At 43.3% G+C, this 143721-nt stretch overlaps 9 protein-coding genes across 19 annotated transcripts in view; 3 read left to right on the forward strand and 6 right to left on the reverse strand.

Moving 5' to 3' along the window:
- Positions 1 to 12590, reverse strand: part of LOC120908775 — a 16649-nt gene extending 4059 nt beyond the window's left edge. The window contains exons 1-5 of one of the 3 annotated variants that reach the window (XM_040320122.1): positions 8390 to 8530; positions 6539 to 7430; positions 6110 to 6206; positions 4451 to 4624; positions 1 to 4357 (exon numbers count right to left, since the gene is read on the reverse strand). The exon at positions 1 to 4357 is cut by the window's left edge and continues 4059 nt beyond it. In XM_040320122.1, the coding sequence (XP_040176056.1) occupies positions 3312 to 4357; positions 4451 to 4624; positions 6110 to 6206; positions 6539 to 6625 (1404 nt within the window). In that variant the 5' untranslated portion in view covers positions 6626 to 7430; positions 8390 to 8530 and the 3' untranslated portion in view covers positions 1 to 3311. Of the gene's footprint in view, positions 4358 to 4450; positions 4625 to 6109; positions 6207 to 6538; positions 8345 to 8389; positions 8531 to 10226 lie in introns of those variants that run through there. The other 2 variants (XM_040320123.1, XM_040320121.1) reach the window with 2 other exon arrangements.
- Positions 12591 to 16236: 3646 nt separating this feature from the next.
- Positions 16237 to 25971, reverse strand: LOC120893691 (ras-related protein Rab-3). Of its 5 annotated transcripts, none has more exons than XM_040295720.1 (6): positions 25820 to 25971; positions 24805 to 25156; positions 20182 to 20406; positions 19993 to 20111; positions 19737 to 19908; positions 16237 to 19625 (listed from the first exon to the last, which is right to left on the reverse strand). In XM_040295720.1, exons 3-6 carry the CDS (start codon positions 20404 to 20406, stop codon positions 19476 to 19478), a joined length of 666 nt encoding a protein of 221 aa, XP_040151654.1. In that variant the 5' UTR covers positions 24805 to 25156; positions 25820 to 25971; the 3' UTR covers positions 16237 to 19475. The 5 variants fall into 5 exon arrangements, with proteins under 5 accessions (XP_040151654.1, XP_040151652.1, XP_040151653.1 ...); XM_040295718.1 differs by having other exon boundaries at positions 25815 to 25971; XM_040295719.1 differs by lacking the exon at positions 25820 to 25971 and adding an exon at positions 25297 to 25709.
- On the reverse strand, positions 21040 to 22278 carry LOC120893690 (juvenile hormone acid O-methyltransferase). Its single transcript, XM_040295716.1, has 3 exons — positions 21824 to 22278; positions 21469 to 21749; positions 21040 to 21385 (listed from the first exon to the last, which is right to left on the reverse strand). Exons 1-3 carry the CDS (start codon positions 22210 to 22212, stop codon positions 21201 to 21203), a joined length of 855 nt encoding a protein of 284 aa, XP_040151650.1. The 5' UTR covers positions 22213 to 22278; the 3' UTR covers positions 21040 to 21200.
- Positions 25972 to 35857: 9886 nt separating the features above from the next.
- On the forward strand, positions 35858 to 110311 carry LOC120897400. The gene is given in 21 exon segments (XM_040302248.1): positions 35858 to 36425; positions 41921 to 42295; positions 51329 to 52694; positions 54221 to 54415; positions 59201 to 59309; positions 59424 to 59529; positions 59973 to 60335; positions 67414 to 67614; positions 67788 to 67916; positions 68433 to 68579; positions 80647 to 80786; positions 82742 to 82792; positions 83973 to 84085; positions 86793 to 86951; positions 87900 to 88211; positions 90010 to 90162; positions 97207 to 97398; positions 97890 to 98038; positions 100482 to 100577; positions 100645 to 100842; positions 100910 to 110311. Coding segments are annotated over 19 exon segments (6432 nt in total). The 5' UTR covers positions 35858 to 36425; positions 41921 to 42295; positions 51329 to 51694; the 3' UTR covers positions 103529 to 110311.
- A 2305-nt stretch (positions 110312 to 112616) lies between these two features.
- Positions 112617 to 119924, reverse strand: LOC120894291 (uncharacterized protein CG5098). The gene is made up of 9 exons (XM_040296794.1): positions 118935 to 119924; positions 118646 to 118858; positions 118439 to 118582; positions 118117 to 118367; positions 117679 to 118054; positions 117512 to 117599; positions 116289 to 117442; positions 115143 to 116216; positions 112617 to 115039 (listed from the first exon to the last, which is right to left on the reverse strand). The coding sequence occupies exons 2-9, from the start codon at positions 118709 to 118711 to the stop codon at positions 114443 to 114445; spliced, it is 3750 nt and encodes a 1249-aa protein (XP_040152728.1). The 5' UTR covers positions 118712 to 118858; positions 118935 to 119924; the 3' UTR covers positions 112617 to 114442.
- Positions 119925 to 121787: 1863 nt separating this feature from the next.
- Positions 121788 to 122773, reverse strand: LOC120893734 (thymidylate kinase). The gene is made up of 2 exons (XM_040295799.1): positions 122585 to 122773; positions 121788 to 122511 (listed from the first exon to the last, which is right to left on the reverse strand). The coding sequence occupies exons 1-2, from the start codon at positions 122754 to 122756 to the stop codon at positions 121964 to 121966; spliced, it is 720 nt and encodes a 239-aa protein (XP_040151733.1). The 5' UTR covers positions 122757 to 122773; the 3' UTR covers positions 121788 to 121963.
- A 277-nt stretch (positions 122774 to 123050) lies between these two features.
- Positions 123051 to 127783, forward strand: LOC120893246 (G protein pathway suppressor 2). Of its 3 annotated transcripts, XM_040295036.1 has the most exons (7): positions 123052 to 123383; positions 123475 to 123682; positions 123778 to 123868; positions 123935 to 124049; positions 124759 to 124812; positions 126084 to 126604; positions 127404 to 127783. In XM_040295036.1, exons 1-7 carry the CDS (start codon positions 123251 to 123253, stop codon positions 127515 to 127517), a joined length of 1236 nt encoding a protein of 411 aa, XP_040150970.1. In that variant the 5' UTR covers positions 123052 to 123250; the 3' UTR covers positions 127518 to 127783. The 3 variants fall into 3 exon arrangements, with proteins under 3 accessions (XP_040150969.1, XP_040150970.1, XP_040150968.1); XM_040295034.1 differs by having other exon boundaries at positions 123778 to 124049; XM_040295035.1 differs by lacking the exon at positions 124759 to 124812 and having other exon boundaries at positions 123051 to 123383; positions 123778 to 124049.
- A 137-nt stretch (positions 127784 to 127920) lies between these two features.
- On the reverse strand, positions 127921 to 133711 carry LOC120893245 (rap1 GTPase-GDP dissociation stimulator 1). The gene is given in 6 exon segments (XM_040295033.1): positions 127921 to 131292; positions 131365 to 131577; positions 131661 to 131834; positions 131906 to 132196; positions 132199 to 132834; positions 133464 to 133711. Coding segments are annotated over 6 exon segments (1869 nt in total). The 5' UTR covers positions 133471 to 133711; the 3' UTR covers positions 127921 to 130744.
- A 3945-nt stretch (positions 133712 to 137656) lies between these two features.
- The window catches only part of LOC120893288 (protein transport protein Sec24A), a 9550-nt gene continuing 3485 nt past the window's right edge, over positions 137657 to 143721 (forward strand). Inside the window, exons 1-9 of one of the 3 annotated variants that reach the window (XM_040295090.1) lie at positions 137657 to 137795; positions 140326 to 142187; positions 142268 to 142370; positions 142451 to 142577; positions 142670 to 142779; positions 142890 to 143121; positions 143202 to 143359; positions 143463 to 143536; positions 143626 to 143721. The exon at positions 143626 to 143721 is cut by the window's right edge and continues 56 nt beyond it. In XM_040295090.1, the coding sequence (XP_040151024.1) occupies positions 140353 to 142187; positions 142268 to 142370; positions 142451 to 142577; positions 142670 to 142779; positions 142890 to 143121; positions 143202 to 143359; positions 143463 to 143536; positions 143626 to 143721 (2735 nt within the window). In that variant the 5' untranslated portion in view covers positions 137657 to 137795; positions 140326 to 140352. Of the gene's footprint in view, positions 137796 to 138052; positions 138164 to 140083; positions 140255 to 140325; positions 142188 to 142267; positions 142371 to 142450; positions 142578 to 142669; positions 142780 to 142889; positions 143122 to 143201; positions 143360 to 143462; positions 143537 to 143625 lie in introns of those variants that run through there. The other 2 variants (XM_040295092.1, XM_040295091.1) reach the window with 2 other exon arrangements.

Here is a 143721-nt window from a genome sequence, read left to right on the forward strand (position 1 = left end):
GGGTGATTGAGTGTACAAACAAGAAATACAGGCAAACGTAAATCTCTGCTGCGTCCTGATTGGCAACCTCCAGCTCCAAACGGGGCTGGTTCCCACTGATTTGCTGCTCGCGCAGTGTACGTATTTTCACCGAAAAAAGTGTACGCGTGACTGACGTGTCTGACTGATTATTGCATTTTTTACTCCTCCTCCTCCTCCTCCTCCCCCTTCAACACACGACTCCTTCAACAAGTTTATTTGTAGCATCATCATTGAACGCCTGCCCGTCGATGATAACATCTGCTCCAAATACTCATTTACCAATAATATAATATATATTATTTTACCCAAAGCGGTTCCAGTACCCAGCAACGTACCATATACCATTAATCGCATACACCGGTACTGGGTCTGAATCCCATCTTGGTTAGTGTGTGGTTGTGTGTTTGTGTTGTTTTTTGTTTTTTTTTTTTTGTGTTTTTTGCGTTATCTGTTTTGCCACCCAGTTTGATAGGCAATTTATGTTTTTTTTTCTAAATCTTTGTTTTATTTGGGGTTTTTCTTGGTTTTTTTGTTTGTTTGTTCGATTAAACTCTCGTGTTGTGGTAGTGGTGCAAGTAAGAACGTCATTTGTTTTCCATTACATTTGTTTGTTTTGAGGATTTAGGGGAGCGTATAATTTTCTGGAGGGAATGGGAGCTGGAGCGGGAAAAGGTGTCATGTTGTACGATTATCTTCAAATACTCAATTAGATTACCATAGTGTCCTTGATGGCACGTTTGTAGTTGCGTTGCGGGCTGCCGAGCTCTATAGTTTTGTTATTATTTATTATTACTTTTTGTTTTGTTTTGTTTTGTTTTTTTTTCGGTCTATGTTTCTCACTTCTGTCTCTGTAGCGTTTCTTTTCCTCTGCTGCTGTCACTGTTTGTTCAACTGTATTCACTCATTATAACAACTGGCTTAACTGAGACTCTTCTACGCTTGCATATCTCGGCAAAAAACTTTTGCAATTAAAGGTTTTCGTACTATTAAGTGTCTATCTTTTGTGTGTTTGTGTCGCTGTTTAGTGAGCTGATCCAGCCGTTGCCTGTCTAATCAGGGTTGCATGTTTGGTTTCGGTTTTCCTTTTCTGTGTGTCAGTGTATTTTTTGCCACTAACGAGCACGTCTCGATCGGTTTACGATTGCTAAGTGTTTTTGTTTTAAATTAAATCACGCCCAGCTGTTCTTAGTATGGGGTTGCGGTTATTTGAAATTTATTCAAATTCTATCATCGAATTAGATGTGTTTTAACGGCATCGTGCAAGTAGCATTCTGGTTTCCCGTTACTCCTGCTTCCACTTGCACTTCCTATATACTTTAGAAATAATTCTAGTCTAGTACGGCTGTTTACCCTACTTGCTTGAAATTGTCCTCTTGTTGCATTCGCACACGGGTTTTATAACCCTCATTTAACTTTTTATGTTTTCGTTCAGCTACAAGTATTCGATACACGATCGCTCCCGGTTCAAGTCCAATCCAATGATTTATACTTTTTGTAGGTTTTTGTTTGTTTTTAATAACAAGCTAACCCGACCATACGACGTCCGTTTACGATATTTCGTTTGTATGATTCGTGGATTTTCTTTATGTTTTAGTTTTCTTCCCTTTCACAGTGCCAGTTTTAAAGTTTGACTTTTGTTCTGTTTTTCTCTCGCTTCTTCCTTTTAATTTAATTGCTTCGTTTTATGTTATACTCTACCACCCCTCCGATCGCCACAGCTTAGTAATACTTTTTCGTTAGTTTCTCTTCTAGGTAATGATTACAATGATGTGCGGTTTATTTTTTTGTTTTGTTTTTGTCCCTCCGTCTACCCTTACCTTTTCTAAGTCCAATTCGTTTGTATTGTGATTGCAGCTCATTATAACATTTGAATGTGTTCTGTTATTCGTTTGCTCTGCTTCACAACACCACCTTCGGCATTTATTTTCTTTTTTTTTTTTGTTTTGCTTGCTTGTAACGCTACGAATGTCTATCGTGTTTGATATTCGCGTCCATTTTTTGTTTTCTCTCCCACTTGTTCGCAATTCGACTTCTTTGTTTGTCACTATTGTTCGTTATAATTTACTTTCGTAACTGGCAGCGTTTTAAAAACATTGTTCTCATTTTCTACTACAATCATGCCGGTTGTTGTTTTTTTTATTATGTTCATGTTTTTTGTTTGTTTGTTTAAGTTTGTTTTTGTTTGATGCCTTATAGTTTGGCTATTATGGCGTGCAGTGCGTCGTTTACTTTACTTTTGTTTTGCTTTGTTTATCATTGTAAGGTTTTTATTCGAGTTTTACTTTATATTAACGAGTTCTCACTCTGGCGCTAGCCCAGTTTTGTGTTGTCTTGTGTGTGTGTGTGCCGTTCGTGTGTGTTTTTCCTTATGGAGAGGGAGGGGGTTTAATTATTATTTGTTATTTGAACTAGAATAACCAAGTTTTTTCGTGTTTTTTTTCGCCTAGTCAGGTCATTCGCTGGCGCATTTTAGCTTGAACTGCACTTGGTGGATAAACTGGAGCAATTTGATGCAATTGTTGAGCGTGTGTGTGTGTGTGTCTTCGATTCACCCGGCTTTCCGAACTGGGGTGATGAATGAGTCACTTCTCTTTTGGCACTTATTTGCCGTCCCCCCTCCCCCTTCTCAACTAGCTCGTTTTATGCGACTGACTGGCTAATCGACTACGGATCGAGGAACCGATCGCCTGCCCGATCCTGAACGATGAATCGTACGCCGTACAAAATGCTACACAGTAGTTGGATGTGTTTCTTTTCGGTTTGTTTTGCTGCTACGTGTGCGTGAGGAGGTGTGGTTTGTCTGTCCGTGTGATTGCTGCTTCCGCCTACAATCCCCTGCCCTCCTGTAGCGCACTCGGTCTCTCTCTCGAACAAAGGGTACAAAATTCTCCGGCATACACGTGCACACTCACATACACACACACATACACACAAACATAGCTAATATGCTAATATTAGGGTTTCCGTTCCCTGAATTCCACCCCGTTCCAAAACAATTGCCCGCCCTAGCACAGCGAGCACTACCTCCGTGGGAGGGGGCAGGGAGGGAGGGAGGGAGGGGGGGTGGAGTGGTTCCCCTGGCCAGAGGTGAACCAGGTGGTGCGGCAAATGGGTGGCGCTGCTACTAGCGGCTAAATAGAAAGATAATCACTAAGAATGGCGCGCACCGCGCCGGCACCAGGTGGTGCGCGGCCTGCCAACACAGGGCGCATTGACCAACATTCGGTGGCTTACAGAGGGCTTATCTGCAACCGCGAGCCGCTCCCGCTCAAGCAACCAGGTTGCGGATTTTATAACCTATCCTCGTCCTCCTCCTCCGCATCCTCGCCGTTCTCCTCGTTCTCCTCCTTGTAGCCCGGATGCTCTGATATTGCGTAATAGTTTCCATTGTAAATAACACCTAGCTCGCGCAGCGCGTCCCCGCGTATCGTCGCCTTGATCGTCCAGTTGTAGCAATCGTCGGACTCGCTCTCGCGATCCAACCGCTCGACGTCGAGTATCTTCGAGCTCAGCCGCTCCAGTATGATGCCGATGTCCTTGATGCTGAGGTGCCGCTTCTGGTCGACGGACAGCTGGTCGATGAGCAGCAGAAACTTCTCGGACGTCACCGTCTCGTCCTCCATCACGGTGTTCTCCGTTTCGCTCTCGGAGCTGTCCCGCTCGGGCCCAATGTCCAGGAAGCGCACGTGCCCCTTGGTCGTGGAGGTGCGCCGGCTGTCCGACAGGCTGCTCGGGGGCGGCTGCGGGCTGGCAGAGCCGTCCTGTATGGGCGAGGTGGCCACATTCTTGTGCACCGCAATCTTGCGCCCCTCCTCGTGCAGGGCGCAGCAGTGAAAGTCACACTCGGTCGCGCCGGGGCTGCCGGCCCGCGTAGGCATGTGCGCGTGGTGCGCACACTCGGGCGTGTGCACGTGCACCGCCCCGACCGCACTGTCGAACGAGCCGCCCTGCTTGGAGAGCCGCCGGGCCGAATGGTACATCTGCGACTGGGGATCATCGTGGTTGATCACGGTAATTTGCGGACTGGGGAAGCGAGGCTGGCTCGACACGGACGACTTGTCGATCGAGTTCTGCGTCGACAGGCTCTTCTTCGACGGCGAAAACTTGTCCGACGTCGGACCGTTGCTTAGCCCGATGCTGGAACCGCCCGGGCCTCCGCTACTACTGCTGCCGCCTCCGCCGCCGCCGCCCCCTTGCCCGCCGCCTTGCCGCTGATCCCAATGCAACACAACTGTGACTCGACCCTTGTTATCCATAATCTTCCAGGAGGGTGTTTCATCCTGCAGCTCCAATGCATGTATAGTTTCGCAAACGATCTTTGGTATTGCTGATATTGCTGCGAACGACAACAAAAAAAGATGACATTTTAGTAAAAATAACGATGACTACCATCTGGTCGATTCACCTCCGTGGCCGCGGTAAAACTTACCAGCTTTAATTACATCCACACCCGTAGGATACCAACGTTCACCTTGCCGCAGCAGAAGCAGAACGGTATTATTCGCTAACGTCCTGAAATACTCGCCATCCTCCACCTGTGTGCCATCGCATTCCAACACCAATCGCACGGGCTCGGAGGCTGGCACTCCTAATTTATCTTTTCCTACATCGGTAGCATGCAAAGGCAAAGGAAACAAAATTGAGAAAACAAGAGTCAGCTAGGGGTTTAGACAGCCAACATTGAGGAGAGAACGTTTTTCTGTACATCCACATTAATCGTAGGAAGAGTTTGGTGAGGCTGATGATGCAGCACGGTGTGGTAACGATTGTTAAATGATTTGTTTTTTCCCAGACTGTGGTGTGATTTTTTCTGCCGCAGTTACTTTCTTCACGTTATCTGTGGAACCTCGGAGTTCGAAGCGAGTTCGATATGTAACCAAACTCACCGAGATTTGCCCTAACTCGGACGACCACAATACCACCATCGAGATTAATCAATCGCTTCTAAACTGTTAGGAACAATACGCCCAGAACTGTTGTGATGTTTGATGGCCACTTACTTCGAGGTGTGAATAATTGCACCTTTTGCAACGTTCCTTGATAGCAGAATGGTCGACGATTGCTGTGTGTATGTGTAGGCCGTAGTGGTAGCGGATCGGACAATTTTTCACATTTTAGCGAAACGTGAGAGTCGCTCAATGCTCAGCAGAGACTCACGAAAGGATCATCCTCAGCATCCTCAGAATTCGGAGAGAGAGAGAGTGTGTGACAGGGAGAGAACTTTTTGCTTCAATCCACCCACACGTGAAAAAAGGGATTCCACTCATTTTCTATTACCTTTCAGTTGAGTGAATTGAGCACTCTTTTACACTCTGGGACGCTCTGGCGGTCGTCTCGCCCTCTGCGCTTCTCTTTTGAAGAGCGGGGTTGAGTTTTACTCCTGCAGTAAGGATTTTGATTCTCTCTATGTACCGTCGTGTTCACGTACTCTGATTCCAGAACTTTACTCTCCATTATCTCTCTCTCCCTTTCTCTTTTTCACGCACACGTACACAGTCTCTCTGATATCTTGCTGAGAATGGCACACGCTGTGCTGCTTTCGTTGCTTGCTTTTCCCGCGTGCTGCCCTCTCGCTCGCGCATATCCAGTCATAATTGGCAATGGCAGTTTCGCTGTGTCCTAGTTTGGCCTACTTTCCATTACTCGGTCACTTGCATTCTACTCACCCGAGTGTCAGCCCCACTTCGTTTCGCGCTGTTTCCTGCCCGTGTGCACTCGCTTTGGACGAGTTATTGAGCACTAGCAGGGGCAGGGCAGGGAAGGATGTTCTTAGGATGTGTACGGCGACATGAGAGCAAACGCGTGTGTGTATGCACTTTTTATTCCTTTTATATCATAAGTTGACTTTTTTTTTGTTCGATATTTTCCCCTGTTTTTCAACAGGGGGGGATTTTTTATGCAGGCTTAGCACAGATTCACAATCATTTGTCGTAGCAGCTATGATCCTATGAAGATGCACAATAACATCGGGAAACAAGCAAATAAAACCACGTCCACACCGTGCTGCTCATCACCTGACCACCCGTCCCCGGTCCGGCCACCATCGTGTGGCGGGTATCAGAGCTAGTATTACTCAGCGGCCACGTACCTCTAACTATTAGCTCCTCGAAGCTACCTACTACGAGACCTTTACGGACATTGCGCCAACTGTCCCAGATTTTTAAAGGCCTCTTGCCACGAGACTCCTGCGGAAAGCAAATGGAAATGAAGCATACAGATATAGTGATGATAAATTACGCCTTTTGCCTCGCCGGGGTTGTAGCTCTCAGCATCGCAGCCCACACACACACACACACACAACTACACCGAATCACCATGCCTTGCTGCCGTATCGCCAGTGCCAATCGGTCAATCCAGGCAAGCTGCTCTGACCTTTTGGCAAGAAGCGGGAGGCAGTTTGTGGTGGGAGTCGGTAGGCTTGGGGAGGTTCTAATTAAAGTAGTTTTGAGTGTGCTTTGGCTTGCTTTCCACAAGGCTGAGGCAACCGCTCGGGTGGGGCAGTAGCAGTACCACGTACCACGGACATTCCTTGGCGAAAGTTCAAACAGTTGCAGCCCCAAATCGGTTTCGAAACGCCCAATGTACATAACGCTGCAGACCACATCTTCAACGCTACACACACACAAACGCGGAGGTTGCACTCACAAACGAACAAATCGATGCACACCGTAGTGTGCAGGCTGTGTTTGCTTTAGCTACTGCTACTACTGCTGGTGATGATGATGATGCTGCTGCTGCTACTATTGACACTGCCCCTGGATTGATGCCCTACGGGCGTGAGAAGCATTCCGGTTCCACAGCCGCTCGAAGATCATACCAAAAAAAGAAAACTTTCACATTGTGCTGCATTTCTTTGGTAAACCGAGCAGTAGCTTGCTGCGGAGTTTTGATTTAGCTTTATTTGCTTTGTTTGTGTGACGGCGTTTTTTTCCTGCAGTCTTATGTTTTATCCTTTCCTCTCCGTAGTCATTGTTCGGTTCCGATCGATGTTGCATCAACTAGCACCTTTGGCAATCGTAAGGTCTCTTAGTATCGGGCGCGCGAATAACAACAGCTTTGGCCGTTTCAGTAGGTGCAAACACGAACTAGGGCAATCGTGCAGCTCGAAACAAGGCTCGGAACACGCTCTCACTCACGCCACAAGTTCAAGTGTTCCGGTGGCAGATTGGTGATCAGCATTGGGTAGATGGATTGTAAACGGTTGGCTTCGTAAATCAATTTTACCCTTCTAATACCACCCAATGTACAAATCCGATGCACATCGCTTCTATCACAGGGAGTAGAGTTTGAAATTCTTAACGTCATCGTTCGTAAACTTGCACTTTATTTTCAGCAGGCTACAGTACAGCAGGAACATCCTTTCCGTAAGTAACTATTAAGCACCGTTAACAGGTCGCTCCAAACTACATCTAAAACAGAACACAAAGGTAACACTCGGGATGATACAGTCTTTAAGCACAGTTTTGTTTCCAATTTTGTGTTGTACTTTCGTGCACAGAGAACGTATAACAACAGAAAACTACAAATTTCAATGACTACTGCCGTAGTCGATTTCACCAATCTGTGCTAGTACTGGCTGGCCCCTGACTTTGGCCGCATGTGCCCGTTTGACAGTACCAACCAGCGTTCACATAACACAGAACAACTCGCAGCACCAGCATCGGCTCTTCTTGGCCTTTCTATCTCACTCAACGGGCACAGCGGGAAGAAAAAAAGGATTGGAAAACTCTCCCGCTATTCGTTGATGGCAGAATTGAGCGCTTACTGGAGGCACAGAAAGGTTAGGGTGGCTAGAATGGCTAGGAAGGTTCTGTAGTATGTACTATATACACTCGTAAAGGGAGTTTGGGGGAGGGATACAACTACATACACCAGACGCCACACTGATTTGCCCTACATTTTGCACTACGAACTGCCACTTGCTGCTATACGTTCGCCAGCTGCTTCTCTAAATGCTCCTTTTTTCGGATTTATAGGAACAAAAGCACCGTTACACGCGTCCCAGTGAGCCTACTGTTAACCACGATGGTACCCAAAAGCTTCTTCGGATGTTTTTTAATGGTCGAACCGTTTTTCAGACACTGCTAACTAACAGATAAAGTCCAGGCAAAGGGCAAAGATGACTTCACGTGCCACTACGCGGTTCGAATCTTATCGTTTCTCTACGTGGCTTATCGCCATCACAGATCCCACAGCCCGACCATCGATAGAAGCACTGCCCTATATCGATAGTAGGACCATTTCCTCTCGCGTACTTCACACGAAACACAATTGTGTGCTAGCGCTGCTTCAGCTCACTAGCACAATGGACAGGAAGGAAGTGTGCAACTGTGCTGAGTGTGATCGAATAGCCCTGAAAACTCAATACTTTTGCGGTAATGTAAAGCCAAACAATTCGTAGTGTACATCGCTGCGTGGCGGAATTCCAGCCCAGCCCAAGCAACGAAACGCACAGCACAGCCACGATGGAGAGCACCTCGACCTCGAGAACGATTGCTACGGCGCGATGACACAAAGTGCACTGCCCTCATGACCGAAAGTTGGCATCGACAGTCGGTCGTTTACGGTAACGCGGTCGTGTAACCTCGTTTCGGACAAAGTAGCGCTTGCAATGCAATAAATTTACAATCCCTATATACCGAAAACGGAACCCCACTAGCACCACTACCATCGCCTCCCTCCCGTGCTCCAGCAGAGAGAGAGAAAAACGGGTTATCCATTCTTCCTTTTCCTATCCCGAAATTACGAATACACACACGCACACACGCACACCACTAACCGCAATCAGACAGCGCGTGAAAAGAGATATCCTGATTTTCCAGAGAGCTTCCAACATTCCAGCCTCCAGCTAGTCACATTCTGACCTATCCCATGTGCACTCTTCTCACACTCTCGTTCTTGAGTGCTCCCATTTTCCAACAGTCACTCAGTTCGCTCCGACAGAGATTCCATCAAAGATCTCTTTGAGCTCTCGCACTCGCTCCCTTTCTCTCGCTCTCTCTTTCTCTGTCTCTATTTATATATCTCTCTTTAAAACATTGACGCTCTCCTTGGCTCTTGTTATGAGCTCCCACACGGAGTTTTTTGTAACTCTCTTCACACCAATATCTACCTGCACTTCTGATCATCTGCATGTCATATTCATGTGAAAATACTTATAGGATGGCTTTGGCAGCAGTCGCATGCAGGTACGGTATCGCGTTAGAGTCCTAGGACAACTTCTGTTCACTGCACACATGTAACGCGAGTCCAGGTTAGTCACACTGAAAGACATCAACACAAATCGATCCATTAACCAGTATGTTTAGATGGTTTTGAATGAAACTACTATTGTATTAGCAGGCACTGCTTTAATCGTTTCTTCCAAAATGCATATCCAAAAATCTTCGAGGAAGAGCTTGCATATTAAATTCAGGGACACAAGTTTTTTTTTACTTATAGCCACAGAATTCCAATTATTATTTACAAGTACTTAACAAAGCAAACTAGTCCAATAGTTTATCAAAGCGTGATTTGCAACAGTCAAGATGGGCTGGTCTGTGTTAAATAATCTACAGCAGCACCACAATAATTGACACCCATTCACTATGAATGAATCGTACTTGCACGCTGCTTTTTGTTGTTTGCATGGTTGATCGCGGTACGTCCCACTGGATATACCGAGGACCGAGGGCCATGTTTTGACAGCACCTACGGTAGCGCACCGACCGCATAAGCATACTTATGCGATTACTTCCATCTGTCAACGGCAGGGTATTCAACTGGGATTGTTTTCATTAACCTTTTCACCCGCCCACGGAAGCTGTCAAGCAGGTCGTGGTGGTGATCGGGCTCGGGCCGGCCCCATTGCTCGCCGAAAACCTCCGACTCTCTGAAGGGTAGAGCGAGAGTGGGCGAAAAAATGGCCACGGGAGCGAGAGCTACGCCGAAAAAGCGCACTTCTGCAATAACAGCTACAACAAAAAAACTACCCGTATTTCACACCTAAACGCGATCAAAGTGTGTCGCTCGAAACGGCCGTCTAGAGGATATTACGCCAACAGCCAGAAGCACCAACAGTAGTAGATGTATCCGCAGCAGCAGCAGTAGCAGTAGTAGCGACAACCGGGAGCACCAAATGTTCACGTTCACAGGTTATGACACTGTTGCGGAGTTGGGGGTTTCGAACCACTGGGGCTGCACAGGTCCTGACACTCGATACCTACCTCCCTTGCCATTACGACATGCCTCAAAAGAGTGACCTAGGGGGCACTGTTTTGAGCCCCCTCGCTGCATCGACACTCGCTGGCGATAAACGCGACATCCGTCGGCACCTGCCCACCGGAAATTGTAGTCGCCGGAGGACGGTCGAGTGGCGTGCACGACGGCGGTCGCCCCGCGTGATTAGCTAATTCCTTCCGCCTAGTTCCGCAAACACACGCCAATCCGCCCCAATATGCTCACAGCAGTCCGGACGACAGCGACGACGACAGTGCAGGCGATGGGATGACCGCTACGCCCGGCTCCATCATCCGTCGACACACACACACGCGGAACTGCACTCCTCCCCCCTCCCCCGCACAAGCCCACACACGCACACACAAACTCCACGCCCCACTGCACCAGGGCCGATCCGGGCTGGTGTCCGTGCACCGGTCAGTAACACCGCGGCAACCTGCGCGTACCGCGGGCCCACCGCGTACCCGTCCGCACGGGTCCTCGAAACGCTCGGGATTTTCCGGCCACGGCCCCTCGCGAGCGCACTACCGTGCAGCGCCTCCGACGTAGCGCGGTGAAAGATAGCGCCGACCCGCTTCACTGGAGCACTCTGCCATCGCCGACACGCACTGTTCGAATTGAACGATCGATTGAATCGAGTTTCGAATATCCTGCCGCCTTCCTGCCCCTTCCTTGAACCACTGAGATGCGTCCTCGCGCAAAGGCGCTGTCCGACACTCGTTAGCTAGTCTGTGCGAGTGTATGTGTGTGAGTGTGTCGGTGTGGCAGCTAGTGTCAGCTTGGGAGTATAGGTATGAACGATTCTATGCTGTGAGTGTGTGCCCGTGTGTGTGTGTGCGCGTATTATTGCATGTGTTGTGTGCGGCAGGCACTGAAGGGCAGTTCACTTCATCGCTTTTCACTCATTCGGAAGCGCGCAGACGCACTGCGGGTCGTTGTTTTCCTCAGAATTTTCCTCCTCCAAGACTCGCTCCCGTCACCCCCCCTCCCGCTGTCACAGCACTGCCGACCAGCACGGCCACCACCAACGCCTTTAGCAGCAGGCAGCCCACCAGCCCTCTACCGAGTCGGGTTCGTCTCCTCGCACCCTCAAGTCGGTGGTTTCGAACGCAACGTGGGATATTGAAGCGCACGGAACCCACCCAGTAGCAGCCAGCAGCAGCTCCAGCCGCACTACTGGACCGAATCTCGCTGAGCCAGAACCACACTAGCACTAGGCCGCTTTTTCCGCTTTTCTTTATGCTCCATACACTGCCTGACAAGACAGTGAACCCACTTTCTAGACGAAGTCAACCTCAACGCCCGTTAATCAATGTTTCAGCCACTGTCACCTTCAGCCCTCGTTCGCTCACGCACACACGCACCTGCTATTGGGGAGGGGGAAGATTCACACCAATTTGCCTATTTTCCTGTTTTTTCACCACCGTTTCACCACCGGCCATGCCCGTTCCGACTGTAACGGAGGCGCGTGCACAGGTACATTTTACAGCAGCACGGCGGACACAAATCTGCGTGCAGGCACACGGGCAGCAGCAGCAGGCCTTCAATCCACGGTAGCCTCAGACATTTTCCACTGGGCACGGTAGCTCGGCAGCATTTTCACCAAAGCAACTCTGCACCAACCCTGACCATGCGTGGCCACAGGGGTTCACCGAGGGAGGGGGAGCACACTTTTCCAACACGTACTTTTGGGGCGAGCCGCGATCACCAACCGAATCTTTTACCGCCTCTTCTTTTTCCTTCACTTCCTGCTCCGTTCCGCTTGCCGCGCTCTGCTATCTCTCTATCTCTTGCTTTCTCGCTCTCTCTCTCTCTTATGCACACACGCACTCTTAATCACTCGCCCTTGCCATTTTCTTCTTCTCTCTCTTTCTTTCTCTCACCCTCTCTCTCTCTCTCTCTTTCACGCGCGCGCCCCAAACTGCTTAATTCGCTATCTCGCTTGCATCGTTTGCACAACTACTTCATTTATCACACTTCAAACACAACCGCAATAACTTTACATTAACGCCCCAAACACACGAACAATTTTTTTTCCTGCTTCCTTTCTCTTTTCGGGGAGGTTTTTCTTCTTCTTATTATTACACGGCCACGGCCTTTCTTTCACTTGCTTGCCCGTCGCGTAATCGTATTGGCCACCAGTTTAGCACCACGCCGAAACGTACATCGAATGAGCTGCTCTCTCGGATAATCAACACCGCCGGAAACGGGCTGGAAGGTTGGAATTTTGTTGGCCGAGCAATTGCGTTGGCAATTCATTCGATCACGAGTTTTGACGCACGCACACGGGCGCTTCGGTTGGGACAAAACTGTCCTACCTCGATGGCAAACGGGTAAAACGCGCAGGCTGCGATAGACAGTGCGAGCGAAAAAAGGAAGAGTGCGCGACAGAAAAAGCCTTTTCGAAAAATCCTCCCCATTGCATTCAATCAGGCTGAGGCTTTTCTCTTTTCGGTGAAAAATTCGGTGTTGCGAAGAATTTTCATATCGAACGTTACGAAAGTTTCGCACATGCATAGTTTAAAGCAATTCGTTTTGCTGCCAGTGTAGGGGTTAGCATTAGCATTAGATTTTAGATTTTAGCATTAGAGACTCGAACGACTTAATAACATGCCCGTCATGGGTTCAAGCCCAGAATGGACCGTCCCCCTGTAGCAAGTATTGACTATCCGTCTACGTGGTAATGAATTAAGTCTCGAAAGCCTGTATAGGCCGGCATGTCCGCGTAGGACGTTACGCCAAATAAAAGAAGTAATCAAATCAGCTTTTTCCAGATTATGTAGCTCTAGGGATGTGGAATGTCTAGGAAAATGTAGATTCTAGGGATTTCAAAAGGTCGTTAGCTATGAGAGCTCCATTAAATATTTATTGAATGTAACGAAAACTCCCATGAAGATGTTTGCACTCTTTTGAGAAAGTTTGTTCCTATATCATAATAGAGTTCCATTTTAAGCAATACGGCTTTTTTAAACCGCTCCTTCTCAATAAAAAAATTAGAGCAATTAAAACATTCAGTTATTCTCACTTCTGGTGAGATTTAGATTATGATTTTCTGCCACAAACCATGTTGAAGGTGATTCTGTAGTGATATGGGATACATTTAGCTGACAAGGCAAACGTAATTTGACGATTGTTTCTTGAATTCGAATAGATAGGTGCAGTTTTCAAGCTAGTATCGATTTTATATCAACTAACTAAATGTAAATATAATCAGAAAATAGGCCATTAGTCAATTTTTTGTTGAGGTTCCCTTCGGTATAGTCCGTTTAAGCCCAGTATGGACCAACAACCCATACGCAGAGCATATGCTGCTATGTATACACCAACTTATCACAGATAGCCAATAACTCATAATGGGGCTTTAGCAGGCTTAGAGGTCCATTGCATTGTTGTATCAGTAGACTGCAAGTTTAATCAATTCATGTAAATGTATTTCAATATTTATTTGCTGTAATGTTTTTATTTGTTAATTTAATTTGTTAGTTTTATATTGATTCAGCCTAATTTTATAAACTCTACATTACTCTTTTTCTACTAGTTGGCATAACGTCCTACGCGGCCATGCCCATCCTATACAGACTTTCGAGACTAAATTCATTATCACACAGCTGGATAGTCAATCCTTGCTACAGGGTACAGGGGGATGGTCCGGGTTTGAACCCATGATGGATATGTTATTGAAACGTTCGAGTTGATGAATGTGCCACGGGACCGCCTCCTCACTGTACATTAATATTTGGTATTTTATCTTCTGACTAGAATACAAACTTACAATCATTATCTATCCCTAAAGACTCCGATGGTTCATACTTACGCCATCTTGCCACCTCAATTTGGGCCTACCACGCATCCTCTGTCCTTGTGGACGGCCTAAAAAGACTTGATAATTGTGAACTAGAGCCTGGCTCTCTTGATACGCTGCTCGACAGTGAGGTCGTCGTACGTCTCGTATAGCTCGTCATTATAACGGCTCCTCCATTGTCCTTCCACACATACGGGGCCAAAGATCCTTCTGAACTTTTCCCTCTCGAAAGCGGCTAAGAGGGTTTGGTCAGATTTGGACAGTGTTCATATCTCAGAGGCGTATGTGAGTATCGCTACTATATAGGTGTTATATGATTCCACCTTCGTCCGTCGGGATAGGTTTTTTGAGGTTAACTGATTTTTCAAGCTAGCCGGTCTGGTGATACTGTCGTCAACTCGAACGACTTAACAACTCGCCCGTCATGAGTTCAAGCCCCGAATAGACCGTGCTCCCATACGTAGGACTGACTATCCTGCTATGGTAACAATAAGTCATTGAAAGCCAAGCTCACTTCACTAGTGGGTATAGGCAGGCAGGCAGCGGTTGTTGTGCCAAAAAGAAGAAGAAGAAGATTTTTCAAGCTATAGAAAGACCGGTTGGCAGCCAGTATACTTGCGCGCAACTCAGCTACCATACTATTGTCGTTGCTGACCTTTGGCCCAAGATAGGTGAATCCTGGGATGACTTCAAAAGTGCGTTCACTTATTTGTACGTCACTTCTACGTAGGTTATTATTATCTATTGTTAGGTCCGCTGATGTTGCCACCATGAGTTTGGTCTTTATCTCGTTTATCAAATGTCATTTAGTTCTACTAAACTAAATCAAATTTAGTCTCGTTTCCTTCGTGAATTACTTTTTTTCTATTTGACGTAACGTCCTACGCGTACATGCCCAGCCTATACAGGCTTTTGAGGCTTAGTTCATCACCACGCAACGCAGCCGGATAGTCAATCCTTGTTAGGGAGAGACGGTCTATTATAGGCTTGAACCCATGGCGGACATGTTATTAAGTCGTTAGAGTCGGCGACTGTACCACGGGACTGCCCCCGTGAATTTCTTATGACGAACAATTATGAACTGTAAATGCTATTTCAACGAATAAACTAGTAAAGTCGCAATCTCAAATAAATGTAAAAATCTTCGTTTATGTAAAAAATATCCTTAAAGTTTAGCAGTCGCATCGGTTCTCGACGATGTAGCGATCCAAGATTAGGAGTTTTTACCCTATCGAGTAATTTCAACATTTCTATCTGCCAGTCGACACTTTGGTCGACACTAGTCAGGCACTTTGGTTGGACTTTATAGCCAGATTAGATAGACCACCACCTTCAGGTCCTTTAGAAATGACGAAGGTTTTAGATCCCAATCCATCACTTTTTCATTGACTGCAGAGCGCCATACGATTAGAGCGATCTGGAAATATCATGCTGTAAACTTTCTTAATAGGCTGATGCGACTGTTCTAAGAACCGCCTTATGAGGAGTGCAGTGCAAGAGAACCATATTGAAGCTTCTGTCGAACTTTGTTCCAATGTCTCCAGTTTCTATGGCGAATATACCAAACCCTCCAATTTTCACTTGAAGCTCTAGAAAGCTGCTGCAGATATCTGGGACTCAATTTTTTAAGTTCGCTTCAAAAGGGTGGACTATTCAGATCACATTGAGGCAATCACAATCACATTGACGCTGGAAAAAAAAAACAATTTTGTTATCGCTTTACTCGGTAGCCTTTTAAACGGAATGCGCTGGAGTCATAATCACGAGACAGTACAATCTTCTGACGAATGGAAAGAATATGCAGTCTAAGGAGTGTGATCTGAGAAATCGTCCTTAGGTGACATCATGATGAGTGGAAAGCTATTGAAAATATCCCAGTTAAGCTGTTGAAAAACTAGGTAAAGTATCATTCGAGCAATTAGTGCAATTACATTTAGAGTTATTTTTTTTTGGAGCTGAGCTCTTTAAAGTACGTTGAGCTACACCATATCATGGCGTTGGTTAAGCATCAGAAATTGTATCATTTTTTATTTCGGGGATAGCGTAAGATAAAGTGGAACGTATGCTAACATTCATTTATGAATCTTAGCACTTGCGATGGGATAGAACAATAAAACAGTGCAATTACACAAATTTCTAAAGAGGAAACATTATACTTACCAGCAAATGGATTTTTTAGAGACGTAAAAGCATAGTTTCGAGCTTACAGGACCAGGTTTCCTCGTATATATTTTGCTAAATATATATATATGTATATATATATATATATATATACTTTTAATTATGACAACAATTATGATGACCAATAATTTACCTTGCTCTGGTTTTTGCCGGTCGGTTGATTAAGAAACTGTACTAGCTTGACGCACGCGTATCCTAATACGTTTTCTATTTTGTCTGCGGGGCTCTGTTGCGCTTTAGTTTTAGTTTCATTCTGATACATTTCGATGTGTTTGTATCCAACTGGTTCTAATCGTTTTCGTGAGATAGGGGCTCGTGAGTTGCTCAAGAACGCGGCAGATCCAATGTAGAAGCACTTTACAGTGTGCTAATCAAAAGCAATCCAGATCATCGGATTCATTCTGCCAACAGCACTCCGCGAGTGTGCACAATGAGGCGAAAATGAAGGAATTGTTGCCGAATGGTAAGCTTTTAAAGTTACACTTGTTGAAGTTGAACAACTTTCATAAGACTTTTGTTATAGGTTCATACTAAGAGGTGAGGTGGTGGTCGCGCGAAAAAGATATGTAGAAAAACGAGTCCGCTTGATTGCAGTGTACGGTGACCTCACAAATTGCATTCCATTGCAATTGCGAACAACATGTGTAGCTAGAAAGATAATGCTTTGCCGCTGCTTTGAACGCGTAGCAGGGCATAGATGCGTGGAGTAGCGATACTTTTGCACGGCTTTACACCTTGCGGAGAGTGAACGAGTTCAATGTTAACCGGTTGATTAAAGCCTATGGAGGAACGTCTACATATTAGGACATGAATAATTCCTTCTATCTTTCACTGCAGCTGCAAAGTAGGCACATGTAGATGCATATTTGGTTTTTTGAAACGTACGATAAAAATACTTTTTTCGAACATGAACGTATACACATACATACGTCGAATGTTTGTTTTCTGTTATTTTTTTTAACACTGAATTATCGTCCATTAATTGAATTACATGCACCGCCTCGTTTTGCATACAGTTTTTGAAACTAAACCTGTCCGCAGAGTTTTTTTTGCTGTTTTGTGAATCACTTCAAACCCTCTCTGCACTTATCTCAACCTTGTAATATGTTTATACTATTTTCAAAGTCGATGTGATTTGTTACTTAGACTAAAATAAAGTTCTATTCGCGTTTCGCTTGCCGCATTGAACAACTCGTCCCTCGTAACGCTATATGAGGATGTGTAGTTTTGCACAGTGAGGATGATAATGACACATGTATGTATATATATTTATATTTAAATGACAGATTCCAAATGGTTTTTGGTCATTCGTTTCCCAAACATAAGTAGTTCGTGCCGCGAGGTTGTGCAGCATATGGTTGGCGTGATTGTTTATGAGATCATCTTGCAAATAAAATGGCTTCTTTAACCGATTATCCCGCTACAAGTTCCAACATAAATACTGGTTCTTCTTTTTCTAACTAAACAAAGTAAAGCGTTGAAGGCAACAGATTTGTTTTTAAATTACATTACATGAAACGAAAAGATTCAATGAACTCTATACGATGGGCATCCTACGAACAACTTTCTGTACATTGGTAATACTGCTTCCATAACATGTGATGGTTATTTTTTAACGAAGTTCGAATAAACACATCCTAAGATGTATACGTCCACCTAACTGAGCTTAAAATGCTGTTTGTGTTTGTGTGTGTATGACTTTTTGTGACCAACAGCTCAAATTTGCTCTCAAACATGACCCATGTCAGGGTACGACTCGTTTTTTTGCCACTTATACATCCTTCCGTGAAACAATAATGGGATTGAATTTGAATTTTACCTTCACCCTTAAGCTTATTGTCACTACTCACTACAAACAACGTATCTAAACAATACAAACCCTCGCCTTGTACGAACGCATCGAATGATCGCCACGCCATCCATGTCTTTAATGTGAGCCGGATCTAGTTGGCTGGATGAAGCTACACATCTGCAGTGCTTGCTCGGTTCTCGCATGCTGGAGCCAGAGCTGGATCATCAAATCCCCGAGCTAAAACGAACCACGAAAGGCGGTTGAAACCAAATATCGGAAACGGTCTAGCAGCCTCAGCGTCCATATGGTGCTTTCCTTTACCATCGTACACTCACTACATCATCTGTGCCTATTTATGTTTTGCCGTTGTTCGTTCACGTACTCACGCACCAATCGCATCGACACACGGAACTTTTAAGCGACCGTTGTTGCGACTTGTCACACTGAATGATAATATGTTTACAATAATAGACCGATTTAATGCAACCAACAAAACAACATCACTTTTTTGTATGTAAAATGGCGTCGTTTTATGCTATCCGACTCTGCGCTATTGTTTCAACACTAGGTCCATTTTTAAATATACTCTCATGCTGCGTTGAAATGACTAACCCATAGCTACACACAGTGACCTTGAAGTGTATTAATGTTTTGCAAATTTGCGTTCTTGGTTTTTTCTTCGATATGAATATTTTCTGCACTTACTGAAGTTATACTTTCATTAAATTACGGAATAAATTCTAATAATCATTCTGTTTGTGTGTGTGTATTTTTTTTAAATTGGATTAATTTAATTTTATCCTTTTGCTCTGCTTAGTGGATGTTTTTGTTTGTTTGTTTGTTTTTTTATTACTCGTTCTCTCTTCCCAATAGTTACGAGACGTATGGATTGTTGTTTTTTGTCTGGTTTTGTATTTGATTAGTGGTTAATGTACCAATGTGTTGTTCCATCGTCTTGCTACGAAAACCCATCCATCCGTAAACCACATTTTGTCCGTTACATACACATACACATGCTCATATCCTAATGTTTCCAATACAACTCAGGTTGCTATATTCCAAATATTCCACTATACTTCCACCTCAAACCTCTCTGCAATCCACGATAGTCCTCGCCCACGGTTGGACGTTTGGTTACACCACAGCAGTAGCAGTGGTTTGTGTTCGCCTTCGGCATACTGCACCGTCTGTGGTTCAAATCGGTTTGCTACATTGTTGTGTTGTGTATTTTGCCATAGAAGTTCACAGTTCACGACACTGGATCTTCCGTGGGCCGCTTTCGGCTAGGAAAGCATAACGAGTGCTTGAAGGTGTTTGAGTCTGTGCAGAGATATTTGTTTGCGTATGTGTTTCAGTTGGGGTTTGGGGGGGGTTGCGTTCTTCTTTAGCTACACCAAAAAACCTTACACGGGCGCCCGAAAGGTGCGAGCACCCGCAAGCAAATTTGAAGAGGTTGCTTTTTTAGCAGTTACAGTTTGCATTGGGTGGCCCCTGTCCCGGCTGGTCAGTCAGTCGCTGGCCCTTGGGACCACCGGCCACCAGTGTTGGATCGGAATCTAAGCTCTCCGACATCTTGTCACAGATGATGTCTACCAGCCGCTCAAACACGTCCTTTATATGCAGCCGTGATGGTGGTGGTAGTGTGGAGTAGAAAAGGAGAATTGAAATATATTAATCTCATTGCTAAGGCTTCCGTGATATCACTGCGTCTCAATACTCTACCGTGACGTGTACGTTCTCCTTGGCGGACGTTTCGAAGAATTCCACGCCAAGCTGGTCGGCCAGCTGCTTGCCACGCTCGAACGAGATCACTCGCTCGTCCTCCATGTCGCACTTGTTGCCGACCAGGATGACTTGTGCGTTGTCCCAGGAATAGGTTTTAATTTGGGTAACCCTGACGAAGGAAATTGGAAAGTTACGATTGATACATGGCAAGGCAGAACATTTGCTTTTCCACCATTCTGTACAACATCCTTACCAATCCTGTACCGAATTGAAGCTTTCCTCGTTGGTGATGTCATACATCAAAATGAAACCCATTGCACCGCGATAGTACGCTGTCGTGATTGTGCGATATCGCTCCTGTCCGGCAGTATCCTGTAAGTGAGAGTGACACAAAGGAAATTTTGGATATTTTTTTAAATATGTCACTACCACACATACTTACCCAAATCTGTAGCTTCACGCGCTTGTCGTGACGGAACACGGTTTTGACCTTGAAATCAATTCCCACCGTCGACACGAAAGCTGAGGTAAACGAATCGTCTGCGTAGCGGAACAGGAAGCTGGTCTTGCCGACGCTCGAGTTGCCGATGATGAGCAATTTGAACATGTAGTCAAAGTTCTGATCGGACGCATCTTTCTGCCACTTGGGATCACCACCGCCGGCCATCTATGTGGGTAAATAGATTTAAATTGTATGAATCACACCTTTCAAGTAAGCTGTTTCAAGCGCAGAACATGTCAGCACATAACATTGTTATCTGGTCCACCAAGTCACTGTAATCTATCCTACAACAGCTGTTGCAAATACGTCTTCTTACACTTTGTATGACCTTTCTGGTGCTCGAATGCATAACAATAATCGTATGCAACCACTGCACTGCAATCATGCATCGTATGAGGTTGTGGCGAAACTGATGCCACCAGCTCTAGGTTGGGCCACTAGAACCGATCGCACACGGCAAGCAATACAGTTGCTAATCTAGACCTTGCGCCAGGGCTGCAAAGCCTCACAAGCGCATGGAGGTGAACTTAATAAATAGCACACTCATAAACTTACTGCAATAGCGCATGCGGTAAGCTTGGTTAGGCTGTTTTCTTATCACCATTTCGATACACGTTCTTCGAGCAAAATAATAGCTCTAATAGCTCTGTTTGGTTTATTTTTCAATAGGCAGTATAGACTGGTCGAGTACAGGAGTATTTGTTAAAAAAATCGTTTTTTGGATAAAAGTGTAGTTGATTGTACTTTGCAAACAGTTAACAGTAAACGCAAACATTAGTCATTTGTTAATAATAACCATTTCCGAGGTAAAAATAAATTTATTCAACTTTAAGAGCTAGAAACACTTTGCTTAAAAAAGGTGTATTTCATGTTAATGTATACTATCATATTGAAACATTTGTGATGAATTCCGTTTTCAAAGTGTTTCGGTAGGTATATCCAATGCATCCATTTGTTTGTTATTTCTTCGCATAAACAACCACCAACTTGTATGGGGATATGAATTGAAGATTGCAATCATTCTCTTCGCTGCCAGTTTTGGTCAAGTACATCTGCCGCACAACAGCGATATAGTCCAGTAGGAACCTATCCTGCAGTTCTGGTGGCATTCGTTCACTGAATGGATTCACAGCCAAAACTGCTCCTGTAGGAACAAATTGAAAAACCAAAATGAATTTCCACACTCATGACAAACAAGTCATTTCAAGTCATGCCAAACGCACTTACGTTTCAAATTGTCCAGCCCTTCGTACACGTACAGCTTGTCGCGAACCTGTATCTGATACTGCTGAAAGCCCACCGTGCACAGCAGATCCTCGATCTCACTTGCTGGATTTTCACAATACTGGTAGGGCGAAATGTACTTTTCCACGTCGTACATATACTTGGACCACTTGGGTGAGCGAGACAGTTGGTTGTATATGTCAAAGATAGGGTTGTTTGCCAAAAACACCAGCAGACAGTCACCGCCATGCTGCAGAAGGTTGTAGATGTTGGAAAAGGCTACGCTGCAATCAATATCGCGTCACGTTAAAATCGACATCAATGAACATTACAGTCTGCATGTTTTTAAGGTACTTACTGCTGATTCTGAACCCAGTGTAGGCAGTAGAACGAGGTAACGTGACTAAATTGTCCCCAGCGGGACAACTTTGCACTATCGAGTTTGATGCCGATGTCAAGGGTGTCGAACTCGATCGTCTTAACGTGACGGTACGATTCACGTGCATGGCGCACCATCTGCTCCGAGATGTCTGTCGCCAATGCGCGCGCCACAGGAGTGCTTCCGCGGCTCAGCACCGGTAGAATGTAGTCCACCAACACGTCCCCGCTGCCACACCCAATGTCTAACAGGGCAACCTCTTCGCCATCCCTTGGACAGCTGATGAGTGGTGCGTATTCTTTCAATATCTCCATCGCATCGCGCCGCTGCACGCCATTCGCTTGCTGGTAGAGATTAGCTTTGTTCATGTTACTTTCACTTTTCTTTTTCTACTCTCTTTGTATAGCAACAGCACGAAGACGTTTTCTAATTCTCACAACACGCTACACTTTCACCTTCGATCGGAGTTGCCCAAACCCAAGGGGATCATTTACCGGTTCCCGGCGACAGACCGCAGATCTCAGCTGGACAGCGTTTGGTGGACACCGGAGAACTTACTGTACCGCTTCGGGTAGGGCCAACAAACTTCTGACGGTGTTGGAATGTTACGGTTCCCGTTTTATAATCCAGCCCGGTTCTGGAAGCCTCAAGCCTCACTCCCGATACCTCCGACGATTCTTTGCTCTGAAAGCTTGATCGCTGATCTTGCTGCTCTCACCTTTAGCGATCGGTGCGATCTAAACGCGCATCCGAAATGGGAGGCGTGTAAGAACATCCCTACTCCCAATCCCAAAAGCCCCGTAACAAAAGCCGTTGACTAGAACCCGCTTTGTGAATGACCATTCAAAGAAGGGCGATTGAAATCGCTTGAGCTTGACCCCGGCGATACTACGCTTTCGAACCCCGGTAAAGAGGCATTTGTGACGTTGCTGCGCGTTTGGATTTCGAACGATGTGCTTCAGCTGCGATTTGTCCGAAAAAGAAGGAGCAAGTCGCGTGTTTCTGTATTGTTTCGTTGCGATAGCCTTGCCGTGTACGGTTTGCTTCACATTCGAGGAAAATACACAAACGATTGCGCAATCGAAATTCATATTTACATTTCCTTGACACGTGGTTTTACCACTTACAAAACAAGTAGTTTGCATACGAATAGGCTTTGGGCACGCTTTCATTTGCAGCAATACCGTGCGTGGGTGCTAATTGATCAGCGATGATGAGAGGTGACGCATGGCTTAGGAAAGAGCGAAGCAGTAAATATGCAATGCTCGGGCAATGCATTTTAAATGCTTGCTTTAACACGAGCAGTGTTCGTTTAAGTTAGTTTTGAGCAACCATTTCCACAAGATGTATTTTTCTCCTACTAATATTTATTCCAAACAGCTGGAGAAAGGTGTTTTTTATTAGCCTTTTATTATTTTGTAATAGATTTTATGAGAGCCATACGGCAAAGCCGTCCCTCCTGATTAAAAAAATAGATTTTATGATGTTTTCTTACTATTTTCAGCAGTTTGTTGTATTCAAATCAACATCAACATGCTTTCAATGTCTAGTTATTTTATTCTACATTGTCTTTAAGTCCAAAATACAAAATATACTGGATACTTTAAAACATTACATGAAAAATTTCCATTTGTCATCGAATGTTACAATGTGTTGTTCTTCTTCTTATAAAAACATTTCTCAAAACTAGATCGTTAACTTTTTGAAACCTGTCATACCGATTGAAGTGATTTTGTTTCACCAATTGTGTTAGAAATCTTTCTTCTAGTCTTTGTCAGGAAATTTTCTGAAGAAATGAAATGATCAAATTTGATTTATGGCCAAATAGTAATAACATTTCATAATTACATTGTTTTTCGCTGTGAACGATCTTTAATAGTGGATAACTAAAAATATATATGTATATATTTATATAAAAAATGACTGCTGTATTGTGTTGTAATTCATTTACAGTCAAGCAGTGATTTTTTTTTAATTTGATAGCACTCGAAAGAAAAAAAATTTTAATATTTTTTTCGTTCTCTTGAACATCAATATAAAATCGAAAGCAGTCATAAAAATCAAACAAACATTCTGGTTTTAATGTACATAGATAGAATAGCCTTTATTTGGAAAATGATAAAATAAACCTCCAAATAATGATTTGGTGTAAAAACAATTTTTGAGTTAAAGTTGATACATATCTGGAAATGGTATGAAAAACAAACTTTCAAGGTTATCAAGTAACTTTAAAAAACTGTGTCAATATTTAACACTTTTAAGTTTAACACTTTTCATCTTTCAATCTGCCTACCAACGTATTTTTCTGCCTATGCCGTTTCAAGTGAAGGAAGCTACCCAATCTCCGGCAGCTAGCTTCGTTAAAACGGAAACAATTAATCGCACGGTCAGAACATAACGTGTCCCGCGCACCCTTCTCATCCCCTGATTTTCAACCCACATAAAAAGCCGCAGCTTAACTTATGCCTATCTGTGATTGTTATTGATTTTTTCGTTAGTCGCTCATACATTTATGCATCAGATGAGCGCTGCGCCGTTGAGCGTGTTCTTGCTCTCGAGCCAGAATCAGATAATACCGCCAGCAGCCCAGCAATTGGTCCGGGCATCAATAGTGAGCAGTAAAAAAACCTGAGCCCAAAAGACCAGTCTCCAAGACTGGCGTTGCCGCTGGCGTCAATAGTTAGCATTTTAGTGATTGACCTTCCCGAAGCGGATGGTGTATGTCTTGCGTAATACAGCAGCGAGCAGCGCGAGAAAAACATGACGGGCTTTTTTGACATTGTGCTACTTTTACTGTACCACTCCGCACTGCACACCGCGACCCACTGCCTTGTTACGTTCTTCTCTTCGCCAACCCTTCGTACGTCCTCTCGTATGACGTCTTCCAGTGGTTGGAAATTCTCTTGTTGACAGTGACACGACGGATCAGACCTGACGGTGGAGGAAATTCATGCACATACCTTTTTCTATGCAGTGACTGTTTGCTGATGGAAAATTCCACTGGAAAACTTCCGAGCTCGGTTAACGAGTTGGCTGCAGCTGCCCTTCTTGTGCGGAGGATGCGTGTTATGTGTTTAGCTTAGGGCACGAACGCCTCGTCGACGCTGGATCCGGAATCACTTAATTTCTCCAGCAGGATAGTCACACACACAGACACACACAGACACTCGCGCTGTCACACAATAGTCGTCCTCCGTCACTGAATCGAAGCTGCTGCAGTTTATTTTATCTTCCGCACTATCGCACTTTGCTTTTTGATACTATGTTTTAACACCACTTGAAAAGCGTTACCCGTGCGAAACGGAAGCGATCCTAAAAAGAATAAGAGTATGTGTTAACTGGGTTGATCCACGGTGCACAAGTGAGGGCTCCTGCCAGGGTGAAACTATCAATATTTTCCCCACTGCTGGTTACGCAGCCTGCCTGCACACAGCCCACCTTCCAGCGTTTACCTTCCCAAGCACCAGTGTCTTTCGCAAGCAGTAGCTACACTTCCTTGTAGGCTGTGAGTTTTTATTTTCCCACCTGGAAACACCACACGGGGAAAGTGGAGAACTATTTTTTCTTCTCTCTAGCTCCCTTAAGTGGCACTTATTCGTCTATGCCTGCACACACTGTTGGAGTGCTGCCTCAGAGGACGATCTATGTGTCAAAATTCACTGTGCTGAGCTTTTTCACAGCACTCGTCCCATCTGCTGGACCCACCTACACACTCAAATACATGTACAAACGCTCACACACACACACATCCACAGACAGACACTCATACAACACATGCACACTAACTGAGGAGGGGAAACCAATATGCGATGAAAGGCCAAGAAAAAGAAAGAGAGATATAGAAAAATCTCCCCAACAGCCAACATGTAGTTGAGCTAAAAGCTTGGAACTTGCCAGCCAGCACGGGGTTCTGGACAGCAAGGGACAGCAAACTTTGGTCTGCCAAACTTTCGAGTTTTAGCACGCTCACCTCACCACGAAGCACTAATCAGTGTGATTGAAGATTTTCCACCCCTCTTCGGCACACTGAATTCTGTGACACTGGGCTGTGTATTACACCGAACCGTCGCTGGCAAGGACTGCGAACATGAACACAACGACGTGTGAATGCAACGACGGCGGATTCGACTCAATTATTGATCTTATTTACAAACGGTCGCCTCCACACGACCACATCACGAGTGGGAGCGAGCCTTCGAGCATGCGCATCCGATCCGATGTAAAACTGTTCGAAAACTCTTCGCCCTCGTTGCGTTCTCCACAATGTCCACCCTCGGCAGGGTACCCCGATTGGAACCACTTTTATGAATGAATATTTGACATTCCATCGTATAGCTGGTACGTCATAGCTAGCGATTTTCGAAATGTGCAGGTTTTCGTTGAAACTAACAGCAAGCTTTCGGAAAAAGTATGCTAAGCTTTTGCATAGGTGTACATAACCATAAGAAAATGTTTAATTCGACCAGTAGATGATTATTCCACAGCAGTCCTTAATTTTACATTTACAAACGTGTTAACTTTGCTACTGTTTGTTTTACAGAATAATTGCTTCATGATATCACGCAATACGATTGGTGATATTGTTGTTTCTCTGTTATAATATCATTCAATGTTAAATATTGGTGATTCCTAATATTAAAACTAATTGTAATAGAAGTAGATAAGTTCGATCTCGGTTCCTGCTGAAAGCGTACGCTGGACGCAATATTATTTTTTGAACAAAATATGATATCTCTGGAGGTAACTTTGAATAAGCAAAATGAACGGCTTCATGATATACAAGCATTTGAACGATATCAAAATTCATCACTTGATTTTGAGGAGCTACGCTAAAATAATTTTAGGAGAAAAAATATAGTTTTTGTAACAGAATTCATAACAAAGCTTCAATCGTTTAGGATTGGCATAAGACATATTTGACTTATTTCAGCAGCTATCTGAATGGCCTGCCCAGAGGCAAAAAAATTTCGCAAAATTATGAGAACTCCTGAAACCCCTGTAGTAATTAGTCCGCCAATGTATATAACGATAATAAAAGATTGAATAGTATGACGGTATTAAAGATATTCTTTTTTTTTAATTCAGAGAGAACGGTTTCGGCCTTATTGCATAAATATTCAGTAATTTTATAAAAAGAGTTTCTTTCCATCTTGTAAACTCAGTCAAATCCATTTGTGGGCTAGATTTAATGTTGCGGCGGTCCGCATTTGGGTCGCAGGTCGGCCTTATTCAATATTAAGCTTAATCTAAGAGATAGTAGATTATATTTTCAAGTTCCATTGTCAGTGACACTATCCTTCTTGTCAGTGAGTTGTCTGTGAATAGAAAAGGCGGTAAAAATTATCGGACGTTTTTCTCAATTGTTTGAAATCTTTCAAGAATGATAAACCTACACAAATCCTGTACAGATTTTTTGACATCCTTTTTATTATTTCACTTCACCCAACTCTCTGCAAAATTTCCTCATTTTATGCACACACAAAATCAGCAAGTTATTAGTCAAAGCGTAATGTTATCTGTATTATATCATTGTGTTAAAAAAACAAAGGAGTAGTTTAACATACAAATCGTTTAGTGCTGAGATGAAATTACAAACTAGGAATTTCTACAAATCACTCTTTTTTTAGAACTCCCAGACATAGGATTAGAAACATCTCTATTTGCGAAATCTATCTTGGCCTTAGCAGAAACAAATCTTATCAGTTGTGACGTTACAAGGTTGAATGGTTGAATGCTAGGCATTTTAAAGAATACATCTGGATTTAAATATGCATCACACACCGCCTTGTCCTTAGCTCTAGTTTGCCTGTCTATGTCGAAACTACCCTTCAGGACATTTTCGCCTGTTTGTCAAGAAATAAGTCTGACTAACAAACGAGAAATATTCTTAACTTAAATCTATTAAACTCGAAGCTTTGAATAGGACGCATCCATCGAACGGGAAACGATACATTTCTTTTGAAATGGGCTAGAGGTGTCAAGGAATCGCAAAATTACTGATAAAGTTTTTAAATATAATTTGCACGATGCAAAAGATGCTTTTGATAATATTCTGCGTGATGTAGCATTTTTAATCGACACATTAACGTGTATATAAATAAAAGGTTCGAGAAAATTGAAAATAAATATTTGTTATTTATCACTTTTTATTTTTCTTTTGTTTTAAGTACACTTCCTACGAACCATGAAATGAGTCGATTGTACCCTTCTTTATCGATTCCTCTCAATGTTTTAAAATTCACCAATCGAGCAAAAAAGCACCCTTTATACCTTAATATAACGTCCTGAATCACTCCTGATTTAACAAATTATTAACAGTAACAGAATACAAGCAGATTGCCAACAACGCTTTAAACAATTTAAAGATTTAATTACAAGATATTATGGAAGTCCTGCAGCATTAACAATTAGGCGGACTAGTTCCTATAATGATGAGGGAGTATCAATTACCATTCCAAAGCTATTTTTAGGAATAGACAGAAAACAGGTCGAACAGAACACAGTAAGACAAAGGAGAGTGAGGGATTTAATTAAAAGATGTAGTAAAAAAATATCGAAACAGTTGGCTATGTATAGATTCAGTTAATTTTATGGAAATCTGGTATTTGAAACAGACGAAAAGTTGAAGGTAAGATCCAAATACTTTTTTTCAATAAAATAGATTATTTTCATGTTAGTCAATGAACTTTAAATTATTGTATGTAATAAAAACAATTCAACAATTTAAGGTTTATTTTTAATCAATCAATAATGTATGACTCTTTGCTACACATGGGAAAAGAAAAAGTTTGCTGTTCACGCTTTGTAGTTGTAGGTCAGCATCAGTTATAACTTTCTGTTTTTTCTGTCACGTATGTTTCCCAGGTGCATCGTTTTCTCACCATTTTCTATCATATCGTTGGGCTCGTGTAATAAAATTTATCACATGTTCTATAGCAAATCCGAAACAGTGTGAAACGTGTTATCAATTCAATACTCACATCATTCCACGCGTACTATCTTTCCAATATCGACTTGCGTCATGCGTTATCCATGAGTGTGGACGAAAAAGTTTCTCATGGGAAGTTATATTTATTACCACGCGATCGATACGAACCGAAACATTGAAAGGCTTTCCCTGTTTATTGCTGAATGTAACAAATACGCTCGCATTTTAAATAACGTTCTGTTCACTTATCACCTTGCGTCGAACATGTGTGGGCTATTCCATTAGAGCACGTTATTATATTCATGCCTGTAGCGCATGGCGCGTGCATTTCGGGTGCATAATCCCAATTAAATGTTACATTTTATGCATGTGTCCCATACGCCTACCGCAGGGTATTGTCGATACAAAACGTAGGGTAATCCGCTTTGGTTTACGACAACCACATGGCCTTTCTAAGCTTTAGAAAGGATTCTACCAACGAGACCACTCTAAACAATTACGTTCTTGTTTCGATCTAAATGCTTGTTAAATGCGTATTAACCATGTCTATCCAACCCAGACTTGTAGTAAAGGGCACCATAACTATGTCATTCACATTAAAAAATTAAACTTAGATACTTTAATCTTAAGATTAAATTGTTGTTGGTAGCAGCGCAGAAATCTTCCAGAATTCTACTTTGGTAAAGAATGTTACAAACAGCCTATTCGCCTTACATTATGATATAAGTAAAAATGTTTTTTAGTTATTGCAAAACGTGATACGTACATTTCATATGTACATCTATGGAAATAGTGTTTTCAAAGGATTATTATAAAACAACAAAGCTAATCTTTTTTTCCAGTAATATATTTTATTATCTTAATTCCTTCGTTTTGTTTTGCGTGATATTATCTTTTGCAGTTGTTTGTAGGAGATTAATTAGAAAGGAAATGATACTTATCCAATTGGCAATCGAAACGCCGCTCATTTGGTGTGAAAGAGCAAGAGTTAAAACTATTAACATGAATACATGGTACAATTAACATGAACTCAATACCCTACAAGTGCTAAAACTGCGAATTATTGAAGTTAATATTTTTGGAATGGGTTGATTCTGAGTTTAATATGATCCTGCAGCTTATTTTAGACGTTTTTATAGAATGTCTAAAGACCTTTCCCAGTGCTCCAGATGCAGCCAAAACACGAAAGACCTTGATGCCCCGTTTCCCACGCAAGGCTATAGAAAATAATCTGTGTCTTGAAATCAACTGATATCCTCGTATAGTTTAAAGCTGAAGTGTCCTTAATACTAAAGATGAGAGGCCAAAGCAATAATTGTGAGGCCCAACATCTTCAGTTCAATTCTACAAACATCTACAAAGCTACATGGTATAACGAAACGCGAGAAAACAAGGTACGAAAAGAACGAATCTGTGTCAAAGAATTTAGATGGATGAGGGTTAGTGTTTGCTGCAAACGAAGTTGGTTCCCCTGTAAGACATTAATTATAATTAATTAATATAAAATAACACAAAAATGAAGCATATAATAAATTCATGAGGCATATAATAAATAAATATATAAGAGCTCTTGTTCAACTGGTCGCGATTTCCTTATTCGGGTTCTATTGCGTTTGGTGTTTTGCAATTGTAATGTTGTTCATTATTTTTCTGCCCTTCTTACCTCTCAAAGTTGCCGATCTGCAGGTTAAGTTACTTACTTACTTCGTCTACAAACCATTAGCACGGCCTAAATGGAGGTCACCTCAGCGCCATATTGCTACCTAAATTTGGAATCCAATCTTTCCTTTCAATTCAATCCAATCTTCCACGCCCCATCTTTCCTTGTGGACGGCCTAAAAAGACTGTAAGGACTGGTGGGTCCTTTTTCGTACGTATAATATGGCCAGCCCACCCGAGCCAAGCGAGCTTGAAACGATGCACGACGGTAAGTTCGCCGAACATCTCATATAGCTCGTCGTTATATCGGCATCCACGCTTACGGGGTTAAACATTCTTCTAAGCATCTTCCTCTCAAACACGGCCAAGAAGGTTTCGTCAAGTTTAGACAGTGTCCATGTCTCAGACGCGTATGTCAGTACCTGTACTATAGTCCCAGCTTCGTCCGTTGCGAAATGTTGGACGACTTCAAAAGTGCGTTCACCTATCTGTCCGTTACCTTTACGTTATTTTGAATATTGTTCGTAGAGCCGCTGATCTTGCCACCATCAGATTGGTTTTTGCCTTGGTTATCTGCAATCCAAGTTTCTCTCTCCACCAGTTCGATCTCTTGACAGGCTTCTGCTACTTAGGAGTGCCGCAGACCAATGATGTACATCAGCATACGCCAGGTTGACTTATGAAAGATGGTTGCCGAAGTCTCCACCCTCGAGTCCCGGATTGCCTTTTGGCACCAAGTTGAATAGCAGACAAGCAAACTGGTCCCTTTGGCATAGATCTGTGCTAGTAGCCCTGAGTTGGTCATAGTCATTTAAACTATCCTTATCAGTTTGGCTGGGATTTCAAATGAGCTCATGGCGTCTTACATTTTTACCCTAGCTATACTATCTTAGCTGGCTTGGAAATCAATGATGAGATGGTACGTGTTTTGTCTGTATTATGCCATCTTCTCCAGTGAATGATTTTCCGTTTCGGAATCCTCTTTGATAGTTTCCAACTATCTCTTTGACGTAAGGGACAAGTCAATCCTAAAAGATCAGGGAGAATATTTTATAGGCAGTAATAGGAATAATAGGCATCAATACCGTAATACCCCCGTAGTTGTTCCAGTCCAATCTGTTTATCTTCTTCTATACGGGATATATGATGTTGAGATTCCAATCACAAGGCACCGATTTCGATTCCCTATCCCACATCTCAGTTTTACTATGAGCTAACAAAAGCTCTGTACCACTAGTGGGCTTTCAGGACTCGGCTTTCAGTGACTTATTTATTACCATAGCACGATAGTCAGTCTTATGTATGGGGTAAACGGACCATTTGGTGCTTGAACCCATCACGAGCATGTTGTTAAAGTCGTACTAGTTGACGACTCTATCACCAGATCGGCCCGAACTAGGACTAGGTTATACGATCCGAAATTTGGTTATGACTCACAAAGAATCGAATCGAATAGGTTTTTTTATTCGATTCATTGCAAAAAATTAAGACTTTTGTAGTTTTAAGTACTACAAATATCAGCCATGTTGAACAAATGGCATCCTAGTTCGTCACAACAGCTCTGAAGCGTTTATTGCGACCCGCACTGTAATACTACTGCTCCGATGCAACTCCTGCAATAGCTAGTGAACCGTACGAGCGAACAACGATTGACAGTGCACTGTACACGGCGCGTTAATATATACCCGCGTCCGTCAAACATTCCCCTGCGTCAGAAACGGTCCCAGTAAGGAACCGCAGCAAACCTCCTCTCCTCCTTCCCCCTTACGAGTGACTCTCGTCGTGCCAACGAGCGCGATTTGTGGAAATAGTTGTCGAAGTATGCGGAGGTTTTCCCATACACTTTCCCGCCTTCCACGACTACGCTTCCTACCGATGCACTCTGGCTAAGCGAGCGAAGGGAAAGAGAGGGAGAGAGAGTGAGATCGCGAGAGAGATATAGAGAAAGAAAGAGAGAGAAACATAGCAGGAACCAGAGCGAGCTGAGAAAAATATGCTCACTTTCGCCATGCTGCCTTCGCTTTCATCGCAGCGCGCTGCCACACTGCCCGAGCCGCAGGCGCGTCACCTTCCCCTCCTGTGACCATGCATTTGGGGTGTTCGTGCTTTGGCTGTTCGGTTGCCTCCTTCCGAACCACCACAGCAGAAGCGAGTGCCAACAAGAACCCAGCACCAGTAATGCTGCGCCAGTCAGCTGCTCCTTGTAATAATAATCTCCGTGCATTAGTGTACATGCTCATATGCTGCGGCTGCTGCTGCTGCTCAGCCCTCCACCTATAGCGTAACGACGACGACGGCGACGACGTCGTCTCGGCCACGACGAGCGATCGTAGTAACCGCCAGCTGCGGTCGTGCCGCGCGTTTGCCAAGGGTTTCCGTGTCAGTTCGAAACAAGACGCGCTGCCGTGCGGACGTGTATCTCAGCGGTTGGTTCCTGTACGCTTGAAAGACGGTGTCGGTGGTGCGTGTACCTGCGAATGGGATAGAATGGGGCGAAGATGATTAAGGGAGGGGGTGAAGGGAAGGAGAGTGTTGAGTAGTGAGACTGTCCACTTAAAAGTGTGCCCCGTTTTTGGAGCTCGCCAAATGGTACTACCAAACAGACACGCGAGCACAGTGATCGTGCGTGTGTGTTAGTGTTTTTCTGCTGCTTTTCCCTCCGTTTAAGAAGTGACTTTTCGTGTATGTGTATAAATTTATATTATCCCCCCTCCCCCTTTAACCTCATTGCCCCACACCAGTTCCACTTTCAGTGATCTTGAAATTTTGCAAACTTCTTTTCCAATTCTTTCGGTTATTTTTGCATTGCACACCGAGTTTCGCTCGGTGGTGGATCCACTTTAAAATATGTCTTCCTACCCATTGAACCCGTCGCCGAAGGGAATGATGTGGTGTGATAGTTGTACGAGTTCCTACGGTGGTGCCGTGAGTGCCCGTGATTTGCTAGTTGCTGCGGTTTTTTCATGCAAGCACACAGATAAATGCACAAGCGTCACTGGCAACCCACGGTTGAATTGAATGCGTTACTCTACGCGCGTTACTGTACCAAATAGAAGAACCCAATCTGTTGATTGCCGAAGATCCGATCACCTGCAAAAGACACACGTTAAAAGTGGCCAGCTGCGGAGTGTCTGCGGCTTGTGGAACCAGCTAACCAAGCTTTCCTAAGGCTAGAGTGTGCAGGAGGGTAAGGAAAACAGCCCTGCTGAATGGAGTGGCAGTGCAGGTCCCGCAGCGCAAAAAAGAACAACCATCGTTCCCAAAGCAAACAACGCAAACACACACACACACACACACCCCACAGGTGTGTGGCAAAACGGGCGGGCCGCGGTCTGCCGTTCCGATCGACCGCCTGGGAATTTCTGCCAAATGCCGTCATAGCGTGCCCATCGACAGGGCCCCTCGCCACCGCGCCGTGCGGATCACATTTCAATAAGTTATTAAATATCAGTAGTAAAAATAAACTCAAACTCAGCCCCCCCCCGCATTTGTGCGCTCGGCCGCTGGGCAAAATATCACGCTACGCAGGGCGGTCGGTCCCGGCAGCATGTGGTGTGGTGTTCGGGGTGAAAAGACAGGAAGGAGGCGGTAGGAGGGGGGTGCGGGTAGGGCAGTGTTTGAGATTTGGCGTAAAAAACAGAGAAGGCAGGCGACAGGGGACATACACCGTTTGTGACGTGGGAAAAAATGTCAGTGAAATGAAGCGGTCGTCGTCTGGGGTGGCCGACCCGGCTCGTTCGGTGGAAAGCGGGGGCAAGGGGGCAAGTGTGTTGGCATACCAGCGAATGCGAGTGCGTGGACGAAGGTGTGGGGCTTCCACTCAATCTCCTCCGCCCCTTCCCATCACACCATGCCAACAAGTGGATGTGGAAAAACGTTTGTTTGATTTTCGGGGGTTTTGTTGATTGTTTGATTGCAGTTCCGCCGTTGCTGCTGCTGCTGCCGTGTGCTGTTGGTGTTGTTGTGAGTGCTCGAGTGCAACGACAAGAACGCCTACACTAACCAGTGCATTCGAACCGTTTGGGGCACCAGGGAACCACCGGTGAGTGTGCAGCGGTCGTGCGCGAGTGCATCCGAACGAACGAGAGCGTGTGTCGGTGTTTGTGTTCTATGTGCATCCGTGAGGGCTCTCCGTAGCTAGTACACCGGCTACCCGGCAAGGTGAGTGGCAAAATTTGATTAATGCTATCAACTAGTGGCAGATAGGGCCAGATCGAGTTATGCTCCCAGCACGAGTTGTGCCGTCCGCGTGCGCGTGGGTCTCGTTCGTTCCCGCACAGCTTGATCGCGCCTGTTTGCATGTGTGTGCGCTTCGTACCGAGGAGGTGTTATTTTTACACGCGCTGCCAGCTCCACCGGCGGTGACATCCGCGTTTCGGAGACACCAATACACTTGTGTGTGTGTGTGTGTGTGTGTGTGTGTGTGAGAGAGAGACTTCAGAATCGACACGGTGAAAACGAACGCCCGTAGCAAAAATGCTTTCCATACCGGTGCATTACGCGAGCTCGATCGGCAATCTGGGAAACTCTGTACCACACCGTTTGTGTGTGTGGGTGTGTGTGTGTGTGTGTGTGTGTTTGTGTGACATCAGCAATAACATCAGAACGCTCGAGTCGTGTAGAAGGGTCCAACCGACCCCCAATCTCCCAGCGGCTGATCACTAGAACCTCGGGCTCGAAGGGAAAAAGACACTTGTTATCGTTCGTTACATTTAACTAAATCTAATTATACCGCCATGAAGAAAGGAGCAAGAGCAACAACAAAAAACCAAACGGAAACGTGTCGCTGTCACCGTTTGCCGTACCATGGTCAAGCGCGTGGGCAAACACGTATCCACGCATACACACACACATATCCTCCGATTCAAACCGCTCCCTCTCTTTAAACGCCCTCCGAAACAGGTTTACATTTTAAAGTGTAAATTTGTTTTGCGTAATGATTGTGAGCGTGTTTTTCGTTGTTTTTTGTTGTTGTTGGTTTTTTGGTATTACATTTTATTTCATCCTCTCGGCAACACCTCAACTGTGCGCTTTGCTTTACGCCGAACGTCCACGACAGCATGGCGATCAGTACGGAAGAATGTGGCTTGGATTCGTGCTGGGAGAGGCGGTGTGGTGGGGGGTAATATTTTTTCTTCTAACGATGAAGAAAATTTTTAAAATGAAGCACATAAAAACGCCTGACGGGCCAAGATCTTAGTCGAATAGGAAGTTTTTACTAGACTCTAGTTGCTTCGGATGGACAAAGTGTAACGATCACTCTAATGAACATTCCGCCTTAATATTGGTGAATGTTTTAATTAAATAAAAAATCATTTTGCTCTTCTTTAATCCATTAATATTCTTTAAATATTCTTCATTTATCCATTTACGGGCTACCATAAATAAATATGTATCGAAATACATACTAATTATAAAATGTCACTCCGAATTATCTTAAGCATTGAAGCCATAAACAAACAAAAAAAACCCAAGTGCTTACGTCTTTCTTGCGCGAATCCTCTCGATCAAACATTTGCACCCCGTGCACCGACCACCTTCCCCTAGCACTCGTCAAGTGTCCGTTTCCTCTCGCCTATGCTACAATGAACCCGTTTGTGCAGCAGAGTAAATGTGGCGCAGAGCTACGGTTTGGTGGAATGTTTTAACACCCGTCACAGGACACAGGACAGGGTCAGCATCTTAGTCACGGGCAGCCTTGAGTGGAAAACTGGAAAATGTACATACACACGCACACAATCTCTCAGTGACAAAAAAAAACAACTCGCTCCAACACAATCTTTCCACACATCATCCAATTAGTCACGTGTATAATTAGAGAAGAAACATCCTCCAATTTTCCGCGCGACGAGGTAACGCTGACGTCATTGCAACATCTGTCGCGTGTGCATAAGGCGATAGAACCGGGCTGAATCGCGAGAAGAAAAAAATGACCCTGACTTCAGATGAGCACGCTCATTAGCTGCAGAACATCGGGATAGCTTAGCTTTTGCGGTATGTGTCTTGCCTGCTTTAAAGACGCCCTATTGTTTGTTTTATTTTAAAGAAGGAACTTAACAATGCGACCAATTTATGGTGAACAATCTAAGCTCAATCAACTATAGCCGTTGTTCGTGCTGTAAAACAAGTTGTAGCACCTTTTCGTTTGATCATTCTTCCTCCCGGGCATCGGCTGAAACCAGAGCGATTACATTGATCGAGCCATTCCCCCATCAGGTTTCGGTAGCGTTTCCACAAATTTCGTTTAAAACGTCCTCGGTTGTGTGCTAAAAAAGCTTACAGTGTATTTTATTCGCCTTTCTTTTTGCCCGAAACGTAGTCGTGAAACAAAAAATGTGATTTTGGACAAAAATGGAGAGTTGGCACGCTCCATTTGCTAGCAAAACCTCCGAGCGGCTGCAGGAGAGAAGCGATGGAAAAGCATCAAAATTGAATTTCACCCAAAGGCAACGATTTGATTTCCTAACGAACTTGTCTAACGGTTGCGCAAACTTACGATGGACTAGCAGGAAAGCGTTATGATCAACTTCACGCTCCGAAACGCTCCCGGGAAGGCGTGTGCGGGGTGCTCCATCCGATAAGGGTGCAAAAGAACCCAATGCACTCGAACGTAACGAATTCTTCACCATCTCCCCCTTCCTACCCTCCTTCCATGGTACGTATGTAAGGCTGCAGCTGCTGCGATGAAGCTGCGCTGTATGTGAGCCTGCACATGCTCCCCCTCTCCTCATAACACCAGTACCTGGCGGCTCCATCTTGCGTTCTCAATCTACTTGGCGCCTCCACCGTTAAGCCAATTGACAGCACACCCTCCCATAAATTGTTGTCAGTGGCGCACGGGAGGGGCAGGGCGGGGTGTGGGGACAGACACACAAACCCAAAACAATAATGCAAACAAATGTGCACACTCACAGCCGAGGGAAACAACCTTTCGGGTTCGTCCCTGCTCAACAGACACGGGGCACCGTGCCGAACACTGAAAAACTTTACCTGTGTGTGTATGTGTGGCTGGGTGGTAGACAAGGTTTTTAGAAAATTCGCAAGTAAGACTTCGATACGTTCAGGGCCTCGGCACGTGTTTGCAATGTGTGTATGTATGTAGGTGTGTGTGCGTGTGTTCGCTCTGAGACGGATAATTTAATTTGAATTTACGTGTTTCTGCCACGCATCGAACAGCAGCTAAAGCCTCCCCCCAAAAAACAGAGCCATAAAAAGTCATATCAGGCAAAGTCAAAACAAAAAAAAGCAAAGAGAGACAACATAACGAACAAGTCCATAAGCGTAAAAGCTGTTGGGAAACATATCTCCAGAGAAGCCTACATCATTTTGTCATGCGCATGGTTATTACATCTGTAAGATTCTTCGATATTCGAGCATACGCTGGCGAAAAAAAAAGTGTTCAACATTATGATAATGATGGGTACAACGACACCAACAGCAAAAACTATCACGCAATGCACACCACTAAAAGCTACAAAGTGCCTCGGAATACCAGTTGCCCTCTTTAATAACGGTGATATACATTTATAGGTGTTTTTTTTAGTCGGTTGCTTCACCACGACCGCTACGACTTGCACACAACGTGACTTCTTACAGTATGGCTGAAAAGTTCCAACTTTCAACAGTATTACGGTTTCCCGAATTTGAAGGCACTAGGCAAAGTTTGACTTTTCCGTGACAAGCGACAATTACTGTAATGGCAGCAAAGGTTCCAGGCAGAGGGGTCGAGCAGCCCATACTCTCCTGTTCCCCCCCTTCATAGCACTCTGTGTCAAGCATACGTAAGGTGTATATGTATTGCTGCTACACCAACCAAGAGAGAAAACGTGATCCTAAACTGTTTGGAAGTTTGTAACGTCAGTATCCCTGATTATTTGAGACAGATATTTTCTCCGGAAAAATATTGAAAGATACAACCGATATAACTTTGTGTGCTTTTTCGCGTCTGATTTTTTTATATTATTACTTCCTTGTGCTGGTAGTATCGTAAAATATTTCATTATCATACCGCTTTTTAAACCAACAGATGGCACAGGGAACAATAACACGATGGTATGCTCATTGAAAATACAAACACGTACCTACATATACAGAGATACTATTGGATGCAACTTTTCCATTGGCATGTGATGACTGGCTAAAGATTTCTCGGGCCTTCCAGTACAGGATGAGAACAGGGGTGGCAAAAAATGGGCTCAAAGTCTTTCGCTAGGGCGAAACAGTTTTCACACGCGCTTTCAAGCTTTCCGATCTAATTATTGAAAGTATTTAACTCATTTAGCTCGTCAAAGCGCCCCCGTTAATGGATTGCTGTATTGTTGAATGTTGGACGCAAAGTGGGCTTCACTCTTCACTTCCCAGTAGGTAACGTCATCTCGTTTGTTAGTTTGAGTACAGCAAAGATCACGAAAACAAAGTGTTGAACCAAAGGATGTTTTGGTACATTTTTATGTATCCTTTAAATCTTTCTTTTAGTGTCTTTCAAACATATCTTCAACAAAATTGAATCCACCAGATGATACTGTCTAATTGGCTACATATATATTTTTTATAGCTCATTGTAGTTCAGAAAAGCATTAATTTCCATTTTTTGTCGTTATGTTTTAATAATTTATTTTTATTTATCGTCGTGGTTTCAGACTAGAGATGTGCCTCAAAATCCAGAACCGTGAAATCTATTCAGTTCATTCTAAAGCATGAACGACTTACGTTTATCTTATCAACGTTCACTAATTCTTTATACATCACAGTGTACTGAGTTGTTCGTAAAAATAACATCCAACCCGTCGAAATAACGAACGTCCCATTACGCCAGGTCATTCATCTTCTCCAATACAAATATGAAAATAAGTATGACCAAGTCGGTCAAAAAAAGAACGTTCAACCCGTCGAAAAAAGGTCGCCCTAGCCTACCAAATAATTTTCATGATGTAGTAAACTTATTATATTCTTCTTGCGAAATGAAACCATTAACCATATTTTCATCAACTGAAATGAACGAATGAATCGCGAAAAGAACTAGTACGTTCACGTTCACTAAAATGAATCGAATTTCCTAAGCCTTTTCCAAACCTCAAATGGACCGTTCTCCGTAACAAAGACTGAACATCCGGATGCGTGGTGCGTACTTACTCGAAAGTCTGTAAAAGCCAGTATGACTGTCTAGGTTTGTTACATAAAACTGAAGAAGGTATTGATTCTGGTTATAAAATTAGCGTTTATAATTATTTTAAAATATTCTCCCAATCTTTCTTTAAATGTTTGAAGCTCTTTAATTTTAATTGATTTTGTAACATGTCGTCCAACATGCACTATCTTAACGAATCTAGAATAATATTGTATTTTGACATTTTTTAAAATAAAATAACAGCGCATTGTAAACCTTTTAAAAACGTTTCTGTTTAATCTGGAATCTTTCAACGAATACGAAGAAGATGATTATATCTCGAAGGCATTGTCAGCAGTTCGGCAAATTTGCAAATTATTTCCTTGCCTAACACCAAATATTGGCGAAGCGTGGCTATACAAATTTGGCAAGCACAGGAAGGATGGATGGAAACAAAGCAAAAGTTGGTTGTTTTCTCCCGAACTCACCGTTCCGTGTCATGAGTGTACCGTGCAGTTTAGTGCTTCGTGTCTGTAGTGCCATCTTGGTAGCGAAACGTCAATAGGGCCGTGGATCAAGTGGTTTCGGAAGAGTTGAATCCATTTGTTTCCATCGACCTCATGGACTTACCATGAAGAGCAGGGAAAGAAACACACAGCCTTGCGAAAGCACCTAGCTTCAATGGGTGAATTCCACTTGTAATTAATAAGAAGACCTTTCTCGGTACGTCATCAAATGCGAGAGTGCTTTAAAACTGCATGCAAATGAGGCTGAATTGCATAGACAGAGCACGACTAGGCTCAATCTGATTTGTTTTCCTCATCGGTGTGGCTGTGCAACGTAACAGTTTGATGTTATTCCCTAGCTGTAATAATGTGTGTTAAGGATGTTTCATTTCAAAGCACTTTAATGGTAACTTTGTATTTTTCAGTTTCTGTACGAGTCATTATATTAACTTTTTTGATTTACCAAGCTGAGATATGTTGAAGCAGTAATTTTGATCATTGTAAAATAACACTATGACAAAGTAATTCACATTTTAAAAAAATGGCATTTCATGGCGCAGCAACTCATAGCACAATTATTGGAGCACGACATTGTAAAAAATCACCTTTAAAAGCTACGCAAGTATGAGTCAGCTATTTCCATCAAGCGCAGCACACACTCAATCATCAATCAATTTGTGACCTGCATTATCACATATGAAGCACATATTTGTTTTCATCATCCTTCCAACCTATCGCCATTTCATTGCACATAAAAGCAATGCTCGTAATGCTGCGCCGGTGACGAAACGCCCCAGCGTGCATGCTGTGCAGCAAAGGTGGCCTTTTTCTCTTGGCCGAATTGCATTGAAAACAAGAAAGGAAGGAAAAAAGAAACATATAAAAGGTCAGCACCGCTTCGTAACGCTTTGGTGGCAGAAATATATAGAAATATTCATCTGTACGTGCATACGAAACGGGGAAACCTTTGCTGCATACAAGCGAATCGGGACGGGTACCCAACCTCACAATACAGCCAGCAAATATAGCAAAACGCACCACACAGCAGTAGAGGGCTGCGATTTGGCTTGCTTCATCGGTAGGAATGTTGACACTTCTAACACACGCGAGAGCATCGTGTGAAATGCTGCAACAGTTAAGATGCTCGGAAAAGCGGACTGGGTGTGTATGGGTGGTTTTTATATATATTTTAAATCATGAAGTACGAACAGACCACGATGCTTCAGAAAGGCGGATTGTTTAGAGTGAAAATAAAAGCGAGATATCGAGAGTCAAGTGCAAACACCAGTTTACGATGGCATTGAGCGCTGGGGCCGGTTTTGAAGCCAAACAATAAGCACAAATGAGAAAGTCGATAGGAACAAAAATAACTTGCAAGTCTTGCGAAAGCAACAGCGGCAGCAATCGGCGCTTGCTGCGGTCTGTGCCGGAACATCAAGATGTCAGTGTGGGAAATGAAATAATTAATTGTTTTCCTGGCCACTCTCCCTCAAACGCGTGTAACACACGCGTAAAAGTCAAGTGCATTCGGCAAAGCATTCAGGTTCACTTCCGGTTACGGGCACGTTTAAGTAACCTTCTAACCTTCTAAGGACGGAACGTTTATCATAGGTTAGGAAAGCTCGAGAAGTGGTCGTGACTGAACGGGTTCATATGGTTTAGAAATTTCAAACAAAAAAAACACTCCCGCCTACCTTCACTAGCCTTCACAACCTTCGAGCACAGAATGAATTTTGCCAGAAGCAACGTTGTCAGCCAGTGTTGGGATATTCATAAGTGGGCTAAGGGCAAGGGCAAACGGGCACTTAATTTTTTTTCCTCAACCCTCGACGCTCACTCACATCTTACTAATGCATCTGCTTTCTTACTATTTGCAGGAGCACTCAAACGAGACGAAACGGTGGGCAAAAATGAGCAACATTACGAGAAGTGCTTAATGAAGCGTGCATTAACAGCATCGACCACTTTCTTCTGCTACGTCGGCACGGACAGTGGAAGGGCGCAGTAGGGCTCAAAGTGGCACAACCATAGCACAACCTACCTACCGGAAAGAAACTCAATTTCAGCCTGTGTGTTCGTAGTTGTGATAGTGAGAATGGTGCAGGTACCACGGTTTCAAGTAGTGTTGCCTTCGCTTTTGATGTGCCGCGTCGAGCTTCATCCCAGCGGTGGTGAAATTCTGATCATGTAGAACGACAGCTGTGCCGAGAGAAAATGAATTTCTTCGGGGAAGACGTACCAGTACGGAAAAGGTGGGTATTGATTAGCGGGAGGAGACAGCCACTATGCCACAGCCTTCAATTTTGGCTTTTGCCAATATCTTCACTATACTGCATTTAGAATTTTCGTTATAATTTTATTTACAACATCATTTACATTTTGTTGCATAAAGAGAGTAAAACATGTCATTCTCACGCAGTATTGACATTATATATTCTATAAAAAAATCTAAAAAAATAATCTTTCATGCACAATGGAATAGCGCAAACTTGGTTCTTCTTTTATGAACTTCAACAGTCTGTTGTCGCTACCTGGTATGATTCTAGTTTGATCAAACATGGCACGGAAGAACTGCACAATATTGACGGAATTGTTTGACGGTACCAACGAACATCAGAGAATTTCTTTATCGTAGTATTTTTAGCAAGATACAGAGAAAACTTACGTATGGACTGAAGATTTTTTTTTATTCATATCCTGAAGCATGGTATGGATTGACGATTTATTTTTATATCCGTTTGTAAACAGAGTGACAGAAACATAAGAACATGATTTCCTGTATCTTTTCTTTCCTGCGCACCCTTTTTGCGACGAACTCATTGCGGAAGCCACAGTACACTTATCGACATTAGCGTTCATCGTTCAATCGACTAACAAACGGTTAAAACACTTTCACCATGAAATTTTTGAAAAGGGATGTGGATTTATTTTACAACTAAGGAGGATAAGTTAAACAACTAGCTGTCTTATTGAGTAAAATTATAGCACCAGAAAATGATCATTTGGCACACTGATAAAACAAAAATGTTAGTGGTAATTATTTGATATTGTAAATTTTGATCAAGGAAAAATCTTTCAATTTTTTTATTAACAAAAAAAACAGCCAAACGATAATAGTTGTATAAATAAGGTATGATTTAAGTGTACCACAGCCATAATAAGATTTTATTTACGATGTCGCACGATGCAAAGATGGTTTTCTGCACATCAGAAGCTCAATAACTTATCGACTTCTTCGCATTATGGATCAAATCATCCTTTTAAGAAGATAGATTACGTATTATAACACGCATATATCACGATTTTAATGCTTCGATTCACTGTATAATTAGGGAGCGTCTTTGATTCGTAGAATATGAAAATGAGTTGCTATTTTAGGTTTAATTTGAGCATTTCTACGCATCTACGCACCTTTTCCAAGATAAAATTAGCATAATCTCTAAATATTTGAATAAAAGTCAAATAAACAACCATCTAGGAGGAATACGTATGTTACTAAACAAATCGCGGTAATATTATTTTTGTGTATTAAGATCAATGGAGCGTGGATTTGTGGTCCTAATCGTAGACACATTTTTGGTTTTATTATAACATGTACAAGTGCTGCAACTAATGATATTGCTAAAACCGAAGCAAAAATGAAGTTTGTGAAACTAGGCGTATGTAACAAAGTGATAGTAACCCTAATATAGCTTGGAACCCTTCAAGGGTTCCAAACTGCAATGGAATGGGGTCCCCTCACAGGCAATATTGTCTATTATACTAAGAGCGAATCAATTAGTCATTGATATTCAATCCCATTTGTCGTCCTACGGCAGAACGAGCTCAACTACGGCTATTATGCCAAGTAAGCAACATAAAATTAATTCACAATTTATTGTTGCTTCGTGGAAAATACGAATAAAAATATCATGTGTCAAACAAATTTTCAAGATTTCTGATTCAAGCAAATTTTCAACCCTAAGGAGCACATAACAGCTACGCACACTAAGTTTTACTTCTACTGCCAAGCAGCTTTTGCTAGTTGATACATTTTTTTAATATTTCTTTTGCACTTTTGTTGTTTTTTGTATGTGAAAAAAAAAAACAAAATATAGTTTGACTACTGTTTCGACGCTTCGGAATAACCCAGACAACTTAGATTTTTTTTTAAAATACTGCTCAACTTGTTCTTAACGTCGTGAATGCGGATACCAGCATTCGTTTCTCAGGGCATTAAATCAAAATGTCCAAGATAACAAGTAACAGTCGGTACATTATCAATCTGAACATTGATTTTTGACTCTTTAGTGAAATCAAACACCGGCAAAGGTCATCAAAAATATCGCTACGGTCGTACTACACGACGCGAAAATCTCCTGTTGTACATTCAATCACAACAATTCTTCCGATACCGGCAAAGATCCTTCTCGGAAGAAAAATACCGATGAATATTTAGGTTTCATTTTGAAAGGTAATTATTTTTAAAAAAAGTTACCTAAAATACTAACAATTTGAATAAATAACCTATGGTCATAAGAAACAACAGCTTCAATATAATGGCTTGTACAATGTCAATACAAACTTTTGTAGTTTCCAATCACAATCTTTTTGAAACCTCTAGCATTATGCTCCATATATTCTTACCTATAGCATAAATGATCATATATAAGTTGGGAAATTTTAAAATTGATTTAAATTTTATCCAGGATGGAAAGGAATCCAAGATGTAGTGGAATTTAAATATTCTATCATTCATCCATTCTACGATCTGTAACGTTTTGTTTTTTAATACAATTTGAAGCAAAACAACAAATTCATATCCCGCAAATTCAATTCAATTTAATGGAAGGACTTCAGTTGCCTATTTGCTGCAAACAAAAAAAAGTAGCAACCATTAACAATTCAGTGGCAGAACATCTTTAATGTCGTTGAGTTAGATACGGACGAAATGCCATTATCATCAATTATTCTTCTGACCTCATTCTCGTTGTATCAACGAAACTTTTCCAAGTTCATACATAACGTAGCCACCTTTTTGCAGTAACTTCGGTGCTCTAAATCCATAAAATACGTTTTCAAGAACTATCTTCCATTAACAACATATACAATAGCGCTGTTGCTAAAATCAACGCATGCCGTCAGTTTATCGTTGATGTTAATTAACAACGACAAATGAAAGCATGAGCGCGTTATTCGTTATCCGCTTTGTTGTCAAAACTTAACATTTCACAATTTTTCAGAGACGAGAGTTTGGATTTCAAACATAATTTTGTTTTCAAAATTCAAAATACGTTGGTGGCTCTTTTCTGGCTCTAACATTTTGTGACATTATTAAATTCTTTGCTAGATTAATGGATGTATTTCTTGCTATTAAATTAGACATTCCCAATTTGCAGAAACTTGAGGGAGTTGATTTTGTAGCCGTTTCATCAGTACGAAAACTTTATATACAGTTTCCATTTTATATTTATTCTACACTTTTCACGATTGCTGGAACGTTGACAATTATCTTTTTGCTATATGGATAATGATAAAATTTGTTCCAATAGCAAAATATATAAAGTTCAATACTGAAAATAGCGTTTGTTTCTTTTTTACATTTTTGCTTACTGCCAAGCTTGTTCATTCAACAGCCAAAACTCGAACGCTCTCATCTCTGAAGGACATCAATCGCCACTGGCCTGCTGTCACTTTCACGAGCCATATAGTATGTAATATGAATGTTATTGACAGATCATGAGGACAGCACCAACAATACACCGGACACACACACGCACACGAAATGATATGCAGATGGGGTTTACCGAGTTATTTCTCATAACTTCACACGCGTCTTTCCACCTTGCCCGCATGTCCCAGCAACGCAATGATCCCAAAAGCCAACGGGACTGATTCATCCCTTTCTACCCACACCACCATCCACCTCGAAGCATCGACGGTCTTGTGTTTCGTTCTTATTTCAACATCAGTTGGCAATTCCTTTTCCCATTTCGTCGAACCTACCAACGCACACTCATTTCTTTCCGAATTTCTTTCATCTTGAATTTATTTATTTTCCCAAACATATTTGTGTCTCGCCGTCAAGGCAGGTACGTTTCACTTCGTACCCTTTGGCCTGTCGGGTTTTCAATGCTCTCTAGCTGTAGGGATGAAACCCGGGCTTCTTGAATGATTGAAATCGCACGCAGTGCTTTTGCGTGCTTCGCTGTCGTGACACTCCGTGCGAACCTACTTCACTTGTATATCTACTTCATTAAACTTCTTAGAATGCGCACAGAGGTATGAAAAACTGAAAACCTCCGAACCTTTCTCGATACCTCGGTACACACGTTGCTTTGAAAGTTGCCATCGTTGCTTGTACCTTGTGAAGGTAAACGATATTTCTGGAAGAAAAATATTTTACCTTTTTCAATACAAATCAACCGCCCAGTTATCTAGAGCGAACCACAGCTTGTGGGCAACGCTCTATATACGGTTGTATATTTTGTCTAGGGCTTTGCGTTGCCACAAAGCGTCATCCATCAGCCGTGCGCAACGCAAACAAAAACAGTGCTTGAACTTTCGTCCTGGCCCTGGCTACCAAACTGCTCACCCCGCCCAACGGTCCTTTCAGCGAAAGCATACGGAAAATGCTTCAAACGTTTGTCCCCGCAAAGAAAAGCAGAGCATTTTCCCAGTGGTTCACTTTTCATCCTCGTTACTCTTACGCATCGCGCGTTTGACGGCCAACGGTACTCCACGTGCCTTCCTGCCCCTTCCTGCAGTGACACGCAGCCAACAAAGGCAGCTCGGTTTTCCACCGCCCAGGAAAAGCAAAACTCGCTCAGGTGTCATGGCAACTGTCACCATAAACATTTGCTCAATATTTGTGCCCACTGTCCCGGTGAGATCTTTTGCCCTCGTTTCCCCGTCTGCGAATACCGTTGCGTTTGTGCTTCCTCATGGCGCAATGAATCGACCGATTTCGACAAAAATGTAAGGCACGCGAAACAGATATTCAGCACGCACACTTCACATTACCAAGATTGGCTGGAGAAAGATTTTCAACGTATTTCCGCCATTCTGCAAAGGAATACCAAAGCAATGGGTGTAGCTGGCATGAGTGTTGGGTGAACATTTCTGGGCACATTATAATGTCGTTTTACATACGATTAGATTGCACTCGTGAGCGTGTTGCACGTGGAGCGGTTTTATTCCACCGTGAATTACGATGAATATATTTCCACCAATATGCAGAAACGCATTGACATGCTTTACAAAGAAAAGCATTGTATTCTCCTTATGATACATTGTATTAAATCAATTGTATAATGTAAGGCATAATTCACACATTCTTATGATTGTATGCTGTCTGTTTGACTGAAATCTTACAAAAAAAACAAGTTTCGTACAATGAAGAAAAAAGTTCCCTTTTGCAGAGATAAGTTAATTAGTTAAAAATGACTAATTTGTTAACATATTGCTGCTTTCTTCACACCATATTACAAAAAAAATCATACATACAAACAACAAAAAAAACATACCAAAAACCTCATAAGAAATAAGAAATAAAATTTAAGCTAGCTTCATATTTTTAATATTTTCTTACAATAGGTAAAAGTGGTAGTAACCAATCAAATTACAACTTTTCATTATTGTTCATGTTTGAACGAAACTTTGCTTCTTTTAGTTCTATTGTTACTTGTTTCGTTTTTTTTGTTTATCAAAATGACGCCTAAAATATTGAAAATGAGCTACTACTCCATTATCAATTGATAATTCAAAATGTTTATTGAGGATTGATTATGGTCAACTTTATCCTCAAAAGAAATCATTTAAATACCGCAGAATGAGTTGATATCTTCATATTGTGGTATCTAAAGTGTTAAAGATAAAACAAACCATAAAGTCTGTACGCATTGTCTCACATTGCTGAACAAAGTGTAGTGTGATTAAATCGACCAGCTCTGGGTTTGTTCCCCATTGGGATCAAATAACTTCCCGTACGACCCCACAAAGAATTATGGTTCTCGTTATGAAACAAAACTTTTACTTCGTGCAAAAACTTTCAAATTGTGCTAGGATTAGTGTGATTCGAACCAACTGCGAGTATCATAATATTTTCCTGTTCCGAATAGCTGTACGTCATGCACGTTATCTAATAGGGATAAAGAGATGAAGGAATGTAAGCAGAAAAATGCAATATTGAATAACAATGTTTCGATCTGTTTTCCACGCTGCTTCCATCAACTCTTTATCTAAGGTGGGGGTAAGGTGGGGTTTGTTTTCCAGCGTGAAGCAGGATCAACTGTCGGATTGTTCCATGCTCTCGAGGGCTTACAGGTGCTGCGAGCAAGACACCCCAGCATTCAAGCTGTACCTGTCGGCGTCCTGCGCCACATTTATGGACATGTGCCATTTCTCAAGCTATGCACGCGCACTGCAAAGGGACAAACGTAAATTAGCATTTTTGCACACGAAGAAAGCAGCAGGGAGCGACGCACGTAAATGTGCTAATACTGCGTCGGTATACTTGCATGTTAATGGAAATATTATGTACCACCGGTGTGACGGGTGCTGGCGTTGCCTGACGGCAACGAAGGAAATGCAAAATCTAACTAAATTCCTACCACTCGTTCTGCTTTAAGCTAGTTTGTTTGCTTCGTTGGACGGGGTTTCCAGCTTTAGAAAATTTCAATATCGCTTTAAGAAAGATTATAATTAGTTGATCAATCAATTCCGAAATTCATTTGAAATGTTGTCTGTTGTTGCATGTTTTTAAAATCCCATTCCTGACATAAACATTTTCAAAATAGTCACAATAATAGTATGTAATATTCTTGCAAATATAAGAATGGGGCCCTTCACGATTTTAGTCAGCTTTTTGTATGGAATTTGACAGAAGGAGGCTGAAATCATGTAAACACTCCATACAAAACCACACACAATACTAGCCTGCGATTTTCAGTCTATATTATTCTAGCTTTGAAGCTAGATTCGAGTTCCTGTTCACAAAGTGGTGTTTTCATTTATTCCAAGGTGCATTAAAGAGATTAGGTGATGGAATCTACAATCAAAGTATATGTAGTCCAGGTGGTCTCATAGCATGTTTTTATAACCAAATTTCAACATCACTTTTTGAAAAGGTGAAAACTTTTATTCAAACAAGCTTTCTGGATGCTTGACGAATATAAAAAATACTCTTAAAATCTTCATTCAGAAACAGAAGCGATAAAAATCAGTCTTCTTAAATCATACACCTTTGGATAAGTCCACCTGTATACTATACCAACTTAAATAGCTGCTCGAAAACTGCTCTACAATGCAAACAGCTGACAGGCTGAAATTTCAGCCTACAAACTAAAACTGGAAAGAGCCCCAATTTCAGTAAAAATAGCTGACTATTATACAAATAACCCAATTACAAATGTTAATGCTATTACTCAAGGATAAAGTAAAGGTAAAAATTAAATTTGTGTATTCCAGTTGTATGTTTTGTATCTATTTTTGTATGTTCTTTCTTATATGCTATTAGATGTTGAGTCTCAAACGTCTCGAACATTAATTTTTTTATCATGTTCCCAAAGTGTTTTGGACGTAAGACAGTAGAAATCATATGGTGCAATTATTTTTAAAGCAAATGATATTTAGTCATTAAGGCAATGACATGATATAATGACCTAATATATGTAGCACATACAATCGTAGATCAGCTATTTTGAAAAGAAGATATAGAAATATCTAAAATATCTAAATAAAATGTTGCTCCCAGATTACATATCAATATTAACAAAATAGTGAATTATATCCCATGTATCCTCAATACATATTTTAGTAGTTTATAATATTATTTCTCGATTTACTTCAAACTCCATACATTCTTTAAACCTTATGAACCGATGAAAACATTCCAAATATTAGTCTATTCCTTTTTATTTTATAGGCAAAATATTCACACTTTTTCTGCAAAACAGTAACTATGAATTATTAGACGTCTACCATTTTACTATTTAACAAAAATGTCAAAAATTGATTCAAAACTGTGACAATGGTTGAGTTATGTTTAAAATTGACAAAATTGCCCTTTAAGTACATGCTGAATATTTTTATACTTTTGGTGCTTCATAAAATAATTAGCATTAAAAACATTAACCTTTTCATACACCTTTTCTCTAATCGGTGTCGCAAGGGCTGAAATTATTGTGTCAAATAGGTTTAAGATAGGATGCCACAGTTTTCATGGAACAGTGAAAGGCTGAATTCCTGAGAAATCACATTTACCATATCCGATCAATTATCGTTCACAATATCTTTATCGGTACATTTATAGCGTTTCTACAGTAAAACCGTTACAGATCATCAATGCATGTTTTATTCAGACCCTACTACCTAGAAACGTCTTCCTAATTGACTTCTGTGTATTACACGCAAATCAATTTCCTTCACATCGCGTGCACCCATATTACCTTTTGCATCTGTTTCACCACGTATCAGTTCGGATATTAGCTTTGCATTATTAACCGACCAGAACATAAGGATGAAGCGCACCGGGGAAAACGTATCATAACCACCAACCAATGTTAGAAACACAGCTAAAACTGCACCACCGTCAAGATACGAAACAGAGCCATAAAAACACATCCACGCGATTTGGGTCAATATTCTTTCAACTGAAAGCTATTAACCCTCGATATATTCAATGAGTGCTACTCAACGAACGGTACGCATGGTGCCACCAACGGATCAAAACATACTTCGCATACCGATCTAATTGTAGGGGTCAAGGTAGGACTTCGAGTCTGCAGCGAAAACCTGGCTTGTAAATAAAATCTCTCATCCGTACTTCGTCCAGACCTGGAACGTACTTCGAGATCGTTTCGTAATCGCTTTGATTAGCGGCCAATCGCATCGAACGATAAACGAATGAATAATTCAACAACCATTTGAGCATACCTTCGAGGTCATTTTCCGGAAGCATTGCCCTTTCAACTCCAGCCCCTAAACATCAAAAGGAAATCTTAAAGGAAAATAAATACAAAACCACTCACTCATTTCTGAATTCTTGCACAACTTCAGAAAATGGCCCCCGTAACGGAGGCAACCATTAACCATTATCTCAATATCTGAGTTGAAGACGTACACTAAGACGTTCGGTACAATGTATCCTATCAATATCGATCATTATTGAGAAACCGCGCGGCTAATAGTTTTTCCCAAGCGTGATTTCCTGGAATAGCCTGCGATAGCGAGATAAATCGACATGGCAACATACACGTGCTCGTTGTTTACTAAACGTATTGCTTGTATATTTTCTCCTTTTCTAGACATCAACTATAATCGACACATTAGGGAGCGTATGCCCGCAGTGAAAGTTGAGAAGGTAAAGTGTAGCAAAAGAAAAACAATAACGTCAGCAAAATAGCACAAACAACGTTGACAAAACGAGCACCATAAAACCAATAGGCCGTGGTGGTGCTAGTGTGGCCAATGTTGGTTTTTATTCAATCGAACGGACTGGTACAGGAGCAGAGCAGCACCAGCCTCTTTCGGCTGGTTTAACGTAGAAACGTAGCACAACCACAACCGGAAGTTTTCGCCTGGCAAGTGTAAGCGCATGTACTACTTCGAGTTGGAACACAGTTGGCCATTGGAAACCACCAGTCGTTCGCCATGCTCCGTCGGGGCCAGGAATGTACGTAATATTTCCGGCGGATGAACTCATATTGTTGACATACGGAATTGCCGTACCGAGAGTACCGCCCAGACCAACTCTGGACAACCTGAGGGAGCCGCTTGTGCCCACAGGCAGTAGGCCTTCATCCACCACCACCACCACCACCACTTCCAAAAACACCACCACCGTCACCACCTCTTCCACATCCAACACCACCTCCTCCAAGCACCCATCCAAGTCATCCAAAAGCACTGCCACCAAAGCGAACACACCCGCCAACACAAAAAAGGCCAACGATTCGTCGAAAACAGGCCCCAGCACTGCTGCCACCGCTGCTACCACCACGACTGCTACCACGTCTGCCGCCAGCAACCAACGCCAGGAGTCAGGCGAGTCGTACGAGTTGGACGGCCCGTGCGGTACCACCGCCCTAGCAGACGCCAGCGAGCTGGCCACCTTCGCCGACGATGCAGGCCCTCGTAACGGCATCCCCGCAGCGGCGGCCGCTGGCCCCCTAGGGGCCGGGAGAGGAGGTGCTGCCGCCACCGCCGCATCGCCCCGGGGAGGCCCCGGCAAGGAGCCAGCGGCGGCGGGGGCCCCAAAGTCCAAATCGAAGCTGCAGCTCAAGCTGGGCCGGCTGCGACCACATTCCTCGATCGAGCAGAGCGAGACGGCCTCGCGCGTCCGCGAGGACCTGCACATACACGTGTCGAATCCGGTCTTTACGCGCGACAATCTGCGCCAGCGCAACTTCGATGCCTTCTTCGAGTCGGGCGAGCAGGTGTACTCGCTCGAGGTGCGCGAGAAGCCCACGCCCCGGTCGCTCGATGCGCTCGGCTCGAGCGGCTCCGATCCGGGGCTGGCCGAGGCCGACGGCGGGCTGCGGGCAGCGGCCGCCGGTGGGTACGACCAGCGCCCCAGCTCGCTAGGGTTCTTCCGGAAGCCCAAGTCGCCGCTTAGCATACGTTCCAAGAGTGCAGAGCATGAGTTCGCCGACGCTGAGACGTCCCAGAAAGGTGACGACAGGTGCCCCTGACCAACTAGTTGTGGTTGCTATTCTATTTTCTAATTTCTGAGTGAGTTCACAGACATTCGTGCCCCCGTGTCCCTTGTCTCATATCATGCCGCACTGCCGACCCCTTCCCTCTGCTCAGAATCATCCGTCGAGTGCATGATGATGATTTCTCCCTCTCTCCTGCTCTCTCTATATGTCTCTGTCTCTCTTGCCTAATCCGGTGTTGATACTACTGTGACCTATCACTGAGGCTGCTTCCAAACTAATCCGGCTATCTTCCATCTCCTCGCCCACCACCACTCTTCTCTCCACCATCCCAAGCGCCTGAAAGCATTCGGATATAACAGCTGCCAAATGCATCGTCCTCTTGTATCACGTACTTCCTGTTCACATCGTTCCATCGTACTGATCAACCATCGCATTCGTCGTTTGTGTGTTGAAGTGTGTGTCTTGTATGTGTGCGTGTGTGTGTGTTTTGTGTTAACTATTTTATCTAGTGTGAAGCTGTCAGCTGGCCTTAATGGGTGCGATGTACATAGAACCAATAAAACACCCGAACGGTATCCGTGGCTTTTATACCTGGAACGCTGTAAAAACTGGAACAACCACATCTATCGACGAGTGCATGATTCCATAATGCATTGTCACGGCTGAATCCATCCAACGACCATTTTGTCGCTCAAACTCGTTCTATTCATTATCAACCGGAGAGGACAACCATATACCGCATACCCGTTGGTCATTGCAAGTCGCTAAACTGGCGATCTCTCCTCCATACGTCCCATTCGTCCGCTTTATCCATCGGGCTTTGTCCGCATACAGTCCAGACGACGGTGCTGGATGGTAATGACAAAACAGACAAATCGACTGTCAACTGAGCACCGACAGCTGTGCGCCCGGTCCTGTCCCGCTCCAGCAATAACTAGCTGCCGTTTTGCAAGTGCTTGAGTGCTGTTGTTTTCGTTTATACCACCAAGAAACCATGCCACATAGTGCCAACCACCAACTTCCCCAACTTCCCAAGCACACCAGGCTCATGACGGCAGCATGCTCGGTCAGTCAGATCGTTAATACTAAATGCGTCCTTACACACTAGCGATTCTTGCTGTGCTACCGCGCTCACGAGACCGCTGGCGACACTGACGCTGCCCCCGCTGCTGTCATGCTGGATTGAGATTTTATGCAAAAATATGCCGCTAAATGAGATTATAATAAATAGCTTAATCAGCACAGTGATTTGGTTTTTATTTTTCTTCCTTTTTTTGTTCTCGTTTGCTTTTCTGTTCTTGACGCGTGATCCTAACTTTAGCGCGCACTGTTTGGCCTTCTTTTTTTTACTTTTTGGAAATTCACCAAAGTACCGAGCACCGAGATGGCGTCCGACGAAAACCGATGTATTGATAAAACTTTGTCTATTTTTCTTTCCATCCCTCTCTCTCTCGCACACACTGCCATTTTGCTACCGATACTTCTTATCTGGGTTGTTCCCGGTCTCCCTACCGGACGTGCTGACCTGACTCCGCGCAGAATCATCAAAAAGCCATCGACATAACATATTTAGCAAGCGTGGAGCGACGCCGAGTGCGGGCCTCGCGTTTCAGTCACTCGGAGGAAGCATGTCCACCTCCGGGGGCGGTGGAGTGCTCAAGGATCTGGGCCACCCGGGCCTGAATGAAGCGCTCAAGTCACACAACGGTGTAACGTTTAAGCTAGTCAAAACAGGTAAGTATGGATTACGATTTTCCGTGGTCAGATCAGATGAGCGACAGCGGGAATGGGGAAACCGAAGACGAAGACGTTGTGGGGCGTGCGATGCTTGGATGTGCTATTGTCGGTTCCTGCTGCTCCTTGGCGGTGGTGTTTTGGGCGGCAAGACAGCATATTCCCTTTCCCATTGCTGCTTTCTTGAGCCTGTAAAGGAAATGAGAATTAAGAATTTATAAGCAGTGAATATCGATTGTGAGCAAGTTTTGGTGAAACTAGCGCTGCAGTATTCCAGTATTCAGTGTGTGAACCAAGGGAAAGTTGCCAATGTAATGCCGTCAAATAAAAAGTAAATGTTCATTCTTGTTTACAGTTGTGCTAAATTGGATCTTGCTAGGAAAAGAGAAGAAAATAATGTCAACATGCATATTGAATGAATTTATTTTTTTAGGTTTCAAAACATAGCCAGACAAGAATGATATTTTTTTTATTCAATTACCAAGTAAATGTAAAAAGTAACAATCATTTATATTACCCTTTTTGTGATACAGCCTGGCCTCTTCTCAAAAATGAAGTATAAACACCAATTGTTTGTTCTTTTGATGCAATCCTATCCCATAGATCCAATTCAAACATACAATAGTAATTCTAAGTATCAATAGAGGCATTTCCATGGAACGATGCCTGCTTGAAAACTCATGTCAAAATCCGCTGATTGCTGGATGGCACAAATCTTTGCTTGTAATTTATTGACAGATTTAAATTTATTCATTTCAATGTTTGATTCCACCCCCGGAATCTTGTTTTGGAAACGCTGAACAGGTTTGCAATTCTTTTTTTTTTGTGATGAAAAGGGAATAGTACACCATCAAAAACTCACTTTCTGTGGAAACGTTCCAAATCAAATCTCGAAAATGGAAGGTTATCACACTTTTTCTGTCATGTTTTAGCCAAACTGTAAAACACAATCAATAAAATTTAAACAATTATAAGTACACCTTTAACTACATAGATATATGTACCCAACAATTTGTTTTATATTTTATTTAAAGCAATTCCTTTGTTTTTCTAGCTTATAGTTATTATTATTCTTATATATCATATGCAACTGTACCTTCAGTTCAGAGAACCGCTATGGTAACAATTAAATGTTTAATTTTTTTGTTAGTCTCGTTTTTGTAGTTTTGAGTTTTTTGGGATAAATCAGAGTATTCGTGGGATATATTCACACATATTTTCATGTAAAGATGCACCAAAAAGTATAAGCACGATTTCGACATGACGTTACTAGTAAACGAATGATGCAAAACAGCAGATTCTTCGTGTGCTTGATTGTTTACATTCAAAGCTATTAATGAGTGCCTCGAAACTGTTATTTACAACAGTTTCTGATGTAAATAATAATGTAAATAATAAATGCGAAGTACAGTCCGAACACACTGGTTGAACTTCGATTCCCTGCCAACTATTGAATATGTGCTTTATAGTTGGCACGTTTTTCCATACAAAAAATTTATTATTTTTTTCTCGGTAAACCATGAGATTTTTGTGAAATATTCAAAACCCGGTTTTCCCATACAAACGCATGCTTTTTAATTTAACTGTCAGCCAACTATCGAGCGTTCAACTAAAAGCATGCCAACTAAAAAGCGTTCAACTATTGAATTCTGACTGTATTTCCCTCGAAAATTGCAAACGTTTTTTGAACAAATGATGCTCGATTCCTAATATTTCGATAAGCCAATTCTCGTAACCTATTCTAATGACCGAACTTTTAACCTGATGCCTCCCATGAGGTTCAGCACAGACTTTTCCCCAACGAATTTGTGTAGCCAATTCTTGGCCGAAACAAATTTAAGACTATAAAATACCTCTTTTGTAGTCAAAATTGACGTACTACTCATCATTTCATCGCCACATCGTTGCGGACAAGTCTGTGTAGAACCTCATGGAAGGAGTCAGGTAAAAAGTTCGTTCATTAGAAAACGATTAGTTACAAAAAAAATATTTTAGAGAATCGTTCAGAACACGACACAAACACGGTTTATAAAACAAACATTCAGTTTCTGGAACAAATTTTTATTTTCGCTCACTTTTTAAATTGTGCTTATATATTCTAGTCCACCCTTTATTTGAAACTCAACCACTTGATATTCTTTTTGGGATAATCGGTCCAAAAAACCATTGCAACGACCACCCATCCTTTACTATTAATGTTTGCCATTTCGTAATATTGTACGTGCACAATATTTTTGGAAGAAAAATAATAGCGGCATTTTTATATACCAACCTACGCCCTCGCCTCTTGCCGAAAACGCGTGAGCCGGTGGAAATGAAGATTGATAGCTGCGTGCCGATGCAGTCATTTCTCTTGATGAAAAAAAATTCTTAGAATCTAAGTTTGGGCTAGTGAATACACGTGTTGTTAATGCTAACTTCTTTCGCCTCCCTTAAGCTGACGTAGCCACGATGGAGGTTTGGGGTTTTCTCAACTCTTAAGCTTAAGAGCACTTCCCGAACGTTCACCAATTAAGTGCGAGTGAACTAAGGAATGCTGGAAAAGACAGCTTGATCTGATGAAGTGGTACCAGAGGCTTTGTGTAGTCACATCTTGCTATTGGTTGCTGTTCTATTTATGATGCTATAACTACATGAATTAGCTTGGATGGAGCAAACATGGAAGAAGCTGTTGTTTTGTATTTCACATACGCAATAACAAGATAACGGATCAATCAAATTCACGCGTAAACAAAAGGTAAAAGGTCACAAGGTAAGCGGAAAATCCGGCCGATACGCTTTACGATTGGATGGGTTCGAAATAAAATTAATATGTTGTTGTTTTGTTAATCCAGACTTGCGACTTGGTCCTGCGATGGTCAATATTTTTAGAAAATAGATGCACGAGCGTTTATTCTTAGACACCAGTTTCTGTGCCCGGTGTTCGGAGTTCTTTTTTTTTTAGCCTTACCGGTAACCGTACCGTTCGATGCATGAATTGCTGCCGATGTTGTGATATTTGGTGCTGGGCGATTTTATATTTTTATACCACTACCACTGTACCGAAACGGAACAGAATAGGAAATGTTGATGCCGTTTTCTCTATTTTTTTTTTGTTTGGTTATCGTACAACAAACTTTATTCTACACATTAAAGAACACATTAAAAAAACTAAGGTGTGACGTGTAAATTTTCAAACCCAATTTACATTGCTATTACGTGTGTGTTTTAATCTTCTGTTGAATGTAAGCAATGAAGGACCAAGCGAAATGGTTGCAATGAGTAAATAGGTTTATTGAAACTCGCTGATTTCTGTTTCATGTTTCTGTGGTTTTCTGTAATCCAAAATGCCAAAACCAATTGTGAAAAACCACAACATAGTCTATTTTTTTAGTCGGTCTGTTAATATTTTATCATGAAAAAATAACCAAAGCAATGCAAACCAATGCTACTGAGGTGAGCTAACGGAGCTACTTCTTCAGTGTTGTTTAAAAAAGAGAAGTTCATTTCCGTTGGATTCTACACTTTTATACTTTTCTTTTCCGAAATTGTTACTTAGAAGCCAACACTGGCTATAATATTTTCCAATCATAATCGAACCGACGATGCTACACTAAAACAATATATCTAAAAGAGATTTTTGAAATGATTCATATAGTATACATTTAATTATTATATGTATCTCATTTTCCTTCTTGACCCTGAAATATATTTGTAAAATCGTACATTTTAACAAACTTCATCTCATATCATAATGGAGCATAGAATGCTGCTGAAGAACAAGTCAATAAGTAACACAAATAACCCTACACAAAGTGCCTTCGGTAGCATGTTAAAGATGGACCTCAAATTTCTCAAATTATTAATCAAATAATGTTACCTTGCTATAAATGATCAGTATTATCTTATCCGATTGATAATCTTCTTCTGTCCTACTGTAATTCCTATCATCCCACTACCCCGTGACACATAAATCATGAGCCTGTATTTGCATTGCCATTATATTTCCTATATTTACTCACTTTAATGGTTAAGCAAAGCAATAAAATAGACAAGCAGCTTACGAGCTGCTCAGATCACCATCTTCACGTGCTCTGATGGGAAGAGGGTATGCGAGTTACCTACTACGCTGCACGTTCTAAGAGGCCCATCACCCGGCAAAACTTACGCCGGTTGTGTGCGCCCTGTGAGCCAGTGCGCACAGTGCGCGTGTGAGTACCTCATTACTCGCTAATGATTCGTAAACAAAAATATCGGCATACCTCTATTTTCACCAATCGTATCGATGCAAGCGTTGGAAATAACACTGCACGAAAAGTTCCGTGAACATGTGTCGTGGCGTACAGAAATATACGCTTGGTACAAAAAATCAAACAATTCTTAAATCCCTCGAAATTAAATAAAATCAAATGAAACGAATAATATAACTTGTAACCTGTTTAAAAACATTCTCAGGTGCAAGATTCAAATGATACGGTTATACAATTTCAAGCTACACAAAAACTCAACAATCCACTGTTTAGCATTCCTTTACAGACCGTCCTGAAACTCTTTTTCGAATAGACTGCGTCAGAAACATAACTCAATCAAATTAGGAGCAAAACCAGTTGCCAGCTGGATTTAAGCGGTCCGCTTCACGAATGCACGAATTTTAATTGAGTATTTTGGGCAGCATAACATCACGCCCGTACACAGAGCCGTGTACACTGCCCTCCTCCCTCCACAAACTCAGATCAAGCACATCAAGCACGCGCTTCGACGGTTGATTAACTTTCCAATCATTCGTATCTGTGTTCACATTTGCAGTTTCGGATTTCAGCGAGACCTTGGCGCAACTTTACGAGCAGCATGCCGAGGCACTGCAAGTGTTGGTTTCGAACTACCGCAAACGGAACAGCGAACTGCGAAAGGAACGGTACGTACTCGCGGGCAGGAAGGGAATTGGGAGAAGAGGGAATTTAATGGTACTGAGGAGGCACGTTTCTAAATATAAACCAACCAACCGTTTGGCTTACTTCCGCCCGCGCAGACCGGCCTGTCAGTCGAACCTGTTTGTGGCCTGGGAAACGCTGCTGCAGGAAATCGAAGCGGACTCGCAGGCAACAATCGACGTGGCCAGCACGCTCTCCAGACAGGTGAGTACCGGACGTGTCGGAGGGGGGAGTTGCCCTGTTTGGCAATCTGTTTGCCCTGCTGGGGCCGTTCCGTCAATAAATCATACGCTCAGCAACGACAGCAACAACTGCAGAGGGTTACACTACTGGTGCGTAGATATTGTTTTCATCCGTCCGTGCGTATTAGTTACCGAAGTTAATGAAAATGTCTTGCAAGTAATCAATCAAACAGTTTCGCTTTGGCTGGAAGGCAAATTAATTTATCACCGTTTCCCAGCACAGTTCATCCGACCGATGGCTTTTCGACCGTACGAGGAGGTAGAGCAAAACGAAAAACTGCGCATCTGACAAGAACCGTAGCGTGACTCGACTTTTTCCATGTTCTCTATTTTTTTCTATAACACTTTATCTGTTTTCCTATTTGCTCCGTATATCTAATGCCCGTTTTTCTTTCCCCGCGCCAGGTCGCTCGTCCACTGCTGGAACGTTCGTTCTATCGCAAGGTCCAGAGCAGGAAAGTATTTACACACCGGGAATCGTTCGATACAATCATTTCCAAGACTGAAGAGAAACTATCCAAGTGCCGAATCGAATACAAACAATGCTACATCGCTCACCGTCAAAGCCCAACGCAGCACACGCTGACGCAGTACATCGACTCGCACAATGCGTACGTGCAGCAGCTGCATGCGACCAATGCGATGCTCGAGGCGTACCACTGCGAAACGTTGCCCCAGCTGATGCAGGAGCTCGAGGAGATCTACAACGACCTGTGCAATATCGTGTCGGAAGCTGTGCTGCAGGGTGCCGAAGCCATCGCCGCCAAGGTAAGACACTGCGTTCCATTGGAATGGCGCTTCCGACACTTTGCCTCTTTGCCGGACTTGCTGTCACCAAACGGAGAGACAGACAGAGAGAGAGATAGAAAGAGAGAGAGAGAGAGAGAGAACGAGTTTCTTAATAGATGGAAATTACCTTCAAGCATAACTACCGGTGTGCTGGATCTGATAATAGCCGGACCACCTGCGGGCCGACAAGACAAATTGCCATTACTCATTCCCGCTCACATAACGATGGGATGGGTAACATTTTTAACAGGACTCTGTTCCCCGCCATTCCGCTTGATGCAGCCGACCCGCTGAGCGGCGCACGTCATTACGAGTGAGGTTCGTTTCGACTCAAGCTCGACTGCGGCCCGCCCAGTGCAGCGCAGCGAGCGAGCGGACGCCCTCTTGAGCGCACAATGGTTGTGCCCGGTGCCACAGAAAGGAATCTTCCGGGTGGTGCTCATCGCCACACCGTCTTCAGCGCACAAGTGTTGACTACGAAGGGCAGGAGCGCTTGACGACGAACGTGACAGTGGCTGCAGAAATAATCATCCCGATTGGGACATCTCCGGCTCCGGACACGTCCTGTCTAGTGGTGGAGCAGCTCAGCCCGTTTGTTAAAGCAGTCTCTTATTCACAGTTACTGCCTCTTTGCCCGAGAAGGGGAGGCGAGTCGTCTCATGCAAAAGAGATTAGAATTCTCCAAATTGGTGAATCCCCAGCGTCCCCAGGTCGCACGTCAGAAGTCCTTGTGATTGTGTCATGCGGCCGTCCTGCTGCCTCCCTCTTTCGCACGGTCGTCTCGGCAACTACATCAATTAAGTGGTGGGCTCTTGTAACGAGGCCCCGGTCCCTTTTTAAATTGAATGATCCTCTTGCAGATCCGGCAGGCTTAGGAAAAAGGTTCCCCATCGCGTTTGTCCTCCGGCTTACGGTAGTACCGAAATAGAATTGACATCACAAAATCTATATTGCCGCTTCCGTCCCTTACCTCTTTTGTTCTCGCCCAATCCATGCGTTTCCTGGCCGCTTCTGCTACTACTTTGCCTTTTGTCCCTCGCCTTGATAAGACGTTCTCGCACAAGCATTGTGCCATCGTTTGCATACGCACCATTTAGAGTGGCATCATTGATGTGTACGTGTGTGTGTGTGCGTATTTCCTGAACTTCCATTTGCCCAGAAGACCCACACGTTTTGATTGAATACGCTCCTCGCACTTACCGGCCCGGCAAGGAAGCAACACGTGGCCGGAAGCAACTCTAAGATAACCGAAAGCTAAATAGACGACGTGACATTGTCGTCTGCCGGCGCCAGACCGTCGACAATGTGGGATAAGCCGTAGCAGCGGTAGTAGGAAAGAAATCCAACCTTGTTACATTATTTTTCGCTTTCCTCAATCACGTTTATTTTCGGTTCAGCGTTAATCGATTCCTATTGATCTAAAAATTGCCCAAACCAATCAACGAGCGCAACGACGTACGCCAAGAAGCTCATGCAGGTATTACCAAAAAGTTGGGATCTAAATGGGATGTGTGTTGATTTTGAATATTTTATCGCCCATTGTTGAGCGGGACCCGGTGTCAATGGCTTGAGCGGGAGCGAAACATTTCTCTCGCCACCCGTTTACACGTTGATACGCGCGGCTGCTGCCACCGAGCGCCGAGTGAGATAAGTTCATTAATAAAACATAAGGAACTCGCAGACTGCAGGCGGGGAAAAGGTTCACGCTTGGTTAATGTTGACACCGCGCAAATACCCCGCACGAGCACATTACACGTAGGCACTTTGAAATATGGCGAATATTGCCAACAGTTGGTTGTTTATGTGAGCGAACCGCACGTCTGCGCTTAATTGCGATTGGCATTAGATTTATCATTGGGTAGGTGTTTTGACTAAAAAACAATCTCATCCAATGAATTTTTCATTTTACTTTCAATCAATATTTTGAAAGCATCAATGTTTGGTTTCAATTGCTAAAGACGCAGTGAGGTACAGTTTTACGAAAAAGAATAGTATTTGAATGGAATGGATTATGCATGAAATATATGATTCGAAATAACCCGAAATTAAAGGAAGCTAACATAGCACACAGTTGTCGGCATTACAAAGTGCCCACTACTAACAATTTTACATTATTTCCAAATTTTTCGTGAAAAATGAAGTTATCGTAATGCTTTAGTTTCTGAAACATTATTCATTATATGCTTATGAATGTGCAGTGCAGTGAGTGTGATTTTGTTTTTAATCTTTTTAGTTTTATCTAGTTTTTCATATAGTTTTTGCATCTGGTTCTTCTCAAGCATTATCGAGAGCTTAAATTTAAATTTATTTATCGAGATTTCGAGATTTCATGGATAATTTTCGATGCAAGTGTGGTGATTAAACGTGATTAAAACTTGATTTAAAAAAAAAGATGTTAAAGCTCTGAAAAGCTCTTGAGAGGTACCAACACCAATTATGCGCAGATAAAATTAAATAAAATAGGCCAAAGATCATGAAACAAGTGTGGAATGTCCGAGGAATGCACGGAAATTATAAGATTGGTGTTAAATTTTGTTCAAAAAGATGTTTTCTTTAGAATGATTGAAGTGGGCACTTTATTTTGCCAGGGTGATTTTGATCAATTCTAGAAACAATATTTTATCTTAAAGCAATCTTATCTTTTTTGTCATGGTTTGGTACTGCTTATTCACCAGCATATTATAAAATATTTCAAAAAATAAAGCAGTGCAATAACTTCATTTTACACGAAAAAATGCAAAAAATGTAAAATTGTAAGTAGTGGGCACATTATTTTGCCGACCACTGTAGATACGTGACGGCGTTTAACGAAAAAGTAGAATTGAAATTAAGCCATTAATTTTTTTTAATCTCGACAGATCCTTTTTTTACTATGTGAAAGGGACTAGAAATTCTAGGGCAACTTCCTGTCTATAATATGAATATCATAGCAATTCATTCACAGAATATCTTAAAAAAAGTTTCCCCTTCTAAAATCTAGCAAGGGGATAGAGTGTCACGGCCAGGTCGGCTAATTTCGAAATTATTGGAAAAAATCTGATAGAATCTCTGAAACGTTTCACCTTTAAAAAACCCGCTCATACTCCTGTTATGGACACAGCAACCAAACGCTTTGAATAGCTAACTTAAATCAGATTATAAAAAAAAAACAATACACCACAAGGGACTTTCATTATTGTAGTATTCTTTTATATGGATTTTACAGTTCATAGAAGAAATCTCAACACTGATTAAGAACCGAAAGTAAAACTAACCTCGGATATTCAGCCTAGCTTTCAATCTGAAAAAAATAAGCTCATGTATATTTGAAGTTTTCTACTCAACATCCATCCACTGAATTATTGATGGACAGATTGCTAGGTCGTACGACTATGTGCTTCATCAATTCCTAAGCAAACTAACAGCTTTCACTAACTTAGCTAACGTTTGCCTATTTTTTTATGACAGTGAGCTACTAACTATCAAATTGTTTTACCTCACACTGATAAAGAAAAGTTATAATAAAATCGCATTCTACTGCAACCAGAGGTAGATCACAGATAAAAGCAATTAAAAGTTATGCGGTGTAAAATATTTACATAAATTCTTAGGTCTCCCAATCTTAAGATTGAATAACGCACTTCAAACTCATTGTTCATTCACAGCTATGGTGCCACCAATCGCTAGCACGAGCAGAGGCGATTGGCACCCCCACAACTGTTATAAGCAGATTAACCACGTCGAGCCCTTTTAAGGGCAATTTTCTCAATGAAAACTCATTAATAAAGCATAACGGAATCCAACGATAAAAGACTTACAAAACCCCAGGCGTTCGTGAAACGGTTTTACAACACGAGCCTGCAATTCATCTCATTCAAACGCTCCGGCGCTGTTTTGCATAGATATTGTACGGAGCGTTATGCTCTACCTATCGCCATCTTTCTTTGATGTTGATGGTGTGCAAACGTACTCGGGCTAATCAAATATGCAAGAACCTGCGTTGCTTTATGGTGGTCGCGGTGCTTTATTCAGCTTATTCCTCACGGATTGATCCAGCTAGGATGCGATGGATGTAGCTGTATCTCGTTGGTCTCTGCTCTTCCGTTCATAGCTTTACACAACGGTAAGCGCTATCGTTCGCAGCATCGACGCGATACTAATTTAGTCAATGATCCATTAGTTGCGTCTCTCGACTAATAATGTTACATTGGACAGCGAGGGATACTGTAGACGGCGCTACCTTTTTTTCTAGATCGAGCAGTAAACAACTCAACAAAAGTCTTTCATAGTTTCGTCTGCATCGTTTCAAGTTGGTGTTTCAATCAAAATGGCTCCATCTATGCTACGGCATAAAAAAATGATACATAAAAAACACATTTCAGCAGCTGGTTGGGCATGTAGCGTGAAAATAAAATATTAATTTTCACCCTTTCTGCACCGTTTACGGATACGCTGAAGCCCCACTAACTCTACGGTAAAAGCGGGCCGAAGTTGTAAAAGGATACTTTACAAATCTGGTGAATGTGTTTTTATACCGCCGTACGCCGCTACGCGTACTTCATGGAAGCCAGAGGATTGTGGCATTCATTCCAGACTTGGTTTTTGTTTTTTTTTCACTCTCTTTCTCTGTGCGTTCGCCGAGAGATCGTAACGATCGTTAAAAGCGCACTGGGTAATTAATGAGTGACGGAACAAAAACATGGAATCGCTAATGAGAATTCTATTTGTATTATTCACCTGCTACCGCCCCGGCCAAATTACCAGCACAGAACGGGTGAAATTTAACTGTATCACCGATCTCATCCCCCACCGAGCAAGCCATTTCCGACTTTAATGAACCACCCAGCAGTTGTTGAAAAATGTATCTGAAGGGAAGCTAAATTTCCGCGCAGTTTATTATGGAGCAAAATGGAGGAACGGGGAATGAAATGATTCCATCAATTTTGCCGCTTTGCGCTGCGATTGTTTCACGCTGCCACGTGCCCGAACGTGGTAGCAAAGTGCAATGAAAAATCCAATTAAATTTCAGTATCAATATTTGTCACCAAGGGGAAAGAAAGTTGTGCTTCAGATCACCAGCACCGACAGCGAGCGATAGTTTTGGCGAGCGGGCAAATACTTTCCTGTTTCGATTGATGTGCGACCGGCTCGTGGATCGTTCGTAGAACCACCAGAAACACGCACACACTGTCACCAACACGTGAGCGGATTGCGGAGCAACGGTCGTCCCCTCGATGCCAAACGTCGTTGCCCATGGGCACGGAACAAATTTTGCCGTTCCATTAACATTACATAGTGTGAAAATCGTTTGTCGATCCTCCCGAACGATAGCGCACTCGGAAGTCGTTAAATTCCCTGATAAAACTCTTGCCAATTACCGTCAGCCTACGACGCAGCATTCGCGACGATGGCTTCTAAGTCCCTGTACGGCGTGTACGATTTCTTCACGTTATGCTCGTAACGAGATGAAGTTTGCAAGGGAGAAAAAACATAATTCTGTTTCAAATACTTTAAAACATTCTTTTACGCACGTGTGTTTTTTTTCTTCAAATAATGGCGGTACAGTAAAACTTGGATAAAATGGAAAGGGACCAGAAATAACGATCGATCAATTTTAGTGATTTCTCTCTGAGGAAGCTTCATACAGAAACGAAAAATTTTCGCAATACTTTTTTTGATATTTTTAAATGAATAAATAATTCAAATATGTTCTAAAAGGAAAGGTGGGTTTGTTTTAAATATATAAATAAGTAGCATCTTATTTATTTCAAAGAATGTGTTAAGATTAAAGATACTCTAAATTTAGGCACCGAAAAATATCTCATAACCATCGAATCTGATTATCTTACCAAAAAGTAATAAACAAATGTTGCAGGATACAGTCGTTGCCACCAAATGTTGGCTCTAAGGCATCAATTTTTGATAGTGCGCATCAATGTTTCATTCTAACGCACCTATTTTTGTCTGTAAGTCATCAACTTTTGATTCTTATAGAAATCATCGTAATTTTACAAGGCATTTGAGCAGATCTATGACAATTGTAATTTTACTTCACAAAAAAATAGTGAAATTTTCGAAATTCCAAAGCCATTGTTTACACATGAAAATGCATACCAACGTTTTCACTCCATTAAAACTTCCCACATAGACATATAAATTAATAAATTGTGCTATTTTAAATTCTGTCAATGACAATATTAACTATTGAACTAGAATTCATAAATTTTGGGACCCAAAGTTTCAGAAATTACGTTGAATTTTGGAAATAAAGCGATTGGCTCAGAGACAAAACTTGATGCCTTAGAGACAAAAATAGGTGAGTTATAGTCAACATTTTGCGGAAACAACAGCAAAAACAATATTGAGGTTAGAATAATTAAATTTGCTCTGATCCGATTTTTTCCAATATGTGTCTTCAGGACTGTATTATCTTATCGAGCTTTCTCTTTTTTTCAGGAGTGTCAGTTTTGAAATTTTAATTTTTGATCAAATTTTTCATCAAATCGATAGAATTGTTTTGGCGGTCTCATTATGTTTTTGTCATAATTATCTTATCAAATAAAACCTCTGATTTATGTATTAACTGTATCTCCTGGCTCGTTTTTTATCTGTTTCCATTGCAAAAGGAACAAATTTAAAGCACAAAAACAATGTGTTATGAGTAAATTCATAACAAATCTAATATCAACTTTGGTAACATCTTAACTTCCGCCACACAAAGCCTCGGTGCAGCGGAAGCACCACATTCCTTCATTTCAAGTTTCTGAGGTAATTCTACCTTCGTTCCCAGAAGTGGCGCAGCTTGTAAGGAAAGGCGACATGTTTAATTTTCAAACAAAAGTGAAGAATTTCACTGCCATTGACACCATCGCCCAGCCTTACCGTCGTTCTGCTTGACAACTGACGGTGTCAGTTTGCTTACGGCATCGTCTCCATTTTCTGTACCGTCAACCCCTCTCTCTCTCTCTCTCTCTCTCTCTCTTTCTCTTTCTTCTGGTTTACTTGGTCCATGTCCTGCCAGCTTTCTCTGCAAACAAACCAGCGCTCACCACACTTCTCCCTTTTGCTACTATTCCAGGCAGCCGAACAGGCGAAGCGCTACGATGGACTGGCAGTGCAGTGCAAGAACGTTTCGCCGGCACTCGATCTTGGATACTTCGTCCGCACGCTTCCGGTGCCGCAGAACAACCAGCGAATTCCACGAAAGGCATTTGCACCACCGCAGTCAGCAAATGCGCCCACCGACGCTGGAGCTGACGATTATCCGGACTATGGCGGGGTAAGCGGGCGGGTTGCAGTCGGCATGGGTCACAACCAGATGCAACCATACTTAATTGGAATCCGAAACCGAAACTCCCTCAATTATGACTGACCGGAGCTGTGGGGAACAACTTTTTATTCGCCCCGCTGACACGCTCTACGCCTTTTGCTCTCCCTCTCCCTTCTCTGCAGGATCCCATGCTGCCGGTGTTCAAGGATGAGCTCGTCGTCGACCGCGGTGCAACGATCCAGGTGCGGCCCTCGCTGGAAGCGCTGAGACGAGAGTCGCAGGAATTAGAAATTCAAATCAAACAACTACAGGTTGGTCCGGCTGAGATCTGTTCTGTTTCTGTTCCGTTCTGTTGTTGTTGTTTTCTGCATGTTTGCTCGGGCCACGTCCTCCGAAGTGTTCTCCAGTTTTCCGATCCACCGTGTTGTGTTTCGTTTTGATTGTACTTTGCACTACACGGGGCTGCCCGCGTACGAGAGGCGCGCTACTCGTGCCTTTGTCTGTGGAGTGTGTGTGTTTTTTTACTCTGATTGTATTATTGTCGTGTTTTTCTTTCGCTTAATTAATAATAGCTCTTGTTCAGTCCAATTCATAACATTTTTTTTGTTTGTCTGTGTTCGACGCTCTAATTTTCTGCATATCACACTGCGTGGTAGCAGACCACTGTTTGCCTTCAGGCCCGGCCTGGCCGATATTACAAAACGCTTTTCGCAATAGCTGGTGTGGTTTGAAATTTGAACCGTAGCCGTAGGCGCGCGCGTCAATTAAATTTATTGTGGTTTCTTTTTTCTCTTCTGTTACCCGTTTGTTTGCATCCGTTTCTGTAGGATTCTGTAGACGCTTTAGTTCGTACACAGATCAGAGGCATCGAGGGCCAGCTGTACAGTAAGGCGAACGAGATCCAGGAGGATATCTCGATGAAAAAATTCGACGTACGGGCCAAACAGATCCATCTTGCAGCGGTCCGCGCCCAGGTAAGGATTGTGTATTGTATTTTCTTTGTTTTGTTTTTTTTTGTTACAAATTTTACTCGCTCCCGTGTTTCACATTACAGTTGTAAAGAGTTCGGTAGCCATTTTTTGGATGATTCAAATAATTATCTGCTTAAAACACGTGTTTTACCTAGAATAGGTGGTAGGTTGAGATAGCTCGCAAGCTGCAAACGTAGCTCCAGCTTCATTAATTTCCATTCGCTTTGTATCTGTTTACAACATAGAAATAGTGCGCTAAAGTAAAAGTTCTAATTCGCTTTATCTATCGGTTTCCAGCAAGCTTTCAGAAACATTTCACGATGAAATGTTTCACCGAAGAAGCTTTGAGCAGTTGCTTGTCTTTGGGTGCTTTCTTTGGGACACAATGCCAAGCTCTATTTTCGAGCTATTTACTACGGCGAATTGGAGAACCAAAAATAAACACATGCACAGACCTGGGCATTGCTTTAAATTTGAACTTTTGTAATGGTTGTTTGTGCGCAATTTTATTACTTCTTGACATATTAAATTTAATTCAGTAGTACACGATAGGGATACTTCCTTGTAGGGATGCATAAAATGATTCTCAAAAAAGATTATTCATGCATTTACATAACAAAACAGGCCTGTAATAAATTTATAACAGCTTTTATCGCATCGCGTTTCCACTCGTATGTACCAAACGAGTAAAGCACCAGGCGTCTCCATTTGCTACGCCTGTCTATTTCAAACGATAACGAAGGCATCGATCATTACGTGGCAGCTGCCGTGTGGGTGTTACTAGCTAAACAAAAAGAAAAAAAACGAATTTCTTATCTCATCCAGACCTGAAAATGCCACTCTGTATGAATGGTTTAATGTCTTGTCTACTCCGGTAAAGGGAAAAGAACGACTTTTCAAACACTCCCGTGAAGGATGTGTTGTACGGTGCTTGTAGTGCTACCATTAGTAAATTGCCCAAAATTAATTTCTACCTCAAAAAGCCCAACATTTGCTCCACCACATCAAGCTTCATCGATAAAAGCCGAAACCGCGGCGCAACCCCTATTGATGCTGCCCATTGCTCTGCCGGCTCCGGGTAGCCTCCGTTGATTGGATGGGGTTATCTTTCGTGTTTCTAGCCTGCTGCTTACTTATCAATATTGCACAACCAGGGACGGGAATGTTTCATTCAGAAAACGTGTCCGTATCCGAAACAAACTACACCCACACAGACACACACACACACATACACACGAAGAGGTTGGCGAAAGTGGTAGTCATGCATTCGGTGCCGATACGGCACAGTGCTGGAATGCTATTCACTCTCGCAGCTGAAACAGTGAAACGCCGCGAAAACGCGTCCAGCCAGTGCGCATGCGGCCATCATAGGTGCTCGGTTTTCGACAGGCCTGCACTACCACAGGCACACCGACAGTCGCCACAGGGAAGTGCACGTCGAAAATCCGACTGCTTCTGCTCCTGTTCGGTTCAGTTTAGAGCCGACCGAGCCGAGCGAAAGCTCCGTACTGCTTCTGTCCGCTGCTGTGTGTTGTGGTGGTGGTGGTGGTGGCCTGTCACCTGTTCCGACTTGGCTCGCAGTGGCTCGCATTTGTAACCAGGTCGCGGGCGAAACACCACACTGTCCGGACGCGCGGCTACACTTCACTCGCCCCTAGCGTGTGTACCGTGTGCGCTACAGCTCTCAGTCTGTAAGGGCACAGCCTGCAGCCCACGCGCGACGGGCCCCGGGCCCAGGAAGCATGCAGTGCTAGTCGGACGTTTGCCAGTCGGTGAAGTGCCTCCGCCGTATTACGCCAACATATCGCTGTGCCGTGGACCATCGTTGCCTGCAGTAGCTAGCAAGCCCACACCGTGTCTGCCCAGGAAGAGCAACAACAACCAATAACCAAAAAAACGGAAACAGTTCTTCCATCTGCCGGAGAGTTACATCGCGCTCGGTCAGTGCTAGTGCGGTGGTCCCCGAATGGACAGTTGTTACTGGGTGCGCTTTTGTGTGTGTTGCGGCTGAAGTGTTGCCTTTGCACGGTGCACCAACCGCTCCTCTCCATCGAGAGTATCGTTCAGCAACACTGCGGCCAGGTGTCACCCATTGACACCCTCCCTGCCCTGTGAAGCATCTCAACGTTTCTGTACACCAACGAAAAAAAAAAAGAAGAACGAGAACACGAGCGAAGAGCGTACACGAGAAGACTGGGCGCTCGCGTGGGAAGCATGGCTGGCGCCTTTCCCCAACAAAGACATCGTGCAGCGGCGAAAAACAGCTCGATCGGGCTGATGATTTTTCACGCCTGATAACAACACAAACGAACCGACCGAAGGAGAAAGCAGCAGCACAACCAACACCGCCGACCAGCGCAAGGTTAGGGTCGGCCAGGTTTAGGACGAACGGCTTCCCGCTCGCTCCGTTGCGTCCCGTGGAATGTGTCAACGCCAACGTCTGCTGTCAGGTTGGGTTGGCGCTTGCTGATTAGAGGCCACCGAAGGACGTCCCCATCCGAAACGGGCTGACTAACAGGCCGTTTTTGACAGGCAGTGAGTGAGTGAGCGAGCACAGTTGCACCGGGAACCCCCGGGTAAACCGAAGCTTCTTCCAAACTTTCTACAACAACCATATTTTCCTTCAACAAAAAAAAAGGCAGCAAATGTGAGCTGCAATTGCAGTTAATGTGCTTTTTGGGTGAAAAGAAAACACACACACATACAGAGAAATTGTTTTCCCATTTGCCAGATTACATACAATCATTGTGATATTGTGTAAAGCACGCGCGTGTGACACGGCCTTCTCGCGCGTAAGAGAACACATCTGCGATACAGTGTGCGTCGTGCGGGTGTTTTTGGAGTGTGTGTGAATATGAACGTGTATTATATATAAGCCCATCAAGCGCGGAAATAACAAGTTTTACTTCCATTTCGACGCCCGGTGCACCGTCGCGTTTGGATGTGTAATGAGAGAGTGTTTTGTTTTTTTTGGCAGCGACCACGTTGGCAACGGCGACGAATAACAAACAAAACCCCCCCTACAACTGACCTTTCGCCGAAGTCTTGTTAAAACGATAATTATACAAACACAAGGCGACATGCCCGACACATACGTAGATACGCACAGTTGAAAGTAAAATATTTAGCACAAACAAAAAAACAAAACAACATTCAGCGCCGATCGAGTCTGGCCGGCGGTGCGACGCGAACCTTAAACGCAGCGCCCTGTTACGATATGGTTAGGAGTTTGATAGTTATATTTATTGCAAATATTCTCGACCGTTTTACGACACCAGCGTGTTTGCCGATTGTTAATCGAAGGGAGAACCGCCTGCTCTGGTGCCGGAGAGCCTCATCCCGGCAGAACGGTGCCATAGCAAAGCGAAACTCCAGCAAATATTGTGATAGCAAAAATCGTCAAAATCGTGCACAAACGTAAACACTCATTGTTGCTAGCGGTTTAAGCGTCACCAAAGAGCTATTGTGCAGGCTAAAATACAACAACAACAACAACAAAAACAACAAAAAATCCATATTGAACTGTCCCTTTTGCTGGTTTGCATTCTTAGCCCGATGCCTTTTTTTATCGGGGTAGGGGAAAACAACGACCGAGTGACAGTGATAAAGCAGCGCGTACGATCGTAAAGTGTGTGTTTTCACCAGCGACTGATTAACAGTGTGTGTTTGTGTGAGTGTGTCTGTGAGATTGTTGAAGCATCCAGCATCGGATATAGTGCAGCGGACGCGATACAGCTTCGTCAAACCAACCCTGTGCCAACCTGTCCTACCGCAGCAGCCGCAGCAGCAGCAGCAACAGCACCGCCCTTGGCACGGAGGTGTGAGAAAAGAAGCCATAAATAAGTACCCAAAACCGAGGAAGGTACAGTTTGGCCAGGTACCCCAGGCAAGCCGCGAGGGGACCGTGTAGTAGTAGCGAAACGAAACCAAGTGCGTGAGTGTAATGAAAAAGCATCAATTATCCCCTCAGCCATCCCGTATCGACGTGCGCCTCGTTCCCTCGGGAGGGAAGGTGTTTGCCTGAGCCCACGCAACCAAACACACGCGCGCGTACACGGTCAACAAATTCTTCGTTTACTCGGTTTTATTTTACTTTGGTTTTATTTTGTTCGCGCTTTCTCTCTCTCCCTTTCTCTACCACACATTTATTAGTCTGCCCAATCTTGCCGGCCCAGAGGGCGAGGAATATTTGAGGCTGCAAGCCGTACCAAACTTATGACAGAAAGCTCACACACACAAAAAAACCGCTCAAAAAAGGCAGCAACAGCAGCAGCTGACGGCAGTGACAGGAGAGTGACAGTGTAGTTTACCTCGCGTCGCGATCGCACCACCCCGTCGATCCGTCGGAGGCGAACATGAAGCGGAGCTTTCTGCGCGCAAAAGAAGGCTCACTTCCAGCTGCTTTGCAGCCCACTGCACCCTTGGCTGGTGGAACAATTTCTACCATCCCGCTAGGCTAAGATCTGCACGCGCACGAAACCTTTCGTGACGTCGCACATAAGCGGACGTTTGCTCCACAATCAGAAAGTTAAACAAAATCAAAACCCCATCCTGTGCAGCGTGCGGAGAGAGACAAACGACGAGGACCCCGTCTTCATGCAAACAAAACTACGCATGATTCTGTAGCTGACCCGGACCTCGAACCCAGACCCGTTTTCCAAGAGGGGGTCCATTGGTAGCACGGGTTGCCGGGGGTGTTTATCGTTTGCTTTGTGTCGCTTCCAAATGGGCTTGATAGCGATCCGTTATCGTGTTGTAAGTTTCTCCCCTCGCACACACTTACACACGTTACACTAACGTTTGTTTTTTTCCACTTCTTTGTACGTCCTTATCCTCGAATGTTCGATTCGATCGATTTGATTTTCTGGCCATGTTTCGCGCTCTCTCTCTCTCTTTCTGTTTCTACTTGCACGCATCCTCCATCCTGCCGTGCAATTGTGTTGCTCTATTGTTCTTGGCATGGTGCTGTTCTACCATCGCTAGATTGAATTTCATTCACTTCACGCTACAGCAGCCGCCACCCATCGGGCGGCCGGCCCTGTCGCGATTGATTCCATTGTTTTTTATCTTCATCTAGTTCTTGTTCGCTAGTCTTCAATTATGTGTCTTTGTTCTGCCTTCTTCTCTCTCTCTTTCTCTTTCTCTCTCCCTTTCTCTTTCTTCTTTTTCTCTCACATATGTCTCTCTGCCTTTTGTCGCTGCTAGGCTGTTTGTTGTTGTATGTTTTTCCTCTTTTATTATGTTCGTTACACCATCCCAGCCACCATCACCCTCACAGGCTTGCTGCTGCCGCCCGCTGCATACTATCTGCACTAAATCACTCTTTATCTATTTCTCTCTCGTCCCTGCTACATGTCTTGTGTTCTGGTGATGCATCCGTGGTTACGGTCGAATGCGGGTCGAAATCGTGGGGGGGGGATGTGCACAAAATCGATGACCAAACTTACATACACACCATTAGCCTGCGCACAGTGTACGGTGCTTACCTACACATCTATTGCTGGGTTGAGCGCCCACGGGTGTCCGTTGCCTGTCCGCGCCTGAAACGCCCAGGAAGCGACGAACGGCCAGCAAATGGACCCAGCGAATGGGCTGCGCTGGAGCCGCTGTTGACGTCGGCCACTCAGTATCCAGCACGCGGCACAACGGTCGCCCTACGTCCCTTTGCCGGTTGCGCTGCGAACGCGGCGAACGCTTGCCCGGGCATAACCCGGTCACAGCCCGCTGCAGGGTCCTTTGTCTTTTGCAGCGCTCTCTGCACACTATGCGATTGTTTCACGCTCCTGGCATCTTACGATTGCAGGATGCACTTCAGCACTTGCGGATTGGTAAATTAGTTTTCATTAGGTGTTCGGTTCTGTTTTCTGATCTATTTTTTTCTCTTTGCTTTTCGGCTATGCTATTTTGTTTCGTTTCGTTTGTTATGAAATTCACTCGCTCGTTCGATCGTTCATTCCTACGATGAAGCATTTACTTTTGCTCTAACGCTTACGACGGTTGCGTACTTGCTGTTCGTACTTTAGTTCATCAGTTTGCAAGAACCCAAATATAATAAAGCAATGAATGAGCAAATTTATTGAATTCAGTCGATTTTTCATGCTACAAATTATTTGTATTTTGTATTGTACAGTGAAACATGGATGTACAGTAAAGATGGTAGGGATCGTTAAAATGATGATAATCAAACAAAATGAAATTGGTAGGATCGCGTTCGTTGCGATACTTTTTTATAAAATTATTAATGGGTAAATGTTTATAATAGTGATGTAATTTGATAATGGTTCAGTTATTTTCCCATGAATTTAGCAACAAGAAGGAAAATGTCTATTTAATACAGTATAGTTGAAATACGATGTACTTCCCCAAAATAACCAGTTTTACAGCTCCGTTTGGGGGTCTTTCGATCTTTCGATCTTAGGAGGCTTATGCGGGCTTATCTTTCTTCAATCACTCTTAAGTATGTATGTTTGATTGTTTTTACAATCACATTTTCTCAAAACAGATACTTTAACTTAGTTAAAACCACAATATTTCCCGTTTTTATCCTAAGCTCACTGAGATATAGGCCGTCAAAGTACAAAATTTGTGTTTTTGTTCAAAACTAGAGCTATTTTGTCCAAACATAAACCATGATAATTTAATAAGTAATGGTCAGATTTTGAAAATCGATGTGTCCTTGGAATGTATTTTCAACATTCTTTTATTTTATGTCTAAATAATTGTCAAAAATTTGTTTGCAAAGTTCATAAATGATCAAAAACCAAACAGAATTTCTAAAAAGTTTTATATTTTCATCTTTGAGAGTGGTTTTTTCCTTATTGGACTCGTTTTCAGTCGTGACTTATAGTCATACATAATATGAAAGATCAACATTTTTCCTACTTTTAGTCGTTGCGCTGCGACTAGCTGCGACCATCCGACCCCAAAAATTATTTTTCTTTTTCTTAAAAGAATGAAACCGTTTTTGAATGAAGAAAAATTGCAAAAGTAGTATGAGAATTTGAATTTCATCTCGGCGTTTGTTTGGTCGTTGCCCACTGTGCACTGATGTGATAGATCAAACCCGACGGCGACTGGATTTGCCTCTAAATACGAGGATGCTGCAATGACTAATAATATGACATTCTTATTCGGTGCTAATTAATTAGTGTCAACAAATTTGACATTTTTTCAATTGTTTCTGATAAAATTTAAAAAATACACAATCGTTGTTAAAAAAAAAAACATTAAAATGTTGATTTAATGTGTTTTCACATTTATTCCCCGTCGTTGATCCATGTTTCACTGTACTGCCAAAGTCATAAAAGATAATTTAAAAAATGACCTTACTAAGTCGCAGAGCGTTTGCTGAACGGTAATAATAACCTACAGCATGCATCACGCATTACAGTAGATATTTTGAGTTGTTTGCGTTATTTTTCCCCATTTCAATTGCATGGTTTAAACTTTTTGAGCAGCGCATGGATACTCCGAACAAAACACTATGTTCATCTGAGCTGCCAATTATTCGACTGGTGTGTTACCTGTTTTACCGTATCCGACGAACCGAAACTAAATTGTAATAGTAACCTTTTACGAAGGAATCTATTCGCAGTAGAGCAAAATTTTATCCTCATTCGAACACCACCAATGACCACTGGGGATATTTCCACAGAAATTTTACCATTCAATTTAGGTCAATTGCGATTCAAGTGCCAGTCTGAAATAAAGTTACAAGGCTGGGTACCCGTTGCGTTCGGCGTAACTGGGGAGTTAATAACTTCACTATAATTGGGTTATGTTTCGCGCTCAAGCGAAATACTGGCAGCTTGAATTCGCTGAAAGCCCAATTATAAGTCAGGTACTTGCAAGACGTCTCTTGTAGCACTAAGAAGCTTGCCAGCAACATGATGAAGCTCGCTGAAAAGATGGTAGAAAATGTGATTACGGCAGTAAGTGATATGGATTTTTAGCAGCGATTATATAAAGTGGGATGTTTAATTGTTGGCTTATGTTTGCTAATGATTTTCAATTTTTTTAAACGTTATGCTTTGGCAAAATTTAATTAACGTATAAAGTTGTAAGATGTGGTGAATTAGTTTTATTTTTATTTGCTCAAGAATGAAATTTTGAATCATTCCTATAGCAATCAATAAGTCCTCAAACTGATGTTCTTAACTCTCATACATAAATGCTTAGATAAACAGGTTGTCCCCGAGATATGCTATTAATGCCGAACAGGGAAGAATCCGCGTATCTAGAATATCAGTGTAAGTTAAATCACGGAGTTTCCAGCAAAAAATGTTGCTAATTTTGTATATAATAGGTGATTTTAGACACTAATCAATTATTTCATATGATTCTGAATTAATATTACAATTTTGTACCTTTTTGTATAATTTTTAGAATTCGATCTTAAGAGAAATTATTAGTACCGCGTATCACGGAGACTATCTGTATAGCTATTAAAACATACGTAGTCAAATGATTGTTAATAAAATTAACAAAAAAAATCGCACATTTCTTAGAAGCGAACAAAATATCTCAATGACATTCATTGAAGAGGGAAATGCAGTAGAATTTTCTTTTCAATTGATTGCACTAGATCATTTGTAAGATTTATTTTTAATTTCTTATAAGTGTCATGAAATGATGTCGCATTCACTACCTGCAAGCGTAGTGTTTTGCACAACATAAACAGAATTTGTAATAAGTGCAACTTAACTAAAGCTAAAATTTAGCCAGAAAGCTAAAATTTCAGCAATTCATTCATAATCCGGGCTTTATCCAATTGATATTTATGTTCCGCCATATTGAATTTCACGATTAGGGCTAAAAAAAGGATTTTAAAATCGTTTTGTTTACTTGGGTTAAGTGTGTTAAAATACATTTTTGTAGATTCAAAAACATCCAATCAAATAGTTTTTCACATTTCTCGACAAAACATTTGTGTCTGTGAGCATTCATTTATTTACACTAATTTACAAAACGCTTTTGCTTCAGCCAAAACATTGAAACATTTATTAGCTAACCTAATTAAGCTTGCGTTTGTTTACATATGTTTTAGGCTGCAATAATCTTGGCTGAAAGCCTGAAACTAGTTTTTTGTGTGTTTTGTATGGAGTATTGACATAATGTCAATGAGATGTCAAACTTCATATAAAAAAAAACGGCTAGAATCATAAAACCCCCAATGTTTAATATTAATTATGGCTCGTGAAGCTTATTTCAGGACTTTGCTATAGGGAAAGGTAATATCTTTTCCTAATCAGCAAATATACCACAATTAAGTATCCTACTCAACATACCCACCGAATTTCCTTCTACTAGTGGGATAAAAACAACAAAATCATAAATTAAAGGTTCTACTGAGTAAAACAATTAGAGCCATAACAAAACCTTCAGGAGAATATTCAATATTGCGCACCAATTCGTTCACAATAAGTACTTTCACCTTACCTTGCACTATCTGCAATTGCCATTCTCGAGATTAAGGCAATGATGCATTCCGTCTTTTATTATTTTTCGGTTGAACTATGAAATGGAACAAAGAACAATTTAAGGTTCGACCAATAATTGCACCGAATATTGAAAATATCGGAATGAATTTGTGTTCTGTGTAATTCAACTTATGAAATGAACTATTACTAAAAACAGATTCTCCAGTTGGGATTTTTTCCCATTTATTGCATCTTTGAGGAAATGATTTTGTTTTTTTTTTAATAAATTGCATAAGACCTACACAAAAATACATCATTCACAATCAGTAAAACAATCAGTACCATGATCTTGAACATAAACTCTAACCGCAATAATGATCAGTGAGCCAGATATTTTCGTACCTTTTTGTTACGTTACAAACCACAGCTATCGACAAACTGTTTTGCCAGTCAGCGTCATTATACGCATGTGCTTCGTTATTTGTCATGCTATGATTTCGCTTTCAATAGTTTAATGATCTTTCACACCCTTCAGGATGAGTGGTTCTCGAGCGCAGTAGCCGAAGACAGGAATGAATCCAGCACAGAAACACGGATTGTTTCCGCTTCTGGTGACAAGGGAAGGATCAATATAATTAACAGCTCTTCGGGCAAAAGAAACCATTGACTGACAATGACTTTCGAGTTTCCGAGCATCATCCGGCCGTTGAACGCTTTCGTGCTTGAGCCAAGTGTCATTTCTTGGAAGCTTTTTTTTCTCTCTTTGTTCTCAATTCACCCAACATACAACCTCCTATCAGCAACAGGCTTCAATCAAAGGCGCTTCTCCGGTTTCGAGAGCTTTTGTGTGTTCTAACACCTGCCCAATGAAAACATTCAAGGCCCACACACACTTACACACACACATTCAGCTGGAACGTGTGCGTTGCCATCCGCTTTGGCGCATGGTCCGTGCGTGGGAGGCATCGCAGGCCTAACCAATTCAGTGCCAGCTGGTAAGCATTAGGGACCCATAAGTAGTCCGGTTCGTTAGCGACACAAAGAATCGTCAAGTAGAGCGCGCCAGTGTGGTTCGCTCGCATTAGGAACCAACCCCTGCCAGTGGGACGCGCTTAGAGGATGCCGGAGTGGAAAAAGTGGAAAAAAATGTTCCCTTTGCGGTCAACCTCAGCAAGGTCGATCTGCATTCAAAGGGTCGTCCACTTTGCTGAATAGATAGAGCCGGTAGGTATATTATCCCTTCCATCGGACCCTTCTCCTACGCGTCCCGCGCACGGGTGGGGCGCAGTCCGAGATGCTTTCAAGCCACGGTAATATCTTACGGGGAGAAGTTCGCTTTTTGATAGCGCCTGGGAACCGGGCTCGCAGGCGCTGGAGTCGATAAAAGTCGAGAACACACGGTTTGCGACACCCACCCGCCTCAACCCGCACGCGGTGTGTCAGCCTAGGCCACAACGCTTACTGCGCTGGAGGATGTGAGAAATGTGGAAATTTGTTTGAGTTTCTGCCTTCGTTTACCGCGTCAACCAACCAGGCTCGTGCATCCCCGCACAGACGTTCGTGTGTATGTGTGTACGAGTGCTAGTTTATAAATGTTGACCCCGAGGAAGATGGGCACCCAAAAGCACTCGACATTGCTTCCCAGCGTTTTTTTTTCTTTTGCGACGCTCGGTATGATTTATTAGAGCATTCATTTTGAAGAACATCACGCATGAAAGCTTCTCACACAAACCATTCCTGCAGGCGGCACCGTATGGGCGGGAAATGGGCGGGAATTGTTTGCAATGGGACTGCCAGGGCTGCTTATACGATCACGAGATGTGTATCGCGACCTACCACCGGGGACGTCGTGTGCTGCCAGCTTCACAGATCGGATAGAGCTCTTGACCTGAATAAACTAGAACCATAATAGTTGCGCCGGCTGCACTATCTTTCTCTCTCTCTCTCTCTTTCTCTCTATTACACACATGGGCAGCACGTTGCACTGCTTCAGAAGGCGAAGAAAGCCGAGATGCTACAGCTGCTGTTTGCCCACTTCAACCACCTGATTGGATGCAATCCATTTCGTAGCAATAACATACTACTGCTTCAACTACTGCCACTCTACTACGCGTTGCCGCAATCTAGGTGTAGATTTGTACTGTTTTTTTATTTATTCTAGTGAATCGATAGGTATTTAGCTCATAGCAGACGTTGATGGCCTTGGCATTTTTCGGTTGTGTTTTACTTATTTACAATTAGTCTTACTTACTGCCTACTTTTACACCTTTACTAATACTATAAGCTATATTACTGCTACCGAATGTTTCGATTCCATTTGAATAGACTCCTTTAGCTTTCTGTTTAGCTATTAGTGGATACATTTCTAACTACCTTGAAACGAGTTACTATAGCAACGCATAGCGATTATGGATGTAGTACTGAACAAAATCTTTACAACACATACACACATACCACAAATAAATACACACACACACACACTCACATACGCTGTGATTGGTATCGGGATAGATTTGAGCAAAAAATTGCATTACACCGACAGCAAATACTTAATATTACACCGAGCTAGAATAGTCTATCTGTAATTTCACTGTTTTCTTCTCTTTTATCTTCCTTTCTTCCTCTTTCTACTTTGCGTACTCTCGTTACAGAAAGAATTATTTTTGGGTAGAATAGATCCTGGTTCACCTCGCGGTGAACGTAAAATGTCTTCTTCTAGTTCTTCCTCAATGAAGACTAAGTGGCTAAAAGCGTTCCGTAGCCTGAAACCGGCAGGTTCGGCGAACGATAGGTAAGTGGAACAGTTTTTTTTTAACTTTATCTCTCTCTTTCTTCCCCCTCCCCCACTCGCTCTCTACAACCTCCCTCTGGTTACTGTAGCGTTTGAATGATCCCTGTTCTCCCTATTTTCCTTGTTGTTTTGTTTCTTTAGTTTGCTCCCAATCCATCCCACTCCATCTACTGTTCTTGGCTCATTTTGCCCCACCGAACCGTTGCAATATCTTAAGTTTCAAGCCTTTCTTCGCATTTATCGCCCGCTTTATGTTCGCTTAACGTTTTGTTTTACTCTTTCTTCGCCCCTGCCTTCCCATGGTCCATTTTTACCCTTATCTTCACCACGCCTTAACTTTTCTCACCGATGACTTTTCCATTTTCTTCTGCGCGAATTACTCACGCCCTGGCCCAAGCGGAAGGGGCTTTCCACAATCCTTTATAATGTACCTTTTCGCCGCACAACACCGCTCACGCTTTTAAAATAGCGGGAACCCTACCCCGCCTTAATCTTTTCTGCGCGCGCTTTCCCATGTTCCCGCTCTCGGCACCCGGGTCTCCATCACCTCCGACACCTCCATTCAATCCATCCAGGCATCCACGGGGGCCCAGGTTCATTACCGGGAACCATCCATTAGGCAAAGAGACCTCACCCATACCTCGCCACACATCTCAACCTCCAAACACCGGCCCATTTCAGGCAGGCGTGAGCAAATGGTTGTAGTGCCACGGTCTTTCAAGAATGCGACTGTCTGCAGGGCATCATCATCCGCTTTCATCACAAATGATAACGTGTTAGTGTAGGAAAAGGCAGAAGAAGAAAAAAAACACCCGGGCGTATAACCTTGCTTTTCTATTCGAAACGGCTACACGACATTTTCATGAGTGTTGCGGGAGGAAAAATCAGGATGAGCTCAACATGGACCGTTGTTGCCTGTACAGACCCTCTAGCACGATCTGGTGCCAGCGTGGGGCATAATTTTCATCTACACGCTGCCGCTACACGTGAATTAACTGCTTCGACTCGCTTTTGATCGCAACAGCAATGGCGCCGCTATTGGCAGCGTTTTGCCGTTGTCGTTAACATTTTGTTTCGTGTGTGTGTGTATTTTTTCTTTTTCTTGCTCGCTTTCGTGATCACTTTATTGTGAACAATGAATGAAATGAGGCAACATTTCATGGCTTTTTGCTTCGATTGTTAGGTGTGAATCACTGCCATTATTAGGTGAATTATTTCAACCAAGCCAATGGCATGTTTTCATTTTTCCTTGCAAATGGAACTGATTTTAATAATATATATTAAAATCTTGTTACACATCAAAATCATGCTACGCGAAAATGTAATGAGCGTGTATTACTTCATTATCAAAGAGTTACCTTGGAGCCAATTTTATAACGCATTATAAGCTAGGTCTTCGGTGACTGTGTTACGGATGCGCTATTGTGATTGAAAACGGATGCGTCCTCTCGTAACAAGTATTTCCTGGATAGTTATAAAATATAAAATATAAATTTAAGCCAAGCCAATAATGTATGATATCAAAACATATTTGTACTTCAAAAGGAAGACACATAAAGATCATCTCTTTCTTGCTTTAAAAGCCTTACCTCAATTGTTCATTATAATATAGTAGTTATTTGAGGATCTTAACCTTAAATATGATGTTGAACATGTCCAAAGGATAGGAAATTTGCATTAGCCCGATAACCGGTTTTAACATTCATGCGTATGATGATAAACTTAGCTATACAGTCGCATTCGAATCGCCCCAACCGACCGCAATGTATTTTTTTCCTGCTATAAACTTCAAAATCTTGTGCAAAACATCCCGTTTTCCCAGCTTAGGCACTGCCCTGCTGTCTAGAGCCTTAATGCCGCTGCCTCATGCGTATGCGAAAACTGTTAATAAAAACTTTCATTTGATTTCTTTATTGCCTTCCTATTACTTTTGCAATTCGGTAACACACAATTAGTACCAAAACCAATCAAATGTACCATGCAGTGTCTACGGTGTTGACTATGAGGTAACAACATACATCAACAACAACAAAAAACAACCAAATAATATATAAACAATATACTCTACTGTATAAACGTATATAAGTATTGCATTTACTGTCGTAGTGTGTGCTCCACGTGTAATATTAAGGAGATAGCATATATATCTATTATATGTTACCATATCGTATAATCACCTATTGGAATTATGTATACGTTTTAATCCCCGTTTATTTATTCCTTTACGACTAGTAGTAGCACAGAGCCGCAGAATCCTCTGTTTAAATTAGGCGTACACAATAATGAAGATGATACACTTCTCCTCAGTTAACAGCTCAATCAGAATATATATGATAGTAGTTGCATTTGCGTAAAAGCTCCTTAAAGTCGTCTCGAAGAGATTGTATAGTATCAAATGTATTAGAGAATAGGAGAAAAAACAATAAAAAAAACAGTTAACTGTTTACTCGATTTATTTTAGATTTGAACATTATCTAGTCAATCCCGATAGATTTGCTTCAATCTCGCCTATAGAACAATTACGATGATATTTTCACTGCTTTTCCTTAGTTTTCGTATAGTTTGCTAGACTTCAGGCAACAAAATGTGCGTTTGTGTGTGTGTGGCTATTGTTTGACTAACATTAATGTATGCGTTGAAGTATTACCTTCAGTTTCGCTGAACAAAGTGCTTTTTAACCTAATGTAACATTTCATTTACAAAATTTTCTTTTTTATGCTCTTATCTCACGGTTGAACGCGGACATAGTGATAAAGATGTAGCCCCTAATGTTCATAAATATAGCTACACTCAAAGAATGTATCGTCCTAAGTTCTTGCACAAAACCAGCAACTAGCTGTGGGATAAAAGTTTTGACAAAATACTGAACTATAAAACCCAAACCATTTTTTTCCATTATTACAATTGTGGATAGGAGATACTTCAAAGCTACGATAAAATGTCTGATTTTCTTACCCAATCAATAACACGACGAAATGTATTAAATTACCCTAAGTCTTCAACACTATCACTAACGATGTATCTATTTTTGGCCTACGTTCTGCGCCATCAGCTACCACATATTTCTACCACTTTTTTATTTTTCAACTGAGTGTCTACTTGCACGTATGCAGCCGTACGGTTTAGCAACCGGTCTGTTCTTCCTTCAATTCTTCTCTAATATCGTAATTTACTACATCCTTGCAGGAAGAGCGGTAATGGAGCACAAATCCGCTTCGATGGCACCGATAATCACAATCTACAGGAGTACACCTACAAAAAGATCACACCGTGCGACGTTTGCTCGCAAGTGCTACGAGGTACGTACATTCTACTCGAAAGGCTTCGGCAACTGTTCGATCGATGCAGCGGACGGTGCCCATCAACCCGCGCAAAAGTGCTTTTGTTGATTGTCGTAGAATTTTTAGCCCCACCTCTCCCATAACCCCCTAGCGCCAAATAAAACTTCATCGTCTGTTGCCGGGCGCTGGCATCAGCTGGCCACCACAGGCACGCCGTACCAAAGCCGAACGAGACCTTATTGTGCTAGGTGTGTGTGTGTGTTTTTTTTTGTTGTTGTCGTTTTTGGCTTCAACCTGCCCGAAATAGAACACATAACTTTCGTATTTGGCCGTATGCGAAAGCGAACTACGACAATTTCGGAACATGTTAGCCCGAAAGTCGTTTTCCATGTGCAATGTGCCTTCTTGGCCGTTGAATTATTGATGCGAAACTCAATCATCTTCCCTGATCCACCAAACAAACCACTGTCACTGTGGTTGGAGACGTATTACATTTATGAAGACTGGCAGTGGCAGCAAAAGATGCTTCGGAGCATGTTTCAGAGCTTTTACTTCCATCATTAAATAATTCACTTCACCAACCTCCCATCCATCAGGACGGAAAGTTTTGGAAATCCTACGTACCACCGGCCGGGCTACAAAGCGTTGTCTATTTTTGTCCGCAGCATGTAACGATGGTACAGCTCGCCCGTACCAACAGTCCGGGTAGTTTTACTTAAAAAATCAATAGATAAAGATCGCGAGTACAGCACAGTCTCTGGTCAGGTCAACCTCGTGAACTTCATCTCCAGTTTGTACAATTGCACAACTGAGTCAATTGTTCACTGTTCACAGTGAAAATCATCCAAAACTTCGAGCTATCATTGAATTATTTCAAATGCTTTTCACGGGTTTGACATGTTTGAGGTCACCTGAGAAACCTTGCAAAATAAATCAATTACTTTTCAGTAAGCGTTTGTAATGTCTCGTTAAATGCATTATAATCTTCACATAATGCTGCCTGTGATGTAGTGCTTACGTCTACTCTAATATCAACTATTACATTCTAAAATTTGACCAATACACCATTACAAAACTCAACTCGTAAGCTGAATACAGTCAGAAATAGTGCCACTCCGTAATTCATTTAAAGGATATCGGATGTGTAACAATAGAATAAAATGCAATTTTCCACGAATAACATTGATTTAAGATTAATCAATATTATCATTAAATTTTTAGCGTTTTATATTTATTAGGTATTTTTTTTATCGAAACACTCAAAGTCAGTGCTTATTTCATGCAATAGTAGCTAGACCTCGTTTTGATGATAAAGTCTGAACAATTTTTCAGGAATCTTTTGGACCTTTAAAATACTAATTTCAACACTAGTGACATCTTCGTACCGTTACAGCCTTCAACAAACAAAAACAGCAACTTTCATCAGCGTTTACGTAGATCGTTATATTTCATTTGAATCAAACGACTTTTAACGTAACTATGTTTTGGCACTGTCTCATACATGTCTTGGCAAAAAGTTTTAAAAACATTATCTTTCATTGAAGACTTTCTCTTCAATGATAATGTGTTGCGATACGTATATGATACGATCAATTGGACTTACTTAGGCTTTTTTTGGTGAACCTTTTCAACCGATTGGAAATTTGCAAAATTTGATGTTTTTGCACAACAACAGAATATGAACATAAGCAATCACATGTACAAGATATTTCAAGTAAATAGCTACATAATTTGACTCTTAAAATTCTAATATCTTTAAATCCAGTGTACGTGGAAGTCTGAAGTATAATCATTATGAAGAATATTTTTCGTTTGAATTACCCACTACATCTTGCAACACATGTATTCTGTAAGCTATAGTATACACATTTAAAACACCTTTGGTAGATAGTTTGCAATATTCCAACGCATCTGCTTCAATTTAAAACACAGTGTTTCTCGTATATCGTTTCCTCCCTCAAAAGCTTTAAAAACTAGCAGAACCCAGAGGGACGCAAACCGTATGCTCGTACACAAAGCACATTATAATTTAATTTCCAAATTATGAACACTACTGTTGAATTGATCCGTCATGGGCGTGCATTGTAGCCGGACTGTGCCGGAATAAATTATGAACGATCATGGAGAATGCTCGAGGTCAGCACCCAGCTTGGGTGCGCTTGGCAGGCCCATTACCCAAGCCATCGACAGCAGTTCTGATGTCCACGAGCAAGCGCACATATAGCACGTATCCAGTGTGCTGTGCTTGGCATTATGTCAAAATTTCCCGTGTGGTTAGACTTGAAACACATCGACTGCTGTCTCAAACGCCGAGATGAACTCATGTGTTCCATTATGGTGTTCTTTTTTGTGAGTGTGCGGTTTTTTCGCTTCTTCTTCGTTGTTTTGTCCCTTCCCTCACTATAAAATGCACCTGATGCACACAATGGGGCGATAGGTTTCGTTGCCTATGCTTACCTATGCCAACGCTCTCTCCACCTATAACATCGATTGTGTGCACTGTCTACAGGTGTCATTTTAACGTAATTATTCAACTAACGAAAGCATTTTTAATTGATTCACCCCATTTCACCCCATTCCCCAAGGGAGGCCCGCGCTACTGCCCGGGATCGTGCCACACCTCCAGCATCGGGCTGGATATGATTAATGGAATTATCCATTTACCGCTTTCTTTCTTTTCTTTCTCTCATTTTGTTCTTCCGTCCGGCTTTTTCGGTCACGCCAGGACACACCCGCCAGGGCCTACGGTGCCGCATATGCAAGGTGAACGTGCACGCCGACTGTGCTTCGCAGCTGCCAAAGTGTCAGGTAAAGCAGAAGCTGCTCCGCCGCCAGAAGAGCACCTCGGAAATCGAGAACCGTGCCACCGAGGTCGAGGAAGAAAGTGAGTACAACAATGCACCCGGTCTCAACGTCCATTTCTCTCTCTCTCACTCCATCCACCATCAATCGTTTTTCGCGTTATATTTTTTGTTTCAACCCGATTGCATTCGGGAAACCGTTGCCGGTCGTTTTTCATCCGCTCACCTACGCGACGACCCGGCTGTCGTTGTTCGCGCCGTCTGTCAAGCAGACAGGGCGGCCTCGACAAATCGTGCTTTTGTTTTAATTATTCATCCACATGCTCTAGCCAACCGTCGATGCGCCCAAAATGGCTCAAGCGAAAACACTACTAACACTACTTACAACAAACAAAACAGCAAACAAAACAAAAGACTGCCGCTGCTTCCAGTTCCGTCATGCTATCAAGGCACTAGCAACCGACTACTACCTCAAATTATCGCGACATTTGTAGGGTTCTGTGGCCAACTGTTGTGTGCCTTGCGCCTGGTAGTTTTCATCGTGTGAATGATTTGTTCAAGTGTCAGTTACTATCTGTGTTGTTTTGTTTTATTTTATTATTTAATTGTTTAAATCATTGATAGCTTCGCTAGCCCGCACCACATTCAAAAATGGCTTATCGGAGTCGTCTGACCGGGCTTGATCATACTCAAAACATACCAGAAAAAACAATACTAAACAAACATATGACATTGAAGCAGTCTTGCTGTTCTCTATAAAATATATCGTGTTAACTATAATTTGTAAATATCTCTGATACTATGTTCCCCACGCCAACACCCACTGATGTCCCACTGACTTCTCTTTCTCCAAATACTGCTACCCCACTCTCTCTCTCTCTCTTCCCTCCCCCACGCCCTCCACCTCCTCGTCTCACCATCCTGTCCATCAGTAGTCCTGTATTTCTTTCGTGTCCTTCGCTACAAAACCGCCACTGGCCCAGACACAGACGCAACTAACAACGAAAACCCTCATGATCCCTCCTCAACAGAACCAACCGATGTCGATCAGATATATCAGGTCCTTAAGCAGGCGGGCGAAATTTCCAGCGGCAAAATTGTTGTCGATCCGTCAAAGGGCCCAGGACCGATCGGGTCGGTTGCAGCCGCCGCAGCTGCCGCCGCCGCCGCCGCAGGACACAACCAAACCGTCTCGAACCCTCCGCTAGACATTCCCGTAGTGAAAGTGCCTGAGTATCCGGACCGAGCGCCATGGCGGGGACCAGTCAAATCTCAGGGGCCAAATTATCCACACCAGAAACAGGGACTGACTGCACCCGTTGCAACGGACATGTCATGCTCAGGTCCGCCGGTGGTTCCGTTCCCGAGCGGAACTTTTTTATTTGTTTTCACTATTAGTTTTTTTCTGTTGTCTTTGCTCTTTTTAACTACATGTTCCGTTTGGCCAATTTCGGTTGTTTTTGTATATCGTTTTTGTTTCATTCTTTCTTTTAATGTCACAGCACCGTGTCCAGTTCAGTTTGTTTTTGACGCTACTAGTTTAAACCTTCTTCTCAAGCGCGCTGTGTCAACCTTTTTTCCTCTATCTCAGCTCTATTGCCTTCACCAATTTCTTCTTCGCTCTTTCTCTCTGTCCTTCTCTCTCACTGTCTCTCTTTCTCTATACTCCCGCAATAATTTATGCCTGAGTAGTCCGTTTTTTTCTTCCATTTGACTATCAGTTCGGTCAGCCGATCCTGCAGTCTCTGTAGATACCGTTATAATGCTTTACCTTATGTACTTTAGCATCTCCTTTCGCTAGCGCGAATGCACGCGAGTTATCCTTTTTTGTACATAGACATCTACGGATCGTAGTTGAACGCATTGTTGCTATTTCTAGTTCGTTAATCTCACTCGAAGTGAACATTAGAAAATTGGATTTTGTAGATTTTTTGTTCATCTTATGGTTGTTTCATCGATCGCTCGCCAGCTAGCAGCTGAACATTCGAGAGTTAGTATTGTTCAACTTTTGTAGTAAATATTCTGTATTGAAGAAAAAAAATGTATTGATGAATTTTAATAATCGGGATAACCATGGCGAAAGCTTCATTTTGCGTTTTCTTTACAACTCAACAAATTTAGATATCTTCTCAATCATTTCCTCGATATTCAATCATATAATCTTCAAGTCCCACCAATGCGAAATACATGCATATCTAAAGCCTTGAACATAACAATATCTATTTCTTCAAATCATGGACTTTTCCTGCTCAAAAGTCTAAATGTCGATTGATCTTTTACTTCTTACATACAAATCAGTCTTAGGTAGATTTTTGAAAACTCCTACACTTCTAAGGTACATCATGCTCAAGCATCACCAAATATAATGCAGGAAGGTCATACAAATTAGCCTTTTATTCACATTTTTTTACATTTAAATTCATTTACATTCTTTTTACATTTAAACTAGTCTCCAAACAAACAAGAAAGACGGTCCTAAAAATGAAAAAATATATCTAAATTTAATAGTCATCAAGCAATTTCATAATATTTGGTTTTCACAATTTTATAAACGAAGGCGATAGTATCGACAGCCACTTGCACATTAAAATTATTCAATCTATTCTATTTTTTTCAATACAACATAAACAATAATGTGATTAGTAAAACTTGTATAACTTTTCGGACAGTCAAAGGATGGAAAACGTATAACTCGAACATTATTGTTATTCAATGAATTTACATATTTATTTCAAACCTACCATAGCTACCATACCAACTTATGACCATTGCTACCATTCTGAGCACGATTTGAAATACTTAAACCCTATCAGTGCATAATCGATAAGCATAATCAAATAATTGATCTTTTCGCCTTGCATCCCACATAGTACGAAAAAAGCTCTCTCACCCAAACACAACCATAGGCACATGCATAATTACTTTTTCGAAACATTCAACAATTCACGCTGAAGATGCAGACGGGTAATGGGGTAAAATAAATCTTTCACACACATACACACACACGAACACGAACACCATCATCACCCTCGCCAGTTTATCAATCAAACTATCCAACCCGACCCAGCAATATGCCGGGGCCATCCCGCATTAAGCCCGCATCATTAAAAGTCACTTGTTTTGTCCCTTCACATTGGCCAGATATGCGCGTACCCACGAACCCAAACACGCACCAGGCGGCGGCCATCGATTCCGGTGCCAGGCGTCGACTGTTTGCAGGCTTCCGACCCATGTCCGGCTTCGGCATATTGCGGCTACGATCGGCACAGCATCGATCGATCTCGCTACCTGAAAGTAATTAATTGCAGTTGTTTCCTGCCCCGAATTTGTTTTCCAGACACTATCGTCGTTTTGTACCAATCGTGTTTTTTTCTTCTTCTTCTTTGTTTTCTGGCTCATATGCATATTTTTGTTTTTGATTGTTGTTTCTTTACCTATGCATTGATATGCTCTAAGTTTTCCTTCTGCGTCTGAGTGTGCCGATAATAATATGCAGTTTGAATGTCTTGCCCTCCCCTTTAGTGTCCCTAAGCTAATCGGTGTTTGTTTGTTTTGAGCGGAGGCAACACAATGGCTTCAAAACATCGAAATTTTGTATTTTTTTTATCACCAAACCGACCAAGCTGCTCTAACATGCCAGTCCGTTTTAGGCCAATAGTTAATTAAATGTATTCCTAATTTTTGCCACACGGTGTCTCTTGCAACACGGTGGTTTGGTTTAACATTTTCCAACCCTACGCCAACGACTACGCCCTTCTACGTTTGCTCCTGCAACTGCCCGTTGCCATCTAGTCGATAGCCGGCATCATCAATTTATATGGAAAATGTTCCCAAAACCGCTGCCACCACCATCCTTTCCACCAAACCTCTACCGTTTCTGTGTGCTATCGTGTTTGTTGTCGTATTCTGCAGCTTAAAACGTACTTTATTTTTACTCGCCCGTCCTCATCCTACCGAAAAAAAAAAGGTGCAGCTGCATCATTTTTGTTTTCATTTACCGTTTGTGCAGTGTGCAGCCTACATGCATCTAGTGACGTGTAATGTGTGTGTGTGTGTGTGTGTGTGTGTGTGTGTGTGTGTGTGTGTGTGTGTGTGTGTGTGTGTGTGTGTGTGAATGTTGTGAGTGTGTTGTGATTTTATGTACGCCTCACCTCCACTGCTAGAAGTACCAGGAAAACCATGCCCAAGGCATCATCCATTCCACATCCTGTTGGTGTGTTGCGCACCACCATAGATGTACCATACACATAGACACATAGACACGCATACATTCGACATCGATTGATCGATCACGTATCACGCTCTGGCCGATGTGCAGTGTACCATAGTGGCAGTGGTGGCAGCCCACGTGCAGCCACGGTAAGGATGATGGAAAACCAATTAGATGCTCTACAGATGATTTCCCGACTCTTTTTCCTTCGCTTCATGCTCTTTGTCTTGTTACCCATCGTTCTCACCCGCTACCTCTCTATCTCTCTCTTTCTCTTTCTCTGTACGTACTTTCTTGCTTCACAAAGTCCTCCTGCAGTCATTCAAAACCCTCCCCCACGCAGGGAACGGCTTTTGTTCGTCGGGAAATCGCTCAGTGCAAGATCTTTCCATTGTTCAGCCGCCATCAATAACGACTGCCATAGCCATCGTTGCCATCGACATTCGGCACAAATCTGCAGGCTCGAACAGGCTGCAAAACGTTCGCCAATAATTGACAAAAGCATTTGCCACACAATCGTTTGTGTGTGTGTGTGTGTGCGCATATATGTGTGTGTGTGAGAGAAATAGTGAAGTTCCGCTTTCCATTTTTACTAACACAACCGTTATACCCGTTGCAGCGTTATTGTGTGCAGTTTTTAACTACTAATTGAAGGATCGCTTGAGCGATCATTAACCATTAACCAAGCTATGCTGCTTTCTGATTGTGACGGCGCAACTACTAACCGCATCATTAGCGTGGTTTGATCATGAATGGTTTGGACTGTCTCTCACTCTCTTTCTCCCTGACTCTTTGTCCAATTTCCACATTGTCCTCACATTGAGCGCTTGATGTAATCGTATCGTGTATGTTTACTCTCTTTCTCCTTATTGTTTTAGCGGAAGAAGATGACATTATGATTTCGACGCGTCCGTTCGGTCAGCCACTTTGCTTCGTGGTGGAAGAACCGCCGCCCGAGGAGATGCAATCGGGCAAAAAAGATGGCAAGCGAAAGAAGTGAACGTCACGATCGGACGGTGTATAGGTATAGGCGGCCTGACAGAATACTCACGTGTTGAACGATGATTCTTACTCTTAAGCAAGCAGATAAAGGACAATTTCACCGACACAAGCTTAGCATAAGGTTTTGTTTTGGCAACATTACTCCCCCTTGCCAGTTTGAGACACGAGCCGCGGCACCCCTGGAAGATAAACACATCGAAATCAGATGATATCTTTTTCTTTTATTGTATGACTTGCTATACACGCCTCCCGTGTGCTTCACGGCACACGAGTTTGCGCTTGCAAACACACGCTCTGCGAGATGCCTGTGCTGTACGAATTAATATGGTTGCAGTGGCCCTGTTTTGTTATCCTCTCCGTTTGAATAAAAGTTGTTAATTTGGTGCATTGCGTTGCAATGTTTGATTACGTAGCATCATGTGTTTGTGTGTAAAGCAAGCGACAAACCCGGATCGGATTTTGATTTTAATTCCTAAACCGAGCAAAAGCAGTTCGTTTTAGTTATTGTTCCTTGGACACGTTGGATTAGGACACCAGTTAGTTGCGACAGTTACAATTTTAGCTTTGGCAAGGGTAAGGTTTGACATTTGCGTCCCGAATCCGCTCGCAGCCAGACAGCTCGCACCAGTAGCCTAGAACGACTAATTTCTCTGTTAGATATCGCTCATCGGGATAGTTTTTAGGTTTCATATTTATGCGATCAAAAATAGAGAAAAAATCCCATCCCTGCTTTGCCGTCAACGCATTTGCATTGCGCTCAGATCGATCGATCTACATCCCTTGAACGGAACGTTTATAAGCGATGTGGTGGTACGGTTTTTTGTTGTATCCACCCAAACGAATATCTTCGATTTCAAATGCATGAGAGATGGCTAAAGTATATCGCTGCCTGGTACACGGACATGCACACACATATATTTCTCCCGGCAAAGGAAAAACAGATTAGCGAAACGGTTATCGAACGGACTGTGATAAATACGAATAGCGAAGTCTTCACTAATGCTACCCAAGCACGAACCAGCCCCAATAGAACCCCACTCACACACACACATACACACCCGTTCAGTTGTTGTTCATTTTTGTCCCTCCAATAATGGAACGAACAACAACAATAACACGATGCTGCCTTGGAGAGCATTACAGTTTTCTCTAATTGCGTACACAATCACTCACACACACCCACACATACATACGATCGCACATAATAATAATATTCGTCCTAGACGCAGCAATAGGCCGGCACAGTGAGTCAACTGCACAAACTGAAAACCGAAGAAACGCAATAAATATAGCGCAACCCTCAACCGTGCCAAAGGGTTCGTGGCCTGATTTGTTCCGAATCCGAAAAACATCACATCCACAGAACGCCCTTCGCGTTCAAGCCGTGCTCGAGTGCGATAAAGGGATAACAAACCCGAACAGTTGCTGTCAAGCAGTTCATTTTGCCTCTACGACACCTTGATCTCCATCCTTTCTAGCGTAGGCCACGACTACGGGGCCTCTACCGTTGTTGTACCGTTGTTGGTCTTAAATGTCTTGTCTGCCGAACCACCACTCAACGTATTCTGTGCTGTTGTTTTTACATGTTTCTATTCCTTCCTTCTTATCTCTGCTCCACTGCTGTTGTCTTCCGCTTACTCGGTGTTCTTTTCCTGTTTAGTGTTTTGCTTCCCTTTTTCACCTAATGCCTGTTCTTACAAGCCAGCTTAATGTTTCAATTGCTGGCCATCATTTTTCTCCCACACTCCGGTTTCCCGGAACGGTTGTTGGGCGGTTGGGATAAGCTTTTTCCCTTACCTTCATTCGTAAGCAAATGAAGTAAGGCTGCTTTCCTGCCGCCCGGATACAAGCGGAAACACATTAAGTTGAATATGAAAATTTGATCTCGAGAGTATTTGCACAAATTATACGAGCTTTCCACTGGTATCCGCATTCGAACCGAAAGCGCGTCTTTCTCCTGTCCCACTCCTTATATCTCTCTCACACAAACTTCACCTCGTGCTCCATCGGTCCCGGTACGATGGTTCGATGGATTGGGATCCGGATCATTAAAATACGTATTATACAAAAGAAACAAACATACTGCCCATTATGCTTCACGCCGGGCCCTGTTTGTTTCATCTTGTCTGCACCTTTCTTCGCATAACGAACGCACACCGACGCGCGTTGCGACAGCAGATGAAGCGCAAGCGATGTGCGATTCCTCCATTACCACGGCCCGAGCAAGAGCGCCTGTTTGTTTCTTTTGCGATGTGCGAGCTCCGTGGAAGGAGCACAGCATTCGAATAATGAAAGAAAATGAGGATTAAATATGACAAGAAAGTCCACAGACTGCCATCTGCCGCTCGGTGCTGCTGAAAAGATGCAAATAAATGGAGCCCGCACACGCTGTTTTGGATGCCAAATATTATGGAACGGTTATTTAAGGTGCTTCAATTTTACGGCAAGTGTCTATGCACACGTCGGATGCGTGGGCACACCTACATACATGCTTCAAGTGATTGCATTAAACATTTGTTTAAGGTTGATACATTTTAAAGCATTGCTACAGTTATAAATCGAACGAATATCAAAGATATCTTTGCGAGCAAAACCACTTGATTGAGTGTGAATTATCGAATGAAAATTTGATGTCTAAGGTTTTCTATTTTTGTCTTGACCCATGAGTCGATTGTTATATTGCATACATTTTCTAATTTTACCAGAGAAAACTAGTATTGGGGTCCTTTCCGTTTTAAGTTGGTAGGCTGAAATTTCAACCTGTCAGCTGTTTGCATTGTATAACAGTTTCTGAGCAGCTATCTATGTGGGTATAACATACAGGTTCTGCTTCTGAATGAAGATTTTAAGAGTGTTTTGTGTATTCGTCAAGCCTCCAGAAAGCTTGTTTGAATAAAAGTTTTCACCCATTCGGTGAAAACGTGATATTTAAATTTGGTTATAAAAAAAACATGCTATGAGACCACCTGGACTACACTTTGATTCTGGATTCCATCACCAGATCTCTTTAATGCACGTTGGGATAAATGATAAACCTTGTTTTGCCATTTTTTGAGTAGGAACTTGAATCTAATTCTAGTAATTGAAAATTACAGGCTATCAGATCAGATTTTCTATCAGATTTTCTTCTGTCTATGAAGTTACAGTAGTTACTTTGTGATAGTAAGAAGATATCAATATGGTAAAAAATGAACATACTTTTTTTTTATTTCTATTAAACCATAACTGTAGAACAATAACAGTTCTGGATTATTTACAACTTTTTTTGTTTATGTACTTAGTACAAAAACCACTTACTAATATTTTTGATTGCATTTTAAAAATAAGGATTGACTTAAATCGATGTACTACTGAATATGTACATTTTTCGACTATACTTTTTGATACATGTTTCGACTTACTAAAATGTATGTCAGGTTGAGAAAATATAACAATATGTGTTTTTGTTTATTGAAAATTTCAATATTTTATAAGCCTAAAAAAGTGACAGCCTATAACTTCCATTACACCCTGCAGTATAAGTTAATAATTATTTTGTAATGAAACTAAACATATTCTAATAGGATCACTGTTTAGAGAAATAACAAATATTCCTATTTGGTTAAACCCGACACACTATAACTGTTCTACATCAATACTTCCATAACACGCATTTAACTGATACTGTAACTTCATATCTCCATACCATAACTAGATGTTCCACCATACATCCATTTCATTAACTTCATTGTAATTTAACTGTTTTATTTCAGTTGTTAAATAATGTATCTCGCGTACCATAAGCTGTAATATATTTGTAATGTATGTAGTTGCACAATTTTGCTCCAGCATGTGGATACCGTTTATGTGCACGTAGAACTTTCATATTTCCTTTCCCGTTTTTTCCCTATATCCCTATCAACCGTTGTGTAAAACCGAAAACCAAAGCAAAAACACGCTGGCGACACCAAAATGCTTTTAACAATCAGAAAACAAAAGGCCGTGCGGCCAAAATATCACTGTCATTCCGCCAAATAGCGCCTATCGACGGCTCTATTCATCGGCCAACGCCGCGGCATTACACAGGCAGGCAGCAGCCGGGAACCTAGCTCATCTGCATGGGTAGCCGTGTGAGCATAAATCATGTCGCGATTTTGCTGCGCTCACTGCCGCCCTTCACCATCGTCGTTCGGCTTTCCCGTTGTATGATTTTATAATCAGTGTTGAATAATGCAAATATATCATGGCTTCAAATAATCAACCTCATTTCGCTGACGGCACACGCGTTGATCGATGATGTACGCGTGGAAAGAGTGTATCGGAGCTTACTGGAGCATAAAAATGCCGATTCATCCCTCGATCCGAATACATGATTTAAATTGAGCAGTAGCGTTTTCATTGATTACATTTTCAAAAAAAAAGCAAAAAAAGCAAATGCATGTACCACTTCTGCACACTACGTTGCCAACGCTTTTTTGTATGAGTTTTTTTTTTTGATTGCACGTGTGAAACGTGTGCATTTTGGATAGCTGTAAATTGTTTCAAGGATGTTGTGTTTTAGTTTAGCACAGTGAATTAGCAGCACACAATCATCTTTCCTACACACACGCACGTTAGAGGCATAAAAGTGTTTGCAACATTTTAGGCCACTAGCCCGGCAAAGTGCCAATCAACCACGAGGAACTCGTTCCAAAAACCAATCCAAAAACTCGTGTTTGCACTGCTTTGCTGCTGAGCTGATGCAAAATATAGGCGCCACATTAACGAGTAACATGCACCAACCAATCGATCGATTTATCCATCACACCCATACTCGCTTCTTTGGCAACCGGAAGCTGCCAAGAGTCGCCTACACAACGTGTTCCCACCAGTAGCAGCGTGCAAAATCCCCCCAAGGCAGGCCGTACTGCAGGCCAACCCATCAAACATGCTGCTGTCGTGTTGCATGTGCTCACTTGCTTACCACACGGTGTTAGACATTTTGTGTTTCTGATCGCTTCTTAGCTTTTTTTTAAACGTTCCTGATCGCTTTTGTTTTGTCCGGAACAAGTTCTCCCTGCCCGCCGCCCTCGTTTTGGCCGCTGCGTAAATTAATCGTAAAATAATTCTTTACCCTGTGTACCCTGTGTAATACCTAACATTTGTAGCACCGCATTCACCTCGACGCCAAAAGCTGAACCTTAGAATGAAATCACTCAGCTTGGACTCACCAGAATCGTCCGAATTGCATGGGCAAATACGACGGCGACTTCCGGGACCGACCGGTCACGGTGGCCACGGCGGTTCTGGGGGTCACTTAGAACACAGCACGCCGCCATCTAACAATAGTAGGTTACACTGTAAGTATTAGCCGGTGGGGTGGGATTTGCCTTTTGGGAAAGAATGTATCATAGCCCCCCAGACCACCTTCCCCGTGCCCACCTGCCCCCTTGTCAATGGTGTTTTAGTTGTTCTAACCGAGCCTATCGGTGCTTCCTGCGCTGCGTTTCCTGTAGTGCGTCGCTCAGCTCCCGGCCCCTTTTCTGTTCGCTACACTTGCCCCGAATGCCTTGAAACATTTGAAAAATACATACTTTCCTTCACCCCCTTCGCCCATCGTTCCCCGTCCTCGTTTTGTTCTGCGCACCACCTTCACCACATTTCGTTTTGCTGCACACTGAAGCAACCGCGTGCGGTACAGATCAAACGATTTGGCGCGTTGCGGGGGCACCGCGCACCAAATCGTGTGTGTTCGGGGCATAGCCTAAATAACAAGCGATAGTAAAGTTTTACCCTATTCCGTTTCTTGTCTTACTGCATCGAATCGATATACCCGCGCCCGCACCAACAGCACCGTCGAGCCCATCGGGTACGCAGAGAAAATTCCTGTACGCTACGCGTGGCATGAAGACCGGTTCCGTCGATCTGCCGGACGAGATCGAAAAAAGCCTTTCTTCGGCCAGTACCTCTCCCTGCCCGTCGCCGGTTCGTCAAAATCAGGTGAGTTGCCGGGCAAGATTGGATTCAAACCCGGTAGCATTTTTCACATTGCTTAAAATGGCCAAATGATTGCAATCTTTCCCTATCTCTTTCTTGTGCATTCCGCTAGATACGTTGGTTTTCTTACGCTGTTTCCCAGCATTTTGATTATTGATTATAAAGCTTGTTAGCTTAAAATTAAAAAAAAACTTGAAAGAGGCTTCCTTTAAAACATGCAGGGTTTTCCAAGTCACTTTCGAATGTGCACATAATTATTCGCCGCTTAGATGTTTTTCAACAGCTGTCAAAAGGTCTATTAAACAAAGGTCAAAGGTCAAAGGTCTTCATATTAAAATTTCAGTTTTTCACGCCACACATCACAAAGAACTGTCAGACTAAATCCAGCTTGAGACGTGTTGAAAATCAAGTAGAAGAAATTAAAAATTATGATGATGAAAATGAAATGAAAAATCAGTTTTCAATGTTAATTTTCCAATGTAAACATTGTTTTTCATCGCGCGCAAGAAGTTATTCCACATCACTCTGATATTTCATTTTCATCATAATAATTTTTAATTTATTCAACACGATTTTCAACACTTCACCTGTCAACGGGTGACTAGATCCGGCTTCAAGCCTCGGTGAAAACAACGATGGCAGCAGCCCGTTGAAGTGTCGAAAATCATGCTGAAGAATCAGATCGATGTGGAATAACATTTTACACGCGGTAAATAACAATGTCTACATTCGAAACAGGATTGGAAAACCCTGTATCCAGGGTGTATATGCTTCATAATAAAATTTCAGTTTTAACATTGGGATTTTCAACACATCACAAAGAACTGTCAAAATTAATCCAACTTGAGAAGTGTTGCAAATCAATCTGAAAAAATATATGACGATGATGGAGGCCAATTGGCTCAAAGTCTCTATAAAAATAAACAAAACAAACCGCGTACATAGGTGAATAACAACGTTTACATTCGAAACTTGGAAACCCCTGTAAATCATAGACAATTGATCAGTGAGAAGCTACAAACGTATTATTGCTTTTAGAGTAATTACGCTACACTGCAATTCAATATTTAAGTTACGTGAAAATTTATAAAAAAAATTCTTTAGTCAATTCTTTGAGCATTTCGTAAATAGTCGAAAATCGTTGGAATGAATTAATATAAAGTTTGTTTATTTGTAAAAACTTTTTAAACAAATTAGGGATCTTTGCAAATTTTAGAAACCTAAAAATCTTGTTATGTTCCTTTAAGGAAAAAAATAATTGAATACTTAATATAATATATACTGTAATATTTAATATATATATACTGTAATACTTTTGCATATTTGAAGCCTCCTTCTTCTTCATCTTTTTGACACAACAATCGTTGTCGGTCAAGGCCTCCCTGTACCATTAATGGGCTTGGCTTTCAGTGACTTATTTATTACTGTAGCATGATAGTCAGTCCTACATTAAATTTAAAAAATGATTCTCATGAATTTGAAATAGACTAAATAGACAAAATAGACTTTAAAAATTAGAGAAATGATAGTTTACACGCTAAAAGTGCCAATTGTTACTGATGCAGCATATAGCAATGGCTTTAAACGTTAAACGTAGTTTTTTTTCATTTTTTTGTTTAAATTGTCTCAAGATTATTCATTCGGATTATTTATCATTTAGTTTTTAAAGACATAATTTGATTTAAATCAATATTGAAGAAGGCAAACAATGAGGGTTCATTTGTAGAGATTTACGCTGCTGCATAACATATAAGCATAAAATAAATAAATAAATAAATAAATAAATAAATAAAAATATATAATTATGAGCAATCAAACACGATCGGAAAAGCTAGGATCTCCAGCTGTAGCTGTAATTATATTCACGTCATTCACTTAGCTAATTGATTGATTAAACCATAATAAACAGACCTTAAATAATCCGAAGTAATTAAATATACAAACAACTTCAATTATTACTCTCCTAGTATTTGAGTTAACTTCATTCTAGTACGTACAACCTTCCTTGTGTTCAAACATAAACTTCACTACCGTAATTTAATTGGTTTACCCATATAAACAGCATAGTCAGGCTCTTGAACATGGAGAAACATAGCCCATTGTATATTTGAACCAATGACTTTAAATTTTATTTAAAGCTTGCATTTGGCCGGTTTCGTGGTACAGTCGTCAACTTGTACTGCTTAACAACATACCCGTCATGAGTTCAAGTCCCGAATGGACTATGAATGGACACGTAGGACTGACTATCTTGTTATGGGTAATCAATAAGCTACTAGTGGTGCTGGTAGGCATTGACCGACAACGGTTGTCGTGCAAAAAAAAATGCATTTATTACCTTAAGAGATGAGGGCAAAGATACTGTACATTTAGAATAAGGCATCATGAAACCAAACATCGAAAAGTCATTCTTAAAAACTACATTTTTCTCATCACTATTGTGCAGAAATCTCATCGTCTCCTACCAACAAACCTCTACGTTGTTTTGTACAACTTCAAGTCCCGGCATCAGGATGAATTGGATCTGAAAGCAGGATACAAGGTACGTTAATCTGGTGACAAATGGATGAGCTAACAGAGTGATGATGATAAATATGTGATCATTACAGGTCACTGTGATCGATACATCTGATCCGGATTGGTGGAAGGGAAAGTGTCTCGGGAAGGTAGGCTACTTCCCTTCGAAATACTGCGCCAAGCTGGCTGCATCGGAGAAGCCGCTGCAAGTAACACACAACCTACAGGTGACGGATAACGAACGTGGAGACGGTACGCTAACATTGCTGCGTGATCAGATCGTTATTCAGGTTTGTTATACACCAGAGTGATTGAAATCATCAACACCAATTCTGCACCTGTGTCTTAATTTTACAGGTCGGTGATGAAGTGAACGGCATGGTTATGGTCCGTTCGGCTGACAACCGCCAGGGTGTCTGTCCGGTCAAGTACTTACAGGAGGTCTGACAACCGGAAGAGGAAAAACTCGACCGGGATCGTGATAAAGATTATCGACAGCATACAGGAACTACCGGCAAGAGCACGGGGACAAGCACGACTGCAAAATCAAGCCGAAAAGAAGCAGCAGCTACTGCTGCTGCAAGTGGGCAACGGCATGAGAGCCGAGAGCCAAAGGACCAATGTCACGCCAGTGGCCATCACTATCACCGCGAGAGTCGCAACAACTTCCACAAATCGTACGATCGCAGCTGGGAGAAGTGGGAAAAGTTCCGGGAGAAAAAGATGGAAATGATGAAGGCCCACAAGTACAACGTGGAGCACCGGCTAAAGTACGACAACCAGGAGCGCATTTTGTACCGACATCACTTCAACTATTATCCAGTGAAGCGGCCACGGCCACGGAAAACTTCATTAGAGCCGAATTGGTATACGGAGAACATCTATTCGAATCAATCGATCGACAATTCGGACGGCGAGTTGGGCGTCGGGTTTGGACGGGGTGGGCCACACGGGTTGGGCGGCACTGGTGGGGGACGCGACATCAACGGTAACATGAGCATGGCCGGGCTGGAGGATGACGGTATCTTCACCATCGACGGTCACTTCGAGCGTCGGCACAACTATCCTAAATCGAACAGTTGCTGCTTCGGCGTGAACCGAATGCGGGACATCGACGAGCTGGGCGACGGGCAGGAGCGCGAGGGGTGGACTGAGCGGTGTCCCAAAATACCAAAGTCATATTCGTTCAGCACGTCGGGCAGCATGGGCGTAGGTTTTAACATGGCAAAGCTGTACAATCGTAACAGCTTCGAGATGCCAGAATTTCCGAGCCATCGTCGACGCAATGGGGAAGGTGAGCGGGCGGTGGTACGGATGTGTGATCGGGAGGGTTGCTTTAACGAGACGTGCTTCAGCAAGGATGAGAAAAACTTTTACAACAACAATAATCTACACAACAATAACGTTAACAATAACAGCATTCATAGCGCGAACAATAACACTTACCGTCATAACAACAGTAACATCATCAGCGAGTGGAACCTGCGCAATCGGAACAATCTGCGGGCCGGAGCAGGAGAAGGCGGCGATGCTATTGCACTACGGCCGCAGTACGTTATGGAGGAGGACTTTGATCTGTTCGACGATGACGACGAGGATGGCGAGAACGAGGAGGACGAAGATGAGCGTGATCGGGATGAGCACGAGGAAATAGAGAGCGATCTTAACACGCTGTATGCTGAGGATCGTCACTCCATCGCGTGCGGTGACTACGGTGGAGTGGCACGCGAACTGTACGGTCACCCATCGCGCATCGGACCAGGCCACGTAGCCGATCTGTACAGAGATCGGCAGCGGTCGAAGCAACTGCTCCACGGACGACTGGATCGCGCGTCCAAATTCGCCGACGTTGAGTATACCGACAACTATCGACGATCGTTTGAAGATTTTTTCAACCAAAACTGCTGCATCGAGCGTAACCATCGGCAGCTGCAAGACGGCGGACGGTTTCTTCTCAAGGCACCTACCACTCCAGCGAAAAACAAAAGCATGCTCGAGGTAAAACCACCCAACCGGTTCGATGACACCTCCTCGGACTCGACCGACTTGGAGCTGGAGGATTTCAACTTCGATTTTGAGAAGTACTGGGAAGAGCTGGAAAAACCGTCTCCAACCTCCCCGAGCGAGCTAGAAGAGCGCAAAACGGCGGGTCGTAGTGCGATGGCTGGAGCAGGATCGGCTGCCGCACCTTCCAAGAAGGTTAAGAATGTAAACCTGAGCCGATGCTATAACAACGGCACAGTTATCGACATCTACCACGACGATGATCCGTATCATCGTGACCATTACCACTACCGAGAGGGAGGTATCGGTAAGTCGAACAATCACAGCCATAGTCATCGCCATCGGACCAACCAGTCAGGCAGAAGTAAGCTGTCGAAACACAAAGTCTATCCGGCAGATCGTGACAAGCGGCTGTACGGAGAGCTGGTGGCAGATGCCGGCCATCATCATCAGGAGAAGAGATCAACGACAGCGGCACCGCACGAATCGACCAGTGCCAAGACGCTCGACCCAGCGGGGAATACGATCAGCGGCAACAGCAACGCGATCAGCTTCCTGAACAACATCTTTTCCATCTACAAACCGAACAAGTACTCGCCGCTGAACTGTCACGTCGAGCAGAACTATCTGAAAAACATTCCCGCCAAAAAGATGAACATTGTGGCAAGTTCGGCCGCCCGGCCGCTGGGTGCCGGCACGGATCGACATCCGGCTGCGACCGGTAGCGATCCGTCCTCGACCAAGCGCCCGCTAACGGTGCATCCCACCAAACCGTCCGTTGCGTCGATCGCTACCGCAGCGCGACGCAATGCCGCCCGGCCCGAGTCCACCAAGGACCCGCAGGCACGGTTCCAGATCATACCGGAGAAAACGGGCGTCAAAATATCGCCCCTCTACCGGCTCGACGCGCAGGACTATCGGCGGGCGCGCTATAAATTGAAGAGCACTTCACGCCCCCTGTCATTCTGGTGAAAGTTGCTCGACTGTTCGTACTATTCGGATGGCCGGCTGGACGGGTTGCCAGTAGTGAAGAAGACGCGGCGACACACCAAATATCTCAAGTACTGAATTCACACACACACACTCACACAAACACCTCACATACCTGTCACAGATCACATCAGATCACCAAGCACCACACACTCACACCGTTTGCATCGAACATCTGTTGCTCTTCCCAAAGTCGTCTCCAGCAAACAACTACAGATTCCTCTAGATTCCCGCAGACAGTCCACCATCGAATGAAACGCCTGTTATTGAATGACAGAAGATGACACATTTGCAGAAGATGTGGGGATTGGTTAACGGCCAGTAAGATTCGATGGGTGATGATTCCCACCCACACCCCTCGTACCCGAATATACCAATTCCGCGTACAACCCCCAAAACCCAAACCAAAGCATAGCCGAAAGCGATTGCCATTTTAATGACCGTATCGATCCTGCATCACGTCGCACACAAGTCGCATCCGCATCATATTGTTGTCTCATCATCATTCGGTGTCTTTCGATGTTCTTTGTATCAGTGTACCATTATGTCAGTGTCCTTTAACGCCGAGGAAGTCGAGGATGTAACCACCCTCCCCTATTCCTAGTCACAAACAAGTCTCGCTCATCTGTTTCATTAGTGTAAACTCTGCCACTACTCGCAAAACAAACATACAAAATCGATTTTGATACATTTTTCTCCCGCTGTGAGGGAGTGATTTTTTATATGAGGTAAAACAAGAGGAAGAAGAGCAAGAAGAAAAAAGAAAACCAATTCGACACGACCGCATCCGCAGACCAAAACAAGCGAAATCATTACAGGCAGACTGGCACTAATGGAGGTAGCAAACACATCCTTTAAGGCAAAGTTTGATAGGAACCAATCCCTGGTCCTGTACACAAGCGCACCCACATCTTTGATATTGACATTTGCACCGCAAGGCTAGTTTGGAGAACCTGTTTTTTGGGGGAAGTTTTTGTCGAAAGAAGCCTAGGAACAAGAAAGGGATTGTCTAGTATCCAACTGGAGTACAATACAGTTCACACTTGTGTGTTTTTGGCATTCGAGTCCCCAATTGGTTGTACGATGGTATAATTTTCCTGTTACTGTTAGGTAGAGTTTCAAAAGTAAACGAACAGAGTAACATTCCGCAAAACAAAAAAAAAACAATAATACAAAAACGAACATACTACTTGCTTAACGGATCTGTATCTGCGATCACAATGTTGTACCATGTCTAACCAGACCGATTTTAACATTTGAAGCATAGAATTTTGCAAAAACCAAACACATCAAAGGGCGCAAGCCAGCAATGTAATATCTAATATCCATCGTTACCTGTACATACCCACCCGTGTTACGTTACGCTCATTAGGAAATTTTAAATATCTCAAAACCGGAACGAAATGGTTGAGCCTTTTTTCCGTGCTACTAGAATCTTTCCAAAAATATCAACTACTAATCAACCCGGCATCTGCTGCGTCACACAAGTCATTGTTGGTGTACAATGGCAAGATGGGCATACATTGTGTACATTAATACATACAGAGTCTTCATAGTCCATTGCGAACAGACACACTCAGTTGCAATAGTACATACTGGGTACACAAGCAGACATTCATACATTAAGTCATTTTTGCGCACATTTTGACGCCCTACTGTAGAGAAGATTAATCCTCTTATAGTCTAGCCCTATAATAGTCTCTGTAGCTAGTACAAGTCGACACCTTCCTAACTTTCCTCTAGGTTTCAGATAGTTCCAAATTTAGCTTAGCTTTCATTCAATCTAGCCTTAGTTTTCCGAACTTCTGGGGTAGTTTCAAAGGTTGAATTTAATACACTCTTAGCGAAAGCTCCTTTTCCCCATTCCCTTAGGCTGCACAGTAGACGGTGAAACTGTGAAATGGCTTTCGAGCGTTGCAATGCCTCCTGCTCCCACTACCACGTGTAGGAATAAAACGGACTATCCTTCGCCACCAACGCTTTGAAATGCGTTTGGACAGGGGGACAGAGAAAATCCCTTTTGTGATAGTGTTCCGAATAGGGCCCATATACACACACACCTCCGAGCCGTGCAAGTCGTGCTCTCCGTGCTCCCCCCTTTCCCATTTCGCCAAACCAACGACCACTTCCACTATATACTGGAACGATAGAATGGCATTTATCAGCGGCCAGTGCAAGATTTGCCCGAATACTACGAACGCGGTAAAAAATGTAGAAGAATTTTCTATACCACTATCATGTGCACTGGTAGCTAATCTCAAAAAGACTCCAACTTCTGAGCCAAAGACTTAATTGGCAGTTCCTACAAAGAACTGTTTGTTAATTTAGGCGCTCTTGAGTGAAGCCACTGTGCATATGCTAGTGGTAAGGAAAGTTCACTAATACAATAGTGCATTAGAAATGGTATTCTTGGTTCAGCAACTTATTCAATCGTGTTATCAAACACTAGCATATCCGATGTTGGTATTGATAAAGCGGGAGCTATTCACCTGTCGGTATCCGTCGAAGGATGTCTTAAGGGGATGTACACATAAAAGTTACGATCATTTCAAGCTGCTGATATTTTACATATGACTTCCATGTCTGTCGTCTTTACTGTGCAACTCGCACCGAGTGTCGAGTTGTGAGCGAAAGAGTTACCTCAATTGCTTCGCTCACCTGAATTAGTGCGTTGTGTACTCCTGAGCGATGAGCATTGAGCATTGCGCGATGAGCAATGAACCATCTAAATTTATTGTATTTTTTGTTAAATGGATTCAGTCAATCAAATCACATATTTTTATCTAAAAAAAATCAGAAAAAAACATAATTGAAAACTTGTTATGATGATTAATTTAAATATTTAGTTTTTCCAACTTCCATTGAATGTGTCATGATTTTAACATTATCATGATGTTCGCATCACTCACCTGCTCGCGCTCATTTCGCTCGACCAAAAGAGGTACAGAGTCTCAAAGAGAAGTCTAAACTAATTTGCAAAAGCAAATAGCAGCTATCCGTTGTTGTACATTTTGAGTTACGATTTTTTTTTTTTCACACAAAACAGTGAATCTTGTTTTGTTACAGGCTATCAATAGTAAGCAGCCTGCTGACTTGCTGACCAAACAGTAGCTTACATCAGTACAGTACAGCATTAACAAAAGGAGCTTTCGAGCGTTTCTTACATAACTCACTAGATTTAGTAGTAACAGCTATAGCAATCTAAAAGTACGATACATAGAACAAACTACATAGATACACCACAGAATCGTAGTGAAGTGCTGTAGCCAGAAGCGCTGTAGAAGCGTTTGCAATGCCGCGCAACATTGCCACCTAACGTTATCCTACTATTGTTTCAGCTGGTAGTGCAGCTGTCAGAGAGTTTCTATTAAACTGTTCACTAAAACGTACATTGCTGATTGGTAGTATTTCTAACCTCCTGCTGCACCCTACGGTAACGTTATTTTGGTGCGTTCACACCCCAGTATTTTTCCTCAACTTGTAGCTAACCTTTTGTTAACTTAGCTAAATGTGTATGAAGGTTAAATTAGAACGAATGGTTTTGGATCTACCACCTACCATGGTGTCAGTGGTGATAAGCGTACACAGCTCAACCACAGGTTTGTTTGATTTACTAGCGAATGAACGTTATGCCGCATTTCTTTCTTATGGTGCATCGCTGTAGGCGAACCGATTGTTGTTCCACCTGTTCCAGGTGTACAGCCTACGGAACGCTTTTCACAGTCGATCGATGTAGACGGAACCCTTACTTATCCGGTAGCGATCTTTAGGGGTAAAAGTGTCACCTCTGTTTATCCATTTTTTCCTCTCTTCATTCCCCTCAGATCAGATAACATTTTATTGGGAACCATTTCGTCATGGTAGAAGAAAGGAGCGTCATGAATAAAAAAAAACTCACATATGAACGGTTTGCAGATCATTTGCATCGTTTCCAGCGTAACATACCACAACACACAGTACCAGAGCTTACAGTAACCGTTTGTATCCCATACTGGGGAGGAGGCAGGTACGCTACATTTTTATTCACGTACCAGGCAACTCTCTACTTAACTATATACCGATATACGCGTAATAGGATACTCTCATGTAGAAAAACGCACCAAGCCTAAAATAAAATTAAAACAAAACACGATGCGCACTATGGACGGTGGCAACCAGTAATAATACACGCATATAAGCCCCGCCTCATTTTCCCCAAATCCATCCTCACGTCACTAGCGCACGATGATGTCACACTTAGTAGCAGAAGTAGTACACACGCAAACAGGAAGCTTCATCCGTTATTATTGTTTTGCTAGGGCATACGGGCCGTCGGTAGTAGCGCACCTACATTATTGGGTTTACAAACGATTGCTGATGCGGTTAACGGGAAAGTTGAACCATGTTTGGCCCCTCTTATACACCCAAAAACCCCCCAAGCTATACTAATGAATGTGATGTAAATTAAGTCCTTAGTATACCGTAACACAAGCAGGCACATACATACAACAGTCAACTACAAGTACCATGTACGTCTGGACAATTATATTTGGCGGTACAGTACAGTGGACGAAGCACATTTGTGTATATGTGTGCGTGTATTTAGTTCGCTATAACACTTGAATTGGAGCAGTGGAGTGAACAGATCCTTTTATCACGTTTTCACATAAACACAACATCTGGCTTCGGTCTTCGTTTATCGCGCCAGTTTTAGCAGCATGAAGATGGCGGATGCGCGTCTGGACGCAATGTTGCGTTGTTTTAGCTTTACACACACACACATACAACCTACACATTGATACATTGTTCCGATAGGTTTAAGCAAACCGTAAATTATCATTCCGTTAGCCCATACAGCTGATTTGTTTCGACCAATTTACCGAACAGTGCGCAGACAGAGATTATCGCTCTTAGTGAAGCAGCAGTAGCAGCAAGTCTATCAAACCCTTCACATTTGCCTTATCGAGAGAACATGAACGCGACAAAATGGAGCCATTTAGTAGCGAAGAGGGTGCCTCTTAGTTAACGCACGATGTGTGCAAGATGCGTGTTGCCCTATTCCCCCGATCGGAAAGCGGCCGTGGCCCCTCTTGCAGTGTCTATCTATAACACGAATTGTTACACAAACTTTGTTGAACGAATGATGATTTTAGAAAAGTGGTTTTGTTTATTCGTTTTCCATTGTGCATTGCATTGCAGCCCTATTAAACACAACAAAAACTGTATGTGATAAACTAATGGTTAGAGCATAATGTTGATGATGATTTACCGAAAAAGGATAATGGATGCAGCCCTGGCGCGATGTAAAATGTAGTTTGTAAACACACACACACACACACGTTGGTAGTCTACGAGGGTTAGAAGGAAGATAGCGTCGGCACAAAGCAAAAATAAAACACTACAACATCCCCACTACCACCGTGCTTGCACCGTGTGCCACGTGCAATGTTTTAATGTATTGTTCCCCGTCAATGATGTTTATAGCGAGAACTGGATTTGTGTGGATGTGTGTGTGGGTTGAGGAGGATCGTGTTTAGTACCCGTGCTGGAACGATTGCCTAGCCTTTCGGAATAATGCATAGTAAATGGCGGCAGTAGAGGGCGCTGTTGTAGCGGGTTGACGTAGATGTACTGTAACACAGCGTAATGCAACCCTTCCCCATTAGTAGGATGTGGTGACAGCAGCAAGAACATTTTAAATGTGGCAACCTAAAACCTAAAAAAACAACACAACACTAAAACAAAATAACATACAGCGATGTGTTACGATGTGTTATGATTGTGTGGTAGTAATTGTTAGTAGTGCGAACCTCGAAAAGGGAAAACCCCATTCTCATATGCTTCAAACATTCGCCCATGCCCATACACGTACGCACCGCATCAAATCATACGCATCAATGTACTAACACCGTTCACTTTCGAGAGAACTATACTGTAGAACTGTGCAATCATCAATCACAATCAGAGAAAAACTCCACCATAACAAAACTGGACAAAGCTGAAATAAAGAACACGAACCAAAGGATATATCTAAGAGATTATGTTACTGTTAATGCATCTGTTTCACTGTTACATATAAGTTTGCCCTATTAAGCATCCCAAATTGAAAACTGAATTTAAAGCAATTTGTCTGCCGATTCTGAGCTGATTAATTAATTCTTCCACCGTCGGCGAGCATGAAAATATGTTTCAAAAAGAGTTATAGCTTAAAGAATAACATTACAACAACTTGACAACTTTATCGCAAATGCGTGCAACCAGCTAATGATGATATATTTTGTGCATGTTGCGAAAAAATTCCCCATTATTTTAGACATATTTACATTTTGTGATGCAAGTTATCTAAAGAAGTAACACAAATACCAGTGGATGCAGCATGGTTTTGTGTGGCTAGTTTCGGAAAGTAAGTGTTCCGTTGATACAAAGAAACAGCTCACAGGATACACAGGATAGTCAAGAAACAGAAAGTTATAAAACAATCTGTATAAGTATTGAATTCTTGCGCAATATTTTAACGACAACTCAGCTCTTAGTATGAATAATTTTCAAGAAAATAGGCAAATTAAAGAACAAAAACTCTCCCACACGTGCACGTCATAAGCGTAGGGTGTGATACAATGCGCAAGGTGTGTAACTAAAGGAACATAGTTATGAAATTCCACATCTTCATATAATAACATACCCACACACAGTCAAACACACACTCTCTATCAGTATCATCTTCACCCAGGCAGAGATCATATCACGATCGTGACAGAAATAAAATTCTTTTTCCACGCCTTTTCATTGCCTTTTGTTGGTGTATTTTTTGTCTGAGAAATATGAATATCACATTAAAGATAGGCTGAACGTTTACAATTGAAGTAAAAAACAAACTGAAACAATCGACTGCTTAACCACCTTCGGATGAGCCGTACACTTCGCCATCTAAGTCAAGATATGAGCGTTATTAGATCCATTAGATCCATTTGTTCACAATTTACGTAATAATGAGGAAAAAAGTCTAAGTACATCATTAAAAAATAAGTACATTAATACAACGATATACCTCCACGTATACTGACACTAATATACCTTCATTCCTGTTAGTAAAAAGAGAGGAGCTTCTTGTGCACTTTATGCGACCATGTCCTCTCATCTTCTCTCCCATGTTGGCCTACTCACGATAGAGCACGTCGACGTTACATAGCCTGGTCAACAATCATTCTCCAGGATGCTCGGTCTCTGGCTGCAGCCTCTCATCCATGTAGACAACCGATCTCGGACCGATCGCTGTTCTCGCTGTTGTCCTACCAATGATGTCAATATCATCCGCGAAGCCAAGACTTTGAAGAGATCGGTAGAGGATCGTGCCACTGATGTCGATGTCTAGCCCCGCGCTTCGAATGATACCTTCCAGGGCGATGTTGAAGAGCAGACAGGAGAGTCCGTCACCTTACCGCAGACCCCTGTGAGATTCAAACGATTCCGACGTCAAGTTGGATGCTCTCACTTTGCACTGCAACCCGTTCATGGTGGCCTCTAACTGCCGGATCAACTTCCCAGGGAATTGGTACCGCTGCATGCTCATTCCGTTCTATGGTGCCGTGGCCGCCTTGAAGTCAATGAACAGGTGGTGCGTAGGGGTCTGGCGCTCCCGGCACTTCTGGAGCATCTGCCGTAGAGTTAAAATTGGGTCAGTGGTGGATTTACCTTCAACAAAACCCAGCTTGGTAGCTGCCGAAAAAATTTGTAGCAAGAGGCACTGGTATGTATGTGTCTCATACCTGAACAGAAAACGGGAAAATGTCAGCCTTCTGAAGCAGATATTTCACGAAGATAAAAACGTGCCGACAATTTCCCATTCTTGTTCACTTCATGGTACTGGTACTTCATGCATGGTAAGGTATGGTATTTAAACTATCATTGTGTTCCAAAAACTCCCTTCTCGGCTCATCGAAATCTACGGCCTAGACTGCCAAGACTTACTTTCACCACGAGATTCGAGTCGTTTCTTCGATTCGTTTAGTGGTACGATCCAAATGCGATTCAACAATAGCAATTACCAGGTTGCGATCACCAGGAAATGCCAGAATTATAAGCCATGAGTTTACAAGTGTCCTCATCATTTTCACACTTCCTTGATTGTTTCTTTTGGAAAGTAAACTTTATACAACGGGAATTTAAATCTACGGCACCCTTATTGGACAGGATCATTTTGGATCCAACAACAATTTCCAATGTACCTGTCCAAAAAGGGTGCCGTAGAGTCGAAATCCCGTCACAAGAAGTTCACTTCCAGAAAGAAAGTTTCGTTACGTTATGAAAACCTCGGAAGAACACTGTAAAATTTTTTATGAGATAGATCGATCATCTAGCATAGTGATCTCAAACCTGTGGTCTCTGGCGTGAACAGAGGTGGTTCGCGAAAGATTTGATTAGTGTTTGATAGTGTCAAAATTCAAAATGAATTCAGCGATCTCTTCAAGATGATTAAGATCTGGTAGATTTTCCGTTACGAATTTCCATTCGAAAATGTTTTCAACGGCCTGGATTACAACATATAGCCAGAAAAACCTTTTTCAATCTTCTCTACCATCTCGAGATGGTAGCCGTCAGTTGGAGTCACTGCTTTTTAAACATGTACCTTTGCAGTAGACAGTTACTTCTTCGTAGACAGGTATCCGAACACAAGGCTACGTGTGATCAGCAAGTTTTACATTATTCAGCGAGTTTAAATCCTAATTCAGAGAAAATATATCACATTGTTCTAGTGCCATGCCGAAATTTCAACTTCAAGATGGCTAAAACAAGAAATGGGATGACTATTAGATTCAATCAAGCACATGACTTACACACGATGTCACCTGTTAAGTAAAAATATAAACCATTAATTAGGCAAAGCAACTAAAGGATGTACTCAAGATCGCGGAAGCCAAACCCACCGCCAATAAATACGAAACAGCAAAACAACAAAAATAACCAAACCGGTCGGCAACAACAACCCCCAAAATCTCTCAAAATGTCGATCGTTTCATTTCATAAAACTTACATTGGTTTTATTATCCGAATTTTGTTCGACTTTTAATGCAAAAACGACATACTTCTACAGTAGAATTTGATCTGTTTTAAATTTTATTTTCTTTGTATTTTACTATCTCTGTTTACTGCATTTGTTTTGTTGCTTTTACCTTCTGTTTGTCTCTGGTTTTGTTAAATAACTTTCTTTTCCATATTTTTACACTTCTTTTTAAACGGTAAATCACATGCATTCGACAAATTTTACACAGAAACTTGTCTTTACAAATTTAGCTTTCGCTAGCCGTTGCCCGCACTCGCCCTACACAGCTGCGGCTCTTCGGCGCATACATCGCACTCCGCATACAGTGTAGCCGTCCCCCTCTTCCCGACCCATCTATTACGTGTAATGTTGTCCAAAATGTGGAACAACGATCGTTGCGCATTGATTGTTTCGATCGAGCAGTATCGGCGATATCGGCATCAGCTTCGTTTGTCCGTTTGTCCACTACACTTTCTTGCCACAATGATGCACAAGGTGGAATATCCTTTAGCGTCTAACCCCCCGTTCCCTTTTATAGTACAAAAACTGACCACGATTAGTTTAATCATACGCTAATTCAAGTAAACTATGGCTTATTCAGAATAAAATGTTTGTCATGCTACGTAGTGTGTTTCGATTTGCTCATTACGTCTCCTTTTCTCCGAATACAAAAATATCTTTGTATATGAACCATGGCGAACGCTAGTGATGGCCCTGACTATACGATTACAATTAACTTAAAAACTGTTTTCATCTTACGAGCATTGTTAAGTATTTGTATATATATATTTATATTATAGAAATCAAACACATTGCCGTGCTGTTTCATCACTTGTGAAGGTTTAAAATTCGCATGTGCCACCACGTTCCCATCCCGGGGGACAATGTTTTGCTAGCTTCGGCAGTTACTTGATTCTCGAACCGAAGTGAAATTAGGCTTCTTTTTTTGACTGAAAGTTGGTTTGGTTGTGGTTCGATAACTATAACTATGTACAATTAAGAACGAAGAGCGGTATGCACTAGAATAAGAGAGAGATTCGTTGATGGTAAAACGAAGTTAAAAGACTATTTGATTCAGTGTGGACTAAAACGCTTTTAGACTAAAACGAAAACCCCGAAACACGCACACCACGATCGCAATATACATAAAGCATTGCAAAAATGCGTCATTATGAGAGTATTCTTTCCAGTGGGGGAAATGGAATGTCATTAACGATTTGCGATAACACCTTTCTTGTTCTGCTACCACTGCTGTAAGTGAATGTTTTTTTTTTTTAGCTAAAATGATTGTTTTGTGCATTTACAATGTTTCATGCATATCCGAAACCATTGATCCGGACTATATTGAGGGTACGCACGTGGAATACGCACGTGGAGTGAAATAAATATAAAAATATAGCCAAAATACGTATTTCGCTGCTGCCAGCACCCTAAAATCTTATCCGGCAGGAGTGGAACTAAACATGGGCAATACTAAAACTAGCAAAACATTTGCGGCACGATTGAAATGTCCCCCCACACTCCCATCCTACCCAGCGCAATTCGCAGCCTTCAAGCGGGACAAGCGATACGGCATTGCGTTACGGTCGTAATTATACTGAAGATAGTGACAAGAGCGTTCTTCTAGTTAAGTGTGATTATGTGCAGTTTATGAACACATTGACATTTTACAACTTACTGTTACACAGCAATCATAAAAAAGCTTCCTTGTATACGGCTTGCCAGAAGGGCCCTCCCTCTCTCAATTCCATGATGTGAGTGGCGTTCACCACCACCCTCACTTCCACACCCAGCCCGCTAGCTAAAATGATTCTCACTCGATCAGTCCTTTCTCCATTGAATTTGATCCATCCTGTTCACACCATCACGAGAACGATTCATGACGCACTGGTAGTCAGGGCCAGCGTCTCCTTGCTGGACTTGGCCTCCTTCTTCAGCTGCTTGGTCGTCGCCAGTGGCGCAACAGTAGCAGCAGCAACAGCACCACCACCACCAGTAACATCAACCTCCTCCACCTTAGACACATCGTTTACGCTTCCGCCCGAATGGCCCGAGTGCCGGTCGCAGAAGGATTGGAAATCCTCCGTCAACTTCCAGTGCTGTTTGTGGGCACAGATGTAGTGCGCCTTGGCGTGGCATCCCTGATGCAGGCAGCTCAGCACGGCGCCATAGTTTCGGCACAGCTGGCACTGATGCCGACAGCAGTTCCAGATGGCAGCCTCCAGCCCGACAATGCGCGTCCCAACCATATACACGCCGGGCGCCCACACCAGACAGTCCTCGTGCGTCCACACCTCGTACGTGTTATCGCTCGCCTTGACCATGCCGTAGAAAATCTCGCACGCCGACCGATCGACCACATCGTCGCACGGTTCCTGCTTCAGTGCCATCGCTTTGGCACTGCTCGGTCCTGCCGGTGCGGCGGGTACCGCTGCCGCAGCTCCGGCAGCGTTTTTTCGCTTCTTACCCTTTGGCTGGAATAGAAAATTGACAAGAGGCAGAGGATTAGCATTAAGCAGTGCAACAAAGTGTGATCGAATGCCGACTTGCAGCGGTCTAGCGCAACCGTATGCTTACCCCGCCTTGCTGCTGCTGCTCTTTCAGCTTTTCCGCGGCCCGCCGCTGCTTTGCCTGGCTCGATTCGAGATCTTCGCGCGTTCGCCGCACGCTGAAGAAGTCCACATCCACCTGGCTCTGCTCGTACTCGCCCGAGGCCGTGCTGATGATGTACGGTCCGAACAGATCGCCGAGCCGGAACTTGTGCGGCCCCGTCTTGCAGAACACGCACATCCAGCTCGTGTCGGTCGTGTCCGCGTCGTACTTGGTGCTGAGCGTGCTCACGTGCAGGCCGCGGATTTTGCTGCGCTCCGAGCTGTTCAGACTGTTGCCGAACTTTTTCGTCTTGTGCTGCGTCTTCTCGCCGTCCTCCTCGCTGATCGGGGTGTTGATGACCGTGTGGCTTCCGCTCGACTTGACCTGCACGTACGGCCCCCGGTACTTGCCTCCGCCGCCGGCCTCCGTGCTGGACGTATTATTGGTGCCCGCCCCGGTCCAGGCACCGCCCTCGTCGCGCTCGTCCTGCTTGCTTCCCTTGCCCTTGTTGCCGCCGCCCGCCTTTCCCTTCTTGCCCGCAACCGGGCCTTTTTTGCCGGGCTTTCCCTTTTTCTGCTTGCTGTTTAGCGCCTTCAGACCGAGCATCGGCGGCCCTTCCGGTTCCAGGAACGGGACGGACGGTTTGCCGTTCGACTTTTTCTTCGGTCCGCGCTTGCGTTTCGCGGCCGGCGTACTGGTGGCCATTTCACCGGCCGGTCCTGCCTTGCTGCCAATGCTGCGCTTTTGTGCTGGAGTCAGTGGCTTTTTCCCGCTACCCGTCCCGGCCGGACTATCACTGCCGGTTGCTGTTGCTGCTGCTGCTGCTACTGCTGCCGCTGCGGCCGAAGCTGCAAGATCGTTCGATAGCTGCTTCATCACCTCGCTATCGGACAGGTTCTTCGCTGGCGCAGCACTGTCGATCGCTGCTGTCACCGGCTCAACCGCGCTCGAGCCTCGATCCTCACTACTGCTGGCCGATTCGGCTCGTAACACCGAGTCGGTACGCTTCTCCGGTTCCTCCTCGATGCCGGCAAACATTTCCTCTAGCTTATTTTCCACCTGTGGAGTGCGCAAAGGAATATTTTAGCTTTACAATGCTGCAATTGATACAAAAAGCGCAAGCACACTTACCTCTTCGTAGCTGCTGTCAGCTGCGTTTGCCTTTTTGTCAGCCTTGTGAACGTTTTCCCCATCACCACCACCCTCCGATACGTCCTTCGCGGGCAGGGCAGGCCCGTTACAATGCATCCCGGACGTAGCAGGCAACCCCTCGTCCCCGATGCCGTTCTCGGTCCCGGCCTTGTCGGCGAAAAACTTGGACGCCATCGCCGTCGTCGCCGACACCATGGCGGCGATCTTGTCGATCGTTTCGCAATCGTTCATCGCCGCCGCCGCGGTGCCGCTAAGCTTACCATCCTCAGCAGCTACCGCAACGGGCGGCACTATGCTGTTCGCGCTCATATTGCTTTGGATGAGGGATTCTAGCAGCTTTTGCTGGTCGGGGGACGCTTCGGCCAGCGGGCCCGCCTTTCGGAAGAGCTCGTGCGGCAAATCGTTCGCGTGCGGCTGACCACCGCTACCTGCCCGGGCGCCAGCACCTTCCACCGGCGCGCTGGCATGTGATGTGGGCTGACTAAGATCGCACTGTGCCGCAGCTAAACCGTGACTGAGCGCATTAATACCTTCGATGGCGAGTGCCGTGATGTCGTTCCGGCCGGTGTGATTCGAGCGCAAGCCGTCCAGCTCGTCGAGCATTGCGGATGCCGTCGGCGGCCCGTCCGTGGATGGTTTGGCGCCGTGGAATAGGGATTTGCCCTCCTCGGGCGGAAAGGCGGCGGCATTCATTTTGTTCGTTTTCTCCGGTTTTCGCCTTCGTCGCGCGTTGCCGTTGCTCCTGCTGTTGGACGAATCGACCGAATCTTCGCTCGACGCCATACTGTGACCGGTCGGCGAAGCGGCCGGGTTGGCCAGCGAACAGGCCGGTATCGATGCACCGACGGACAGGTCGTGGCTGCTGCCCCCAGCAAGCAACGAGCCAATTGCTCGGGCCGCCACACTGCCCACATCCGGTCCTTCGGCTGCGGACGCCGTAGCGTCCGTGTTTAGCGCTAGCGATGGCACAGCGGCGTTGCTGGTCGGCAAGGGAAATGCACCGGTCAAACAGTCCACCCCGAGCTTGCCGTCGATGGTGGACGAGCCGAGCAGCAGGTTGAGCTGTGGTGGGCTTCTGCTTCTGGTCGGGCTTAGCGCTGCTGACTGCACCGACGATGATCTCGCCGGCGAGGCTGGAAAGGGCAAACATTGATTGGTTGTCAGTAAATCTCGTTGCTAGTAGCCAACCACCGAACACCTACTTCGTTTCGGTGAAACCGACAGGGCGTTGCAGTGCATCGTCTGCAAAACGAACTCTTTCACCAAATCCGCCGACTCGAGGTGCGAGAACTGTTACCAGAAAGGGGATCGAAAACGAGATTTAGCGTTACCTTTGCGTATGTATCGAACAGACCAAGCCCATACTTACACAATCGCGTCCATTCTTGCCATCCATTTCGCTGTTGATTTGCTTCGCATCCTTCACCAGCAAGCTGCCCGACACGAGCGCGGCCAGCTCGTTCGCGGTACGGTTGTTCAGTGCTCCTGCACCGAACCCATTGCCGCCGGCCCGCATCATACTCGCACCGATCACACTGCTACTGTTGCTGCCGTCGTTGATTGCGCTCGTCAGGGCGAAGCTGTTGGACGATGTGCTGCCCGCTCCACCGCCCGTACCCGGCGTCAGGGATGTGCCCATGCCCTGCATGCGTTCCTTCAGTGCCGCTACCGTGGTCGATTGGATGACGCCGCCCGGAGCCGGACCGACGTTCGCCGATGGTGATGCACGTGCTTGCTGATGGTTGCTGTGGAGGGGAAGAAGTAGGTCCGCATTAACACACAAACGTACGCTCTCGCTTTCCCTTACCTTCCGGAAAGGCCACCATCGCCGGCGAGACCGTGAGCGCCCCCGCCGGTGGGAATGTTTGATGGCAGTGTCGTTGAGGAGGTGTGCGTCCCATGCGTCGAGCCGGTCGCCGCCGGCACCGGGACGTTGTTGTGCGCTCCCTTCGGGGACGGCGTGCTGCGGCTGGCGGACGACAGCGTCAGATCGACCGATCCCAATGGCATACCGACGTTTCGGCCGTACCCCTGCAGCAGTGGGTTCATTTCAATGTTCTGCAAAATACGTACAATGTTGATGGTCACACGATGGAAATTCGTAAAAACAAAAACAAAAACGACATTACATTCATCATGTTTCCGCTCATCAGGCTGTACATCTTGTCCTGGTGCGTTGTTGGTGGTGCGGGCCATGTTAACGGCGAGCGTGCCATCGACCGTTCGCTCGACATGTGTGCCAGCTGCGGTTGCCGTGGAACATATGACGGGACCTGTGCAGGGGGGAAAATGCTTTTAGCAGCTGGTACCAGAAATGGCGCGTCTTGCACATATACCTGTAGCGGACTCCACGTAGTGTTCGGTTGCCCTAAACGCCCATGCGGCGGATTGTGCCCAGACATTGCTAGACGTTTATAGCTACTGGGACGCTTGGGACATTCGTGATGCTGCCTTCCCGTCCCGTCTGCCAGCCAATCACGCTAGTGATCCACTACTGCGGGCTACTACAAGGAAATTGTATCTGTTGTCGTGTTTCTATGTGAATCTCTCTGGAATTTAAATCAAACAGCATTGGCATTCAGTTGCTCGTTTCACCCTGCCACTCGCACCACTATGTTAATCCACCTCGCACATTCGGCAATCCCGTATCCTGGGCCTGATCCTGTACCATTGATGCACGCTACACTTTGGCCGGATTATTCATATCGTTTTCCTTCGCTCTCACACACTACGAACGACCGTCGAGAACACAATCCATCTCAAACGATCATTGGAACCGGCATTCGATGAGGGAAACAATGGCAAGCACAAAGTACGATTCCAAACCAGCATGACCTTATATCCTACGCTGACGAGCACACCGTTGCGTTGATAATGAACATCGCACACTCGCATTAATGATGATGATGATGGCGATGGTGATGATGGTGATGGGCCAATGAAAAGGACAAAGCTCTACACACACCTCCAACGCATGAATGGACAGTTCTAGCTAGGACAGTTCGGTTGCCGAGCCGTCACTTCCCGTCCGGATTTGTTGATTGTCCGGCTACTTTTTGCGACACGCGCCGGTTTTACACAGTACCACACACACGCATATTGTGTAAAAATCGATCCGCCAAAGTTATGCTCGCCAATCAACGGGTGAGCGGCAGGGGTGTGTGCGGGTTGGGTGAGTAGTGAACTTGCTTATGCTCGTCGCCGTCCGACGGCTGCACGCATATACACAGCTTCTGCCACATACATACACGCACACGCACCTTTCTCACACAGACCGAGAGGATACGCAAGCCAGCCTGCTCTTCTTTTTTTCCTTCTTTCCTGCCTTCTTTTCTTCTCGCTTGGTGGTGTGTGCGGGCAGATCTCTACGCCATCGAAAGGGGATTAGAGTGTGGCTCTGGCCGAAGCGTCGTTCACGTCGCAGCCGATCACGTTCACGGGCACGGCACGCTGGCGCTTTTACTTCTCCCTATTCCTGCTCGCAAACTAACAACTCGGGACAATCACAGTAACGATGCGTATGCTTTTCATTCGCGAAACGGGGTAAAACACGGCAAGAGCAAGCAGTCCCCCATCATCGGTCTCGGGAGGGAAAAAACACCGCCTAATCATCGCACCAAGCTGTCACAGCGCTGCCTGCCGCGATGTTTGCTGCGACGTTCTGCTGCAAGGGGGAGTTCTACTTGTGCAACATCATATCAAATTACTAAAAATTTTATATCCTTTCCTAAATAGGAAATCAAAACTAAATTTGCAAAACAAAAAATTAGTTTACACGGCTTATATACACCCGATTCTGACGTACGCAGCGCCGGCATGGATTAGTTGTGCGTACTCTCATAGAAAAAAACTTCAAGTTAGACAAAACAAAATATTAAAAATGATCATGAACTTACCACCTTGGCATAACACAAACGATTTACACAAAAGAAGTAATTTAGTAAAAATGGAAGAATTTATAGGAAATTTAAATGTAAATTACGCAAACAAATGTCGCCAGAGCTCAATTAGCATAATTAATCAACTAGTTGAACAACGTATCTAAGCATAAAATATGAGTTTATAATTTTCTGTACAAAGCTCTCCTCTTCTCTATCTAGTTAAGGATTAGGTCTAGCAAATGTAGGTTAAGATATAGGTTAGATATATATGTGTTTAGGTTAAGTCTAAAATTGCATGGGTTTTTGTTTGCACTTTTCCCATATACTCAGATTTGAAATCAGCAAACAACTTATATTCTATTCAGCTATGCTATAAAAATTCCCGATTATTGAGGAGAGCACATTGCGTACCCAATGTTAAAGAACGTTCGATTCTATATGTTTTTTTTTTCTTTATATCCACAATAAACATCTCTACTACTACTACTACTGTGCAACATCATAAAAAGAACACGTTAGAACAGAGGAAAAATGTATCACTTTTCGCTTTTAAAAATACAGTGAAGCGCCGTTTATCCGGGCTTCTCGGGACTTGACCTCGCCCGGATAAGCAAATAACACGGATAATGAGTGAAATGATATATTTTATCACCAATTCCTGATTAAATTTTGGAAAATTATCTTATTTTTTGATAAAAATAACCCAGTATTCATTAACTTCATGCTTTTTCCACAAGAATATATGAAATTTGCCTTGAATTATCGGGTCTTTTGTTTTGACAATATGCTATTATAACCGCTTTTTCAAATATCCTCCTCATAACGCAATGTCACTTTTGTATTGAACTGTCATTTCTCAACAGCACGGATAAACGGAAAGCCGGATAAAAGGTACCCGGATAAACGGCGCTCCACTGTATAATATTTACTTATTCCTGGTCTAGGATAACTGCCATACGTTTTATGTTTCACAATACAGTGGAGCGCCGTTTATCCGGGCTTCTCGGGACTTGACCTCGACCGGATAAGCGAATAACACGGATAATGAGTCAAATAATATATTTTATCATCAATTTCTGATTAGTTTTTTAAAAAATTCCTATATGTTGATAAAAATAACCCAGTTTATATTAACTTCATGTTTTTCCCATGACAATATTTGAAATTTGCCATGAATTATAGTGTTTTTTGTTATGATAATGTGCTCTTTTAACCGCTACTTTAAATATCCTCCTCATAGCGCAATGTCACCTTTGTATTGAACTGTCATTTCTCAACAGCACGGATAAAAGGTACCCGGATAAACGGCGCTCCACTGCATTTGATCAATACCTACCGAAATCATTTTCTCTCATTTTCAATACGTGTAAATGCAGCAGCAGCTTTTTTATCTTTTGATCGATACTCCTTTTTGCACCGGGAATTCATCGCAAATCCAGCGCGGATTGCGATGTTTTTTAAACGAGGCAAGAATAAGGCTCTTTTTTTTATTCAACCATCATTTCATATAATGTTGGTAATTGTGCGGGATCGGATGTTTACCATTTGCGCATAAAATAGGAAATAATTGTAAACAGCATTGAAATCTCAAAAGCAATTTATCAATTCAACTTTACCTTTCCTTAAAAATGTATTTCAAACATCGTATATGATAACGAACTTCTCTCCATCTTCTGGTTCTACATGCAACATGGTCTTCTTATTACAATTTTAACACTTTATAAGCTTATCTTAAATGCACGATGTATACCGTTGCGGGGACATGGATAACATTTACCATAGCTTCTCTAACGGCTTGTCGCCGGAATGTTCGATTGCACGTTGCACCTCCTCGTAAAGAACTGCGGTAACCTCGTCGAATGTCTTATCGGCGTCAATCGCTTTCCAGTAGCGGTCATCCTTCAGCATGCCATACCGCTCAATCACCTTCTTCTGAAAGCCGGCCACTTCATACCGCTCGTCACCGAAGCCTCCGCGCCTCGCCAGAGCTTCCATCGACAGGGTGAGCAGTATCACGAGGTCGGGCTTCAGCAGCCCCGACTCGGGCGCTTTGCACCATTCCATATCGAGACCCTTGGCACTGCTGAATGCAACGCCCGAGTAGGAGTACCGGTCAACGATCAGGTTGACGCCAGCCTTCAGCAGCTTCTCCATCTCCTTCATCCGTTCCCAGCGATTCAGCGTAAACAGCAGATGGATGCCCTCGTCCGTGAAGTCGTCTTTGCGCGTCAGATAACCATTTATCAGCTGACCGCACTGGGTCGATCGGTCCGGAAAGTTCATGTACTGGGCCCGTATGTTCGCCTGCATCAATTTGTCAACTGAAAACAGATCCGGTACCGTGGCAATGTAAATAATCCCTCTTCCGGCAAAGGCTTCCGGCACCATAGTTACCCAGCGTTTTGCATTGCGTCGTTTTGCCGGTGCGATCACATCCTTCCAGCACGATAAAGGCACCCCTTTTTCCTTGCGATTCTGGCATTTTATCGAACGTAGGACTGGATATGGTTCTGGTATTTTGGCGCACTTGTGCCGGCAGCAATTTGGCAAGTTGTTTAGCCGCCATCGAGCTTCGACTGAAGGTATACGGTATTCTTTTTCACTGGGCTGGTTCGAAAAGCGGAGATCCGATCTGCATAATTGTGTGCTTCAATAATATTAGAGTACATCCTCGTACAATTCTGATTTCTTGTTTTTTTCCATTCTAAAACAATGGCCTTTTATATAATTTATATCATAATTGTTTTAATCAGGGAATTTATATTGTTTTTTTTTACAGCGGTGCATTTGTTTACATTGTTTGCAGCGGTACCTTGACAGCCGGGCATTGCTGTTTATTTTTCACCAGGATTGGGACGGTTTGACATTTACCGCACACAGAAAAGAAAACACAAACATCTTGCAAAGGAAGCTGGCGCTGCAAACAAATTAACAAAAACGAATAATACCTTCCGCTTAGCTTGTGCAAACAACGGAGAAAGCGACTACCCGTAGACCAACGCAGTGACTTTCAGCGCAGTGTAAATATATTGCAGAACAATTGCTACGAAACGCAACAAAATGAGTGCGAAAAAGTATCTGAAGATGCCAGCCCAACAGCCAGCGCAGCCTGCAGCCAAAACGGAAAAGGAGGAGCAATTATGGAACGCGCTGAAGCGCCACATCATGCGAGAACGGGAACGGAAAAAGCAAGGTACATTTGCTCTTGACCGAAATCGCATCGATTCCATTCGACATGTGAGCTAACTTTTTTTGTTTTTGTTCCGGCTTCCATTTCAACACAGAGCTCCAGGCCGAGGTAGAGGAGGAGCGGTTGCGACGGGAGCGGGAGGAACGGGAAAAGCAGGACGTCATGACGCTCGGCGAGACGAAGGAGCAAATACTGATGCTCGAAAAGAACTTGGACGAACTGCGGAACGAAAAGCAGCAGCTGTTTCTGCAGCTAAAAAAAGTGCTTAACGAAGACGACAACAGGAAACGGCAGATGAAAGAGTGAGTTTACGCCGGCGGCATGCTCATCGTATGCGTACGGCGGGGGCTTTGTATTGACAACATTGTTCCTTTTTTTCTTTTGGTTTTTCCATTAGGGAGATGTTTGCGATACAAAATATTCCGCAGCAAATATTCTTACCTCAGCGGTCCATGCCACCGCACCAGCAGCAGCATATGATGCATAAAGTGAGTCAACCCGAAGTGATGCTCTCGTCGGAACGCATATTCACCGACGCTTACCCCAACTTGCAGGGCAACCCGCAGGTGAATGTGGGAAAACGCACCCACAGCCCTTCGCCCGTACAGCACGTCCAAGGCTACTATAAGCAGCCCAATCTCAACAATCAACCCTATGCGCTGCCGCAGAGTAAGTACTACCATCCACAACCTCTCGCGTACCGTACCGCACTGTCCGGTCCGGTTTCCGAGCCGGAGACACGGAGAAGGAGCCGCTCCTGGCACGCCCGGTCAACCAGGAGGTGCACTCTGCGAGGATTTATGCTTTCACTCGCACAAATTCGTTTGTGCACTGCGGCGGCTCGTTTCGTTGTGCAATACTCTGCCGCCAACGGTTTGAATGTTTTAATCACATCTTTTGTTTCTAGCCCTCAGTCCCAGTTCAGTTCATGAAGTGTCAACCTTTCAGTTCATAAGCCGTCTCTCACCCATTTGCTGGAGGGTTTTGCCGCTGCAAACACAAGAGTTTTGTGAACTAATTGTCGTCCCCTGTTGTTTTGTGTTTATTATAAAAACAAAAACTTATACCATTACGATAACAGACTATGCTGATGTGTGTTTCGCATCATTTTAGCTTCATCTCACCAAATGCCTCTTCTTGGTCGCTGCGTAAACAAGATGCGCCTACGAACCACCAACGCCTTATTTGGCTGCCCTTTGATTTGAAGTATCGCTCCGACATGTTTCTTACGTTTCATTTTGTTTCCTTTTCTCTCTTTCTCTCTTTTTTCTATATACTTCCCCCCATCCCCCCTTTACGCTCCCGTATGATTTTGTCTCATCGTTGCGCATTCGTTTCCCATTCGCGGTATCAAATGGTCAATTTTTGAATAACACAGAGATCGAGGAAGGTAGACGGGGCGGAGAGGTGGCCCGTGCCGTGTTGTGGAACAGTGAGTTGAATTCAATATTGTATAATATTTTCTCTTTGTTTTGTTTTTCTTTTATTTTCTTAACTCATCTTTGTTTAGTACGTTACTCAATGCACCAAATATGCTCGTGCAAGTGAATAAAACACTAGCAATCATAAATGCCTTCAAAATAGTTGCAATTAAAAAAAGGAAAATAAAGCGATCGAACAGTTTTTTTGAAGAACTGATAACAATTGTTTTGAAGGCATTTCCAAAGTAGTGTAAAAATGGTCGTGCGAAATCTGTTATTAGCTTGGTGTGACAAATGTTTGATGGTATGGTTACAGTACACCTAAAATCCAAACCAATCAAATATAGTTTAGAGGAATGCGTGTAAGTGTGCGAATTGAGTAACATTTAGCATTTAGTCTTCATTCCGATATGATTAGTTGCTCATCAATGCTTGGGTGGTACCGTGGTCCCCTGGCACAGCTGGCCTTTTAAAATGATTTCCCTTGTTTTCCCACCCTGCGTCTTTAAACCAGAACCCCGATCAGACCCCTAACACTGTCATGCTTTGGTAATTGGTTTTTAGATCGGTTTTAGTTAGCACGAACCTCCAATCCCCATCACATATTAAGTGAGTTCATCCATACACCTTTTAAGTTTGCTTTTGCTGCTTGATTCCTAAGTGCATACGTAGAGCCACACAACATTATTTGAGCTTGGGCGTCATTTTATGAATGGTTTGTTGCATTTTGGTTTAGACTTTCGTTCATTATTAATCCTTGATTCGGTTCTATGTATAAGGCACAACACCTCTCAAAACTGGGTATTGCCAACAAGAAGTCTATCATTGTGTTGTAATTGTTACTTTGTATCGTAAGGGTAAATTAAGGCAAGAGCAGCAGCATGTATTTGAAAAGACCGATTAGAAAAAGGTACATTTAGCTTGTCGTCGAATCTGTTGATCGCTTCAAATTCAATTTCTCTGATATTTTGCAAGAAAAACAAAAGAAAAATGGCTTTTTCAACATGGTCAAGATAATATCAGAAGCGAAGGGGAAAAACGTCTTGATTAGATTTAGACAATTTCATAAAGCATCAAAATCTGTTGGCGTTTGTAAATAAAGTAAAATGCGAGTTTTTGCTGATGCGTTTGTATGTATGGGTGTGCGTGTGTGAGTGTGTGTGTGTGTGTAAAATGTAAATTAAAAAAAATGTTAAGCAAAAACTAAACGCTCTTTTTAGCTAGCTTCCAAAACTCGCCCATGGTACGAGACAAATAATGATTTCTTCTTATGCTTTTCCAGAGTCCCAATACTGTCCGCCGGTTGGTTTCTATCCGGGCGCCCCGCCAGCAAACCCGCAGGACAACCGTCCACCGCCGCAGCCGCAGATTCTGTACCCGTACCAGAGCAGCCTCACCATTCCGATGCGCCAGTACGTGGACATACCGAGCCAGCCCGGTCCGATGGTGCAGCCGAAACCGGAGCAGCTGATCGTTAGCGGTAAGGTGGGGCCGCTGCCGCCATCGCAAGCGAACCTCTATCACATCCCGACGCTGGACCACACCGTCGCGGCCATGCACGGCCAGCAGCCGCCGATGAAAACCATCACGATCGAGAAGATCCCGCAGGAACGGCTCGTGCCGTACCACATCGAGCTCGTCAAGCACGACGAGCGCAAGGATCTGCGGCAGCTGCAGGGCGTGCCGCCGCAGGCGCAGCCGCCGCCCGGCGTGGTAGCGACCCACCTGCCCGAGGGGATCGTTTACGCGCCCAGCCTGCGGCCAGCCGCTATTCAAATGCACACGATCGCTACCAACCAGCAAGTAAGCGCCATTGACTTATCCAAGTACTGCTGACACAGACGGCTTTTTCGGTTATCGCTTATGTTTTCCTATCACTCACACGCATCCGCACACGGTTACGTTTATGCACGTAGCACGCTAGACAATGTTGCTTCCATTTATTCTATTTTGGCATATTCCTTCCTATCGCGAGATGTGTGTATCCGAAATATCACGCTGACGACGTCAAAATGATGGAAGCTTTTAACCCTTTCCGCCCTTTTCTCGAACAACAATCCACACCTTTCTACATTAGTGAGCCTAGAACGCGGCGGGGTAGAGTTAGTATTACACAGAACACGTTACTAAACCCATTATATACTGGAAGGGTTCACACATTTTCTTAACCCGATGGTTGGTACCGTACCAGCACGATTGGTCACTAATGTACTTCTTCTGCATTTTACTCGTTTAACCCTGTAAAGCTATTAGGACTTTCTACTTCTATTAGGATTATGTTTGGTTGTTTTTTTTCTACTATTTTTCCACACATATCTTTCAATAAACAGATGACAACTGAAAACACGAACCACACAGGCACACATTGCACCTCGCTTGTACAAACATGCTAACAACGATTTAGATACCATCCTTCATTTTCTATCATCCCTTAACCTCTTCATACTAAGTTTTGCATACGTTTAAGTTTTGGCTGAGTTGCACCGTGTTTGCGCGTGGTGCACACGTCCGTTGCGCGCACACCATCTGATACTGAATCATTGTAAGACCTTAAACCACAAAAAAGCAACGCACGGTTTTTATTTCTCTTGCTGCCATTTAGCTGCCGAAGAGCGGAAGCATCACGCAGGGTTACCCGTCGGCGCGACCGCCACCGATCAGCAATCCCCAGCAACAGCCACCTCCCCAGATGCATTACAGCCGCCACCGGTACTAGGAGGCATGGGTGGGTCACAGTCGAACGGACGAGCGCTTTTGGGTAAAGCAAAATATGCTAAGATAAAAGAACACACTTTCTCCATCTCGTAAGAAAACAAAAAGGTAACAAGACGTTGCGTTTATCTATGGTCATCATAGAAACTTTTTTGTTTTAAATATTATAGCATATGCAATATAATAATAGGCTTGTGGAGGATGGGGTAAAAGCATTTATAAAGCTTCAGCACGAGATGAAGGAAAATAAACGTTAGCTGGATCGGTGTACAAAAAGCGTTATTAGTTGGTGGCTAAAGTATTGAGAAAACAGGGCACGTTCGCGTATCAACCGCAAATGATTAATAGTATTTCATCGTAGAACGGTTTTTTTTCTTTCCTATGTTCTGCCAATTAGGGCGCGTTCGTTGTGAAGTATTTTAAAAAATTTATTAAGCCGAATAAGTTAGAAAATAAATTATACAATAGTAGGAAAGTGCTAATACAAAATATGTGTGCCTACGCACGTGAAACAGACAATCTCTCTTAGCCCCGGGCACACGGTTTCTTTGCTGCGCTGTTTGCACACTATAGTTCTAGTGAAAAAAGAAACATCACATAATGTTTGCATTTGTATGTATGTTTGATTATTAGTGTTAATTATTATTATTATTATTTCATTTTTATTATTATTATTATTTTAACACTCGTATTGCCCTATTTTCATCACTTTTTACTGACTATTTTTTCTTTCGTTTTTTGTTGTTGTTAAACTGTACTGTTTCACGCTGCCCTTTCTAGCAACAGTGCTAAAAAGGCTGCGCTTTATCGCATTATATGGGGGCCGTTAGGTTGTGGTTGATTTTTTTTTGTCATTCTACTAACGGGATCTTTGCGTTTGTGCGCTTTTCTGTGAAGTGGAGGTTTCTTTGTAAAATTTCTATCTGGTTCGGTGGACGCGTTACTACATAAATGTACTACACATGCGTCATATGTAACAGTAGTTCAAAGTAGGTTACGGGATTTCAAACAAGTTACTCAACTCTACACAGCGGAGAAAGTTGGAGATGAAAATGTCAGTTTGAAAAATCTTGATTCTGCTCGGAAAAATGTGCTCGCGTTGCAGCAGTACCGTAGCAGCAGCAGTTTAGAGAAAAGTTGAATTCACTGAACAGTTAGATAAAAGACTCTTTCTTTTTGCTTTTCTTAGCTCAAACATTTTAACTTATCGTTGCTTTTGTGCTATTATTTCTCAACTATCGATCCGGTGTTGCTCTCAACTGCTCATACTAATATAATCGTCGGAGTATTTGTGGTTTGTTTAAATTCATCGTTGAAAAAACATTGCTTACCATTTGCATATTTCCTATATCGGTATTTTTACTATTTGTTGATTTGCTCGCAACAAGATTTGTATGCCATGTGTGTTTGTGTATGAAGGATAGAGGACTTGCCCCAACACTACCGAAAAAATGTTCCGTGCTCGTCCACTATGCACTTTTGCATACACATTTGCACAATGGTTGATGCACTTAGACTTGGTTTGTGTGTGTTACGTTAAGATAGTTAAATGCAGTAAAATACTGTTGACGTATGATTTTGTTTACTTTACCGGGGAACACTCCTACGTAGACGCTAAATATCTCTGCTATCTATAACGGACTCTTTTTCAGGGGTTGGCGAGATGGTGCCGTAGGCGAACCAATGTTGTTGCCATTGGGGGATACTACAGCTTGGCCATTGGTATAAATGCCCAAAGCAATGTGATGATCATACACATTATTGGATAATTATCGTTGTTGCGTTAGAATTCAATGAAATGGGGATCCTAACACAGAGGCGTGATGAATTTGCGCAACATAATTTTTCAAATTTTCTATTATTAAGATCAGTGCGTTCAGTTGTTTTTCTAGCAAAGCATAATTGTTTTCGAGAGTTTTTGTTTTCTTACGCAAGCAAATATATATATATATATATTTTTACGATTTAGCTCATTACGCGGTGTCAACAACAAGCTACGACGATTGCGGCTATTGCTGCTCACGTGCACTTTTATCTGCACTTTCACCTCTGCCCCAACATACCTAAACCACTCGCTCGGTAAACGCTTATCATCATTTTTCACTGTAAAGTGAATATAACTGGTTGATCGAATCGAGGTAATGCCACTTTAAATATGATATCTCTTACACACTATTAAAAACTGGATGTTTACCTTGCAATACTCTACACGCTCAAATGCCCAAAAAGAGATAAAACTGCTAGCACGGCTCAAAATATCTCACTTTGTTCTCTACTTGTTGCTGCTGTTTGCTGCTCACTAGAGGTTAATGCTTTGTGTTTTTGTTGCACAAATCGAGAAGCTGCGTGTGTGTGAATTTCTTGTCGATGTGTGTGTGTGTTTTGTAATGCTGTGCGTCTCATTTTTCACTAGATCTCATGTATCTTAAGAAACTGAACTGTCATTTTTATCGCTTAATAGCTTATTTTATCATTGGTTAAGTATTGTTTTTTTTTTTATTCACGCCGAGTGAACGAACGGTTGTTGCTTCTTATGTGTCAATGCTCAAAATACACGCTTTTGTTCTTAATTGCTAATCCTATCCATGCTGGGTGTTTATGTAAATTAAAGCTTACATTATAAATTGCTCTTGAAAATGTCTCCCAACATCGGGTGATCGGTGTTTGATGCTTTGCAAACAAACCAAATTGGGCTAGAAAACTGTTAAATGCATTTTTTTTTGTTTGCCACTTGCCATCCGTTGTGTGCTGATCGGATTCATATTGTATTAAAAGGGGGATAGATGTAGTGGTAGAAGTACGATTGGTTTCATAATCAAGTATTTGGCCCTAATATTCCCATTTGCACGCCTGCTAGTAAACTAAAATGTGTTTACCCAAATCTAAAAGTAGATTCCTCGTTTTAATGCAGATTGTCATAGAATGGTATATAGAATGGTACGATAATGTCATTTGCTGTAAAATGTCACAAACAATCTATTCTATTCAACCAACGGATCGCTATCAATATCGTCATTTGTGGCTAAAACTCTATTGCTTTCAGGTGAAAATCAAACACTGGTCCTGTGCAAGACTGTTCCCGTTCGGTTGATAACGTAACGTTGATAAATCGGTTACCTTTGCGTGAAATCGAAGGAAATCGTGTGAAATGAAAATCATATTTTCCCCCCCCGTAAAGTAAGATGGTGTTGTGATCACCCCAGTAGAAGCTAGATTCACTGGAAAATGCATTCAAAGCGTACAGTATTCCACCAAGCTCGGTATCGTCTTTAGCAGCTCTTCGATGTTGTGCTGGCGCAAATGGGCCACCAGTGCGTCGCTCGACGACCGTAGCAGCTTTACGAACGTTTGCAGGTTTTCCACCAGCTCCTTCGTCATCGACTCACCGTTCAGCGTGATCTGCTCGGCAAGCTTGGCACCGACGTCGGCCTGCACCAGCAGCTCGTCCAGCGTGTTGCTCTCGGTCGCCGCCTTGCTGTGGTAAAGCGTGGTCAAAATGCTCAACGCAATCAGGGCCTCGTTTTGCATCACCAGATGCGTGGAGGCGAGCATGCCGACCATACTGGCGACCGCGCCTTCGATAGCGACAAACTTCCGCAGCCCCGTATCGTCCATCGGTGCCTTTGCGCTGCTGTCGCGCTGCTGGTAGGCGTGCTTGATCAGCCATGCCATCAGCCGTAACGACTCGCCCAGAACGCCGGTAAATTCGGACGTTTGGCTCCAATGTACCAGCTGCTTGACTAGCTTTTCGTTTTGCAACAGCTGGGAGGCAAGATTTTCTACAAAAAAAATGGGAATTTAGCACACAATGGTTGGTTGAAATCAATTAAAATTGACAAAAAACAACCAACCTTGCCCGTCGACGGTCATTCGTAGCGTGCCGAGCAGTTTGAACACTACCGGCGCTTGATGTATTTCCAGCATTGGTAAAATAATGTCCACCAAACCAGCCTCTATGACGGCAGCCTTATTTGGTTTCGGTATAACCAAGTTTTTCAGTGTACTTAACAGCGCATGTTGAAGCGTCATCTGGTGTTCCGTTCCATTATTTTTAGCCAAAATAGCTATCGATAGGAAATGGGAAAGAAAAAGGATTTTAAATAAGTCCTGTCCTTCATTTCTGTGGAAGCAATAAGCATAGACATACCTAGCAGTTTGTGCATAATTTTGTTCTCCACCATATGAATGCAGTGGCTGTCCGTTCGGGCAAAGTTTCCAAGCGCAAGCACGCCGGTTGTTAGCAGTTCTACGTCGGACGAATCTAGCCAATCTTCCATGCACTTCAAGAGTGGCGTTGAGTACAGATAGTGCATCGATTTGTCTAAAGAAAAAAACAGAAGAAGAAACCCATTCAACATTCGCAAAGAGGTTGTAGTCGAAGAAGCTATTTACCTCCCGTCAGTATCAGCACAATCAAGTCGCAGGCCAGCTTCATAAGTACGCGTGCCTCGTCCGTGTTGGCGAACGTTTTGTACTTTTCCAGCAGCTGGTAGATCGTTTCGCACAGCCCCTCCTCTGCCAGCAGCAGCTTCACGTCATCGTTTTGCGCCTCGTAGTGTAGCAGCGCGAGACACGACTCGGCAATGTCCGGGTTGGTGCATTTGGCCAAAATCTGCGCGATCGTTTTGTTCAGCGACGGCGCAAAGTAGAGATCGCTGATCTGCTCGGTCAGGATGCTGAGCGGGGCAGTATGCTCAGCAGCAGCTCCTCGTGCCGGTCCACATCGCACAGGCAGCGCGTCAGGATTCGCTCCAGCCGATCGATCAGCTTTAGCTCGACCGCTCGCTCGGCAATCTCGTCACTGCCCAGCAGGTAGTTCGAAATGAGCCCACAGCGAACGCGCACAAACTGTTCCCGGTCCTCGTCGTCCGTATCGACGTCGTAATCGAGCAGCGCGAAAAACCGTTCATCGGCACCGAGCTCTTTGATAATGTTTCGCGCCTCGTCGTTCGCGTAGCAGATGTTGCCCAGGGCGCGGCAAATTTGCGTCGCCAGCTCGAGGGCGGCGCGATCGGTTGCGTTGCCTACGCCCTGCGCTGCCGGGCTTTGCAGTAGCTCTGTCAGCCGCCGGATGATGTCTTCCTTGGAAAACTTGGTTCGCTGATGTTCGGTTTTGGCCACCTCGGCAATGCAACGGGCCACCTGTATCTGCACGCCAGCATCGGGCAGCTGCAGCAGCTCCAGCAAATCGTTCTTAATATCGTATTTATCACAGAGGTTCGTTTCCGCATCGGATAGTTGCTTCAGCAACGGTAGGGCACGTTCAGAACTTTTCTCCAGCGTTGCATTCTTTAACCCGGCGATGATTTCATCCATTTCAGCTATTACGGGGCGCAGAAAGAGGAAAATTTGAGGAAGAGAAAATTAAAGATAAGAAAGGAATCGCACACTGATTAGACCGACACAGAAATGCCTTTAATACGGCACACTAGTTCTTTGACTTTTCAGAAACTCAAAAAGGTAGCGCAAAGTATACAAAAAAGAAACATGGAAACAAATGCTAAGAAACCAGATGTGTATTAAATTATTCGTTTCCTCTTCTTCCTCTCATCCATGGAAGACCCCGAAACGGTGAGTTATTTAAAAGTCTGAATCGTTCTGAGTGCGATCGATGTACTTCATTTACATCTCTCGCACAACGAGCGCAGCAACCAGGCACCGCAAACATAAACACTGCTCCTCCTCCACGGAGACTTCTCGGGCGGCGTTGTTACAATTGCGTTCGAGCATAAAAATAACATAAACTCTCTCTCTCGCCAACCAGCGGCGCTAGAATTCTTTTCTATTTTTCAGTGCACGTGTGGTGCAATTCCTCACAACACATGCCACCGGAGCAAATACGATTGTTTCCCCCCGTTTCGCAAGGATGCGTTTCTTTTCATTCCGTTTATCGATCGGGGGAACCCGAACCTAGATGATGCTACTGCGGGGATGCTTGCGTTGGCGTTACCTTCCATCCTGTTGACCGGATTGCGGGTGTGATAACTAGCAGTTTGTTTAGTTTTATGCGCACAATCGAACTTTCAATGCATTCATAAATCAACCACCAGCACACGGATATGTTTTATCGTTTTGCACAATTTGCTGCTTTTTTTGCAACACTATACACCCGCAGAGAACTGGAAGAAATGCTCCTTTTCAGACCTTACTTTTGGATTCGATCTTAATTAAAAACATTCTAAGCACACACTTTCAAACGGGAGCGACCTACCCAAGCAACAGACGTTTGACAGTTGGCTGCAAATGTCCGTTGCGCAAAATCAGATACTTCTACGTCAAGTGCTGTAGTGCGGTTGAATTGACCGTTAATGTCACGACACGACTAAACTTATGGAAACATGCAGAAAACGTAAGAAGCAAATCGAGCAACGGTTATTTTCGTTTCCGACACGTAGAAATATTCACATTTTGTTAAATATAACGTCTGTTATGATCTGATTCCCCTAATGAGTAGAAGTATTCTATAAGATATGTACAGTTGCAATTCGTATATTTTTAGTATACATGCTCTTACATTGAACGTCAGAAAGATGGCTGACATCTCAATTAAAAAGTATACGTATGTAACTATTCAGTTTTTTCTTAAATAGAGCAGACACAACGCTTTTAATTTCCAGTAGATACGCTCAGACACGGCATATCTTTCTTTGCGAATCTTTCCCCTTAAACCAGAAACAAGTGTCAAAAAAAGATTTGCCAATATTTTTGCGTTCACACTCCACGAATCTTAGCAGGACACAATTATCGTAATTTAACAAAATAATTCGTAAAAAACGGGTTCTTGTTGTAAGACATGCACAATATACAACCGTTAGAACATTTAAAACTTGGAAGCAATCGAAAACTAATGTTTAAAGGCGGAAAACATGATGTTTTTTTCGGCCTGTCAAAAGATTGCAAGCAAATATTTTTGCTATCGATCCAGCGATGGATAGCTTGAATTGCATGAAAAAGATTCGCCACAGGCTGCTAGACTTCCCCTACCTCAGTGAAAAATTGTGTTTAGAAATCTATTAAAGCAGCTAAATCAAATAGTAGCTCGTTAAAAATTAAAAAAAAATACAAAATTATCAGGATGGGTGAAATGTTCATCTAATTTCACAAAGAGATCTACATGGTTTAGTGCTGGTGGTTTCCATGGGAGTTTAGCATTTTAATAATAGTATCACCGTTCTAGTTCTAGCTATGCATAACTTCATTGCGAAACCATACAATAGTGTAGACCGAAGGATAAAGCTCTCAAAGCGAAGAAAGCTCCACTGTATGGGTATCTCACCAACAGATGGCGCCACAGCCTTTTTTGATGCTATTTTTAGAATTTTTAGTCGTTTGCCGTCTGTTAAACAAAGTCTTTTCATATTCAGTTTAGGTTGAGAGCTTGAGCCGTTTAGAACCCGTTTAGAGGCCGTTTAGTGGAATTTTAGCGCTTGGGATACAAATCCAGCGTAAACTTTAGCGTAAACTACATTTCAGCGATACAACCCTACAATATTTTGACGTAACGTTTACGCTCTCTCATGCAAAGCAAGCGTAAACTTTTTGAATTATCGCCTCTTGTGACTTCCGTCCCATATAACCAAGATACCGAAAACGCCACCAATTTCTTGTACTAAAATCCAGTTCCATCAAACAAAGCTAAAAAACTATCAGTTTGGTGGGTTAAGCCACACGGCCACAGAAGCAGCCACTTCAATGTTGTTGAAGTTAGTTTTTTATGCCCGGGCAATTTATTTGCTCAACGTGTTTCACCTGTAATAAAATGTTATTTAATTGTGCAAAGGAAGCAATTAAACGTATGTGTTTAAGTTGGTTTGTTGTAAAACATTCATGTGTAATATGTGTTCCCAAATCACTTAATGCAGGGGTCTCCAAACTTTTCAGTTCGCGGGCCGCATTGCTTCACAATCAACTATGTTGAGGACCATTTTGACGCTACCTTTAGAATGGGTGGAAGTTCAAATCTTGTTTTAATAAGAAAATACTAGCAAAATACATAAAATTTCTGGAGCTTTCTTTTATTGAATCTTGATTTTCGTCTCCCAGAATTAAAAAAAAATAAATTTTGATTGGTTAGTCAGAAAAGAAAGCTATTTGATTTAACCTTCACCCAGTCATCGCGGGTCGCATTAAAGGCTATTGAGGGCCGCATGCGGCCCGCGGGCCGTAGTTTGGAGACCCCTGACTTAATGTATTAAACTCTATATGGAAATCACTAGCAACCAGAACCAGAACTTCAACAGAGACAACTAAGGCCCGTGTCTGCACTTCATGAACTCGAACGCGCTGATAAAATTTTATATGCAATTTGACAGATAATGTAACTCGGCGCTCTAGCAGCAATAGAACACGACATCGAACATGAAAAATGTATAGGACTTCCCAAGCGCCACAGATTAAGCTTAAACGACTGGAAAATTGAATATCCATAGAAAAAAATGAAAGCTCCACAGCTTCATTGGTTTGATCAATAGATGGCGTATTACAACTCATCATCCCCCTGTGCAAAGCGACGGAAGAAATCATTCCCTTTCGCGCATTTTCTCATGCTTTCTTTTTCCCTCCTACGGCAAATTTGTCGAGCAGCGTTTCGAGCTACCCGTCCCTGGCACCGCCTCATACCCCTTACCTGAGCGCGCTGTCGAAGGTTTGGATGTGTTGGTGCGTCAGACGGCCAATCGCTGTCAGTCGTCGTCCGTGCTTTTTCCCTCCATAGCGCTATCTCTTTCACGCGTATGGTCAATGCTCGCGAGCTGTTGTGGCGCTCAAAAAAACCGTTAACAAACATTGCGGCGATGAAGTTGCATTTTCACAAATCAAACCAAAAAAGCGCAATGAGTTCAATCGCTGCAATGTACAAATGACTAAGGAATCGCTAGTTCACGTTGGAGGGTTTGCTGTGCAACGCGCAGAACCCTAATTCCAAGTAGCGCACGCAAGACAGGTGGCCATGGCCGTGCATAGGAAAGCTTAAACCAAATTACATAAAGCTTAAGTTTATGTGACACTATGATTTTCCTTTTATATGTTGTAGATTGCACAGATATGCTGAGTCGTATGCGCATGGGTGTGAGTGTGCGTGCACAACTGTCGCCGAATGTGTTTTCTTCCGGAATGTTATGATCCATCGGTCAAAGAAAGGAAGGTGTTCATGACGGTGTTTTTTTTTATTGTGGAGCTGCATCCTTCCCCCTGCCTGCAGCGTATGCATCGAGCAGGAGACAGTGTGGCAGTATGCAAGTTGCCCGCTGGATAAGAGCGGGCCCGCGGCACCGCCATCATTCCGCACATCTTAACAGCATGCCCGTCGTGGGTTCTAACCGCGTATGAACCGTCCGCCGTAGCAAGGGGTGACTATCCGGCTACGTGGTACTCAAGTCCTGAAAAGGCCGGCATGATCGCGTAGGCCATTATGCCAATAATAATAATAAGAAGAAGAGGAATAACATAGCGTAACAGCCCACACCCGGAGAAGAGATTGGATTATCTTTGTTGCTGCCGTGTTACCGCTGTGACGCGACAAATGCACGGAATGCAATCGACCAAAACATGAACCTACCGATCCGAACCCATTCCAAGGCAGTGCCGGTCGCACGGAGTCATGATACCGACTCGAAACCAACAAGCCACCAGATTCTGGACAGACAGGTGCAGTATCATACGCGCACCGTAATAAACCAAACCAGCCTTGATTTCTTCCGTCGCTTTGCGCAGCGGGCGCTATGAACCAAATCTAATCTATCTCCTTTAAATAAATGAAAGATGTTATTTTCTCGTGCTGTTCCTCATGGGACAGATTAGCTTCCATCTACGACAAGCCCCCCCCCCCCCACGCTCAACACTTCAAAGCCTACCGAAAACTACCGATAAAATGTTGATGCGCCTACCGAAAACCGCAAAAATAATCTGGCCACTCTGGTGATGAAGACGCTTGTTTGGTTTTCTTTTGGCAGTTGTAAATTAAAATTTAATGAAATCCAATGAAAAGTAACAAATGATTGTTTCTCCGAACTCCAAAAACAGAATGATGTGCTATTTCAACCACTATACGACCAAAAACCAACCATTTTACCTATTGAAAATTGTACCTTGGGTGCGCCGTGGAAGTTGACAGGCATGACAACGTCAGCTCGTGGCCACGTAACATAGCTGTCAAGTCGCATTTTCGCATCTTTTCCTCTTTCGCGCAGTTCGGAACTTGGTGGTGCCTATTTTCCCGTGTTCGATAGTGGCCAAGAGTGCGGATAGTTTTCACCGAAATTACACGCCACGTTAGCGAATAAACGTAAGCATTCGTACGATTGATAGAACGCGATTGATAGTACAGCTGGGTAATGTGCGTTCCGTGCTAACGAAGTGCAGATCCTGCAGCGAGCGCGATGTAGATGTGTGTCGTTCGCTGCGTTTGTGGAATGTGCCTCCCTCCTCCTTGCTTTCGATTGGCAGTGTATAAAATGATTACGAAAAAAAAAATTGGCTCGATTCATGATGAGTTGGAAGTGGTGTCGTTCGCTCGGAGTAGGTTGTTCTCGAAAGCTGGTGAAGGTTTCGGTGGTGTCGCGCATTGTGAAATGATATTGCAACTAGCCTTACGTGCTATATTGCTGCATAGTGCAAGAGTGGACAATCTACCCACCCGAATCGATTCCCATGGTACTGTGGTGAAGTTGCAGTTGATTGAAGCAGGCCCGTTTGTAACCCCTCCGTGTGCAGTGGTTCCTTGAATGAGGATGATTTCGTTTGAACGTGTATTGCGATTTGCATTCAATTACTGACGTGCGTGTGTGTGTGTGTGTGTGCGTATGTGTGTATACTAGTGTGTGAGCGTGTGTTGCGTTGTGTGTGAAGCGAGGGTTAACGTGTCTCTGAGTTAAACGGACAGAGGGCAGGGTTTGGGCCAGATTGTTCCTTGAATGAAGTCGTTGTCGTCCTCCTCACTTGCAGAGTGGATTCATAATACACTGGCTGGGATTTCCGTTTGCCCTTGTCGATTTGTCTGGCTGCGTGTGTGTGTGTGTGTGTATCTGTGCACGATAAAGGAACGTTTCGTTTTGTTCGGCACAAATTGGGTCATTAACATGGTGGAAGGACGCCACCAATTATGATCGATGTTGTTGCTGCTCTGCATTGTCTAGAGCTGCCTGACCTCGAGAGTGTGTCAAGCAAACCTTTCAGTTTTTTTGGCGATTGAGAACACTTGTAGAGATAGTGTTCAATTAACTTAAAATGCGAAAGTTTGCTATAATTTCAACAAATAGTAGCTGCACAATATGTATGGCATTCAATATTATCAAAATATTGTAACAAACAGCTGAATTACGATCACGTAGCAGTTTCACTTTGTATTACTCGCATCAGTTACCTACCCATCCTCAGCTGTGGTGCGATCGTGCGTCACCAGCACAATAATGACTCAGCAGTTAGCTTAAGGCTGCGCTGTACTTTAGATTGCTTTGTTTTCACAGTTTTTGTTTACATTTATTGAAGTATTAAAGATAATTTTACGTCATCATGCACACGAAATTTGGATTCTCACCTAATGAATCGCACATCTTGGTAATGATTGTTCCACTGGAACTGAACAGGGGCAACTAATACATGGATAGCATTCAATTACAACCGCTGATGATTGTATTACTACCGTTGATCACGTAGAACGTACGTTTTACGCGATATTGCAATACAACCATATCAATGAAAGCTGGCCCTACACGTAGCAATTAAACACGTGGCTATACATGTGCATCTCATAGTGTTCGAGCCGAGTGAAAACGAGACGAGGTAAAGGGAGTCTCTGTAGTAGTCGCCTAATCGCGCATCGTCAATTTTTGATAAGAAATAATTGCTACCCCTCCTGATAGCAACGTTTGTTCACCTTCTGTCCACATCGGTTCTCTTTAAAATAAAACAAAACCTTCGCAAATAGTCGACATATGCGTGCGGGTTGAAGGAAGTTCATTTCACCGTCTTTCCCTGGGATCTTCACGGTCACCAACAGCACTTTATCTACGGCCGCTTAGCAAGGTTGCTGAATAAGCCGTCTGTTCCACTGTCCCTTTGTGGTAGTGACACAGTCTGGGCAGCGCAGATCAACATTTGCGCGAGATGAGGAGCTGCTTTTTGGCTGTGTTTGTGTAGTACAACGCACATTACGAATGCAAAGCTGTTTCTTTTTAATGAATTGATAATTTCCAAGTCTCGCGCAGCTATGCGTAGAACTGCATATTTTTTATTACACGTGTCTTTGTTTTGTTTCAATAAAACATTAACTTATTACATCGCAATTACATGGCAACAGATCGTGTTATTGTCGAGACTTATGTTAAGGAAATCAAGTTTTCATTAATATCCTTAAAAACTGAAGTATTCTGAATAGTGGTGGGAGCTCAGAATCGAACCTACCCGATTCCAATTCCGTATTGGAATCAATTCCGGAGCTGATTCCAGAGCCAGATCCTGGAACCATTTCCGAAGCCGATTTCGGAATCAATTCCTGAGCCCATTCCGATTCTGGAAATCGATTCCGAACCTACTATCCGGAAGCGATTCCAGAAAACTTAAGCGCTAGCCGAATTCGATTCCGATGAAAACTTCATTTTTCTCATAACTAATTGTTAACAATTTTCATACTTGTAGGAAAGTATGTATGTATGGAAACGTTAAGACAGGACACGATATGTTGTTTCATATCGATATATCGTTGTACGAAGTTGAGGGTCTTGAAGGGCAGTGTGCAAATTAATAGTAAATTAATAACAGTGGACAGTTTTTCTTGCATTTCCTATACTAATTTATTATTTTGTTTTTAATTTTAGCTCTATTAAAGCGTCCACTACATCTGGATGATGTCTTATCCACCACAATATTATGGAATGCCCAACGGTTTCCCACACACTTCCAATGGCCAAAGTCAGCAGTATCAGTACCCACAACAACAGCAGCAGCAGCAGCAACCACAACAACTCCAGCAGCCGCAAAGTCAAGACCAGCAGCTGTATAAGGGACAATCTGGAGCATCGAACGTATCCAAGGGACCTACATTGCCGAATGGTCCTCCGCCAGCGATAGCGAACAGTCAGCTTCCGCCCACTACAGCAAAGCCATTCACTGCTGCTGGTGCTGCTGTCGCCGGAGGACCGCCAGCGGCGGCCGCAGCATTCCCCATACCGTCGCAAGGATCAGCAGTGCCTACGCAGCTTCGAACTAACATTGTACAGAACTGGGCAACTACGAACGGGAACAGTACCACCTCGTCGCGTACATCTTCACCGGCTTTCGGGAGCAATGGTATGCCACCAGCGGCCGTGGCAGCCTCCAGGACGGCGCCGGCACTAGCGTCCGAACCGGCGCGGCCCTATCCTACCAATGGTAACAACAACCACAACAACAACAATCTTCCGTCGATGGCATCTAGTCAACTTCAACCACCGCCACCAGCCGCACCTCAGACGCTCCCGAGTGGGCAGGCTACCGCTAGCGGCTACAACCTCAGTCCCAACAACAATTGGTCCAGTGCGAAGATGGCACAGCAGCCCGGCGCAGCCAATCTCATCAACACGCCACCAAAAAGTGCATCCGGTATGTCGACGCCACTGAACGCTTCTACGCCAACGCTGACCGGTCCGACGATACTGGGCGGACAGCAGCAAGGTGTGCAAAAGTTAACCGCCAGCGTGCAGGATCTAAGCCTGCAGCGGCCACCAACCATGGGCGTTGCTGCGCAGGCAGCTGGCGTAGGAGCAGCAACGACGCAAGCGCCGAATCCGCAGTCGCAGCAAGCACCACCAACGGTTAACGGTGGTGGACCACCAGTTGCCTCCACCGCTACCACAAACGGTACAATGGGCGCAGCGGCTATGTTTGCGTCGCATCCGGCAGGAGCGACTGGTCGGGGGTACGGTCAAGCGCCACCACCGTCCAGTGCGCAGTATCAACAAATGCAGCAACAGTCACAACCACCACTAAAGCATACACAGCAGCCGCAGCAACAAACGGCGCCATCATCGATGCTTCAAGGTCCAATGCCGAATGGGCCTGGTAGCACTACCAATCCATCGCTCCAGGCGGCAGCCGCTGGGATGGGAAAGTTTAATGCTCCTCCACCGACAGGTACCGCCTTGGGTTCAACTATGCCCACAGCACTCAGTGCCGGGCAAACGCCATTGAACAAAAGGCCCATGTATCCCCCGGCATCGGCAATGGCTGGTGCTGCTCCTCCGCCAGCGAGCGGCGGTCAGGTTCAGCCGCAAAACCCGTACACTGCTATGATGCAACAACCTGGCGCTCAGGTGCAGACCCAGCCACAGCATCAATTTCCATCCCAACAACAGCAACAGTTCCAGCAGCCACCACAGCAACAGCATCAGCAGAATCAACAACAGTTCCATCCGCAGTATATGCAGCAGCAGCAACAGCAGATGCAACCTCAGCAACAAATGCATCAGCAGCAACAGCAGCGTCAGCAGTACGATCAGAGCAAATATCAGGCGGGATACGATGACGGTGGGTACGGGCGAGATTACTCGAGAAATGTTGTGCGCACTGGCTTCAACAGCCTGTGGGGCACCAATGCGGTCGACTTGCTGCAGAATCGACACGTTTTACCCACCGATCGAGTTACACCACCGTCGATACATTTGGTGAATCCGCTGCAAAGCTCGGCCAATTGCAATCCGGAGTAAGTTTTGTCGATTGTTGTTTGTACTTGAGAACGAATTTATAATTTTGGCGTCTTGCTTCCTCGCACACTCCTTGCAGCATATTCCGATGCACTCTAAACAAGATACCGGAATCATCGTCCCTGTTGCAAAAATCACGCCTACCACTGGGATTGTTGATTCATCCGTTTCGGGATTTGAATGTAAGTGGCATAAACAAATGGGCAATAAAACAAAAAAAAAGCCACGATCCGCTTACCCTATCCATATTGATGCTTTTCAGAACCTGCCCGTTATCTCCTGCAACACAATCGTACGCTGCAAATCCTGCCGGACGTACATAAATCCATTCGTGTTCTTCTCGGATAGCAAAAAGTGGCAGTGCAATCTTTGCTATCGTACAAACGATCGTATGTATTCTGTTGTTTTGTGCAACTTGTGCCTACTACTGCTCGATGTACACAAAATTAATATCGATATTATTTGTCCTATTGACATACAGTGCCGGAAGAATTTCAGTATGATCCAGTTACCAAAACCTATGGCGATCCAACCAGAAGACCGGAGATCAAGTCCAGTACGATCGAATTTATTGCTCCATCAGAATACATGGTAAGGCAGAGAGAACGATAGTGAGAGAGACCGAGAGCTCTACCAAAGAAGTCTAGGTCTTCCAAACATTGGCAAACGTAACTAAAAATGTACGATCCACCCTTTCCCAGCTGCGTCCACCACAACCGGCCATCTATCTGTTCCTATTAGATGTATCATCGCTAGCCCAACAGTCGGGCTACCTGTACACGGTTTGCAATACGCTGATGGAGCATCTGGATTCCCTGCCCGGGGATGCCCGTACGCAGGTCGGATTTATTGCGTACAACAGTGCTATTCATTTCTACAACATTTCTGAAGAATACAATCAACCGCATGAGGTGACGGTTTTGGATGTTGAAGGTAACTGTTAACTGAACCTGGAAAATGAACAATAGATTATTAAGCAATTTGTTTTGTTTTGTTTTTTTTTAATCATTTAGACGTGTTTCTTCCGTACCCGGACAATCTGCTAGTGAACTTGAAGTCGTGCAAAGAGCTGGTCAAAGATCTACTGAAACAATTGCCCAAGCGATTCGAACACACACACGATACTCATAGTGCTCTGGGAGCGGCGTTACAAGTGGCATATAAGCTGATGGTAAGTGTGTGTGCATTTGATAATAACAAAACAAAAAAGGATAAAATTTTGTTATTTAAAAAAAACGTAAACATTTATCGATGTGTAATATTGTTTTTTACAGAGCGCTTCCGGTGGACGTGTTACAGTGTTCCAGACATGTTTACCCAACTACGGTCCGGGAGCACTGCAGTCAAGGTATTTAATTGAAAATAATGTTTTCAATTGAATATGATCGTTATCGTCTACATTCAATGACTGTTTCATTTGCATTTACCTTTCTACAGAGAAAATCCAAACAATCGTTCCTCGAAGGAAGTGGCCCACCTAGGACCGGCTACAGATTTTTACAAACGACTCGCTTTGGAGTGCTCCGGTCAGCA

This window comes from Anopheles arabiensis, chromosome 2 (genome assembly GCF_016920715.1).
Source record: "Anopheles arabiensis isolate DONGOLA chromosome 2, AaraD3, whole genome shotgun sequence".
Taxonomy (NCBI): domain Eukaryota; kingdom Metazoa; phylum Arthropoda; class Insecta; order Diptera; family Culicidae; genus Anopheles; species Anopheles arabiensis.

What these genes read in the sequence shown, in the direction of transcription:
- LOC120893734 (XM_040295799.1), bottom strand. Translation starts at nt 122,756, where the DNA reads ATGGCGGCTAAACAACTTGCCAAATTGCTGCCGGCACAAGTGCGCCAA. An exon ending in GACGCAATGCAAAACGCTGG is followed by an intron (nt 122,512 to 122,584) that starts GTAACTATGGTG and finishes ATCTGTTTTCAG; the next exon opens with TTGACAAATTGATGCAGGCG.
- LOC120893690 (XM_040295716.1), bottom strand. Translation starts at nt 22,212, where the DNA reads ATGAACAAAGCTAATCTCTACCAGCAAGCGAATGGCGTGCAGCGGCGC. An exon ending in CACTGGGTTCAGAATCAGCA is followed by an intron (nt 21,750 to 21,823) that starts GTAAGTACCTTA and finishes TATTGATTGCAG; the next exon opens with CGTAGCCTTTTCCAACATCT. An exon ending in AGGGCTGGACAATTTGAAAC is followed by an intron (nt 21,386 to 21,468) that starts GTAAGTGCGTTT and finishes TTGTTCCTACAG; the next exon opens with GAGCAGTTTTGGCTGTGAAT.
- LOC120893691 (XM_040295717.1), bottom strand. Translation starts at nt 20,626, where the DNA reads ATGATTGCAGTGCAGTGGTTGCATACGATTATTGTTATGCATTCGAGC. An exon ending in GCGTGAAGCTACAGATTTGG is followed by an intron (nt 20,112 to 20,181) that starts GTAAGTATGTGT and finishes TCTCACTTACAG; the next exon opens with GATACTGCCGGACAGGAGCG. An exon ending in TTCAATTCGGTACAGGATTG is followed by an intron (nt 19,909 to 19,992) that starts GTAAGGATGTTG and finishes TTCCTTCGTCAG; the next exon opens with GGTTACCCAAATTAAAACCT.
- LOC120894291 (XM_040296794.1), bottom strand. Translation starts at nt 118,711, where the DNA reads ATGTCTGGGCACAATCCGCCGCATGGGCGTTTAGGGCAACCGAACACT. An exon ending in GATGGTGGCCTTTCCGGAAG is followed by an intron (nt 118,055 to 118,116) that starts GTAAGGGAAAGC and finishes TCCCCTCCACAG; the next exon opens with CAACCATCAGCAAGCACGTG. An exon ending in AGCAGCAGCAGCAAGGCGGG is followed by an intron (nt 115,040 to 115,142) that starts GTAAGCATACGG and finishes TTTCTATTCCAG; the next exon opens with CCAAAGGGTAAGAAGCGAAA.
- LOC120893246 (XM_040295034.1), top strand. Translation starts at nt 123,251, where the DNA reads ATGAGTGCGAAAAAGTATCTGAAGATGCCAGCCCAACAGCCAGCGCAG. An exon ending in ACGGGAACGGAAAAAGCAAG is followed by an intron (nt 123,384 to 123,474) that starts GTACATTTGCTC and finishes ATTTCAACACAG; the next exon opens with AGCTCCAGGCCGAGGTAGAG. An exon ending in CGATCGCTACCAACCAGCAA is followed by an intron (nt 126,605 to 127,403) that starts GTAAGCGCCATT and finishes GCTGCCATTTAG; the next exon opens with CTGCCGAAGAGCGGAAGCAT.